The sequence below is a fragment of the Tachypleus tridentatus genome, chromosome 3 (assembly GCF_004210375.1).
Source record: "Tachypleus tridentatus isolate NWPU-2018 chromosome 3, ASM421037v1, whole genome shotgun sequence".
Taxonomy (NCBI): Eukaryota; Metazoa; Arthropoda; class Merostomata; order Xiphosura; family Limulidae; genus Tachypleus; species Tachypleus tridentatus.
The window spans coordinates 24,002,507-24,146,685 of record NC_134827.1 but is presented as its reverse complement, the minus strand read 5'-3'; the positions used below and the strand labels follow the sequence as shown (position 1 = coordinate 24,146,685).

Genomic DNA, 144,179 nt, shown 5'->3' with positions numbered 1-144,179 from the left:
GTTTATTTGTTTTTGAAGGATTGATACTGGCCATTCTTATATTCACTTCCTTTTATATCATAGGTCATATGTCTTGATACATGCAGGACATCCTCGTGACATGTTTATTTTAAATTTTCCGTGTCATAGTTTTAAAATACAATTTAGTGGATATGTTTTTTGTTTTGTGTCCACATTTATTACACAAATTTTATAATTTTTCTCCGAAAACTAGTATTTTAATATTTTCCACATCAAGAGAAACTGTTTGGGTTCGGCTGGTGGCGTAGTCGCAAATCTATTTAATGAATTGTATATATTTTCTAGCACACCTTCCCCCATTAATTTAGCTGTAAGTATCTTAACTTATGACGCTAAGAATTGGGTTTCAATACCTGTGCCACATGGCTAAGGCGCTCGACTCGTAATCTAATAGGGTTGCTGGTTCGAATTCCCTTTATCCCGAAACATACTCGCTTTTTCAACCTGAGGGTGTTATAATGTTACAGTCAGTCCCACTATTCGTTGGTAAAATAGTTGGGGTAGGTGGTGATGACTAACTGCCTTCCCTCTAGTTTTACACTGCTAAATTAGGGATGGCTAGCGTAGATAGCTCTCGTGAAGCTTTGCGTGAAATTCGAAACAAACCAAATCAATACCCGTAATAAACACTGCAGGAATAGCCCATGTGTAGCTTTTGTGCTTAACTACAAACTATATTTTCTAAAACGTAGCATTTACGGTTCAAGAGATAGGGAGTCACTGAAAGTTCATGGAGCAAACAATTGGAATTTTATGTCTTGTAACCAAAGTTATATTTCATTCCTTTTGTGTTTTTGAAGTGATATATATATATATATATTTATGATTTGCTTTCTGTGATAGGTATTTTTTATTGTTAGCTTAGTATATGGATTTAGGACTAACGTAAGTCTCTTAAGATGGCTTAATCTCGTAAGTACCTTGGGATCACGGACGAAAATAATGGTAACAGCGAGGCTTCCATTTATTGATCAGTGCATTCAATCTTTCAGTTTTCCTCTTCTGACTTTAAATCTCCCTAATTCTACTGGTATATTGAATAAGCTTCATTATTTACTAGGTCACCTTTTATTTCTAATCTGTGTAAATAGTTTGCTTTAATTAGAAGTTACTTAGAATTGTCATAAAGTGACTATACGTTTGCAACATTGTCAGCTCTCCAGAGAGAAGCGATTTTTATTGACCGTAAAAGAAAAACATCCTTAACAAGAACCCACTTCTCTATAGACTGATGCAGTCCTTTAATAGCAGTCTCTTTACAGTGCTATTGAAGAACCTGCTCTTAGATTTAAAAACAAAAATAAAACATTAAAATATACTTTTGTTGTAAGTATATTTTTGCTTTAACGATCTATTGTTTGTTCAATAAATGTAACATAATAGGACTAATGTATTAGGTTGAGGAATAATTCGTGAGCGTTTTTAAATAATTTCATTCAAGCATTACATGCAAGACTATACAATACTTCAATGCATGAACACATTACACCCAAAACATTTATTATGATACTTTATTTCATGTAATACCTAGGTATATAGTATGCATTGTTTTAAACGAAATTGCAATAAATTAAATGCGAAAAGCAGATGGTGTCGAAAATGCTCGATTTTGTCCACTTGACATTCCATTTAATGAGCTGAAAATGAAAGCAACAATTAAAGACATATGAAAATCAAACACACCATCTATTAGAGCAAAAAATTATCTACCAAATGACATGAAATATTTTGCGAAAGCGTTTCATTTATGAATATATTTTTTTAACTTGAAAAAACGCTCACGAATTATTCCTCAACCCAATATATAACCTCGTAGAAAATGTAGACTTGTTATCTCCGGAAATATGTTGAAATGTATATAAACAACTGTTCTAATTTAGCTGTCAGCAAGAAAACACAATACCCGATGTTCTACTATTACAGAAGACATAATTAATATTGATGTGCTGTTACGTATAACTTAGTGTAATTACGGAGAGCAGTTAGTACAAATACATGTGACATATCCCATTAAAAATTAAAGAAAAACTAAGCCTTTTATAACGGTTATTAGCAGGGGCGTAGATTTTTTACACCCGATGGGGAGATGATTTTTGCAACCACTTATGTGGACTGTTTAATTTGCAAATTGGTAATCTCTGATTACGTGAACCTGAAAGCTGTAAACATGCAGTCACAGAGTAATCTTGTTGCCATGATACTTCAAGGTTTCCATGTAGGTTTGTATAAGTGAGGTGTTGTGAACAGTTTTCAAAATATTAATAGAATAAAGACAAATGTGTCACAAATTAACTGCCACGTTAAATTCACTGCACAGTATAAAAGATGGCCATTATACTTGACAAGATTACTAATAACTTTCATTGCATGAATTACGTTTTCAAATATTAATAAAATTAGTAATTACCCTTGATAAGTTTATATCTACTGAAAAACTGTTCACGTTGTTTGATAAAAATAATTAAAATGTCTTTGCGAACTCTTGAAAATTACACATCAATACAATGTAGCACATAATTATTCATACTTTTCATTGAAGTAAGATTCATTTAGTCCTCTAGTTTACATGTTCCCAAACGTAGACCTCCTTTGTGATGATCTGTTTATGAATTTTTTCATAAGCTCTTCTATATTTATCTTGTCGACCTCATCTTTGTGAGTGTGACAAACTGCCACATGGTTGAGGCGGCACTGAGACATAGTTGACCTTAACCACGTCTTCAACCGTCTTAATGCAGAAAAACTGCGTTCACATTGGAAGCTGGATACTGGACATACAAGCAAAATTTTCATAAGAAGAAACACTTCACTAAACATCTACTGGCTTGTTTCATGCATTTTACGGTAAGCATCCTTCGCACCTTTCAGATATACTGCTTTTGTTGTTCCTTTGAACATGGGCAACTGAAACTCGAGCAGTTGTGCAGAGATTTCTGGATAGAAGTTTATAACCGAGTTGTCAATCTTGCCAGATGTGATCATGTTCTCAAGTGCCAGATATTGCCTCAAGTCATTGTTGTCTGTATTGAATCTAATGGTCAGATGTTCTATGACTGTGTCCACAAATTCAAAATATTGGCTTCTGTAGTAATCTCTAGCTGTTGCAGAATGGCGTGCTAAACCACCACCTGTTATCCTTCTGGGGGGTCTGCGAATGCGTGGTAGTTCAATAGGCCCCAGATCTAGGGAAGTTACCTTTTTCTCAGCTTCATCAAATATCTTGATGAAATTTTCCTCTGTTCACAATACCTGCAATTGCTCAACTGTCATTGCAGATGCTTCAATCATGCCAGATACTGTCGCTGATTTTGCTTGGAATGCACGGTTTAGTTCCTCTTATGCAGCTAATGGATGCCGAGCCATTAACAATCCTAAAACTGTCTTTCCTTTGTCAAATCTGTCCAGCAGACCTCGTGCTTTCACTGCTACATCTGATTTTTCATCTGCTAATTCAGACAATGAATCAACAATGTCACTGTAGTGATCATTAGCACATGTAATTGCAGATAGACGGCACAACCAGCGTGTTGGACACAGTGGACGGATGTATTTAACTGGACCATTGTGGCTGTCTGATGGTACAATATTTTCAAAGATTGTCTTGTATTTGCCTGACCTCTGAAGCAAGACACCAAGCTCATGTACCCACTGGATAGAATCTCGAACACATTCACAAGCTTCAACTGCATGTTGCATTATTAAATTAGCCTTGTGTGAAAAAACAAAGCTGACGGTTGCTTCTCTTTTATTTTTGCCTGGCATCCACTGTACGTACCATTCATGTTAGCGGCTCCATCATAGGTTTGTACTTTTAATCCTGACAGTGGTAAATTGAGTCTGGTTAGTACATCAAGTATAGTTGAGGATATTATTTCACCAGTTGTATTGGAAACACTGTACAAACCAAGAAATGTCTCATGGACGTGAAGGTTCTCATCAACGTATCGTACACATATTGCTTCCTGTTCGGCACCTGTAACATCTTGAGTGCCATCAACCATTAATGCAAAGAATTTACTTTGCTGCACTTCGTGTGCTATGTTCCTCAGTATTTGATGGCTGAACATCTCCATTATTTCATTCTGAGCCTGGGGTGATGTGAATATGGTTTTCTTTGACAAGTAGGCCGTCAACTCAGGATCTTCCTCTTCCAGGAGCTTCATAAACTGCAGGAAGTTCCCCTCCGTATCAGTATGTCCACGTAATGCTAAACCTTGACGCAGTAAGAATGTAAACTTCTGAATATTTTAGCTAAACTTCTTTTGTATTCTTCCTGCTTGTTCTTTTTTCCATCATGTCGCTGGACAGTCACTGGAGTTACATCAAGTGAACCTTCTGGAGATATAGCGAATCTGTGCTGAGAGGAGTATTGGTGTTCGTTGAATTTTGTTTTGCCTTTTTCCAGTTGCAAAAACTGGTGGATATGAAGATATATTCCACTGGCCTCTCCAATTTCCCTGTAAAAAGGCCTCTATTTTTCGCCTTGGCACAATGAAAGCATATGACTTTTTGAGTCTAATTGTCGAAGTGAAGCCATGGGAACTCATCAAACCACTTGCCCTGGAAGTTGATATTTTGAGATTTTGCTTTCTGTTGTGGTATTTGTTGTGCGTCTGGATAATATGGCTTTCAACACTGTATTTGTGGAGTGTCAGATTTTTCATTACTGCACAAACTTCTTTCACGACTATCTTGGTGGTTCATGATGTGCAATAGTTGCACAAGCATTTTAAGACTCGTCCTCTGATGAACATGGTATTTCCTCTGTATGGCAAATTCCTATTCCTTTGCTTGAGGTTGTAGGATTATCTGCATCTGCATTGTCACTTGCAGTACTAGTAACTGGCTTGCAGAACTGTCTAATATCGGAAAGTTTCAGACGCTTGCTTGTCATAATTGGAATCTATTTCCCAGATGACTCAACAGGCTAAAATACAGTCTTTATTGAAAAACTCTAACGTACAACGAACGAAGATAGAACAGAATGGAAGTAGAACTGAACTGTACAATGTATTTAAGTCGAACGCGCGAACCTCACAGTGACTACCGAGCCGACTGACCGCCTGGGCATCGCTGGGACAATAATGTGTGCTAGTTACAACACAAGTAATTGCAAGTTTCTCGAAATGTACTTAAACAATCACAAATATATTATATTCCTGTTAAAGCTCATCAAAAGACAAACACGTTGTGATATAATATCTATAAGCACGTCTATTAAATAAAAACACCTAAACAAAAACTAGCAATACAATTCAAGTAGAGGTTTCAGGCTGTTGAAATCGCTCCTTTTGTGTTCTAATTATACAAAAAAATACAATATTTTCACTATCTATAATAAGAGAATATATTGTTCTTTTACAATATAGCACCAGCACTTTATTAGAGGGCGGTGATAATCTGAAATTTCATGGATTAATGAGGGCCACAAACACAGGTCTAATGAGCCCTGTTGTAAAATCGAGGCTCAGACTAAAGGGAGCGGAGGGGGGTGATGTAGGGCGCGTCTGGATCCGAGCGGCCCGAACCTGTTGTTAACTGTACACTAAACGTACACTATGGTCAGCGTATTCGGCAGCTCAAGAGAGTAAAACGTTCGACAATAAAACCGGCTAGACATGCATAAGAACAAATGGGGTAGAAAAACCGCACAATATACACATAAGATTGATGCAGCTACAAGCTACAAATGGCCTGCCAGATCTAGATCACAGGAGTTTATGCTTGGGAGTAATATTTTCGAATTTAATGCTCTGTTCAATCTGTTGTGATGAAAATTTTACTTAATCTTACACTACGTACAAGACGTAGCTAGATTCTGTGATAGTGCGTGCAAGCCTTGCATGCATGTATACTTAGGCCTAAGTATAAGTATACTGACTGATACTTACGACCTATCGCTTAGAAGCACGCCTATATTAAAGATGTACATTTCAGCTACTGAAAAAGCCTACATCTAGATCTAATTATGTAATTTGATTGGTAAGAACACGAGAATCACAAGAACAAACACACAACTTATAGGCCTGTGATGCAATACAACAATTCAACAGACCAAACTGTAAGGGGGGATAATTGTATGCACCATACCCCCACCTAAAATGAAGGGGGATGTATCCCACCCATCCCCCCAGGATCTACACCCCTGGTTATTAGTGACATTCAGTCAAACATAAATCAGTGATGTTAGGCGAGTAATGTTCGTTACGGAAAACGAAATAAAACGAACGACCTCTGCTACGTTTTCACTTCTCAGTCGCGCAATCACATTCAGATAATTTATTAAAATCCCAAGAAAATATTGATGTTGACAGAAGAGGGCGCTGATTAAAGATCTTTTACCTTCATAGGCAGTTAGCTTCCAAAATCACCTAAGATACTGTAGGTAAATACACAATATGGCGTAAAGTAATATGAAATAAAGTTTCAATCCACAATGGTGGAACAACACCAGATATATATTGATAGAAGATTCGATTTTTTTTCACGTGTCCTCTTCAGTAAAACAAACGTTGGACTTATGAGGACACGTCAAAGTATCGGAACTTCTATCCTTATAAATTTGCTATTGTTCTGTTATTATAGACTTAAACTTTATTTTGCAAATGAAAATATTTGACTTTTATTTCAAAGATAATGATAAAACTAATTTTTCTTCTTGTAGTTGTACTAACATGTGTAGGTAAGCCTTGTTGTTTGCAGTATTTATTTTCAAATTGGAAGTCACTCGTGTGAGTTCTATCATGGCGATGTTTTCTAAGGTTTCTATCATTTTCAAGCTGTTGGTGTGGTATTTGTAGTGTATCAAGGGTTCGAACGTAAGTAAAGAAGTTGAAAGCATCACAACTGAGTATTGTTTGTTGGAGTTTTTGGTTTGTTTTCTCGTTGGTGTGGTTAACATATTTTACCCCAATTATAAAATCCTAGTTTTTAAATTAATAACAGAAATGTAATAAGCGTGATTGATGTTCCAATATGGCCATGGTTAGAGCGCTCGACTCGTAATCTGAGGATCGCGGGTTCGAATCCCTATTACACCAAACATGCTCGCTCTTTTAACCGTGGGAGCGTTATAATCCCACTATTACTTGGTAAAAGAATAGCCCAAGAGTTGGCGGTGATGACTAGCTGCCTTCCCTCTAGTCCTACGCTACTAAAGGGATGACTTGTGCAGATAGCCCTCGGGTTGCTTTGCGCGAAATTCAAAACAAAGAAATCTGATCCTATCTTGAACATTGGTTTTATCAAGTTCCAAAGCTTCAATTTCATATCGTAGGTGTTGAAAGATAACTCAACTTTAAGTCCAATAGTTTGCATTTATGGAGAAATGTGAAGTCGTTATTTATTTTAGCTAAGTTGCAGTGATATTTTCTCTATCCATTACAAAGTCCTAAGTCGCAACGAGACATTGAATTCTTACAGTAATATTGTTGTAGTCAGTATATCGCATACCACTGAAATTGGAAGAAATTACAGATACGCATATTAATATTTCCCTGTGTCAGGTGTATCTCTGAAAACGTACAAATTATACGTAAATATCACAAAAGAATAATGTGAAAACGTATAAGGAACAGATATGCGACCGTGTGTTTTTTCACGGATACACACTTTGCTTTATATAGTAAATTGTAATTTTTAGTAGTCTATGAATATTCTTCCAATATTTCAACAACGTGTACAAACAACAAAACAAATTATACTTGTTTGTCTTCTCACATATTGTTCACATTGTTAACATTTATAAACAAAATTATAAAACTTCTGTTCATATATAACACTGCGTATCAGTAGCTGAAAGAAAACATATTACTTCCAACCCTGTTTTGTCTAATGGTCATTACCAGTAATATCAAAGCTTGCTAAGTTGGCAATGCTAAGAAACTGGTACAACTGGCAGAAACATTAAGGTAATGTGTCACTTCTACACCGGTTACTGGCACCATTAGCTAAGCCTAATATTCGACTGGTTTCCATCTGTTACACAACGCTACTGCTAATGGAAGGATCCCCAATACTGAGGATTTACTGTGTGGATTTCTACGATTTTCTTGACGCTTCATCCCCAAGGAGGGAATGAAAGAGATAAGCACTTTACAAGCAGTCTCGAGATACCTGCGCAGAGTTCCGTTTTAATGTCATTAAAAAGAATTTATACACGTGACACGGAATCAGTACCGTATTTCATAATAGCTAATGTATTAGTTGGTGCCATGCGATCACCCAAGCTAGTTATTAACTTGAAAATTAATATTCTTTTTGTAATATACTTACATACTACCAACCAATATATTTCCTGCAGTTAGGTTAAGACTAGTGAGGATTATTTCTATGTTGGTAGTGGCACAGATTCGATCACGAGACTTCTTTAATGGAAACCTTGCGCGCTCTCCATTCTGTGTTCAGAATCTGAATCATCTATTTAAATGTTTTCAAGAGAGGTGTCCGGACTTTTCTCTCTTCTATGATAGGCTGATTTGGTTTCTTAACGGATAAGTGGAAGCAGTCGATTTCTTTCTGATGTTTATATGTTGTTGTTTTAGTATTATTCCAATTTATCTTGTGATATTCTGCTCTGTCATGGTGGACTATGACAGACTGGTCAATATTAACGAGTCTTGTATATCTGTGCCCTTAAAGTATAACTTTGTTATTGTTTTTATTTTCATTCTAGTGTATCGAAACTCACATTTCCGTGGAGTCTTTAGGTGTTTTTTTGTATACTATTAATGATCGTGTTGTGTTATAACATCTGAGTACTGTTTTACCTATATGCTAGCCCTTTCAGCCATGGGACATTACATTGTTACAGTCAATCCCACTATTCGTTGGTAAAAGAGTAGCACAAGAGTTGGCGGTGGCTGATGATGACTAACTGCCTTCCCTCTAGTCTTACACTGTTCAATTAGGAACGGCTATAGCAGATAACCCTTGTGTAGCTTTGCATGAAATTAAAAAACAAACATATCAAGTTGACTTATGATTTCTAATATATTTATTTGTCCGTGCACCTGAACAACGCCTTACCCACACAGTGGACTGATGATCAGAGACTCCTCTAATTTCAGGCATACCTTGATCTGCAGACCAGAGAGAAGGCAGTCAGTCAAAAGATCCAGTCGCCTGAAGCGGCAGCTCTTAATACAATAGTGGTATTGACTGTAATTCTTATAACACACAGCTCAAAGTGTGAAGCGTGTTTCGTTGCACCCAATCTCGAACCGAAGACTCTTCAATTACTCGGTCTCCTCCCGATAGGAAACACAATATATTGACAGAATCTAATACATATTTCATATGATTTTATTGTACCCCGCTGGTACAGCGGTAAACCTACGGAGTTACAACGTTAAAATGAGGGGTTCGATTCGCCTCGGTGGACTCAACAGATTGCCCAATGTGGTTTTGTTATAACAAAACACACATGATTTTATTTCACCTGTCTCCATATAATTCATTAAACTTCATTTAATATTTATATGTTTAATTTCATTGTCTAATATTCTTTTCAGTTTTTAGCTCAGGCACTAACCAGACTGATTATTCGGGGTCTGGCTAGTGAAAATGGGTTTTTCTCCTGTTTTCCTCCCACATCTAAATTCTGGGTTTTAGGATTTACTGATCCCAACCCACATAGTTTTCTCTTTTTTTTTATGAATGACATTTTGACCTCCGTTATTTCTGACGTGGTTTCTGACGTGCCCTTGGCACTTGAGTCAAAAACGCCCATTACATGAGTGTGAATGTGTATGTGTGTGTGTATGTGTATTTTTTTTTCTTTTCTCTCTCTCTCTCCTTCAACTCTTCTGGTGCTTTCCAATAGATTGCAACTGATGTTATAACAAATCATGAAGCCCGACATAGCCAGGTGGGTTAAGGCGTTCGACTCGTAACCTGAGTGTCGCGGGTTCGAATACTCGTCGCACCAAACATGCTCGCCCTTTCAGCCGTGGGGGGCGTTATAATGTGTCGGTCAATCTCACTATTCGTTGGTAAAAGAGTAGCCCAAGAGTTGGCGGTGGGTGGTGATGACTAGCTGCCTTCCCTCTAGTCTTTCACTGCTAAATTAGGGACGGCTAGCGCAGATAGCTCTCGTGTAGATTTGCGCGAAATTCAAAACAAACAAATTATGAACGGGGTGACCGAAGCCAGGGTAAACTGATTAAATCGAAATTTAAGTCACGATTTCGTCTTTTTCTTCTTCAAAGTCGACATCCTGAAGAATATTGTGCAACCAACTCAAGAACGATTTATTTATTGTGGAAGATCCAGAAATTTTAACCAGATTTACTTATGTCGAAAACTTTGCAATAATCCGCTAAAAAGTTTGCTTGAATTTCAGCGCAAAGTTACGCATTGGGCTATCTGTGTTCTTCCTAACATGGATATCGAAACCCAGTTTCTAGCGTTCTAAGTCCACAGACATGCCGCTGTAATACTGGGAGCTTCTCTCAGTTTATGATTATTATTATTAGATTTATTTATTAACTGAATCGATTTATGAATGTGTGATATCGTATTCAAGAATTTTTTGTTTTTTTTTAGTTTTCTTAAACAAGTAAATCCTGTCTCTTAAGTTTCGGATATACCAATCTTTAATTTAACACTGCTGAACAGTACGCGTGTGTCTATGTGTGGGGAAAAACGTCTACAAGACTAATTATTAACTGAATAATTGGATTGACTGCTACACCTATAATCCTCAAACAGGTCAATGTGCAGAATATATTCCAGCATATGGACGTTGTAACTTTGGACTATGTTTATCCCGCAGTCCGACCTGAGCCTGTCCTCTTGAGAGTTGATATAATTTGCATTAATAAATGCTTACGTGATTTTTTCAGTCAAGTTGATTTCAAGAACAATACATGTAACGTCCGTTTTCATGACTCCATATCTAGTTTGAAAAAATAATGTTCGTCGAGACACACATCATGATATACGACATAAATCGCAACTCTAGAATTTCACTAAGTACATAAATGTTAATAACATTTTAAAACAGATTTTACAGGACAGAATGTGCTTTGAAATTTAATTAAAGGTTAACTGGGGTATACTACAAAGCAAACATTTAGAGATATAATTTTTTACTACGGATATATATAAAATGAAGTGATAGATGAGAGAGAAGCCAGCTAGTAAACACTTCCAACTTCCAACTTTTGGGAAACTCTTTAATAGCACCCCCCCCCCCCACACACACACACCAAATAGCTTACTAAACACAAAGCTATACGATGGACTGTCTGTGCTGTACCATCGACAGATATCGAAACCAGTTTTTAGTAACAAATAAACTCTTTTCAAACAAATAGTTCGATTGACCATCACATTATAATACCTTCACAACTTAGAGGGAAATTAATTCAATACAGTATTCGATCTCGCGAACAGCATATTGGAAGTCAAATACCCTAACCATCAGGACATCAACATTGGAAACGATTATTTTAAGAAGACACCCTAGAACACTCTCATTTCAAGACTTCCACAATATTCCTCAAATTGTATAGATAAACATATAAATCCCTCCCATCAATGGTTCAACAGTAAGTCTGAAAGCTTATAACCTTAAAACACCGGAGTTTCGATACCCGTAGTTGGCACAAAACGAATAGCCCATTATTTAGCTTTGTGCTTAAAAACGAAGTAAAAGGTTTGTTTTTGAATTTCGCGCAAAGCTATACGAGGGCTATCTGCACTAGCCGTCCCTAATTTAGCAGTGCAAGACTAGATGGCTTGTTTGTTTTTTGAATTTCGCACAAAGCTACTCAATGGCTATCTGTGCTAGCCGTCCCTAATTTAGCAGTGTAAGACTAGAGGGAAGGCAGCTAGTCATCACCACCCACCGCCAACTCTTGGGCTACTCTTTTACCAATGAATAGTGGGATTGACCGTCACATTATAACGCCCCCATGGCTGAAAGGGCGGGCATGTTTGGTGCGACTGGGATTCGAACCCGCGACCCTCGGATTACGAGTCGAACGCCTTAAAACACTTGGGCATGCCGGGCCTAAAACTAGAGGGAAGACAGCTAGTCATCACCACCAACCTCCAGCTCTTGGGTAACCTTTTACCAACGAATAATGGGATTGACTGTCACATTATAACGACCCCATTGTTGAAAGGGCGATCACATTTGATATGACGGGGATTCGAACTCGCGACCCTCGAATTACGACTTGAGTGCCTTACCCATCTAATCACGTCGGGCCCGGAAGTAAAAGGAAACATACATTCAAAATAAATATTGGCTCTGTATAAATAAGATGTTCAAAATTAATGTTACGTGTATTATAACACAGGCTTAATTTTTGACCTATTATCTACAAGTACCCCGCTAGTACAGCGGTAAGTCTACGGATTTACAACGCTAAAATCAGGGGTTGGACTCCCCTCAGTGGACTCAGCAGATTGTCTGATGTGGCTTTGCTTTATGAAAACATACACACACATTATCTATAAATTAACTGACCTATTTGTACAAAACTTCATATGAATGGTAAAGGGAATAAAAATACGAGTATATCTATCTAGACTGTTAAATCAAGCCTCTGGGTTAACATTAGACTTAAAATGATGTAACAGTTCTTGCGTATCATAGGTCAGCATATTGTTATAGTTCTATAATAAACCAGATGAGATGACATTAATAATCCTTTGTTAGATGGAATAAAACAATGCATACTGTTAGTTTTTTCTTCATAGCTTAAGTAATATCTTATATTAATGTTGTTTGCTTGTTTCTTTTGGGACATTCGTTTGTTGCCCCATCCTTTCAACATTTGTTTGTCAGTTCCATGTTAATTTGCAACTGACAAAAACAACAACGATAATGATAATACGAAGAAAAAAAAGATAAAACACAGCATTATTTAAATTGTTAACATTCATTCAAAGTAATTCAGATTTTTTGTTGTTTTTTTAACGAGGAAAATTACTTCCGCTTGGTATCAATCGATTGGCGAAACTGATTTGTCATTATGATTTCCTTTTTCGTTTGCAAACTCGCTCCCATCTGTCGGTCTAACCTTGAAACAGTTTTAATGTTAATTTATGGCAATTCTGTCTTTCGGATGTACAGTCTGATAATATAAAACACAAAGTTATTATGGTAATCGCTGTTTAGGATAACATTAAGGCTTTTTCTTTCATGATTCTGTCTAGAGGTTAAAAAAAATCTAAAGATGTAACGCACAGTGTTATATTTATGATAAAAAATTTTGGGATAATTTTAAGGCTTTTTTATCGTAATTTTGTTAGTTGAATTAAGAAAAAAGTCTGATGATGTTGTATTTGTAATAAACAAGAGTTTTAGGAAAACTTTAAGACTGGCCGATACAGATTCAGTAATGCACTGGACTCCTAATGACTAATAATGTAGTAACGCATCGCCATGTTTATCACTCACATAGTCTAGAATGAATCAATTCAACTTACATGGTAAAATATGACTGTCATCGTATATTATATCAACATATTCTATTAATTTAAGCCAAAGGATTTGCAACTTAGAAATAATGACGTGCTGGTTTTATTTTCTTCTAATTTTATTCTTTCAGTCTTGGGGATTACCTCTCGTCACTCTGAAAATGTTGAAATGGGGTTGTAGTAGCTCTCAGCTCGTGAATCTTGTGGGGGCTCCCTACGTCATAGAGGAGCAAAAACCACATGGTAACTGGCAAGGAAATTCCAACTAAAGCCTAGCCATAATTGAGAGGAAATGTGAACGTGCTATAAATTATACTGAAATTAGTTTTGTTACTTTATTAGCCGAAACTAAGAGTCCTTAAACATACACATACAGTTATTTATTTAAAAGCACATGTTGGATAATTTTCATTGTTTGTAAGCCTATTTGTTTTGTTGTTTTTTTAATTTTGCGCAAGGTTACACAAAGGCTATCTGCGTTAGCCGCCCCTAATTTAGCAGTGTAAGACTAGATAGAATGTAGCTAGTCATCACCACCCACCGCAACTCTTGGGCTACTCTTTTACCAACGAATAGTGGGATTGACTTAAACATTATAATGGCCCCACGGCTGAAAGGGCGAGCATGTTTAGTGTGGCGGAGGTGTAAGTCACGTGGAAATGTTTGTAGATGTAACTTAAATGGTAAGTTCATGGAGGGTAGTTTTAAGCTTGAATTTTACAAAGTAAGTTTTACAACCTAGAAAATCGATTATCACTTGCTGTTTCAGACCTGCATTCTTTACTTTTTTATTTTTAAGATATTAAAGAATTCGTATGGTTAATTGAGCGAATTTTTCAAACGAAATAACTTTAATAAAGTTAATGAACATTTCGTATTATTTTATGAAATGCAGTTTTCAACTACAAAAGACGCATGTGCACTTGTGAGCTAAATGGCTAGGTCAAAGACCGATAGTTTTCACACACAACTGTCCCTAAGTTTGAGCTACTGACCACAGGAAAGGCAGTCAATCAGCAGGACCTGCCGCCACAAGGACTTTATCCGGGTCTCTTTAAACCTATAGCAACTAAATTGACTGTCACTCTTATAACGCGCCCCAGATGAAAGTCTCGAGCCGTGAATCCTTCGATCTGATCTGTAACGTGCCGAAAACAACAGCCGATATATTTGTTGTTTAATGATTTGAATGTGAAGATAAACTTGACTAGACAAACATGTGGCTCTTCATATGAAGAGAAACACTATACAAGATATATTCAGATATTAGAATGCCACAGCGGTCTTTAAACTTTGTGGAGTGATATCCAGTACACCTGCTCTGGGTGTGATACGATACATTCAGCTAAAGAGCATTCCAGGAAAAAACAAACAAACAAACAAACTCGATTTTCATTGCATGTTTTAAGCCAAGCATTAAAGAAGCGTTTTAACGACTGGAAAATCATCAGGTCGACTGGAAAAGCGGGAATGTTCAAATACGTATATTAGTTAATTTATCAAAGATACGCATTGACATGACAGTGCCCTCGTTTTCATTACAGGTGTAACTTAGAATATTTACTTTAACCCTAGAATTAACCTGTGGTTTTCAACCTCGTTAGCCCTCTTTTAAACGCTTTATGCACGAGATTGCTTGCAAGTCCACGTCCATAACTTTGTAGTTTACAAGGAACTTTGTAACAAACGAATCACACAAAACATGTAAACAAAAAATGACACAATTTTTTACAGTCGTACAGTTAATTCTGCTATTGATAGCTGCAGCAGACAAAATAATAAAATTACTTAATATGGTACAATATGTAAATTTTACCGGTAGCAGAAAGTAAAAAGAAAAGGGATGGACAGTGGGCAATCTGAGGGTTAAAAATGGAGTAACTTGCTACGAAACGTCTATTGTATGGTACTTTTTTTTGTATTAATTTTGCACAAAGTTACAAGAGGACTATCTGCTCTAGCCCTCTCCAATTTAGCAGTGTAAGACCAGAGGGACTAGCCGTCTCCAATTTAGCAGGGAAGGCAGCAGGTCATCACCACCCACCACCAACTCTTGGGCTACTCTTTTACCAACGAATAGCAGGATTGACCGTAACATTATAACGCCCCCACCGCTGAAAGTGCGAGCATGTTTGGTGCGACGAGGATTCGAACCCGCGACCCTCAGATTACGAGTCGAAACGCCTTAACCCACCTGGCCATGCCGGGCTGGTACTTTTCTTGACTACTGCATACCTGTATTAAATTATACTATTCAATAAGTATATAACTCAATTAGAGACAGTGAAAGTAGTTATTTATTTCCTTCTTAATAATCACGAAACTGCAGAATATGTTATTTTTCATTTGCCTCAGTAATTTTCAGCGGTACAAACCCTTAAACTTACCACTGAACTCTCCGGACGCTATTAAAAAGTGTAACACTTGTCTTGATAATGCAGCTATTACCAAAATATGCTAGTAATAATTCAGTCTCCCAAATAAAGTTTTTAGTGATTTTTTTTGCGATAAGACCACATGGTATTTTAAAGCGTTAAGAAACATTTAATATATGTATTTATTTATATGAAGTGCGATAAAAAACATTCTGATATACCTCGCTTTCACTGGATTGAATATACAACAACCAAGACCGATTATACGTAAGAATAGGAAAGTTTCGTGTTATTATTATTTTGAATAAAGAGAAACAAAAATTTCTGTTTTGGGGGTAGCGGAAATTTATCAGTTATCAACACCACCAGAAGCGCCGCCCTATACTTTAATTAATGTTTGTTTTTATTTTATTATACAATTTTCTCGCAAAGCTGCACGAGGGCAATATATCTACGCATACTCGTCACTAATTTTTAACTGGTAGACACGAAGGAATACAGCCGTAGCTAAAAGAACTCATCGCCAGTTCTTCGGCTGCTCTTATCTAACAGGTTAGGGCTATTTGATCGTCACTCCTAAAGCACGTGCAAAGGCCTCTCTGAGTGCGTGCAGTGCACGTTTTTCGGCAACGGAATGCGAATCGTGAAACCTCAAATTCGCCGTTGGACACGTCAACTGCTAATGATAGCTACAGCTGGCAAAATAATAAAATTACTTAACATGATACAATATGTGAATTCTACCGGTAGTGGAAGGTAAAAAGACAAAAGGGGGACAGTAGGCTGTCTGAGGGTTAAGAAAATGGAGTAACTTGCTAAGAAACGTCTATTTTATGGTACCTTTTTTTTTTTACTGCAGCAGGCAAAAAGGCTCGTTATGTGCAGTGCGGTAAAAACATGCTGATATATCTGATACCAGAATGCCACGACGGTCTTTAAACTTTGTGGAGTGATACATCCAGTACACCTGCTCTGGGTGTGATACGATACATTCAGCCAAAGAGCATTCCAACGATGTAATGTTGCCGTGAAAACTTATTCCCTTTCAACCAAAACTTGCGACAATAACCATTATAACTGTATTTGTTTGTGTAGCGTTCAAACCAAGGTTCTTTCCGTGTTTTTAACATTAATTTATGTAGCGATTAAGCCAAAGTTCTAATAAATATTTTAAACATGAATCTATTTTGTGATTAAACTAAGGTTGTAACCATGTTTTAAACTTTAATCTATGTAACGATCAAACCAAGGTTCGAACCACGTTTTAAATGTCATTCTATGTAACGAATTTTGTTTAATTGTTTGAATTAAGCTACACAATGGACTATCTGTGCTCTGCCTACCACAGGTATCAAACCCCAGATTCTAGCGGTGTGAGTCTGCAGGCATACAGCTGTGCCACTAGGAGCCTATGTAACGATCAAACCCACGTTCCAACCATATTTTAAATATCAATCTATGTAGTGATCAAACCAAGATTCGAACGATATCTTTTTAACATAACCTATGTGACGTCCTAACAAAGTTCTAACCATATTTTAAACATTATAAATATAATTCTTTTTTTAACATCAGTTTTTTTTCTTGTCAAATAATTCTTGCTGGCTACACAGACAGGCCAAAATACAAAATGTTACAATAAGAGTTAGCATAAAACAACTGCTTAACCGTTTAAAACATTGTAAGTTTTCTTATTTTTCATAAGATTTTATAGAATTTACAGTATAAACATTGATGCACAACCAGCGCCAGACATAAGGTTTTATTTCTGTTTGATTGTCTCAGAATGCTTGCGCAAACCTATATAAAAAAAGCGATTTAAGATACCCAGGCGTTCCTGTTTATGAAGGGATAACCTAACAAGAAGGTAGCTAGTCAACAACACCCATTGTCAACACTTCTTTTATTTTACCGGATCTGACCATTACGGTTATATCGCACTGCACCCTCTTACATTTGGAGCTCATTTCTGCGGCAATGTGCTAAACGTAGATCAGTCGGATTTACGGTCCGGGCAGACGAATTACGCGGCCATGAGACGTTTACATTTTGTTTCAATTTATATTTTATCTTTAAGCTTTTCAGACCTAGCATAGCCAGGTGGTTATGTCGCCCGACTCATGCTTTACGGGTCGCAGGTTGGTTCTTTCAGCCGTGGGATCATTGTAATGTAACAATCAATCCCACTATCCGTTGGTAAAAGAGTAGCCTTGGAAATGACAGAGGGTGGTGGTGACTAGCTGCCTTCTCTCTAGTCTTACACTACTAAACTAAGGACGGCTAGAGCAGATAGTCCTTGTGTAGCTTTACGCGAAATGTATAACAAACAAACAAATTCGAAGCTTTTCTGTGGATTTCTCGTATTTCTTGTCGCTCCCCGCTAGCACAGCGGTAAGTCTATGGATTTACAACGCTAAAATCAGGCGTTCGATTCCTTTCGGTGGGCTCAGCAGATAGCCCGATGTGGCTTTGCTATACAAAAACACACACGTATTTTTTGCCATTTCTGTTTAGTGTTAGTAAAAATAAAACATGAAATAGTTTCTATTATAAGAAATTCAGTAAGCTTTTGTTTACGAAAGCAAAAATATATGTTGCCGCTGAATGTAGAATAATCCAGAACACCACCACTTTCGTAAACGGGTAAATATGATTAGATCCAACAGTCATATTTCCCTACTGCGAGACGTATACGGTTTTAATTACATCATGGGATATGAAAATAAAGCTCTCTACAGATGGCGCGACCAGTTCTTTTATGTCTGGCTGCTAGCCAAAGGTTAACAACACGAAGGGCGTTCTAACAGTGTACTTTTAATAACAAAAGTACCACAAGGAAGTTTCCAACCCTGTGTCGCCCACCACTATCCTCTCTCGGTTGTCGACATTCAAACAAAAATGAAAAGTAAAGGTTCAATTACACGTCCGTTTCAAACTGTTAGTTACTGATGTAATATCGTGCTAATCTGAATGTTCAGAAGCATGCGATGAAAACATTTATATTAGTTTTAACACAATCAAGATGTTCCACGTTGGATATATTGATATTTGTTTTTGTTTTGAATTTCACGCAAAGCTACATGAGGGCCATCTGCGCTAGCCGTCCCTAATTTAGCAATGTAAGACTAGAGGCAAGGTAGCTAGTTATCTCCACCCACCGCCAACTCTTGGGCTACTCTTTTACCAACGAATAGTGGGATTTGGCCATCACATTATAACGCCCCACGACTGAAAAGGCGAGCACGTTTGGTGTGTCAGGAATTCGAACCCGTGGCCCTCAGATTACGATTCGAGTGCATTAACTACCTAGTTATGCCGGGGCTGTATATTGATGTACAGATGCGATTCATACGTGAGGAGCCACCCCGCTACTACAGCGGTAAGTCTTAGGATTTAAAAGACTAAAATCAGGGGTTCGATTCCCCCCGGTGGGCTCATCAGATAGCCCGATGTAGCTTTGCTATAAGAAAACACACACATACGTAAGAAAACTGTATCACATTAAATTCAGATTAGTCATTTTTTCTTTTAAAGTGGAGTGATAGTTCTGATTTATTTTGTAAAAAAAAAAAAAACTTCGTAACGCCTCGTGCGTGTTTCTGTATAATGCACTAAGCACGTGACGCTTCCCTACTACCTAAACCTTCAAGGTGTGGTATATTGCTGCAGTGGAGAAAATGTGAGACGCGCCCTCAAGGGAGCTCGGATAGTCAGTAGGGCGAACTCGCAGCTGTGACGATAGGTGTGTGAAAGGTGTACCTGAAAATACGAAAGTTTAATACTAAAGAAGTACTAGAAATTACCGTACAATTATTGCAACTATTAAGTGATATAGTAACAACAATTAACAATTGGAATCATGGGAAATGCACACCAAAACGTATATACAGAAAGGGGAGGTAACAATAAGAGGAGGATTATAAGCACCATTGGCAAATGGACAAAACGAATAAAATTATATCTAGCACGATACATTATCTAAACACTGTTGTTTGTTTGTTTGTTTTTTTAATTTCGCGCAAAGCTACTCGAGGGCTATCTGAGCTAGACGTCCATAATTTAGCAGTGTAAGATTAGAGGGAAGGCAGCTAGTCATCACCCTCCACCGCTAACTCTTGGGCTGCTCTTTTACCGACGAATAGTGGGATTGACTGTAACATTATAATGCCCCTATGGCTGAAAGAGCGAGCATGTTTCATGGATTTGAACTCGCGACCCTTAGATGAAGAGTCGAACGCCTTAACCTGCCTGGCCATGCCGGGCCAACACTGTTGTAAGATACCCCAAAGATTTAGGCATAACCATCCCTAATTTAGGACTGCTAATCAGGGGGAGAGATACCGATCAGTAGCGCCCACTGCCTTCATGAAACAGACTGTCACACCTTCACAGTAGTAAGTGCGGAGATGTCTAAAGATATTTCATCAATCGGACTTTGAAAATTCCGATCCACGCATGGCCCAACTTTGACTAAAGTTTCAGCTGATTGGAAACGTTCAACGGATAATGAACAAACTCATTGAACGTTTTTGTTGTTGTCTTTTGGCATAAAATCTGGCAGCCGAGATTTAACAGAAAACAATGGATTAAGGAACGCAAGTGCTTTAAACCCTGTACTAAAACTCTCGTTGATAAGTTTTAAATGTTGCTTATCAGAGGAATGAACCGAGTGTTATTCCAATCAGGCCTAATGTAATATATTTATTTAAATGAATAAATGTATACTCTTCAAAAAAAAAAAACGCAAAAGGCAAAATATGAGACAAATTGTTAACAAGTTTATTCCGGGTAGTTCTGTATGACATGTGTGAAACTTTGCACATTTACTGCTGAACATCCAAAGTCTGCAAAGGCAAAGTCCACGCTCACTAGGTGAAATTTAACGTCACTCAACGTCAATAACGAGTATGCCCCCCGTGAGCATCAATAACTACTTGGCATCTCCTGCCCATGGAAGCGATGAGATAACGAATCACATCCTGTGGAATGGCTGTCCACTCAGCCTGCAAAGCTGCTGCAAGCTGAGGTAGAGTCTGCGGTTGAGGTTGTCGCCGTCGCAGACGTCGGTCCAACTCGTCCCAAAGATGTTCGATGGGGTTTAAATCTGGTGATCTGGAGGGCCAGGGAAGAACGTTGATGTTGTGGTGTCTTAAGAAGACAGTGGTGAGTCGGGCTGTGTGAGGACGGGCGTTGTTATTTTGAAAAACGTCGTTGACGATCACCATGATGGGTTGCACATGGGGCCTAAGAATCTCGTCGACGTATCGTTGAGCCGTAAGATTCCCTTGAATGTGCAAAAGGTCTGTTCTGGCATTGTAGGCGATGGCAGCCCACATCATGACGCTGCCACCACCAAATCTGTCAACTTCCTGCACACAGTTTGCTGCAAAACATTCATCTCGGCGACGGTAAACACGGGTCCTTCCATCCTGCCTACGAATCATAAAACGTGATTCATCGCTGAACCGAACATGCCTCCATCGTCGATGAGTCCATACCCGACGTGCCCGAGTCCACTGCAGCCGTGCTTGACGATGATGCTGGGTGAGGATGATGCCTCTGACTGGACGTCGAGGTCGGATTCCTGCACCTCGTAGACGGCTGCGTACGGTCTGATCGGAAATCCTACGCAGCCCTGGTATGGTTGAGGCAGTAGACGTCGCAGTGGTGGTCCTATCCCGAAGGTGACGTAACCGGATGTAGCGATCTTGTTCGGGCGTGGTCACATGAGGTCTGCCGGATCGCGGACGGTCACGAGTTGATCCATGTTGTTGGTGACGATTCCATAGTCTTGTGATGGTGCTTGGGTGAACATTCACAGCTCTGGCAACATCTGATCGAGATTCGCCTGCTTCCAAGCGACAATAGCGTTGTTGCGTTGTGCTTCAGTCAGTCTTGGCGTAACTGTATTGCGTGTCGGTGGCTTAACACTGAGCTTTGGAAACCGAGAACCCGTCACTTTTATAGGGATTTTGCACATGTTGCACTTGCAGAACATGCAGATCTCTCAAACAAATTTATTGGACACGCATGCGTTTTGGCGAAAAATCCGATGTTTTCCTCCGTTTTCAAAGTGCACAACTTTTATTGTCATTATGGTCTGACAATCAGTGCCTTAACACGTGTAACATTACATACTCTGAGCTTGTAACGTTATTACATATATTTCTCTTTAAAATAACAAAAATATCCCTTTTGCGTTTCTTGTTTTGAAGAGTATAATAAAAATAATAATAATGAATGGTAATAAAATGGAACAGTTATATTATTCTTATTTGGCCGTGGTGGTTAAGGTGCTCGATTCGCAATTTGAGGGTCGAGGGTTCGATTCCCCGTCACACCAAACATGCTCGCTATTTCAGCCGTGGGGGCGTTGTAAATTTACGGTCATTCTCATTTTCAGTTGGTAAAAGAGTAGCCCAAGAGGGTGATGGCTATTTGCCTTCCCTATAGTCTTATATTGTTAAGGTACAGGCCTTTAATGTAGATAGTCCTCGTGTAGCTTTGCGCGAAATTTGAAACAGAACAAAACTACATTAACAGCAGCACGTCTCTATCTCATAAAACATTGATTTTCGGGAATAAAGTACCTTGTAATTCTCTATTCTGGGTTAACAACCGCGTAGAGGGTTGTTGTTGTTGTTTTGGAATTTCGCACAAAGCTACTCGAGGGCTATCTGCGCTAGCCGGCCCTAATTTAGCAGTGTAAGACTAGAGGGAAGGCAGCTAGTCATCACCACCCACCGCCAACTCTTGGGCTACTCTTTTACCAACGAATAGTGGGATTGACCGTCACATTATACGCCCCCACGGCTGGAAGGGCGAACATGTTTAGCGGGACGCGGGCGCGAACCCGCGACCCTCGGATTACGAGTCGCACGCCTTACGCGCTTAGCCATGCCAGGCCTCCGAGTAGAGGGCCAAATCTCAATCATTCTGTGAGTTGTACTTCATCCAGAACCTCTTGTACACGATAGATTAATAAAGGAAGATTGTAAGGTTCTAGTAAAGTAACAAATTCCCTCTTCACGGGTCACCCGCTAGTACAGCGGTAATATTACGGATTTATAAAGCTAAAATAAGGGGTTCGATTCCCCTCGATTGACTCAGCAGATAGTCCGAGGTGGTTTTACTAAATCAAAATTCACTCACTCACCCACTTTCACGGTTTTGTTTTGGAAAGTTTCATGACGTTAACAGAAAGATGGATTCCATATAACGTTTGTAGGCAAGTGAGAATTGGATTCACATGAATATTAAATGTAGAAACAGAAACAGAAAAGGTTTCTTAAACTTGGAAACGCTACTTAGTCCCAAAGAGAACATTGTTCAAAATATTCACTCTTTAATATTTTGTTGCTCTTCATGTGTGTAAAACGTTTATAAATGTTTGTTTGTTGTTAAGCGCAAAGCTACTCGAGGGCTATCTGCGCTAACCGTCCCTAATTTAGCAGTGTAAGACTAGAGGGAAGGTAGCTAGTCATCACCACCCACCACCAACTCTTGGACTACTCTTTTACCAACGAATAGTGGAATTTACCGTCACGTAATAACGTCCCCACGGCTGAAATGGCGAGCATGTTTGGTGAGATGGAGATTCGAACCCGCGACCCTCAGTTTACGAGTCGAACGCCTTAACCCACCTGGCCATGCTGGGCCTATACATTTCTGTCTCTAAAGAGACTACCCTCGACACAGCGACACGTCTGTGGAGTTACAGCTCTAGAAACTGGGTTTCGAGACCCGTGGTGGGCAGAAGATAGGCAATCCATTGCATAGCTTTGTGTGTAACTTCAAACAACAGGTCTCTATAGACGAATATCTACAAAGTTGCCTTTTGCACTGGTACTTACAAAAATTTTAAAATGAGTTTAAGTCAGTGGATGTACGCTTATCTCACACCAAACATGCTCGCCCTTTCATTATAATGTGACGGTCAATACCACTATTCGTTGGTAAAAGAGTAGCCCAAGAATTGGCGGTGGGTGGTGATGACTAGCTGTCTTCCCTTTAGTTTTACACTGCTAAGTTAGGGACGGCTAGCGTAGATAGCTCTTGTGTAGCTTTGCGTGAAATTCAAAAACAAACAAACGTACGCTAATCCATTTATATCATGGACTGTATTATCCTATAATATCGTTTATTATGACTCAGGAATTTTGATATCCAGTAAGAGAAAAACTAAAAATAATAATAACACGTTACCTTCCTCCTCTCTATGGCAGTGAAAACTGTTTCGATAACCAAAGTGGACCCAGTACATCGTGAAGCTTTGTAGTTAAACACAGACAAACATACCTGTAATATTTGTACTTAAACACAGACAAACATACTTGTAATATTTGTACTAAAACACAGACAAACATACCTGTAATATTTGTACTTAAACACAGACAAACATACCTGTAATATTTGTACTTAAACACAGACAAACATACCTGTAATATTTGTACTTAAACACAGACAAACATACCTGTAATATTACAGGTATACCTCAAAGATACCTCACGCATGAAATGTCATTAAAGAACGTGTCATGTTATTAATCATTTCATTTAGTTTGCAATGCCTTTTTATTTAGCCATATGTCCCTCCCACAGACAAACATCCCCCCTCACGCATCTTTTGTTATTAATCATTTCATTTAGTTTGCAATGCCTTTTTATTTAGCCATATGTCCCCTCCCACACTCCCAATCTTTTTGGGCTTTGGTTTGGAGTGTTGTTTTATTTTATTGTGTTTTTTCCCCTCAGGTCATCGGCACTTTACTTAGCATTCAGAACCGAAAACTGCCACAACTGTTACAAAAACCGGCTACCCCTTATCTAAACTGTCTGTATTTGCTGTATGGTCTGCTAAGTCTAACTACCAAGCTGACCTTGTCAACTCCATAACCGCACGAGAGGATAGGACTGTCGCTAACTAAATTTTGCTAATTGTGATTGGCTTAGGTAAGGTAGAAACGCCTTTTCGCGAGTCAGAAGGAGCTTTGAGGTCAATTCTAGTCAGTATTAGCACGGCTGGTTGGCTATCAGCTATTGTACGAGAATATTCCGAAATTCAGCGGTACTAATGAGAGTTAGAACCATCATTACGTCACGGTTGGTGAAAACTATGTTTCAATTGTTGGCATTTTCAAGATGGACGTCAAATAAAATAAAAATAATTTTTCAGAAGAACTGGAATTTGCAGAACACTGGGAGATAATAGCAATAAAACAAAATCTTTTCAAAAGCACGACATGAAAATAGAAAATAAACTGTTTCTAGAGACGTTTTGAGCGACCGCTTTTCATCAATCTTAACAATGAAAGCCTGACTTCATTTCCATATCTTAAGCCTGAGCATGCGTAGTTACTCAAAATGTTGCCAGAAAGAATTGTTTATATTTATTTGCTGTGATTTTCAGTTAGTTTCTGTATTTTAAACAAAAGATTCATGCACGTTTATAGTAGTAATTTTAACTTCTAAATCACCAATTATAAGTGTTACGTCCAAGCTTCCAAGTTGCATATTTCAAACTCTATGTTTCTTCGGGATGCTGCGTGCATTGAGTCAACGTTGAAACAATCCCGGAAAATAAACGATCTTAGAAGTTGGCCCTCAGGAACAGGGCGCACCGACGCTGAATGTCGGCGATGGATCTGATCATGCGTTCTGCATACCAAACTGTTGTTGTCCGTTGTGTCACTATTTTTTGTTGACACATGACGTTTCCTTTTAGATTATTTCTCGTTATTGTTGTGTTTCGTTCATAATAAAGTTCGTTCTTTCCTCGTTATGTTACATTGACAATAAAGTTTCTTTTTCTTCGTTATTGTTGTGTTACGATGACAATAAAGTTCTTTTTTTCCTCGTTATTATTGTGTTACGTTGACAATAAAGTTCGTTCTTTCCTCGTTATTATTGTGTTACATTGACAATACAGTTCCTTTTTCCTCGTTATTGTTGTGTTACGTTGACAATAAAGTTCGTTTTCTCGTTGTTAGTGTTGTGTTACGTTGAAAGTAAAGATCCTCTTTCCTCGTTATTGTTGTGTTACGTTGACAATAAAGTTCCTTTTTCCTCGTTATTGTTATGTTACGTTGACAATAAAGTTCGTTCTTTCCTCGTTATTGTTGTGTTACATTGACAATAAAGTTCCTTTTTCCTCGTTATTGTTGTGTTACGTTGACAATAAAGTTTGTTTTTTCGTTGTTAGTGTTGTGTTACGTTGACAGTAAAGATCCTCTTTCCTCGTTATTGTTGTGTTACGTTGACAATAAAGTTCCTTTTTCCTCGTTATTGTCGTGTTACGTTGACAATTCACTTCTTTATTTTTGTCAAGAAAACTTCCCTTATGTGTTTTTTTTTTTTTTTTTATCGTAACATGTTGCATGTACACAGAAACCTCGAATTTCATATTTTGGAGGTTTGTATCTGCCTCTGATTATTCAGTTTATTCTTGACAGTAGAAAATGACCACTTCGAGAATAAAAAAGCATACATATCGTAAAAGGTTTAGGTATTGCCAAAATAACTTGATTTATTGATATGTAACATTTTGGTCTTCTTTTCGACATTGATGGAGTATTTCTTATGTTTACCGTTTTTAAATGTAAAAATACTACAGCATGAAGTAGTCCAATTTGATTCAGTTGTTTCTTTCTTTTTTTAATACTGAAATAATAATAAACAAATTTTTGGAAAACAATTTTTAACACGTAATGCATGCTCAACCCCACTGGACTATTTAAGCTGGTAAAAATAATTGGCTAAATTTTTTTTTTTTGCATTGTCTCTTTCATAACGTAACGGAGCTAAATCCGGGGTGTTCCTAAACCTTCTGAAATTCTAAAATATTCTACAAGAAAGATACGAGATGATAAAGGAGGAAAGCCCCATTGTAGAGAAGATGAGAAGAAGCAACATTATCCAAATGAAACAGGAAAAGAAGGAAGATAGGTAAGCAGCTGAAGGAGGAGTCTAACAAATTGTTTCATTATGGATTATGTACTTGTTGGAAGTTGTTTCATTATGGATTATGTTGGAAGTTGTTTCATTATGGATTATGTACTTGTTGGAAGTTGTTTCATTATGGATTATGTACTTGTTGGAAGTTGTTTCATTATGGATTATGTACTTGTTGGAAGTTGTTTCATTATGGATTATGTACTTGTTGGAAGTTGTTTCATTATGGATTATGTACTTGTTTGGAAGTTGTTTCATTATGGATTATGTACTTGTTGGAAGTTGTTTCATTATGGATTATGTACTTGTTGGAAGTTGTTTCATTATGGATTATGTACTTGTTGGAAGTTGTTTCATTATGGATTATGTACTTGTTGGAAGTTGTTTCATTATGGATTATGTACTTGTTGGAAGTTGTTTCATTATGGATTATGTACTTGTTGGAAGTTGTTTCATTATGGATTATGTACTTGTTGGAAGTTGTTTCATTATGGATTATGTACTTGTTGGAAGTTGTTTCATTATGGATTATGTACTTGTTGGAAGGTGTTTCTTGATGGATTCCGTACTTGTTGGAAGGTGTTTCATTATGGATTATGTACTTGTTGGAAGTTGTTTCATTATGGATTATGTACTTGTTGGAAGTTGTTTCTTGATGGATTCCGTACTTGTTTGGAAGTTGTTTCATTATGGATTATGTACTTGTTGGAAGTTGTTTCATTATGGATTATGTACTTGTTGGAAGTTGTTTCATTATGGATTATGTACTTGTTGGAAGTTGTTTCATTATGGATTATGTACTTTGTTGGAAGTTGTTTCATTATGGATTATGTACTTGTTGGAAGTTGTTTCATTATGGATTATGTACTTGTTGGAAGGTGTTTCTTGATGGATTCCGTACTTGTTGGAAGGTGTTTCATTATGGATTATGTACTTGTTGGAAGTTGTTTCATTATGGATTATGTACTTGTTGGAAGTTGTTTCTTGATGGATTCCGTACTTGTTGGAAGTTGTTTCATTATGGATTATGTACTTGTTTGGAAGTTGTTTCATTATGGATTATGTACTTGTTGGAAGTTGTTTCATTATGGATTATGTACTTGTTGGAAGTTGTTTCATTATGGATTATGTACTTGTTTGGAAGTTGTTTCATTATGGATTATGTACTTGTTGGAAGGTGTTTCATTATGGATTATGTACTTGTTGGAAGTTGTTTCATTATGGATTATGTACTTGTTGGAAGGTGTTTCATTATGGATTATGTACTTGTTGGAAGTTGTTTCATTATGGATTATGTACTTGTTGGAAGGTGTTTCATTATGGATTATGTACTTGTTGGAAGTTGTTTCATTATGGATTATGTACTTGTTTGGAAGTTGTTTCTTGATGGATTCCGTACTTGTTGGAAGGTGTTTCATTATGGATTATGTACTTGTTGGAAGTTGTTTCTTGATGGATTCCGTACTTGTTGGAAGTTGTTTCATTATGGATTATGTACTTGTTTGGAAGTTGTTTCTTGATGGATTCCGTACTTGTTGGAAGGTGTTTCATTATGGATTATGTACTTGTTGGAAGTTGTTTCTTGATGGATTATGTACTTGTTGGAAGTTGTTTCTTGATGGATTCCGTACTTGTTGGAAGGTGTTTCATTATGGATTATGTACTTGTTTGGAAGGTGTTTCTTGATGGATTCCGTACTTGTTGGAAGGTATTTCATTATGGATTATGTACTTGTTTGGAAGTTGTTTCATTATGGATTATGTACTTGTTTGGAAGGTGTTTCTTGATGGATTCCGTACTTGTTGGAAGGTGTTTCATTATGGATTATGTACTTGTTTGGAAGGTGTTTCTTGATGGATTCCGTATTTGTTGGAAGATATTTCATTATGGATTATGTACTTGTTTGGAAGGTGTTTCTTGATGGATTCCGTATTTGTTGGAAGATATTTCATTATGGATTATGTACTTGTTTGGAAAGTGTTTCATGATGAATTTTGTACTTGTTGGAAGGTCAATATAAGTATTCATCCCAAAACAAGGAAATCGTAAAAGAATTGTCATTTGTTTGCGTTTATTTTATTTTTATGAAAGAAAGAAGGAGAAAGCAAAAGAAGAATATAAACAACCTGGAAAAGGATTCGATTTTCCAAAAGATGTAGCTAAAAGAAACAACCTGGAAAAGGATTCGCTTTTCCAAAAAATGTAGCTTAAAGAAACAACTTGGAAAAGGATTTGATTTTCCAAAAAAAATGTAGCTGAAAGAAACAACCTGGAAAAGGATTTGATTTTCCAAAAAATTTAGCTAAAATAGGAATTTTGAAACGAACATGGAATTTCGAGTATTTATACCTAAACAAAATTAAAAACACTTTTGAAATATTTATCGTTCTTCTATTTTAGTACTAAATGTCCTGTTTCAGTGTTCAAATTTTGTAAGTAACGTTACGCAGAAATCGGCTATATATATATATATATCAGAAAATTTTGCCACCCCAAGCTATGTATTATGCGTGAAGATTCTTCGATCAACAATGGTCAACATTTGAATCAAAAGTAATTAAAACTTAACGTATTGGATTTTTAGCCGCGGCATAACGGCTCATAACCTGCCTCAGGATTTTGGCTTACAGCTCCGTCATCTCTTGATCGATTTGAGATCTAATCACAGTTTTGGATTCAAGAGATCAAACCCTTTTGATTGATATATTCAACTACGCCCAAGATCTCATAGATTAATTTACTCTAATCCTGCCTGAAAGAATTTCAAACTCCGCGGCTGTTGAATATTCACTCTTGGTGTTGTTTTTAAACGAATAATCTACTTATGACGAGTTGTAAACAGGGAAATATACCAGTTCAAGTACTTGTTACTACACGTACATTGCAAGTAACCCCAGCTGGATTCTTGGTTATGTTGAAACATGTGGTGTGTTCAAATTAAAATGGAAGGTCAGCATGTGCTTATGTTGGGTTTTTAAGAGTAATAACTAATAACAAAGTCTTTTATTTCATCAATAAATCATGATGTGCCATTCTTCTGATTACATTATGTAACACAAATTGTGTTCCTGGATAGTATATGTTATTTCTTAATAGCTTATGTTTTAAAAGTACAGAAAATGGCCATTATTACCTTCAAACTTTGCTTTTGAGACCTGAATAATGAAATTTAGAAATTAACCTATTTTCTATGTAAAAACGGGAAAATTTGCGCATTTTCATTTACATAAGGTCTGAATAAAACAACATATGAATCAAGATTTACATGTATTTATACTAAAGTTACACAAAAATGTTCAGAAGTGAGTAGATTTTCGAGGTTTGCCACTATAATGTAAAATCACTTTTACGTATCAGCCCCCAAATACAGTCTCCAATCATGTTTTCGACACACGCTCTCAGGTCACAAAAGCAAAGTTTGAAGAGAAAAATGGGTCTTTTCCATTTACTTTAGGTATAAGATATTAGGAAATAACACTTTCTGCCCAGGAACAAGAAAAAGTAAAAACTTTGTTACATGGTATTATGACTTGACTCATGTGTTAATCTCAGGTTAATCCGCATGGCGTAACTAGTGTTGAAAGTAGAAAAATAACACAAGTTAACGTTTATCAGATGATCATAATAAACCGCTGTTTTATTCTCCACACGTGTTAACTGCAGAAACATTGTTGTGACTTGAACTTGTTTCATGGATAGTGTTAAGTTATGATTGGATGACTAGACTACAGAAAACATTGTTCAACTTATTCCTCAACAAAACACGTAGCATGTAATTTCCACTAACAAGATCAATAAACAAGATTGCATACCCTCGGTCAGCCGTTTCTTTTCGAGATTGCATGTATTTATATCGGAAAACATGAAATTTCACCTTCGAAAACTCAGAAAATCCTTTTTCAGATCCAAAATTATCAATGACTAGGATCATGTTTTCGTTTTATTTCTTGTAAGGTGATTGGTAGACTCACCTTTGATGTTATCATTAAATTTCGTACGAATGCGAACACACTTTACAAAATTATTAACTCCAAACTGCGAAAATATCCTATTTAGCCACTATAAAAAAAAATGCTTCAAAGTGATTCGAAAATGGATCTATGTTCAGATCCGGACTAAATTTGAGGAGAACGGTCCCATATTGACTTTTCACAATGTAAAAAAATTCGTGTACGTCAGTCTGTCTAGTTTTCGGGAAACGCGCGCGGGAAACTCACACATACTCTCGTACCCGAGTTATATTTTCTCCCCTCCTCCGGATGAGAGAGTAACAAGGTTGTGGTTGATTCATTCTAGCATTATTTAAAATACTATTCAATTAGATTCTAAACATTAACTCTCATAAATTTATTGTCGTTATTATATGAAAGCAAGTACATGTTGTAAGTTAACAAGAAACCTCTAACATCGTTTCTATGTCAAGAGTAAAATCCCATGACTTTAGTCGTTCGTTCGCGGAGACTCGTATACCTCATTTAAATCAGTATTGGACAAAATGAATAGAAAGGCTATTAGTTGATGGTTTTAATCTAAAAATAAATTTGTTTTCATCGGGCGTGTATGCTTAAGCATGTCCAATACAGTATTAATAATAACTTCCGATCACAGCAAGATACATATTCAAAGCAAAATTATAAATCAACCTGGTAATGAGAATAGCTAATCATATTTATATATATTTACTTTATTTGGAAATAACACATTATTTCCTCATTTGAGCACCTCGTTGTTAACGACATTTTCGACCGTAATTCTAACAATATCTCACGATATTCAGCCGGCTTGGGATATTTATGTTAGTCCTACATATATAAATTAAGCTAACAACGAAAAACACTAACATAATAATAGTATGTTAATACAAATGCAATTAAAACAGCGATATAATTAGACAACTTAAGACACTCTAACCAGTATTGTTAATGACCAGTATTGTTAATGAAAATGAGAATAACTACATAGTGAAGTATATGTTACTTACGAAATACACAAATGCTAGTCGTTGTTTTCAAGTCCTGTTTTTTTTTTTATGTGAATCGTATAACAATGTAACATTATTATAACTCTGTATAAGCAAAACTTTATTATAAGAATTTTCCTAAATAACATCTTATGACAGATGAAAACCCACTTAACAGCTCCAACAATGTAACTTTGGAGAAGCGTGGTATCCAAGCTTAGCTATTACCTGTTCTTGTTTTAGTGTGGAATAAAGTAGGGAAATATTGCCAAAAGCGCATACATCAAACGCTAAACACAATAGTGAATAAACTAAACGAATACCCTAACCGTAAATTAAAAGCTATAGTATTTTTATTGACATATAACAGTGTTCAATGTTATACAAATATGCTAAAAGTATTAAACCATAAGATTTGTCTTCTCACACTTCCGTTATTTAGCAGAACAGATGTGGTAGGCAATAGGAAGTAATAGATGTTCTGTAAAATCCAAGTGTGAACGCGGTAAGCCTCGAGAAGGCACAACAATGACAATAAAACTTTTAAAAGAACGCTACAACAACGTTGTTAAATATAACAAACAGAGTAATTAATAATAAATATAAATACACCAATGAGTAACGTCATCGTATATGAAACTGTTACACACCTGGTGTGAGCTATATATGGTACCTTAAATTAACAGGAGTTAAAACAACAGTTGTAAGTCAACTACAAACAGTTCATCACTAAGAAACTTTGAAAAAGAATTAAAATATAGACACGAAAGGTTTTAAAAGGCCACGATATTCTATAAAACTTCTAAACAGACAATTAGTTGCAAGAATGTTATTTGATTCAAGTGAATGTTATTCCATGGTTAAGCAAAGATCGAAACAATGGGCTATTTTTGCTGTGTCTACCACGGGTATCGAAAACAGATGTTATAAGCCTTCTTACTTAACGCTGAGCCAATTGAATGAATTGTAATTTTCAGGCCGCCATTCGATTGTATATCGGCTGCATCACACCCGATAACAACAATTTTGATGTATTTCAGAGTGAACTCTTTAAGCATATGGTAAAAAAGTGTAAAGATAACCAAAACCTTTTCTCAAACCAGACATGATAACAAAAATCTAATCGAATACAAGTTTGTTTAAATTATATATATATATATATATATATATGAACCATAAACAAAGACTAATCCGGAAATGGCATGCACTAAAATAGCGAGTTAAAAGAGGGAGCCACTTGAACGTGTGTGATAGCTTGACAAAATGGAGCAACAGTTGTCAAGCCGTCTTTAAAATTTAAATCTTAATAGGCCTGTACATTGACAAAGTGTTTAAAAATAAATAAATAAACGTATTTTATTAATAACACAATTAAATAAACATATTCAAAAGTAACAGTAGCACAGAATAAAACAAAAACTTGGATCATATTTCTAATTAATTATAAAAAAGGGGATCATTTATGTTTTATAATTATACATTATTGAGGCCAGGCTTTATTACAGTGTCGAAACTAAATTAAATTAATGTTTAAATATAAAAAAATATAGTAAAAATAAAAATTCTAAGAGCTTTATTTGAAACACATAACACATAACTTGAAGATTAATTGTATATATCACTGGTTGGTATTATTGACTTACGCCTTGTAAACTAAAATATTACGTTGGAAGTAAGTTAATTCTGAAAACATAAATGTAAATACTTTGCAGTAGGAAGTCAAGCTCACGACTCACCTGTCATATATTTCAAATAACTTGTAGTAATTATCCACCTATCTTTAATCCTTTCTGTATGTAGTCACAAAACTTGAAGAGACCAAATAGAACTTGGCAGAATGCCAACTATGTCACGTGATTTAAATAACACGCCTCCTCTTTTTTCCATGGCTGTGGAGCGAGGCTTCAAAACCAGACGAAGCAGACGAACGCAGTTTAAGTTAGTTTGTTGAAGGCTAATCTTAGACTGAAAGTTTGAACAGCTAGACAACAAAAAAAACTTTCGATAAACCTTTGGAAAAAATCTATGGAGCAGTGTTCTAATTTCAGAAGTTTATTTAGACTAGATTGACGTTCTTGGAACAACCTGACTTTAGCCGAATATTTTATTATTTTTCATGTAACAGAAGAAGAGGCCAGTCTGTTTAAACGAGTGCCCTAAACATGTTCTTTATTCAACAATTCTTCCATTATAATAAGCCTAAAATTCAGCTACAAAATTCAAAGAATTCAGTGAAGATATTACTTTAATTGCATTCTATCAAAGTTATCATAACAACGTGAGAATAATAATAGAGATAAATATTAATTAATAGTCAACAACAGGAAAAAATGGAACGTGAAAGAAACAGAATGAAAAAAAAATTCTCTGTCAAAGTATTCACTTATTTTTATTGTAAACGGACTGGATGAATCATACAGATATATTTTTATTCATCTATTTCAGTGTTAATTTCCTTTTGTGTATTTTAATATTGTGTTTAAAGCAGTGACGCAGTGAAGGGAGTGAAGTGGGCATGCATCTCCAGGGGGACGAGGCCCCAAAGTTTACCGAGAATTTAGCTGTTCCCATAAGAACAAAGGTCATTAAGATGGTTTGGTTATGCTTGACATGAAATATTAGTGTATCATCAGAAATACAATGCTTAAGAAAATCCCTTGGTTTCTGTGTTAGATTGAGTAAAATCCACAGATATCTCGTAATGTTAGGAAATTAGCAATTTTGTGAACAACTGAGTTGAGATTTTTTGCTTGGGGGACGTGAAATTATATTTTGCCCTGGGGCACCAGACACCCTCACCACGTCACTGGTTTAGAGCAGTTTCAGAAACTCTTTGTATATAAACATACTATTATTATGCTACTTGAAGATATAACAAGAAAACTACGTCTTCAAGTTTTTAGGTACCCCCAGAAAATTAATATTGCTGAATGAAATGGTTCAGGTTATATGAATATTATTTCTAATTTACAAAAATGAAAAAAAAAACACATGCCAAGTAATGAATTTAGATTTAATATTGGGTTTAATCGATAAAGTACGTGTCCTGTATTTTCATTGAAGTTATAAAAGTTAAACTATTATTAATCTCATTATAAAATTATTACCGATTATAGATTTTTTAGCCGTAGGACTGGAATGTGATGAAGACGTACTAATGAATGATAATCTCATTTGGTTGGTCTGACAAATAAAATATTAATAATTACTTAAATTTCGCCTGCCATCTTTAAAGTTCATGAAATCTGGTAATAATAATTATGAAAAGTATGAAAGTATGGCATACTAAAAATGCCACCGTTCTTTTAAAATATAAAAATAAATAAAATGCAGGAAAAGTTTTATTAATTAATGATTTTTACAGAGGCCTAATTTTGTCGTTGTTAATATAAAATGCAGGAAGAACTGTATTAATTAATGATTTTTACAGAGGCCTAACCTTGTTGTTGTTAATATACAATGCAGGAAAAACTGCATTAATTAATGATTTTTTTACAGAGCCCTAGCTTGTCGTTGTTGTTGTTTACTTCGCTATTTTACATTATTATTACTGCAGCGTTTACCTGAATAAAATTATTTTTTATGCTATTTCTTACCGGGATATTATATCCAGACACCAAATTTCGTAATGAAAGGAAACAAAAGGTACTATTACAATGAAACGTCATATAAAAAGTAGAAACGATACTGCGGAAAGGACGTCGCCGTGGCACAGTGGTTGGCGTTTCAGAATTTGAAATCTAAGGGTTTGGGACTCGCGTTTTGTCGCCGCAAAAACTCACTCTGAACACGCTATAAAGTTGACGATCGAGTCCCTATTATTCGTATAGACAAGAAAGCCCAGAAAGCTGGCGGTGGGTGGTATTGGCTAGCGGCTTCCTTTACAGTCTACCAGTTTAAAATTAGGCGCAGACAGGTTTTTTTGTAGCTTTACGAGAAAATTCCAACAACCGAAGAGCATTGTTGAAACGTTTTAATTATGTCGTGTATAAATTTAAAGTATATTTAAAGAAAATTAAAATAACAACAACAGTATTATCACATTGTATACTAAGCTCCAAAGTCAAGCAAAGTTTTCGACCATATTCATTTTAAAAAATCAAAAAGATATGCTAACGTTCAACACAGTGTTCACGTACTACACTGAGCACACGATATAAGCTCGTAATTACTAAAACAAAACAAAGTCCAGTATGTGTGTTACCAACAGCAACAGCATGGCAGTCGTACATGTACTGATAGAATGACTGTTCAGTTTCTACAGGTAGCATTAAGATGAATGTTGATTACAAGACTAATCTTTTACACTACCAGAGTGACAATGTAATTTCAACCAGCAAAGTAAATCTATAATTGGCGCCCCCCAGTGATTTAACGTAGGTTGATAATGTTTGAAACAGGAGTTTGATATTCGTGGTGACCACAAAAAAAAACTATTGGCCGCATGACGGTTAAATTTCTGCCTTTGTGGTATATTCACGTGAGTTGAATTAATTACAGAATATAGGATAAGTCCGATAATAACAAGTTATTTGACAAATAAAAGAGTACTGGATGTATACCAACTGACATTCACCCTAAGAATGACTGGATTGAATACAACTCTTATGACACTATGAAAACGATCGTTTTGAATACAGACAACACACTATCTGTGCTTTTGTGGATAGGTTTTATCCATTTTGATTTGTTTGTATTTCATTATGGTATTACTAACCATCTTGTAAAACCACAAGTGGGAAAATATGTACATTATTACGTATTATTCATTCTTTTGTTTTCTTTAAGAGAGATATAACTTTGTATCTAGTATACTTGTTTCTCTATTTTGTAAGAAGAGCACGACAAAACGTGGTTTTATCAACCCTGGTTCATAGCTTGCATTTTAATATGAAGTTTTGGAGGAAAAATTTTGCTTCAATATTCATTTGATTATTAAATTGTTCATTGTGCTATGAACAGTAATACTGAATATGTCTTAAATCTTACTTATGTAAGAAGGTTCATTTAGTAAACTATTGAAGATGCCTTGAGTCTTATGTCAATGAGATCAGGTCCGACACGGCCAGATGCTTAAGGCACTCGACTCGTAATCCGAGAGTCGTGGGTTCGAATCCCCCTCACACCAAACATGCTCGTCCTTTCAGCCGTGGGAGCGTTATAATGCTACGATCAATCCCACTATTCGTTGGTAAAAGAGTAGCCCAAGAGCCAGCAGTAGGTGGTGACGACTAGCTGCCTTCCCTCTGGTCTCACACTGCTAAATTAGGGAGACTAGTGCAGATAGCCCTCGTGTAGCTTTGTGCGAAATTTAAACCAAACAAACCAATGAAGTCATTCAGTAAGCTCTTAAAGATGTCTTGAATCTTACCTAAAAAAGGGTTCATTTAGTAAGCTCCATTTTGTATCATATTGAAGCGATGATTATGGCCAGTTGCTTACATATTTTTCATCTTTGTTTTATTTTATGTGCTAAAAAATACACTGTCCTCTCCTAAATGGATTAGGTGGTCAATGTTAAAGAGTTTGACATGTAATTTCAATTGCTAAAGAGTTTATTCTTTTTTTTTTTTGTTTTACTACGTAGTTTGTCAGAGTACTACTCCATTTTAAGTAGGTGATCAGTGTTAAAGAGTTTGAAATGTGATTTCAATTGCTAAAGATTGTTTTTTTAGCAATGAATGTCTCTGTTAAAGGGTGTTAATCTTCTTTCTATTTTTTTTATTACGTAGTGTGTTAGAATATTATGTTTTTATTACGTAGTGTATTAGATTAGTGTGTTTTATTACGTAGCGTGCTAGAACACTCCATTCTAAAGGAAGTAAGTGATCAGTATAAGTGGCGCCATTTTATGTATCAACATTTTGTTTCCTACGTAAACTGTTAAAATATCCTCCTTTTATTTCCTTTTATTTTCTGTGATTGAAAGTGAGCACTTGAGTGCTACATTTATGTCAAATAGTTTATCTGCGTATTGAATTGTATCGGTATACACACTTATTAGTTCTCTGTTAAGTTTTTGTCTTACATCGATGTTAAAGGTATTTCGAGTTTCTTTCTTAAGAGGTCATGGAATCAATGTGGTCATGCCTTTAGGAACAAGAGAATGTTCACCTGCTCCTGGACTTTGGAGCGAATTTTAAGCCAGTCTTGTTTTTAAAATGAAATTAATTATTGTTTTCAATCAGGTCGAACGTAACAGAAGTGGTAAAAGTGGTATAGAAATATACCAGAGATTTCTCATTTCTGCAAAATTAATATTTATCCAAAACGTATTACTAATTCTGAAAGTGTGCCAATTTGGCATAAAAAAACGTGCTCCAGAAAACCGATAAAGCTTCTTGGAGTTAGCATTACCTTTTTGCTTTGTCTTCCTCTCTCCATGTTGGTATTAAATGTCATCCTCTCTGCTTGTGAATGTGGAACAGCATCTCTCGTCTGGTGGCTGGCCGAATGGATGATGTCTGTAAGTTCCTGTCAATGACTGTTGAGGGAGAGAGTGGTAAATCACATGAAGACCAATCCTTCACCAATGAACACTGGGCTCGGCTTGGTTAGGTAGTTAGGGAGCTCAACTCGTAATCTTAGGGTCGCAGGTTCGTATCCCCGTAACACCAAACATCCTCGCCCTATCATCAGTGAGGTTGTTGTAATGTTACATTCAATCCCACTATTCGTTGGTAAAAGAGTAGCCCAAGAGTTAGCGATAGGTAGTGATAACTAGCTGCCTTTCCTCTAGTCTTACTACTAAATTAGGGGTCTGCTAGCACAGATAACACTCGTGTAGCTTTGCACGAAGTTTAAAAACAATAAGAAACAAATCACCACTGAAGAGATTCACCAAGCCCTTGATCTGAGAGTCGCGGATTCGCATCCCCGTCGTATCAAATATGCTCGCCTTTTCAGCCGAAGGGGCATTATAATGTGACGGTCAATTTCACTCTTCGTTGGTAAAAGAGTAGCCAGCCCAAGAGTTGGCGGTGGGTGGTGATGACTAGCTTCCTTCCCTCTAGTCTTACACTGCTAAATTAGGGACAGCTAGCGCAGATAGCCCTCGTGTAGCTTTGTGCGAAATTCAAAACCAAAAACAAACAACTAAGCCCTTGATAAACATACACGCAGAATCAAATCAACAAACTTCAGGAATCCCTTCACATTTGTGACGATTGTTACCACGTCCAAACAGAAAAGGAATTCATTCTTTCTTACTGCTGCTTTCTTGACTTCTATCAAATTAAAGCAGAAAAACCGCATCGCAAGCCTCGACCGTTTCGAACCCAAACCCAGAGAAATATTTTCGGAAGGAACAAAACATGTATGTGTGGGATCAGCGTTTACATTGTAAGTCAACAGGGTAAAATAATATGTGCGTAAACGCAAACAAATATTTGTAGTTTTAATAAAAAAATTACTAAAAACCTTTAGTTTCCCATAATCTTAAGTTTACATCATAATCCGTGTATTTCTTTCATGTAAAGAGCAAATGCCCCCTCTTGTCCCTTTCTGCGGGCGCCCAAACCCTCTGTCAACCAGAAAACCCAAATCCACAATATGTAAAAACGACAGTAAATAACTAACAAACTCAGACTATTAAAAAGGATAAATATGAAGACAAGACAACCCAAACATTGCTAACGAAAAGGGGGGGGGGAAAAACCCGGATCCAGCTGTCATCGGAAGACCACCGGAATAACCAACGACGACATCCAATAAAGAAGTCCTCTTCAACGTATACGTCCTTTCTCGTCTTTCCCCCACCCAAACCAGAACCACTGAGTGACCATTCGTCATCTAACTCACCAAATGCTCTACTTATAGATACTTTGACCAGTGACAACGAAGATCCTTATATAAACCATTTCCCAGACAAAACTCTTTCTTCCGAGCGGTCCGCAACTTGAAGAATACAATAATACAATTTATAACAACAGTTGTTACAAACAGTTATTGCAAATAATGATTTATGTACAAACATTTTATAAGCTTGCAAACTATACTTTGTCTTCTCTCTGGTCTAAAACTGAATATTTTATCGAAGGTTCACAAGGTGCGAAATTCTCTGTTGATATTGTTACATTTCGCTTAATGGCTGGCTTCACGCCGTTTAAAAGTTGACTTTTTACCGACGACAGTATCTAATGTCCTCGTAAAAATACTAACGTCCGAAGTTAATTCACTGAAGTAAAACTGTTTATAGTGTTTGAAATCTATAAACATTTCTGATCAAATATATATTTAATAACAAGCGTTTATCACAATTATGGCTTCCGAGGTTTATTGTATACAAACTGTGGCAAACCGCGTGTTGCCATTTATAAACTTTAAGGCTAGGCTATGGAAAGTTCAAATAGCAATCACTAGTATTTTACACACATCGTACATTATTGATTCTGACTCTCGAGAATCTTCCACAAATGTAAAGAATATACGGGATTTTCGCAATATAAATACGCATTTCTAAATATGTATTAAACTAAAACAAACACAAAGAGTAAAATGAATATATAATACTAAATCCAAGCCATATAATTAAAAAAGAACTACACGAAGCCCTAAAATCATAAGCCATAAATTCATACAAATCTTCTCCTGCTACAACCTTGAGCGGGGAGAAGAAAAAGTCTTAAGCTCAACTAATATACATTCCGCACTGTTACATAAAAAAAAAATACTTTTGAATTTCTTCTTATTGGCGAGTTCACTCGATTGTACCACATAGTGAATAAAGAACGGTTACTTTGTTCCAGGTTGCGTCGATAGAGACTTACAGACATCGTTTAATCGGCCAGTGAAAGGGCGCTGCAGCATTATAGTAAACAGAGTGGGTGACATCTGATACCAATAAATAGAGGGAGACAAAGCTACAAGGCAATGCTAATTCTGAGAAACCTTATTAGTTTTCTGGACTACGTGTTTTATGCTAAACTACTATATATTTATAACAAATAAAACTCAGAACTCATATTAATTCTACATGAAGGAGAATCCTCTGGTATATTCTTATATCACATCCTTAGAGTCACAGTGTAGTTTATTCTAATACAAATCTCTTCATATTCTCCCTAGTGGCTTTGGTTTGTTTTGAATTTCGCACAAAGGTACACGAGGGCTATCTGCGCTAGTCGTTCCTAATTTACCAGTGTAAGGCTAGAGAGAAGGCAGCTAGTCATCACTACCCACCGCCAACCTTTGGGCTACTCTTTTACCAACGAATGGTGGGATTGACTGCACATTATAATGCTCCCATGGCTGAGAGGGCGAGCTTGTTTGGTGTGACGGAGATTCGAACCCGCGACCCTCGGATTACGAGTCGAGTGCTTTAACCACCTGGCAATACTGGGACCCTCTCAGTGGCTCAGTGGTAAGTTTAAGGGTCTATAAAATTAGTTCGCTTTGTGATATTCTCAGTGGACACAATCACGAGACGTTTTCTTCTGGTATATTTGACTTTTATAGGTACAAAATGTATCTACTGTTAGCATAATTTAACTTTCCACAACCGTTAAAAGTACTGTTTTGAAAACTCAACAAAAAACAAACAAACAAACACGATTATACCTTAATTTAAAAGTCATGGTATTTACGCACAGAAAGGTCAAATACTACAACAAGAGTATATAGGTTGTGTAAATGACCTTGCAGTGGATTGGTGAATTTCAATACAGCTGAACCGTGTTGCATATTTTTTAATAAAAACTGCAAGACGTGATACAAAATATAATCGTAAAAAATGACCGTTGGCAAGAGGTTATTTGTATTTTGCTTTCTATTTTCAAAGTTTTTTTTGTTCTTTTTCATAACTGCACAAATGGAGTTGTAAGAGATTTAGTGATGTACTTGACCAACCGAACTCACCTCCCACACTTTCCATACTCTTGATCGGTTGTGAAATATTTAGACATAAGTTATTTGTCTCTCAGTCAAACCTAAACCAGAAACACTTCTTCACACATGAACACTCCTTGCCAACTGGTGCAGTTGTCGTGGCCCAGCTGGCCTGATAAGTCCTAATATTGGCCGAAAGGTCTCGGTGGCACTGAATATGACAGATACAGTTTGGTTGACATATTGTAATACATTCATCTTTGTTTTAACTCGTATGTTCTTAAAATTACTCGTGTAATCTTCTCCCGTGGACGATGCAGGTATTGGACCCGTCCAGGGAACTGTAAGGTAGCTTGTAGGTCCAGCAGTTCTTCTCGAAGTTAACTCAGTGAAAATAAATAATAATAATATATAATTGGTATTATATATTACCAATTGTCAGTTGTACTGATCAGGTAGTTAGTTATGTTTGTTTGTAAAGAATATTATATCACACCATAATTACAGAAGATTAGCCTTTATTTAATGGGTTATTGATATAAATATATATAATAACACTTGAATCCTTTCTGTTCCAAATGTGGCTTCGTTTCTTTTCAATGTTTGAAATATAATTTTCAAATAAATAACATATTATTTATGTTTACCCTAATTCCGATTTATAAATGACTCGTGTTAATAACACCTCATCTAGTTCACACCATAACTGTTGTCATTATAATAAAGATACCACAGGAGTATAATGTGCTTGTTATGTTATTATACATTCTTCTTTAGTTTCACTCATAAGTTCGTAGAATTTCCAGATAAAGTAACCAATAGAAGAGGAGGGAAATCATTTCCATCCAATTAAATATAAAACAGAATTGTGATATGGGTATTAACACTTTCATTGATAAGCAGAGAACATTTTTCTTTCAAGTGGGTTTCTCGTCATCAAGGATAACAAATTGATTTATATACAAATACAAATTTATATACAAAAATGTGGCTTCGTTTCTTTTCAATGTTTGAAATATAATTTTCAAATAAAGTCGAATAATTTTCATACTAAAATAATGCTGTACAAATCTTGGTTTTTAGATGCTCTAACGAATTTTGTAACTACACATTCTATATACATTATTATAGGCCTTGTTACACATTCTGTGTTTAACTGTACGTTGTTATAAGCCTTGTTATACATTTTGTGGTTAACTATACATTGGTCCCATGTTACACATTCTATGTTTAACTGTACATTGTTATGGGCCTTGTTACACATTTTGTGTATAACTGTACATCATTTAAGGTCTCGTTACATACTCTGTGTTTAACTGCACTTAGGCCTTGTTTCATATTATGTGTTTAACTGTACGTAGGCCTTGTTGTATACCAGCCTCATCACATTCATCGTCAGTTGTACTGATCAGGTAGTTATCTATGTTTGTTTGTGAAGAATATTATATCACACCATAATTACAGAATGATAAGCCTTTATTTAATGGGTTATTGATATAAATATATATAATAACACTTGAATCCTTTCTGTTCTAAATTGTTACTTATCTTATAGGTTTCGTTGTACCACAGTCTAGTATTCAATATAAAAGTATGTTCTAAATAGCTTCGAAGTTTTTCAGTTACTTACAAAATACGTAAGGTACATATACAAAACCGTAACTACTAAACTAGTAATACACAGTTTGTAAAGATAAAAATAAAAAATTGAGGTTTTTGATATACGCTATCCGGTGACAAAAAATAAAGTCACAGTTAAAACAAAAAGTCACAATTTTAACTAGGAAACACGTCACATTTTACTTAAATACAACAAATAATTAACGTAATAAAACAACAAAAAATTAAATCAGTTATTAATTGACAATACAATACAAATTATGTCAATGTGTAGAAGTCATGTATTGTCAGTTAATAATTTATTTAAAATATTTTTTGTTTTATTACTTTAATTATTTATGGAATTTAAATAAAATCTGACTTTTTTCTATTAGTTACTTTACTATGACTTTTCCTCCTGGATTCACGTATCCATCTTCAAGAGAAACTGGAATTGTACATATAAACAACTTCCTAGCACCACCGGACATTACGTATCCCAGGACAACTGGTATGGGAATTAGCATTCGTACCAAAATAAAGTAGAGAACAACGTTTTTACCTTCTTAGGTCAGCTTCAGATTAACCTGTTAATACTCATACCAGCCATCCTGAAGTACATTTTTACTTCAAGTGGGTTTGTCGTCATCACGAACTACCGGACATGCTTCCACGTGTGATTATTTATATCTTATGTGCTTGTAGGTTCGTCTGGTAAGTATAAGGACTGCCTCTTTATTTAGGTTTTAGACTTGTACATAGTTTCGGAAGAATTTATTTGTTTTCGAATTTCGCCCAAAGCTACTCGAGGGCTATTTGCGCTAGCCGTCCCTAATTTAGCAGTGTAAGACTACAGGGAAGGCAACTAGTCATCACCACCCACCGCCAACTCTTGGGCTAATCTTTTATCAACGAATAGTGGAATTGAGCGGACTTTATAACGCCTCCACGACTAAAAGGGCGAGCATGTTTGGTGTAATGGGGATTTGAACCTGAGAGCCTCGAATTACGAGTCGAGTGCCTTAACCACCTGGTCAGGCCGGGGCCTGTTTCGGAAGAGTTCTATCAGGAGCTGGTTTACTTCTGAGGGTGTAACTTTCAGTAAAAAACAAAACGGTTTATTAAAAACAACTTCTGCGGCTAAATGAATAATATTGACCTCTTTACTGTCCACTACCTGACCTCTGTACTGTTCACGTGTCCGTGTGTTAACTATAGAACTGTGATTTGATTGATACAGGCTTGTGAAACTACGAATTTGTTTTGGATCTTCAAACAAGGAAAGTCGACTAATCTTTTATTAAGTCAACTGTTATGCACGTGTAAAAGTATATACTGGCCACTGACTACGTTACATAGATAAGCATAACACGCAAACTATTACTGAAAATCAAATTATTATCTATAGATATTATATTCAAATACGAGGCTTGGCGAGGCCTAGTGTTCACCGAACCGAGCTACGTACGAATCGCAGTACTCGAGGTTCATGACGTCATATGTCACTAACACGTTCGTCAGTTTCAGCTGTGGGAACATTATAACCGCGAGAGTGAATCTCATAGCGGCGGGTGCTGTAAACTGATTCTCTCTCTTCTCAGTAGTTCTGTATACCTCTTACTCATAATATACCTTTAGGGGGAGCATTCAGCAGCGTGATAACTGTCGTTTTGGTTTTTATGTATTCGTTACTGATTAACCACATTTTTTTCTAATGTAAGTTAAAGTTCGGTTTTAAAATACAAGAACTTTAAACATTAATTAATTTATCACAATAAACTTCAAACTGCAATATTATTGTCCAATTATTGCGCTTTTCCCTCGGAGAATGGCCAGTTTACGCCCTTATAACGCTGAAATACTGTATTATATTCTAGGCGGTGGATATAGACGATAACCTAACATGCCTTTTCTCTGAAACGAATAAACCTACAATTCCGTTATGTTAAATAATATTTTTCTTAGTTCTTAAGTTTCGCTGAAAATGATTGTCTACTTTTTGGTTATATTTAAAGCAGCTTGGCAGAAACTTTCTGAAGTTGTCGTATATCAATTTCTCGAACACGAATACATAAAAATATACGCTTTGTAGGCGTTTTTTTTATTTGCCTTTTGTTTCTAATATAGCTTATTTATTAACAGTTTGTATTAATTGTATCATTTTTATTTGTTAGTAATGTCCCTGAATTATCCTTTTAAATGAAAATCTAACAAAATGTATTTTTTAACGCTACTTGGTTGGTACAAATATTGTTTAATAAAATTAGGGGCTCGATTCCCCTCGGTGAACTCAGCAGGAAGCCCATTGTGGCTTTGCTACAAGAAAACACACACATATATTGTTTGAAAATGGAATACATAAGCTTGGAATTTGTTTTAATCTGAACATTATTTCACTTGGACTTTGTTCTAATTAGATTTTTTTTAAACTGAAATCTTGCTTTATTTCAACTTTGTTCAGATTAAACATCGATTTAATTTTGACATTGTTTTCAAATTTGGTTATTGTGAAGTTTATATTTTGTATAATTTAAACAATGCTCAATTTGAGCACTGTAAACAGTGCTCAACAACAGTTTAGTTTTTTTTTTTTTATTTCGCATTAAGCTGCAGGAGGGCTTTTGTATCAGCTGTCCCTAATTTAACAGTGTAATATTAGAGGTAAGGCAGCTAGTCATCACCACCCACTGCCAACTCTTATGCTCTTTTACCAACAAATAATTCGATTGACCATACCATTATAACACCCCCAAAGTTGAAAGGGCGAGCATGTTTTGTGCTACGGGGATTCGAACCCGCGACTAGAGGGAAAGCAGCTAGACATCACCACCCACTGCTAACTCTTGTACTCTTTTACCAACAAATAGTTCGATTGACCGTAACATTATAACACCCCCAAAGTTGGGAAGGCGAGCATGTTTGGTGTGACGGGATTCGAACTCGCGACCACCCTGCCACGCTGGGCCTGACACTGTTGAATTTGAGCATAATTATATAATCTGGGAATTATAAAATTCTATTATATAAATTAACTGTCCTTTGTTCAGTCTGACTGTTAGTAATTTTAGACTTTGCTTAAACCAGGCATTATTTATCTTGTTCCATATAAAATTTGTATAGTTTGAAAACTTCTAAACTTGAATGTTATGTAATTTGTACATTACCAAGTTCACAATTTGATTAATCCATATATTGTGTAAGCTAAACATTACCTGAACTGGATACTGTGTAACCTAAACATTGCTAAAACTGGATATTGTATAACCTAAACATTGCCTAAACCGGATATTATGTAACATAAACATTGCCTAAACTCGATAATGTGTAACCTGAACATTACCTAAACTGAATATTGTGTGGCCTGAACATTACCTAAACTGGATAATGTGTAACCTGAACATCACCTAAACTGGATAATGTATAAGCTGAACATTACCTAAACTGGATATTGTGTAACCTGAACATTACCTAAACTGGATAATGTGTAACCTAATGATTACCTAAACTGGATAATGTGTAACCTAAACATTACCTAAACTGGATAATGTGTAACCTAAACATTACCTAAACTGGATATATATAAATAAATGAAAACAAAGATACGTATTATGAGACTAACCAGAAAAACAACAGCAGAACTATCCACTGTGAGTTCGTGTCACTACTCTTAAACTCAGTTACATGTGGGCTCGACATAGCCAGGTGGGTTAAGGCGTTCGACTCGTAATCCGAAGGTCGCGGGTTCGAGTCGCGGTCGCACCAAACATGCTCGCCCTTTCAGCCGTGGGGGCGTTATAATGTTACGGATGGTCAATCCCACTACTCGAGGGTAAAAGAGTAGCCCAAGAGTTGGTGGTGGGTGGTGATTATTGGCTGCCTTCCCTTCACTTTTACACTGCTAAATTAAAGATGGCTAGCACAGATAAGATAACCCTCGTGTAGCTTTGCGCCAAATTGAAAGCAAACTATATAACTATATATCTTTACGGAAAGTTACAAAATATTCTCGGTTAACCTTAACATAAAATTGCCATCTGTTCCAAAACAAACAAACACTTATATATGTCAACCTGTTGATTTTATGAACATTTCTCAGATGGAGATAAACAGAACTGTCATTTCTCCTTCTAAAGATGTTTTGGAAGATTATATTTATCTCGGAATGATATAAGGTAAAGAATAATAACATTCTGAGAGACTAGAATGGATAATACCATGGAAATAAAACATCTTTCTTTACCCTCACATATAACTGGAATATTTTAACTGAACGACACCTCATGCTACTTACGGACTAAACGAATTGGTCAAAATACTCTAGTGCTCAGAAACAACCATCTCTAATTTTAAACAACTGACCGAGAGGAGCTGGGCAGGCTAGTCAACAGCATATGCCGCCACAAGGGCTTTGACAAACTCTTTGAACCGAATATTGGAATTGCTGTCTGCTGCTGGAAGTCCAGAGCCTGTTCAGCTACAAATCATCTCGAATATTGGACAGTACAAAACGGCTAACAACAAGCCACACTAGAATGTAACATAAATCATGCAGGGAATTCAAAAGAAGCACAAATTACAATATAACATGGAATTAAGGTACACCAAAAATTACAATGTAGTAGAGTAATGAAAATAATCACAAATTACAATATAACACGGAATTACAATATACCACATATTACAATGTAGTAGAGTAATAAAAAGAAGCACAAATTACAATATAACATGAAATTAAAATATACCACAAATTACAATGTACTAAAGTAATGAAAATAATCACAAATTACAATATAATATGGAATTATGATATACCACAAATTACAATGTAATAGAGTAGTAAAAATAATCACAAATTACAATATAACATGTATTTAAAATATACCACAAATTACAATGTAATAGAGTAATAAAAATAATCACAAATCACAATATAGTAGAGTAATAAAATATCACAAATTAGAACATAATGTAGAGTAATAAAAATAATCACAAGATACAATAGAATAGAGTAGTAAAATATCATAAATTACAATAGAGTAATAAAAATATTCTCAAGTTACAATATAACAGAGTAATAAAGTATGACAAATTACTATATAATACAGTGATAAAAATAATCACAAATTACAATATAATAGAATAATAAAATATCACAAATTGCAATAGAATAGAGTAATAAAAATAATCACAAATTCCAGTATAATAGAGTAATAAAAATAATCACAAATTAAAGTGTAATAGAGTAATAAAAATAATCACAAATTGCAATATAGTAGAGTAATAAAATATCACAAATTAGAACATAATGTGAAATAATGAAAATAATCACAAGTTACAATAGAATAGAGTAGTAAAATATCATAAATTACAATGTAAAAGAGTTATAAAAATAATCACCAAACACAACAGAATAGAGTAATAAAATATCACAAATTACAATGTATTAGAGTAATAAAAATAATCACAAGCTAGGATATAATTGAGTAATAAAATATCACAAATTACAATAGAGTAATAAAAATAATCTCGAGTTACAATATAACAGAATAATAAAGTATCACAAATTACTATATAATACAGTGATAAAAATAATCACAAATTGCAATAGAATAGAATAATAAAATATCACAAATTCCAAGATAATAGAGTTATAAAAATAATCACAAATTGCAGTATAATAGAGTTATAAAAATAATCACAAATTACAATATAATAGAGTAATAAAATATCACAAATTGCAATAGAATAGAGTACTAAAATATCACAAATTACAATATAATAGAGTAATAAAAATAATCACAAAACACAACAGAATAAAGTAATAAAATATCACAAATTTCAATATAATAGAGTAATAAAAATAATCACAAATTACAATATATTAGACAAATAAAAATAACCACAAATTACAGTATAACATAATAGAAAAATATCACAAATTAAACTATAATATGGAGTAATAAAAATAATCACAAGTTAATATATAATATAGTTATAAAATATCACAAATTACAATATAGTAGAGTAATAAAAATAATCACAAGTTAATATATAATATAGTTATAAAATATCACAAATTACAATATAGTAGAGTAATAAAAATAATCACAAGTTACAATATAATAGAGTAATAAAATATCACAAATTACAATATAGTAGAGTAATAAAAATAATCTCAAGTTGCAATGTAATAAAGTAACAAAATATCACAAATTGCTATATAATAGAGTAATAAGAATAATCACAAAATAGAGTATAATAGAGTAATACAAATAATCACAAATTACAGTATAACAGAGTAATAAAATATCGCAAATTAGAATATAGTTGAGTAATAAAAATAATCACAAGTTACAATATAATAAAGTAATAAATATCACAAATTACAATATAATACAATATAATCACAAAACACAATAGAATAGAGTAATAAAATATCACAAATTTCAATATAATAGAGTAATAAAAATAATCACAAATTACAATACAGTAGAGTAATAAAAAATCACAAATTACAATATAGTTGAGTAATAAAAATAATCACAAATTACAGTATAACAGAGTAATAAAATACCACAAATTAGACTATAATGTGAAGTAACAACAATAAGCACAAGTTACAATATATCAGAGTAATAAAATATGACAAATTACAATATTGATTGATTTAGTGTTTTATGGCACAAAGCAGCTAGGCTATCTGCGCCAAATTACAATATTATAGAGTAATAAAACTAATCACAAATTACAATATAACAGTCTAATGAAATATCACAAATTGCAATAGAATAGAGTAGTAAAAATAATCACAAATTGCAATAGAATAGAGTAGTAAAAATAATCACAAATTACAATATAATAGAGTCATAAAAATAATCTCAAATTGCAGTATATTAGAGTAATAAAAATAATCACAAATTACAATATAATACTTGATTAAATATATCACAAATTACAACAGAAAACGGGAAACACAAAAGGTAACACAAATTAGAATACAACATAATAATGATTTAATTATACTACAAACTACAGTGGAATGCAGGATTAAAACCACAACAAATTACAACATGATACGGAATTAAAACGTACCTCAAATTACGATATACCACAGTGTTATAGCTTATCATTGTTTAAAATATAACAATACACAGTATAAAACAGACAATTCTCTTATACACATGAAAAGAAAATAACGGTTTCGTATTTACCAATCACAGTTAAACGTAGACAAACAAAACATCCAATGAACAACGTTTCTAACAGATCACGGTCACCCTTTCACAACCACCGTGGTTCAATGATTTTCAGCCGGCTCTTTGCGAAACTTTGTGCCGTAAGTATTTCGAGCCATGTGGAACTGGAACACTTATAAATCCGATTATAAAGAAAGTAGACGTGAACTTTAGGCTGTTATTCGACTTCTCTTTTAAATCTTTATCTTAGTTATATTCTAATGTATAACATTACTCTTTCTAACCTTTCGAACTTGTCATAATTTTATCTGTCCAGCTGCAGTCGCTAATTAAAATAAAGGGCGATTTTATGTTAGGGTTAACCGCGGATATTTTAAATCCTTCCGTAAACCTTGTACAGTGTTTTAGTTTGTTTTGAATATCGCACAAAGCTACACGAGGGCTATCCGCGCTTTCCGTCCCTAATTTAGCAATGTAAGACTAGACGGAAACTAAAAGTAAATTCAAGTGTGCCAAAAGTAATGCCTACGAAAACTAACAACAAGCCTCCAAAATCAAAAGTTCGGCATGGCCACGTGATTAAGACACTCGACTCGTAATCTGAGGGTCGCGGGCTAGAATCCCCGTCACACTGAATATGCTCGCCATTTCAGCTGTCTTCCCTCTAGTGTTGCACTGCTAAGTTAGGGACGGCTAGCACAGATAGCCTTCATGTATCCTTACGCGATATTCAAACAAACCACCAAAATCAAAACTGAACCCAAACCTACAAATTGGACTGACACGCAAAGGAAGTAAGTCACAATCCGAGATCAGGCTTTCAAACATGTGTATGGTGAAAGAATCCCTCACTGATGGTTGAATACTTTCTTGAGATTATGGGATCAATAAATAGCAGGGGTCATCACGATTGACACTAAGCCTCAACAGATTCGTGTAAATACAAAGGTAGCTCTAGTGGAAATAACTGGAAAATTGCGACCTACTTAAAGTAATGGTTGCAGCTGGGCTATGGCTAATTCCTAACACTTGAACTTGTATTTACTATCGTACTAAGATTTTGTACATACATTTTTAGGATGGCATGCCATCAAAAGTTACCACCAAAACTTTCATCCTAAAAAACATTACATCAGAGAAATTCTGAAAAGTCCTTCGGTACAATAGAATTGTTTGAAGTTAAGCACTAAGCTACACAATGGGCTAATTGTGCTCTGCCCACCACGGGTATCGAAACCCAGTTTCGTATCAAAGAAACCATCAGAGAAAAGAGCCAGCAGCTGAACAACAGTAAAGGAAAAACCAGTAGATTACAATACTTTTCAAATAAGGTTACTTACCATATTCCACTGGTAGCATACTTTATCTATAAACATAATAAACAAATACATATATTTGTTATAACATTACAATGTTACTTTATCTATAAACATAATAAACAAATACATATATTTGTTATAACATTACAATGTTACTTTATCTATAAACATAATAAACAAATACATATATTTGTTATAACATTACAATGTTACTTTATCTATAAACATAATAAACAAATACATATATTTGTTATAACATTACAATGTTACTTTATCTATAAACATAATAAACAAATACATATATTTGTTATAACATTGAAATCATCAGTAACTTAATGGACTTTCTGAGTGAACATAAATGTAATCCCGAAGATTTTTAGTTTGTTAGAACAGTATATTAAGAAAACGCGCATACAAACATGATGAAGAAACCATAATACATAAAACATTACGTAACAGGTTAATAATGATACGGTACTAAAACCGAGTTTTAAACAAACGACTAATATTAATAGTTTTTCATAAACAACTAAAAACGTTTATAAGAAAACTAAAGATGAAATTATGTTTTAAAACCTCAAGGTTTGAACCATGTTTTTATATTATTCTGCACTCCAGACTACTATACAGGCGCTGTTTCTTAGGAAAGTCATCAAGGTTTGAAACATGTTTCTATATTATTCTGCACTACAGACAATTGTATAGATGCTGTTTCTTAGTAAAACCATAAGTGTTTGAACCATGTTTCTACGTTATTCTGTACTCCAGACTATTGTACAGGCGCTGTTTCTTCTTTATGCTACAAGACAGTTTTCTTCAAGGTCGTTTCTCTTCTCAGACTATATGCTTTATGTTTATGAATATTTCTTGTTTGTGCAAGATAAATATATATATATATGTATATAATTAAAACTTGATAAAACAAACAAAGATTAACAAAAGATACCTAAAAAAAAGTAACAACATTGTCATATATGACAACTGATGTTGTGATTAAGCCTAAAAAGAAAGCTAATAAACATTACATACAGTTTGTTTGTTTGTTTTGGAATTTCGCACAAAGCTACTCGAGGGCTATCTGTGCTAGCCGTCCCTAATTTACCAGTGTAAGACTAGAGGGAAGGCAGCTAGTCATCACCATCCACCGCCAACTCTTGGGCTACTCTTTTACCAACGAATAGTGGGATTGGCCATCACATTCTAACGCCCCCACGGCTGGGAGGGCGAGCATGTTTGGCTCGACTCGGGCACGAACCCGCAACCCTCAGATTACGAAGCGCACGCTTTAACGCGCTAGGCCATGCCAGGCCCATTACATACAACAGATATGCTCTCCAAGTGCCGAAATAACAGAGCGTTCGTGTGACAAGGAATGCACTCTTATAATAAATTTAAATTATTTACGTGTTAACTGTTGTATGAATGATTATATATGCTACATAGAACGATGCGCCATCTATATTTCACATCAACTAATAATTCAACGAATACGGTAAATATACTTTCCACGAAGGAAGATAGCCTAACTCAATTTTCCAGCTATTTCTCTATTTGTATAGAGGATGAGTGGACTTGTTACGAGTAAAGACACCGATGAACCATCTGCATTTCATATCGACTAAAATAAAGACAGTTTACACCCATTGCTAGCTTTCTCCCTCATTCTACAGGGTGTTTGAAAAGTCACTGTGCAGTTTTGTCTGTTAATAAATATATAAGTGCACAGTGACTTTCCGAACAGAATACTGTTACGATAAACGACAGCCTACCTGGATGCGCCATCTATATTTCACACATCGGCTAGTGAGCGAACTGTCATACTACAAAGACGGACAGCGTGGAACAATGTGTACGCATTTCACACTTCGGTTGCATGTGAGGGCGTTTCGTTTCTCACAAAACGCTTGTCGATTTCTTTTCGATCCTCAACACGTCGACTGTACAAATGTTCAACACTGTTTAGTATTAATTAAATATTTGTGATGGAGAAATAATTCATAGTTAAAAATTATGAAACGATGAGAATGGTTATTTAACAACATAATGTTTTTTTCTCTAGAGTCTGGACAATAGTTTGATTATTTGTAACAAATATAACTTTCTGAGTAGAAGAAAGTGGTTATTTGTAACTAAAATGTCTTTGTATCTCTTTCACTTCCGTCTTCTACAGTGATATAATTCAACAATCATGTAGTTTGTTCGCTTTTTTCAGTCGTAATAATCCAACAACTGTGTAGTTTCATTTCTTTGTTCAATGATGTAATCCAACTTTGTAGTTTGTTTGCTTTCTTCGATGACGGAATCTAGAAACCGTCTAGTTTGTTCACTTTCTTCAGTTATAATAATCCAACAACTGTGTAGTTTGTTCTCTTTTTTAAGTTATAATAATCCAACAACTGTGTAGTTTGTTCTCTTTCTTCAGTTATAATAATCCAACAACTGTGTAGTTTGTTCTCTTTCTTCAGTTATAATAATCCAACAACTGTATAGTTTGTTCGCTTTCTTCAATTATAATAATCCAACAACTGTGTAGTTTGTAAATGTTGAATGTATACTACAGATAGATAAGGAATTACACAATAAACCAAATTATCTGAACAATTTTCTTTTCTGTCAACCTGTTAGGTTTAAATATTTTCTAATCACACTAATAGGACAATCATTCCTCTTCTCCAGAACTTTTTTCCAAATAATCTACTTCCTTATCCAGCTCTTCTATTGAACTGCAATTAGTTTTAGCAATAGCTAATAAAGTTTATATAATCCATATTTTTTTAGTTTTGTGATAACTTGACGACCAGTTCAAGTTGGTATGAGTTTCTTTTCTAAATAACTTTGTTCTAAACACATTATTAAACAATATTGAGAAAAGACAACTGAACCTCATTCTCACTGCTATTGTTAAACTTAATAATAATAAAAATTTTACAGTCATTTGTTGAGAAACAAACCCAGCAAATGTATCGTCAACATATCTGACAAAAAAATATAATCCTATATTAACCGTGCTTTTAACTTTACAATCCAGCGTGCTCATAAAGATGTTAGCTTTTACAGATGTTAATGGACTGCCCATATTTACTCACCAGTCTGATCCTAAAATTATTCACTAAATTGAAATACAGTTTGTGTTGTTCTAAAAATTAACATTCGTTTAAAAATTTGGGAAAAAGTTATGTTGTTGGATTTTCATATAATATAAAACATGAAAGAGCACAATTAATAGATTCGTTTATTGATGCTTGTGTAAATAGCAAAAATCAAAACTAACTAGAAAACTACAAGGATTCAACGCACGTTTAAACTTGGTAAAATGTTCTGCAATTTTTATAACACATTCCCCCTGTATAAGATATAAATATCCACGCTAAAAATTTCCTAGGTTACATTTGGATACTTGTCTAGTAGATACAATAAGCCTGAGAGGTACATATTGCTTAAGTTTCTCAGGCAACCCATTAATGTTAGGTGGTTTTACAACAACAAATATTTAAAAGTTATAAAGACAATTTAGTAAGTTTATTTTTTAAATCTAATAAAAATTGGTTCTTTTCTTTTTGTTATATTTAGTTTGGTTGTTAATTACACATTCATAATCTAATAAAAATTGGTTCTTTTTTTCTTATATTTAGTTTGGTTGTTAATTACACATTCATAATCTAATAAAAAATGTTATATTTAGTTTGGTTGTTAATTACACATTCATAATCTAATAAAAATGGTTCTTTTCTTTTGTTATTGGTTCTTTTCTAATAAAAATTGGTTCTTTTGTTATATTTAGTTTGGTTGTTAATTACACATTCATAATCTAATAAAAATTGGTTCTTTTCTTTTTGTTATATTTAGTTTGGTTGTTAATTACACATTCATAATCTAATAAAAATTGGTTCTTTTCTTTTTGTTATATTTAGTTTGGTTGTTAATTACACATTCATAATAGTCTCAGTCACTTAACAATTCACTCGTTTTACTTACATAATCACAATAATTCATAAATGCAACAGCATCATCTTGGTCAGCTTACGTAATAACCAAATTATTATTTTCTCGTAATTTTTTAAGAGCCTTGAGTTCAGGTTTTGTTAGGTTAGGTTTAATACATTTAAACATAGTCACCAATCTTCTCATATTCTTAGAAAAAATCACCGAGACCGTTAAATAAATACCCATTTTTGGGTACCTGTGGATAATAAACATAGTTGTTCCTACAACAAGATTATGAAATATTTGTTCTCTTGTCTCATCCATTCTTGTTAACTGGATAACTAGTTTTCTAATAAAATCTTCCAATTCTGCTTTTATATCCAACAAAGATGTTCTTTTAGGGAAAATGACAAAATTGAGTCTTTTTTTTTTAACATTTGATTTTGAACATCCGTTAACTTGGATGACGATATGTTGTGAGCATCTGTAATAATACTTCGATTCACCCCCTCAGGAACATTACTAGAACTGGAGTTGGGATTGTTCCTTTTAAAAATTATAAGCTTTCTTTCATGACTTGCTTTGATCCTTGCATCCAGATAAGTTACTTTTTTTTTTTTTAATAAAATAATTCATAAAAGCATAATCTTCAGGAACAACTCGTCTACTCAAGGTCCCTCCTCACACCAAGTTTCCTGTTATATAAATAGTGTCGTTATTGATACTTACGTTCTAAATGTTCCTTGAGTAGTTTATTTTGTAACCCTTATTTCATGACCTTTCTTATTTGGTGCAAGCAATTTAAATTAATGGAACTATGGAATAAGCCCTTCATTTTTTGTTAGTTTTCAAAAACGCAATGTCCAATCTAACTTTCTTACCACGTAAGTAGGTTTTCTATAAGAGCCCAAACGTATCTTTGGTAACAATTCTGTAGCGAGTTAACAAATTTTGACCCAACAAAGTCGTCATTTCACACGAAATAAACAGAAAAATACACAAAATTAGAAACACGAAAGCACGAACAACCTCACTAATTTGCTGAACAATCTTTCAATTTAAATACTAATGTTGACTGTATCTCATGCTGTGAAGAATTTAAAACACCTAAAATGGGATAGAAATACATCTAACTTTCGTGACTATTAATCGAGTCGATGACGTCAACCACATAACCTTGAGCTAGCATAAATATAAACCTACTCTTTATGTTTTATTTATTGAAGATTTGTATTCCTTTATCATGATTCTCGGAGACACATAAGCAAGATGCACCTCTCAGGTTTATTGTATCTACTAGACCAGTGTTTAACTATAACCTTGGAACATTTTTAGCCTGGATATTTAGACCTCACGCATCTCAATGGGGAATGTATTAAACAACAGCAAAAACGAACATTTTACCGAGTTTTAACGTACGTTCAGTCCTCGTAGTTTTCTAGTTAGTTGTGAAGTGTGTTATTTACACAAGCATCAATCAACGAATCTGTTGATTGTGCTCTTTCTCGTTTTATATTATATGAAAATCCAAGAACACAACTTTCTTCACAAATTTTAAAACGAGTGTTAAATTTTACAACAACACAAGCTGTATTTCAGTTTAGTGAACAATTTTATGATCAGACTGAGGGACAAATATGGGCAGTCCATTAACATCTGTTATAGCTAACATTTTTATGAACATGCTGAATTATAAAGTTAAAAGCACGGTTAATATAGGATTATGTTTTTTATCAGATATGTTGAAGTTATATTTGCTGGGTTTGTTTCAAAACAAATGGTTGAACAGTTTTTACTCTTAACAAGTTTACTACACAATGACATTAAATCTAACAATGACAAGGAAAACAGGGGTTCAGTTATCTTTCCTCAATATTGTTTAATAATGCTTTTAAAACGAAGTTGTTTAAAAAAGAAACTCATATTAAGTTAAACTGATCGTCAAGTTATCACAAAACTAAAAAAAAAATAAGAATTATAATGACGTTATTAGCTATTTTTTAAACTAATTGCAGTTTAACAGAATAAAGAAGTACATTATCTAGATAATGTTCTGATGAAGATAAATGATTATCCTATTAGTGTAGTTAGAAAATACTTAAGAATTGTTAAGTTGAAAAAATAAAAGATTATTCAGATAATTTGGTTCATTGTATAATTCCTTATGTAACTGGCCTACCAACCACAAAAAAATAAAACTTTGGAAAGAAATGGAAAGGATGTATAAGTTTCCAGTTGCAGGAAAATTTGTATTTTTACCAGAAAAGGAAGATGGATATAATGGGTGTGTGTTTTCTTATAGCAAAGCCACATCGAGCTATCTACTGAGCCCACCAAGAGGAACTGAACCAGTGATTTTAGCGTTGTAAATCCGTAGACTTACCGCTGTACCAGAGAGGAACTTAAAAAAAAAAAAAGAATTCAACCGACTACTTTTGACTAAAAAGTAGTTTGCAGTGTAGAATGTACGGACCGAATTAATTTTTACATAGGGAGACTGAAAAAAATGTAATTATTAAAATGACACATGTCTGTCACACGTCTACCAACATTTTAAAAATATAGAATGTTGTACTGAAAATAAAATTGTTAAAATTATTTGTCCAGAACCTAATATTAACAAACGTAATATAAAAGAAGCCATTTTGACAAAGGAATACAAACCTTTAATAAATAAAACACATGGAATAGGTTTATACTCGCGCTATCTCAAGGTTATGTGGTTGGCGTCACTAACTGGGTGTCATGTACAATTGTGCTGATTACCTGATAATTCCACGTTTACTGTGGCGGAATATTTTCTTTTAAAAATGATGCATTTTTGTTCAATATTCGAACTGTGTAGTTCATTCACTTTCTTCAAATATAATAATCTAATAAACGTTTAATTTTTCATTTTCTAAATGATCAAATTCAACACCCATATAGTTTATTCGCGTTTTTCAGTGATTTCTTTGCTTTCTTGAAAGATAATAATCGAACAACAGTGTAGTTTGATCGCTTTCTTTATTAATAATGGCCAGGTGGTTACGGCGAATTACGAATCGTAATTCGAGGGTCGCGGGTTCGAATTCCCGTCATACCAAACATGCTCGCCCTTTCAGCCGAGGGGCGTTATAATGTGATGGTCAATTCCACTTTTCGTTGGCAAAAGAGTGGTCAAATGTTGGCGGTGTGTGGTGATAACTAGCTGCCTTCCCTCTAGTCTTACACTGCTAAATTAGGGACGGCTAGCGCAGATAGCCCTCGAGTAGCTTTGCGCGAAATTCTAAACAAACAAACAAACAAGCAATCAGTAATAATAATCAAAATACCGTGTAATTTATTTGCAATCTCAATTTTAACAATCGTCTTGTTTGTTCACTTTCTTTAATGATAAATAATCCAACAACAATGTAGTTTGTTCGATCTCTTCAATGATGAAATCCATGAATTGTGTGTTTGCTCACTGTTTTCAATGATTATAATCTTAACACAGTCTAGTTTGTTCGCTTTCTTCAATGATGAAATCCAACAATAGCGTGATGTGTTCGCTTTTTTTTAATTATAATAATCCATCATCATCCAGATAATATATTCCTCTTCTTCAATGATAAAATCCAGCAACTGTCCAGTTTGTTGGCTTTCTTCAATTATAATGATTTAAAAACTGTGTTCTTTGTTCGATTTCTTCAATGGTAATACTCTAACAACAACCTACTATGTTTGTTTTATTCAGTGACAGTAATCCAACAACCGTATATGTTCGATATTTTCGGTGATAATAGTCCAACAACATTGTTGTTTGTTCAGTAATAATTTTAAAAAATGTGTACTTTGTTCGTTTTCTTCAATTATGAAAACCAATAGCCGTGTTGTTTGTTCGCTTTTTACCATGATAATAATCCAACAACCGTCTAGTTTGTTATGTAATAATTATTTAGTTATGTAGTCGAGGGAAACTACAGAATGAGCTAAAGGTGATGTACTTGCCTTCCAAGAAACGTATAGAATAAATGGTATTTAACGATGACTCTTGACTTAGCGTTTTGATAACTACCTCTATGCCTAGTCCTTCAATCGAATGCCTCGTTGAATCAATAGACACAACAACAACACATTATATTTATGACGAATGAAAGTCCCATGACTTTTAGACCAGCCTGTGAAATTGGACAGTTTCATTGACAGAGCTAGATAATAATCCTTATAGAAGGTACCGAGTTTTAAAATCAACAACAACAAAAAAACATTAATACCATTCCTACGACAAAAATTACAAAACTTTAAAACTATCAACGCTGTGTAATGCAACTTATCACAGTGGTTTCGTTAGAGTCACGTGAATCTGACGTGTGCCTTAATCTCGTGAGCTTAATCACGTGAATATCTTACCTCGCGAGTCTGTGTAAGTGATATAATTAAAATGTATCAACAGTAATAAATAAAGTACTGAAATATAAGTATTAACACGTGTGCGGCACGAGTTGATTTCATATTATTATTACTTACTGTAGTCTACGGGCCTTCAGTTACAATTAAAATCTTAATTTTGTTATGAAGTTTATCTGCCTAAACATGTTTATTGTGTTTTAAGGTAAAACTGTTGTTTTGTTATTTCGGTTTCGAATGTTAAAATGTGCAGTGACTTAGATTTGAATATCCTATTCATTTTATTTTCAAACTTGTTTTTATATTTCCTCGTAACTGTTGCAGAGATTTAATCAAACCAAGTAATTCTTTGGTTCCGAAGATCTTTAAGGTCCATACGTTTATCTTCTGTATTTAGGAACTGTTGCTATTGGCTGGTGTCTGAAGAACAGAATTATGTTAACTGTAGAAATGTTTATGCTTCTAATGTTAAACGGACTACATTTTTGGGTAATGCTACACAGTAATGACGTTTTCCGAAATGGTGTCTGTTTAGCCACTCAAAATCATGACACACGCGAACACTTGTATAGCTGTATTTTAAATGTTAAGAACACCAACAGTACTGCAGAATTGAGTTTTAAATGTTAAGGAAACAAACAGAACCTCAGCCTTTAGCTTGAAACATCAAGAAAACGAAACCTCAGAGATGAGTTTCAAACATTAACACAACAAATAAAACCCCAAATTGAGTTTTAAATGTTAAGAAACAAACAGAGCTGCAGACATGAGTTTTAAACATCAAGAAGAGAAACCTCAGAGTTAAGTTTTAAACGTTTTCGCATCAGGAGAATCTCACAGGAGATTTTAATTGCATTTTACCTTCACAAAAAGAAAAACGTTTTCTTTGAGGCTCTGTTATTCGATTTACTGCGGGTATTAAAATTATATGCTTTGTTTTGAATTTCGCGCAAAGGTACTCAAGGGTTGTCTGCACTAGTCGTCCCTAATTTAGCAGTGTAAGACTAGAGGGAAGGCAGCTAGTCATCATCACCCACCGCCAACTCTTGGGCTCCTCTTTTACCAACAAATAGCGGGATTAACCGTCACATTATAATGCTCCCAAGGCTGAAAGGGCGAGCATGTTTGGTGTAAAGGGAATTCGAACCCGCAAAATTCTATGTACAGTGTTGGGTATGTTGAAGCTATACGATGCAGTGTTACACATTTTGAAAAGTTTTACTTCCATGAGAAATAATGGTATAGTGCTGTATATTAATGGTATAGTGCTGTATATTAATGGTATAGTGCTGTATATTTTGAATATATTTGACCCCATGAGAAATAAAGTATAGAGCTTTATATTTTGAAAAAACCAAAAACCGTAAGAAATAAAAAATTGCAGTACAGTTTGATACAGTAAAGCACTCAGCTACACAATGTCATCTGTGTTTCTTCTCCAAGGGTATCGAAACCCCGTTTTTAGTTTTATAAGTCCGTAAATTTACGTTTTTAAAACTGGGGAGGCTTTATCACCGAGACAACGGGCCTGGCATGCCCAGGTGGGTTAAGGAATTCGACTCGTAATCCGAGGATCGCGGGTTCGAATCCCCGTCGCACCAAACATGCTCGCCCTTTCAGCCATGGGGACATTGTAATGTGATGGTCAATCCTACTATTCGTTGGTAAAATAGTAGCCCAACAGTTGGCGTTGGGTGGTGATGACTATCTACCTTCCCTCTAGTCTTGCACTGCTAAATTAGGGACAGCTACCGCAGATAGCCCTCGAGTAGCTTTGCGCGAAATTAAAAAAAAACACCGAGAAAAAACACATTAGCGATATTTTTAATAAAACATATTCAATATCGGATAAGAAAAAGAAGAATATAGGTTTATTGTCGTTTCAGTAAAAATAACAAGTCTTTAACAACCTGTTTAATGAAAAGAGTTCGTCGTTTCGGCTTTGATACCGAGGCCTCCTCATTCAACAGGAAAATACAGTCCTCTAACTTTCTTAAGCCTATCAAATACGTTTGTTTTCTGTATAAGACAAGAAGTAATGAGTTTTGAAGTGGATCAAACACGTGAAAAATTACGATGCAATTTTCACACTGAAGTTTAGCTTCAATGATTGTGCGCAAGATTCAGAACAACGAGTGTTATTTTCATAAAGCAGTTTAGTATCAGCGATTACCTTTATAATGTAAATATTTACTGTTTTGACTTGTAATTTGTGTATACAAGAGCTATTTTGTTAACACTGCTGTTTAGAAACGAAACGTACTTGCTGTGGTTATTTGCAATACATAATTTAAACAGAGGTAAAGGATAAAGCTTACATTGGTATATGAGCATAGATAAGACAAACGTGATCATGATCTGAATAAGAATAAATTTGTGACTTATTCCAGCTAAACATAGTACATTTGATTCTAGATGAAAAATCTAGGATTTTAACTACACTAAGTAGTGGTCTGAGAAGGAGTTACAATGTGGGGGAGTGTGGCTAAACATGCTGATTTGCAATGAGAGATTGAAAGTTTAAGGAACTGCTAAAAGCAGCTCATTATAGGGTGTCTGGGGACATGTCCCCCCAGAAAATAAATATAATAATATAATTTACATTTGTTATATAATATGTAAAAGTGGAGATGCTGTAACACCTTCCTGTTCCAATGCCTCTGCTTAAGGTGATATTTTTGCCATTACAGTCAAAATGCCAAAACTTTTAAAGCAAGACTTTAACAGCGTGATGCTTTTCACACTCTTGTATTGCGTTACAACAACGCGGTTCACACTTGATATTTTAAGATGAACTTGCACACTTCTTCAATCCGTGTTTTATTTTGTTTGCTAAGATTAGTTCGAGCGGGAATTGTTATTTTGAACTATATACAGAGCGTCCCATGTCTTCTGCAAACAAGCTATTTACTCTTACCAACCTCGTGAGCGAGCGGGAAACACAACAGATAAATATACACCAGGCGCGTCACTCGGACCCGTCAATTTGCTGATTTGACCCAAACTACATTGATCCGGGCAACTCAGTCACGTGATTATCACCAACCAGCCAGTGTATTAAGACAAGCAGACGCCGCTGAGCTGATGTCGCTGCGTTAGAAGAAACGTATGAGGGACATTGGTATTGACCTGCATTTTTTTGTACTGATGTAAAGAATCCATGAGTGACCTTCAAACCGTAGGTAAGTACGTTATCCTTGGTTCTTCCACTATTAGATTCGAGACGTTCATTTATTATAACAACCTTTATTTTCACAAAGTACACGTGATTTGAACAACACCCTCCGTGCGTCGTCACCGACATATACTCAAAATGGCGACAACGAATCGCTGTAAATTGTCTGTTCGAGAAAAACAAAATTTTATTTGTCGCCTTCACAGTTAAGACAGTCAGGGCCATTGACTGTTCTGTTCTTGAATTTATTATTCTCATGGAGAAGAATCCAAGAGCTAAGAAAATCGCTGACTAATATTCACGTGCACTTTTTCTTCACTCTATCATAATCATTGAAGGCCTATCAGCTGGGACCGCGAATCGTGTGCAGGCGTACGTGAGATCAGTCGAGTTTTGTGGAGAATGTTCTTAATTTTAGGCTTAATACTGTCAATAACAGTTACCAGTTCCAGGCTGAAACCCTCTGTTCATCTTTTATGGTTCGTCTCTTGTAGTTTGTGTTCTCTAGTTTCAGTTTTTAAAGTGTTTTTTTCTGTGTGTTTTGAAGCGCGGGTGTTTCCTTTATGGTACAGACCGTACAATTTGACAAGTATACAATAAAGAAACCCGAACTAGGAATTATTCCATGGAGTTCTAGCTCCAGACACTGTCATGGGCAAATGTTCTACAATATCGTGATTTACCGGAAGTCATTATTTGGGAAAAGTATCAGATCATTTAAGAGTTTTGAACTTAAAATACATGGGAAGGTGTTCGCTCACTAGGAACAGTGTAACGTATGTATGTCTACCTATCGCGGTCTGTATTTTTAGCCCCTTGGAAATGTAATGCATGACAATGTAACGACATTGCAGTGTGCGTACCAGGCCCTTAACATACACACACACACACACACACCTTGAGAATGTGGATAGTGTAAAGTTTTGGAGCACTACTAGTTCTTGTATGCACGAATATAAAGTATTCTCTTTACCTCTGAAAGAGTAAGTGAATAATATTTACAAAGTCACTACTTAAAAATGCTTAAACTATAATGAATGAGTTTGAATAATATCTAACACATTCACCTAGAAGCATTTTCATTATTTTTAACCATATATAGAAAACTAATAGGAAGGTTCTGTGAATTCAGATGTCTCGTGCATAGTTTTGGTTTTGGTAACACATGGGCGTTTGAATATAGGAAATCCGCGCTGATTCACGCGAAAAATAGTTAATTCAAAGATGTATAACAGCGTACTTATTACATGTTCTGTCATACGCGATCAGACTAAGTTGATTTTATGGACACATATTCATCATATGTATGACGTGTGGGGGAATCCCCCTTTGCTGTTCTTTTTTTAGTTAGTTTCTTGTTGTTTTCCTAAAAGTTAACTCTTGTAAATAACGTGTTGTACGTTATTGTGATATTGTTTTCTGCTACTGACATCAGAAGTAATGAAAATCTTTAAACATACAGTTCTTAAACAGTAATTAAAGTATTACATGAAAAATACGTGAAAATTTTCGTTTACGAAAAGAAAACTGAAAACTCGTGCGTTTCAGACACTTCAGAAAATATTTTAAAACTTCTAGGTAACAAATTTGGAAATTGATTTTTAACCATGAACCTCATATTACAACGAAAATATTTTAGTGCACTAAAAGAAAATGTGGATATAAATTTCACACATTTTAAATATATTTCATCTGTTGAAACACTTGAAATATCTTTCAACTATTGCAACATTTCAAATCTACTTCATCTATTGAAACACTTGAAATATCTTTCAACTATTGCAACATTTCAAATCTACTTCATGTACTGAAATACTTGAAATATCTTTCAACTATTGCAACATTTCAAATATATTTCATCTGTTGAAACACTTGAAATATCTTTCAACTATTGCAACATTTCAAATCTACTTCATGTACTGAAATACTTGAAATATCTTTCAACTATTGCAACATTTCAAATCTACTTCATGTACTGAAATACTTGAAATATCTTTCAACTATTGCAACATTTCAAATATATTTCATCTGTTGAAACACTTGAAATATCTTTCAACTATTGCAACATTTCAAATCTACTTCATCTATTGAAATACTTGAAATATCTTTCAACTATTGCAACATTTCAAATCTACTTCATCCATTGAAATACTTGAAATATCTTTCAACTATTGCAACATTTCAAATATATTTCATCTATTGAAACACTTGAAATATCTTTCAACTATTGCAACATTTCAAATCTACTTCATGTACTGAAACACTTGAAATATCTTTCAACTATTGCAACATTTCAAATCTACTTCATCTATTGAAACACTTGAAATATCTTTCAACTATTGCAACATTTCAAATCTACTTCATCTATTGAAACACTTGAAATATCTTTCAACTATTGCAACATTTCAAATCTACTTCATCTATTGAAACACTTGAAATATCTTTCAACTATTGCAACATTTCAAATCTACTTCATCTATTGAAACACTTGAAATATCTTTCAACTATTGCAACATTTCAAATCTACTTCATGTACTGAAATACTTGAAATACCTTTCAACTATTGCAACATTTCAAATCTACTTCATCTATTGAAACACTTGAAATATCTTTCAACTATTGCAACATTTCAAATCTACTTCATCTATTGAAACACTTGAAATATCTTTCAACTATTGCAACATTTCAAATCTACTTCATCTATTGAAACACTTGAAATATCTTTCAACTATTGCAACATTTCAAATCTACTTCATCTATTGAAACACTTGAAATATCTTTCAACTATTGCAACATTTCAAATCTACTTCATGTACTGAAATACTTGAAATACCTTTCAACTATTGCAACATTTCAAATCTACTTCATCTATTGAAACACTTGAAATATCTTTCAACTATTGCAACATTTCAAATCTACTTCATCTATTGAAACACTTGAAATATCTTTCAACTATTGCAACATTTCAAATCTACTTCATCTATTGAAACACTTGAAATATCTTTCAACTATTGCAACATTTCAAATCTACTTCATCTATTGAAACACTTGAAATATCTTTCAACTATTGCAACATTTCAAATCTACTTCATCTATTGAAACACTTGAAATATCTTTCAACTATTGCAACATTTCAAATCTACTTCATCTATTGAAACACTTGAAATATCTTTCAACTATTGCAACATTTCAAATCTACTTCATCTATTGAAACACTTGAAATATCTTTCAACTATTGCAACATTTCAAATCTACTTCATCTATTGAAACACTATGAAATATCTTTCAACTATTGCAACATTTCAAATCTACTTCATCTATTGAAACACTTGAAATATCTTTCAACTATTGCAACATTTCAAATCTACTTCATCTATTGAAACACTTGAAATATCTTTCAACTATTGCAACATTTCAAATCTACTTCATTTATTGAAACACTTGAAATATCTTTCAACTATTGCAACATTTCAAATCTACTTTATTTACTGAAATACTTGAAATATCTTTCAACTATTGCAACATTTCAAATCTACTTCATCTATTGAAACACTTGAAATATCTTTCAACTATTGCAACATTTCAAATCTACTTCATGTACTGAAATACTTGAAATATCTTTCAACTATTGCAACATTTCAAATCTACTTCATCTATTGAAATACTTGAAATATCTTTCAACTATTGCAACATTTCAAATCTACTTTATTTACTGAAATACTTGAAATATATTTAATCTAGTGAAACATTTCAACTCTACTTGTTCGACTGAAACACTTCAAATCGTCCTTTAAGAGTAAGAACTCGTTTCAATACATCTAAAATACTTTATATATCACTAAGAAGGATTATCCTGATGGATATTACAAATCATCTCTGTGTCTGAAACAATCAAAGATTATGCGTTTCAAGTTTAAGAGACTTGACAATGTCTGTGCAAATAAATAATTGATATTAAGAAACTCCTAGGATATTCAGCATCAACTGCAATAGATCATAAAGGAATGTGACTTGTTAAAGACCTTTAACCGTTAATATTACTTGACGTTTAAAATATGGATTTAATGTACAGAAAACCCTTCAAGTGTGTGAGATTCTGAGCAATAACATCAGTATTATCTGCTGTTCCTGCAGCTATTGTAAAAACAAAACAAAAATTTGTCAAAGTATTCCTCATTCTTACGTTTTCAAGCTCTGAAACTGACATTTTATCTCGAGACGTTCCTCTGGAAGTCACATGACATAATTTCAAAAGATCAAAGCTCTCACAGAGTGTACGTTTCACTGGCACTTTTTGTATCAAAACTGTCACTTTGCACAATAGATTCTAAGGTAGACTACGTAGCAGTAATAAAGTTACTGATTAACCTTTCTGCTGTCTATTTAGTTATCAGTTGTTGTTTAACACCATTCAAAAGCCCGTGTTGTTTTGTAGTCTCCTCAATAAATGAAAGTTTCTGAACAATTACAGAGAAATTTATAGTAGTTTTGTTATTGTTGTTATTAAGCAGTGCGCGTAACGTGTGTTTTCGATCACGTTTGTGATTTCATTGTAATGGCGAAATATATATTTTCGAATTACAGCTCATAGTGTTAAAAAAGAGTACGCAGTGGACTGAGTGTTCATATTAATCTCGTGTCAGAGTACACTGTCATGGCTAATAAAGTTTTTCTGTTATCTGTGATATACCCAACAACATTCAGTTGTTGTGTCTAGGCAGGTGATATAATACTGTGCCTTTTTAATATAATATTCAACAGCTTCGCAAACTTTGTCATTTAATTTTGAAATGAAGGTAATATGTAGCTAGATTATCCATAGAGCATCAATACGATTTTATAGATGCTCAGCCAAGAAAAGAATATGTGTATTCAACATTTGGAAGTTGAGTTTAAGAAAGAAAAAAAAAATCGTTTGAAACATTTGTAACCTGTTCTTAAGAATGTATTTTTTATTTTATTTTTTACATTTTCAGTACTTTAAAACTGACTTTCAGTAGATTCAGTACAAACATATGAAAGCCGAACAAGATAATATTGTGTATTCAAAGTTGGATTTTTTTCGGGTAAACGAAACGTTTAGGTTTGAAGTATATGTTACTCAGACATCTCATTTTTAAACGAAACGTTTACTCTGTCGTAAAAGAACGTACGTGAAATTTCTGGTACAAACCTGTCAATATTTAGGCCCGGCATGGTCACGTGGTTAGAGCGTGCGACTAGTGATCTGAGGGTCGCGGGTTCGAATCCCCATCGCACCAAACATGCTCGCCCTTTTAGCCGTGGAGGCGTTATAATGTGACGGTCAATCCCACTATTCGTTGGTAAAAGAGTAGCCTAAGAGTTGGCGGTGGGTGGTGATGACTAGCTGCCTTCCCACTAGTCTTATAGTGCTAAATTAGAGACTGCTAGCGCAGATAGCCCTCGTGTAGTTTTGTGCGAAATTCAAAAGAAACAAACAAACAAGTAAATAATTTCACTTGGAAGAGATACATATAAAAATATTTGTCTGACATCTCCAACACTTTGAAGTGTTACTTTGTCGTAATCTTTTGATTTGAAAAAAAAAAAGTTTCCTTTTATGTAAGGAAAACTTCACAGGACTCTTAAATGCGCAAACATGCAACGATGTATATACGTTGATTTCTGTATCTGGAATACAAGAAACTGCTCTTGAAGAAAGGTGTGCAAGGATTGATACATCTGGAACACCAACAGAATCAGTCTTCTAGGAAGGATAAACATTACATTAATAAGTGTTGAGTATTTGGAGCATGCCTTCAAGGGAAGTTAACGTCTCAGTATTCGAAACGTTTGTTTGTTTTTTAAGTTAGCACAAAGCAACATTGTGGGCTGTCTGTGTTCTTCTCACTACGGCTATCGGAACTCGGATTTTAGCATTGTAAGTCTTTAGACAAACTGAAACATTTGAAGCCTCTCTTTGAAGGAAAATCAGAATTAATTACAGGTCTGCCTGTGACTTATAATTCGAAATTTGTTTTTAAGGAATATTCTAGATAGATTTCTACGGTTAAAACAGAAATGTATTGTCATGATACATTCTATATCTAAAACGTTTGAATGTGCACTTCAAAATTAAATATACAAATCTGAATTTAATATCAGAGACTTTTACACGTGAAATTTTATTTGATAGGCGCGTGATACGTGACTTTATTATATAATATAATGATGTCGGGTCAAATATGTAGTTTACAACATAAAGGATATAAAATCTTGATCTCAAACGCTGTAGTATTGGACTTACTTCAAAGAATGGTATAGAAATCTAGGACTAAAACTCGCAATACGTGACTTAGAGGAAAAATGCATGGAAGCTTCTATATCTGAAAACTCTGGGGAAGGATAGATTCGGAAATCTAGTTGTAAAACAGAAAGTGTCTGATTTGAAAGAATAATACAAATCAATCTGTATGATAAATACTGGTATCAAGACCTGAAACAGAAAATATCTGATTTAAAAGAATGGCATGAAACCTGTAGAACGTGAAGAAAGACAGATATGGGAATCGAGATATGAAACAGGAAATGTCTGATTTAAAATAATGGCATGAAACCTGTAGAACGTGAAGAAAGATAGATATGGGAATCGAGATCTGAAACAGGAAATGTCTGATTTAAAAGAATTTGCATGAAACCTGTAGAACGTGAGGAAGGATAGATATGGGAATCGAGATCTGAAACAGGAAATGTCTGATTTAAAATAATGGCATGAAACCTGTAGAACGTGAGGAAGGATAGATATGGGAATCGAGATCTGAAACAGGAAATGTCTGATTTAAAATAATGGCATGAAACCTGTAGAACGTGAAGAAAGATAGATATGGGAATCGAGATCTGAAACAGGAAATGTCTGATTTAAAATAATGGCATGAAACCTGTAGAACGTGAAGAAAGATAGATATGGTAATCAAGATCTGGAACAGTAAATGTCTGATTTAAAAGAATGGCATGAAACCTGTAGAACGTGAGGAAGGATAGATATGGGAATCGAGATCTGAAACAGGAAATGTCTGATTTAAAATAATGGCATGAAACCTGTAGAACGTGAGGAAGGATAGATATGGGAATCGAGATCTGAAACAGGAAATGTCTGATTTAAAATAATGACATGAAACCTGTAGAACGAGGAAGGATAGATATGGGAATCGAGATCTGAAACAGGAAATGTCTGATTTAAAAGAATGGCATGAAACCGGTAGAACGTGAGGAAGGATAGATATGGGAATCGAGATCTGAAACAGGAAATGTCTGATTTAAAATAATGGCATGAAACCTGTAGAACGTGAAGAAAGATAGATATGGTAATCAAGATCTGGAACAGTAAATGTCTGATTTAAAAGAATGGCATGAAACCTGTAGAACGTGAGGAAGGATAGATATGGGAATCGAGATCTGAAACAGGAAATGTCTGATTTAAAATAATGACATGAAACCTGTAGAACGTGAGGAAGGATAGATATGGGAATCGAGATCTGAAACAGGAAATGTCTGATTTAAAAGAATGGCATGAAACCGGTAGAACGTGAGGAAGGATAGATATGGGAATCGAGATCTGAAACAGGAAATGTCTGATTTAAAAGAACGGCATGAAACCTGTAGAACGTGAAGAAAGATAGATATGGTAATCGAGATCTGGAACAGTAAATGTCTGATTTAAAAGAATGGCATGAAACCTGTAGAACGTGAGGAAGGAGAGATATGGGAATCGAGATCTGAAACAGGAAATGTCTGATTTAAAAGAATGACATGAAACCTGTAGAACGTGAGGAAGGATAGATATGGGAATCGAGATCTGAAACAGGAAATGTCTGATTTAAAATAATGGCATGAAACCCGTAGAACGTGAAGAAGGATAGATATGGGAATCGAGATCTGAAACAGGAAATGTCTGATTTAAAAGAACGGCGTGAAACCTGTAGAACGTGAAGAAAGATAGATATGGTAATCGAGATCTGAAACAGTAAATGTCTGATTTAAAAGAATGGCATGAAACCTGTAGAACGTGAGGAAGGAGGGATATAGGAATCGAGATCTGAAACAGGAAATGTCTGATTTAAAAGAATTTGCATGAAACCTGTAGAACGTGAGGAAGGATAGATATGGGAATCGAGATCTGAAACAGGAAATGTCTGATTTAAAAGAATTTGCATGAAACCTGTAGAACGTGAGGAAGGATAGATATGGGAATCGAGATCTGAAACAGGAAATGTCTGATTTAAAATAATGGCATGAAACCTGTAGAACGTGAGGAAGGATAGATATGGGAATCGAGATCTGAAACAGGAAATGTCTGATTTAAAATAATGGCATGAAACCTGTAGAACGTGAGGAAGGATAGATATGGGAATCGAGATCTGAAACAGGAAATGTCTGATTTAAAAGAATGGCATGAAACCGGTAGAACGTGAGGAAGGATAGATATGGGAATCGAGATCTGAAACAGGAAATGTCTGATTTAAAAGAACGGCATGAAACCTGTAGAACGTGAAGAAAGATAGATATGGTAATCGAGATCTGGAACAGTAAATGTCTGATTTAAAAGAATGGCATGAAACCTGTAGAACGTGAAGAAAGATAGATATGGGAATCGAGATCTGAAACAGGAAATGTCTGATTTAAAAGAATGACATAAAGCAGTTTATGGGTCTGATAAACCTAGTGCACAACAGAAGAAGTGTAAAATATAGGATTGCAATACAAAGTATCCGACTTTGAAAGTGATTATAAGACTAATAAGTTGGGATTTAAAGTGTGTAGGACTGAAAGTCTAGAAAGGATACACATATACGTGAATTATTTCATGTAGGATTTAAGAGCCTGCAGAATTGAAATCCTGCAATACTGAGTTAAAGCAGTCTTTCTTAGCTATATCAGAACTCGCAATACTGAGTTAAAGCAGTCTTTCTTAGCTATATCAGAACCTGCTATATTGAGTTAAAGCAGTCTTTCTCAGCTATATCAGAACCTGCTATACTGAGTTAAAGCAGTCTTTCTCAGCTATATCAGAACCTGCTATACTGAGTTAAAGCAGTCTTTCTCAGCTATATCAGAACCTGCTATATTGAGTTAAAGCAGTCTTTCTCAGCTATATCAGAACCTGCTATACTGAGTTAAAGCAGTCTCTCTCAGCTATATCAGAATCTGCTATACTGAGTTAAAGCAGTCTTTCTCAGCTCTATCAGAACCTGCTATACTGAGTTAAAGCAGTCTTTCTCAGCTCTATCAGAACCTGCTATACTGAGTTAAAGCAATCTTTCTCAGCTATATCAGAACCTGCTATACTGAGTTAAAGCAGTCTTTCTCAGCTATATCAGAACCTGCTATACTGAGTTAAAGCAGTCTTTCTCAGCTATATCAGAACCTGCTATACTGAGTTAAAGCAGTCTTTCTCAGCTCTATCAGAACCTGCTATACTGAGTTAAAGCAATCTTTCTCAGCTCTATCAGAACCTGCTATACTGAGTTAAAGCAATCTTTCTCAGCTCTATCAGAACCTGCTATACTGAGTTAAAGCAGTCTTTCTCAGCTATATCAGAACCTGCTATACTGAGTTAAAGCAGTCTTTCTCAGCTATATCAGAACCTGCTATACTGAGTTAAAGCAGTCTTTCTCAGCTATATCAGAACCTGCTATACTGAGTTAAAGCAGTCTTTCTCAGCTCTATCAGAACCTGCTATACTGAGTTAAAGCAATCTTTCTCAGCTATATCAGAACCTGCTATACTGAGTTAAAGCAGTCTTTCTCAGCTATATCAGAACCTGCTATACTGAGTTAAAGCAGTCTTTCTCAGCTATATCAGAACCTGCTATACTGAGTTAAAGCAGTCTTTTCAGCTCTATCAGAACCTGCTATACTGAGTTAAAGCAATCTTTCTCAGCTATATCAGAACCTGCTATACTGAGTTAAAGCAGTCTTTCTCAGCTATATCAGAACCTGCTATACTGAGTTAAAGCAGTCTTTCTCAGCTATATCAGAACCTGCTATACTTAGTTATAGCAGTCTTTCTCAGCTATATCAGAACCTGCTATTCTGAGTTAAAGCAGTCTTTCTCAGCTATATCAGAACCTGCTATACTGAGTTAAAGCGCTTTTTCACAGGTATAACAGATCAGAAACGGATTCATGACAAGCAAATATCTGAGAATCCGTGTCTTCAAAGAGAGATGCCCAGCGTGTCTGAAACTCACAGGAAGGCAATTCAGAGAAGGGTGCCGGAATTCAGGTGTGAAATTCTTCCTAACTGATTTCAGGCCAGAAGGACACGGGAATACAAGCGTGAAACGTATGCAAGCTGATTGGAACCCCGAAGGGTGCAGGAATCCAGGTATGAAATGCCTTTTAATTGATTTAAAGCCAGAAGGGTGCAGGAATTCAGGTGTGAAACACACCCTAACTGATTTAAAACCGAAGGGTGAAACTCGGCAGGTTGTATGTTAAAAATAGGCAACCAGGGTGGCTATCTATAAAGCACCAAGCACCAGGGAAATTCGCAGGTTAATTACTTACTGACTATGTCATCAGTTAAGCCATCATCTGAAACTTGAAATCCACAATTACAAGTAAAGAAGAAGAACAAAGAGTCTTGTGGTCTGAAACACGTAATTTCGAGAAAGGATATTGTACTCCAGGTCTGAAACATGTACTGACTCAGTTAAGGCCCAGCGTGGCCAGGTGGGTAGGGCATTCGACTCGTAATCTGTGGGTCGCGAGTTCAAATCCCCGTCACACCAAACATGCTCGCCCTTTCAGCGAAAATAATATCCTCAATATAAATATGTAACATATAGTCAACGTACTCATTGGCAAGTGGTCCAGTTTCTCATTACAGTGTGCGTGGACAAATACTACATAAACAAATATACTGTTCTGACCCGCTAAACGTCATACTTTAAAATAATGCTATGACTAAATTTTTTATGTTGTTGTAAGTTATATTTTTAGTGTTTAGATTTAGCTGTTTTCTAGGGAAAACAAGTGAAAGGAATCCCTGCAAAAATCTTAGGAAAAGAATAACTGATTTGTTTTCGTTACGAGGGCTAGACTGCCAATTATTTCGTCAAGTAAAAAAACCCACCCAACAGTGTTACAATAATTGGTGTAAGAAGTGGGATTATTTTGTTTAAGAAATTTCAACTTGACCCAATTTCAAAAGGAAAGTCAAAGCTTTGATAGAGATGACAAAATAATTTAAAGAAAGTCAAGAAGAACTAGAAAATTAAAAGAAGACCAAGATGGAAAATATACAAAATTGGAAAATCAGAAGAACATCAAGAAGAAAGAGGCCAAAACGTAGAGAAATGAAACAGAAAATTGAAAGCAGACAGTAAAATAGAAATACAGAAAGTTAAAAGGAAAAAAAAGACCGAATAGTAGAAGAACATCGCATGAAATTAAAAATTGACCAAGAGGCAAAACACGGGAATTTACGAAAGCAGTTAACATGAAGAGAATGTACTGTTTGGAAAAGAATTAGAATGAAAATTAAGTCGTATTGAAGACAATATCTATGAACCTATTGGAGAAATACAGTGAGATCACAACAAAAACTGAAGGAGTGCAGAGAAGTTGTGATGATAGAATCGAAGAAGTAGAAAAATAGATAAACAAAGTAAAGAAAAACAAACTCAAAATAGAAAAGAGCATCTACGGCAGAATAAAACAAACTAATTACACATATATTTTTTTGCATCTGCTCAAACTTTTAATTCTAAAGCATTGTTTACTCTGAAAATTTAAATAGATGAATTTGTGTGGTCCACGTCTATTACCACTATTGGTGTATCATCTACTACTGCTGAACACTTCTGGATTACTGTGACTATGACACCACCAAATTATGTTCCCGGATTTTGCCGACCAGCTCAAAAGTACCAAATAAAAAGACCATTGGACTATGATGGAGGGGCACCATTGGGGTGGCATACCAGATTCAGCTTGAAATCATTTCCAGAGTGAACAGTGAAAAACAAGTTATTAATAATGCTGCTTATATAAAAGGACCAACTTTAACAACACTAAGCATAGGTAACTGATTCACAGTGATACACCAAAATTAAAAAGTATCCAGACCAAAGTTCTGGAAGAGTATACAGAGGAAATAAAGTCACTGTATACATATATATGCAGACAACGTGGGAAGGCTTACTCAGTTAACTTACTTGGATAATCCTTCTGAAATGAGGGATTTGTTGGCATATGACTTATTTATGGATCTATTAACGTACAATAATATGAGAATTAAGCTGAAATATAATAGGTGTACATCCATAAAAGATTTTATATAGTTGTAGATAAACTACCAAAGGCGCCATTTAAAAGTTACAGGATCATTAGATCTGTGGTATTGAAACAGACCCCACTTATGATAGTCTAGAATAACTGAACAAATGATTAGACAGTTACGCAAAATGTTGGAAAATAAGAATCAGTTTTTAAAGCGTAACTTCAAACGACTACGAGATGAAACTTTAAAACCTTTATGGAATAATAACTTCCACAGGAGAGTAGAAAGAAGAAACTATTATAACTGTGGGAAATATGGTCGTTTCAGCCGAGATTGCTTGTTTGTTTGTTTTGAATTTCGCACAAAGCTACTCGAGGGCTATCTGTGTTAGCCGTCCCTAATTTAGTAGTGTAAGACCAGAAGGAAGGCAGCTAGTCATCACCACCCACCACCAACTCTTGGGCTACTGTTTTACAAACGAATAGTGGGATTGACCGTCAGATTATAACGCCCCCACGGCTGAAAGGACGAGCATGTTTGGCGCGACGGGATGTGAATCCGCGACCCTCAGATTACGAGTCGCACGCTTTAACACGCTTAGCCATGCCGGGCCGCCGAGATTGCAAGGAATCAGTAACTTTTTTTACGTTAAAGAGATGGAACCAAACTACATTATAGGTAAACAAAGAGTTAACAACACATGAAGAAAACAGGAATTAATTGGAGTTATGGAGCAAAATTTGTTAATGAAAGGCAAGAAATTATTTTTGGAGATGTAAAAAAAGAAGAGAGATCAATGCAAACAGCGAGTGAACTTAAAGTTCAACAAAAAGGAAAGTTGCCTCTACTTTAGGAAGCTTCTCTATGCCTCATGAGGTGTGGATACATCACATCAAGGAAGAGTGCATGATTAGAAACTAACTTCATGGGGTTGGGCTAACTCCAAACAACTTCAGTATATGACCAGAAAAATCCTCATGTATTACGTAGGCATTTACTACAGGGAAGGTGGCCATTGCACCTCCAAGAAGATAAATACTCGTACAAAAGGTCATTGGTAATTATTAGTAGCGAATATTAGAGACAGTCAATTCAAGCCAAAAATCATCCTCTGTGATTGTCTTTGGAAGTATGGCTGTGAGAGAATGATCAACTGGATAATTCCAAAGAAGAATTCCCAAGTGAGAAGTCAACCTAATGTGAAGCCAAGGGTTCCTGATGAGACTGCTTCCAAATGATCATCTAGGATTAAGCTGCTATGGAATTCACTAGATCAGCTACATAAGAAGACAGCCAGTGAAACTAAAGCACAAGAAGTAATTTCTTCTGCATGTCATGAATATTAAAGAGAGAATTTGTTTGTTTGTTTTTTGGAATTTCGCACAAAGCTACTCGAGGGCTATCTGTGCTAGCCGTCCCTAATTTAGCAGTGTAAGACTAGAGGGAAGGCAGCTAGTCATCACCACCCACCGCCAACTCTTGGGCTACTCTTTTACCAACGAATAGTGGGATTGACCGTCACATTATAACGCCCCCACGGCTGGGAGGGCGAGCATATTTGGCGCGACGCGGGCGCGAACCCGCGACCCTCGGTTGACGAGTCGCACGCCTTACGCGCTTGGCCATGCCAGGCCAGATCAGTGTTAGTTATCGCGTATATTCAGTTACTCGATCAATTATCCGTACACGTGAGTATATTTTTATGTTAATCGTAATAATCTTAAATAAAGAATTAAAAATTAAAGAGTAAATAAATATCTGTTAACAAATGTTTATTTCTTGAACTTTGACCTACATCTATAAGTAAAATTAGCCTATGGCTTATGTTAAGGAAGAAATAAACTCACTTGTTTGCATTATATTTACTGGCCTTCGAATTTTGTTCACCAAATCAATTTAAAGGAACCCACTCAACGAACGACCAACGTGTGTTTTTTTTTTTTATTTCGCGCAAAGCTACTCGAGAGCTATCTGCGCTAGCTGCCCCTAATTTAACAGTGTAAGACTAGATGGAAGGCAGCTAGTCATCACCACACACCGCCAATGCTTGGGCTACTCTTTTACCAACGAATAGTGGGATTGACCCTAACTTATAACGCCCCCACGGCTTGAAAGGGCGAGCATGTTTGGTGCGACGGGACGACCAACGTTAAAACAATGTTTTCATTTACGCTGGGACATTTGAGTATGCTTGGGAAGCTGTTTGTTTACTTTACGTATCCTTAACTAGTTCAACACAGAGCTTAAAGTGAAAAATTCAAATGACATAACTTCTGGTTTATATTATACACTGGGGCGCAAAATAATTATGAAAAAGGGGTTTACGTACAATATTTGTGACGTATACATAAGCTTGTGTTATGTAATCCAGTTAATATATATATATATGTTGTGTGTGTATATATACATATATATATATACTTGTACACATATCTTAGACAGATGCACCATGAAGAGAAACGAACACACCCTAAGAAAACTCTGGTGGTGCCTACGTATTAGTCCAATGATAGGGTTCGACTGACTTGCATAAGCAAGGTAGAAACATGTTAGTTACTCAAGGTTCGTGCCCTTGCGTGTGTTAAAAGGGTGAAAAGCAGGTCACATTTAGTTACTGAAGAGCATGATAAGTCGAGTGACGCTGGAAACTGCACTCGATCTGGCTGGCCCTCGTGCGTTCGCCTCCCACAATTAGAAATGGACACGACCGCCGTACTTCGGCATTCCGCGACATGTTGGAGGAAGAATGGAAAACAAGTAACGTTTTTACTCTCAAACCGGTGCGTCCGCTGTTTGTAGTTCCTGTCGGCTGCGGAGGAAGTTAGGCCTATTCACCATCGTCGTTGAACCATTCAACTCTACAGTTAGATCCAATGAAACAATTTCCAAACCAATTGTATGTGAACGAAATTTTGGGATTTATTCTCAGCGACTAGTACTTTTGTTAAATGTCTGAACTAGATGTAAAATCAGTTGAGGATTTCATATTTTTTATATTTTTCCCCAGATAATTTTAACATACCTGACTCCATTATCTTAGAGAACTTGACGTCATCGTTGGTGCCGACTTTGGTACAACTGACTAAATTTTAGAATTTATTTATATTTTCCCAGAAAAAAACAAAACAAAACACAAAAGGGCTTAATTGGTCAGCATTCAATTTGTATGAATCTGTTAGCAGAAAAATTATATACTGTTGAACGTGAGATGACCAATATTTGATAAACGTGACGCCTGAAAGCTTTATATATATATATATATACACATGTATACCAATTTCTGATAGAGATAATGTGTAGTGCACACGTGCCTCCCACGTCATAGAAGTCTCATTGACGGAACGTCGGTGAGCGTGGTTTTGTTGACGAGGGTGACGAAACTGGTGTTTATTTTAACGATTGGGAAGATGTTTCTTTAGTTCAAGCAGTCACTACACTAGCTTGTCAGTTCTTCTGAGTGATGAGTAAATGTAATGTTAGTAAAAATAAATAAATAATATCGTGTTGTTAGTCCTTACATTATCTTGATGGTAATTTATAAATGATTTACACGAAACTGATTAAACCTAATCTAGTTCACCCCTGTAAGTTGTTCTTCCATTCTGACGATATAAATGGCATAGTAACCACTACTCACTACAGGTACTGATGTTCCTAACTATACAGGACATAGTGTAGTACATAGTACTGATGTTTCTGAGTGTACAGGATATAGTATACGGAACTGATGTTCCTTTTTGTATAGGGCATAGTGTAGTACACAACATTTACTGTTTCTAGTTTTGTAGTATAGATAGTATCTGCAGTTTCTGGTTTAGCAATAGTATGACATAGACAGTTTTTGATGCCTTTAGATTTCTGTGAAATGGTACACACAGTGCTTGTACTTATGATTTTATAGTGACTTTGTACATATAGTCGCCGACTTATCTACCTCCAAAAGAATATATATATATATATATGTTTAATATGTCTTGGCGCATTTTCCGATACTTGTTCTTTATACAAGTGCTGGATATTTAACTTAAGTCGTATAACTACTGGTAATAAGTGTTACTAGGGCGTATGTTATGCAGACCCTACGTAAGTAGATCTAAAAAAACCATACTTGCAGTAAGGTAACAGATAACCCCAAGGTATTGCTGGAACATACGTTGTGCAAATATTGGGTGAATGGGTTTAAAAAGTAACTAATTATTCAGGAGGAACCAAATAGTTTCCCATTTATTCTAATTATATTTTAGGTTTACCCCCTCACCCCAGTGATAGAATTAGGATTCTATATCCGTAGTGGACAGGGCACAGATAGCCCATTGTGTATCTTTGTGCTTGACCAAAGTCAAACAAGCACAATATTTTTCTTTTAATACAAGTTACTGTTTGAACTAAACTTATGGTAGTCACAAGTCTCTTTTACTTTCAGAAGATTAAATTAGTAAGAAAATCCTTCAACAGCGTAAGAGGTGTGATTGATCAATATATACGTATATATATTGTGACAGTAAAGATAAAATTCGTGCAGCACTCGTTATATTGAGCTGAAAAACTGGAACTCAATAGAAATTAAGAATGGCTTTGGCTGTTGTAAGCTTAACTTGTTTGTTTGTTTGCAGGTATGCATAAAGCTACATAGTAAACGACAAAGAGACAAAGCTCTGCTCGCCACGAGTATCGAAAACGGAGTATCTAGTGGTGTAAGGGCACAGACATATCGCTGAGCCACCGATAGGCAGATTTTGTTTTTCGAGACATAAATATTTTACTATCATATACCAGGTGTCCGAATATTATGTCGAAAAGTTTGCTTACAAATGTAAATAAACAATATTATTGCTACTATTGGTTCCGTTTGTTGAAGAATGAATTTTGGCATGGCCTGGTCTTGAGAGTGCTCGACTTGCATTTAGCGAATCGTTGGTTCGAATCTCCGTCACCGAACATGCTCACTCTTTCTGCCTTGGGGGCGTTATAATGTCACGATCAATCCTACTATTCATTGGTAACAGAGTAGCCCAAGAGATGGTGGTTGGTGGTCTTCATTCTACCGTCTTCCTTGTAGAATCTAGACTGTCATTGTTAACTTAGGGGCGGCTAGCGCAGATAGCTCTCGTGTAGGTTTACGCAAAATTCTAAACAAAGAAATACCGAAGAGGCTGAAAGTAAGCATTATGAACAAGGTTTATTGGAAAATGTTTCGTTATTTGTATTTTGTATCGTTTATCATAATACCAGAAACTATTTTGAAAGCGCTTAAGGAATTTGTAAAGACAGCGCTCTGTCTGTAAATACTTTTGTGTACAAATCAAAGAACATCTTATACGATCAATAATTTTAACTTTATTTTTTTTGTCCAGTGAGGTTTATGTGTTTCAGATCAAAACAGGCCCGGCATGGCTAAGCGTGTTAAGGCGTGCGACTCGTAATCTGAGGGTCGCGGGTTCGCAGCCCAGTCGCGCCAAACATGCTCGCCCTTTTAGCCGTGGGGGCGTTATAATGTGACGGTCAATCCCACTATTCGTTGGTAAAAGAGTAGCCCAAGAGTTGGTGGTGGGTGGTGATGACTAGCTGCCTTCCCTCTAGTCTTACACTGCTAAATTAGGAACGGTTAGCACAGATAGCCCTCGAGTAGCTTTGTGCGAAATTCAAAAACAAAAGATCAAAACAACATTGGCTAACCTGTTATTTTCACCGCGAATAATTGAAACCCGGATTTTAGTGTTGTCTGTTCACTTACCGCTGGTCCACCAGGGGATTGTAGAGTGGATAGTGAGTGAACCATTTGTCTTTTCTGGTTTTAAAATGAAACAGTATTAGAAGAGCTTATAGGATTTATGATTATGGATACGCAACGTAAAAGGACAAGCACTCTCGGTGGGCCGATGCATTTGGCGCGTTCTTAGAATTTTGTTTTAAAATTTAACTGTTTAACCAGTGTGCAGCATGCGATACTTCCCGAATTAAATATTCAACGCTAATTCACTCCTGTACAGAATATCATATTCTTGGCTAGCTACTTTACTCGTATATGAATTTTGCATTGTTCAAATCGTGAGTATTAATCTGCTAATAGAAAGGTAAGAATGAACAAAGAGAAAAACCTTATTTCATATGTTTCTTATAATTATTATTTTGTGTGGAGAAGATGCGAACGTATGTTAACCAAAACAAATAATATATCAAGCCGATGTATTAAAATAAATTATTATATTAAATTTGAACTCGTGTTTTCTTTCTTTCTTGGGCCCGTAATCCGAGGGTGGTGGGTTCGAATCCCGGTCGCACCAAACATGCTCACTCTTTCAGCTGTGGGGGCGTTATAATGTGACGGTCAATCCACTATTCGTTGGTAAAAGAGTAGCCCAAGAGTTGGCTGTGGGTGGTGATGACTAGCTGCCTTCCCTTTAGCCTTACGCTGCTAAATTAGGGACGGCTAGCGCAGATAGTCCTCGAGTAGCTTTGCGCAAAATTGAGAAAGAAACAAGAAACTTTCTTTCTTTTTTTGGTAGAGGCTAGGCGTGGCCTACTATTTAGTGTTCCCTACTGTGGGTCCGAAGGCCTATTGGTTGCGTACTTTTGTCTTAAGAGTAAATAAATCGCACTCTGAGGTCATGAGTACGTTCATTTTTAATTTTAGTAGCCCCAGAGTTAGCTGATAACGTACCCGCCCTCTCTCCTAGTTTACCAGTTTAAAATTGGGGACGGCTAGCGCAGACAGTTCTTGTGTGGCCTTGCGCGATTACCCGAAACGAAGGAAAACGTTTAGTAATGTTTCCGCAGCGTCATGGCCCTTCTTGAAATAACAGTTGTTTTGTGTAGACGTAAAGCTTGTTTTTTTCAAAAGGTCTAAATAAAGTACCACGTGGTTACATTGCTGTGGATACTACAGAAGGTATTTCTACCTCATTCACAATTTCATTCAATGCTTGTATTGAGTTGAAGGAGATTCTGGTACAACTGGTATTGTTCGTGATACGTTATACTGATATGATAAGGGAGAAAAAAAAACATAACTTAAATATGTAAAAAACTTTAACCTCAAACTCTTCATGCAAGAGTTTACAGTAGATTTTCTGAAAGAGGGACAACATAACCATAGAAAACACTCAAATACTAAATAAAGAAACAAACATAAACAAACGCAAAATTAAAGAAGCCTTACTTATACAACAACTTAAACCCAAAATAAACCAATATAAAGAAACGCCTTTATACCTATATTAATATAATAAAATAAATAAAATTATATATTCAAACATCTAATACCGCCCTCTACATTCCGACAGTCAGTTACACAACCCCTTTCAAACTTGTGGTCAGCTTCTGGTCAGTTACCTCTTTCTTTGTGAACCTGACGATGGCCGAAGAAGATCGAAACGTTGTTCGCTCTTCTATGTAAAAAATATTTTCTCAACCCAAACGAGCCGTTTTTGCATATAAATTTCTCAACAAGTGGGTTTCTCGACATCACTGAGAGGGACTTCTGTTAATCAGTTGATGTGTATTTATTATATTTACCATAAAATACCGACTCATAAATAGGTTCACTTGTTTAGCTATAGGGTAACTTCCTTTCTATCACTACTTAGATATGTGTGGTTGTTGCCTGACATTCCCATTTATAATCTTTGGAGCCTGTGTAGCCACTGGGGACACGTCCCCCCCATTTTGACCCGGTATCGAATTACCCTTTTTGATGGAAAATAAAGACTTGTTTATACTTATCAGTGAAAAGCTCGGTTTCAGTTTTGTAGTCAGTGGTTTCGGTGTCTCTCTCCTCCCACTTCAAACATGTTCCGCCGTCTCTGTTTGCATCAAGTAATACGCTGTACTACCAACTGAAAGGCTTACCATGAGGGAAGTACAGCTGATGAGTTAGTATAGTACGCAAGTCTGTACAGTTCGTAACTTCGCACGTAGGGATTGAGGTTTTCAGTATAGTCTGATAACGTGTGTTTTCACTTTGTTTCTTTCCGCACTGCATCTTGCTTTTTCTCTTCCATCTTCATGCCTGGTTTTGTACATCCGGGTACCTCATCGGTAAGTAAATAATGATAACATGACACTTCGTGATTACTTAAATGGAACAATTTTACAAATATCCCAAAGGTTGCAATCATGATGTTCGTTGACATTAAATCTTATTTCTTTATAAATTTCTTGTATATATTGTATTTAGAAGAGGTTTTTGTCACTGCATATAGGGCGTGAGTTGGCCCTGTGATAAAGCCTAATATTTATCGTCGCATCTTTGGTTCGTTTTGGTTTATAATTCTAATGGTTATGACGTAGACTAGTCTTTTATCATTTCTGAATTCTTCTGCATCTTTAAGTTTTCGAACGGTTGTTTCTTAAGGTTACTCAGTGATGTATAAGATAAAGAACTATTTGGACATTTTAAATAACATGGTACTTAAATTTTATTCCACGAACACAATGTGGAGTTTCTTATCAGATTTTCTGTCTTATTAGACTGACCTTTAAAAGTTTAATTTTTTAGCACTTTACCGTATCACTGAGATTACAAATATCACAACCACGTGAGAATCTAAGTAAGTAGGGATATCATTTGACATGGGGTGAAAGAGTAGGTAGAAAGAGAAGTTAAAATATTTGGAGTTTGTTATAAAATGATGCGATTTGACGTATCATACAAATAGAAGAGAAAGCTGTTTGATCTGGGTATACAAGGATGTATACATAGTTTCGGAATAATTTGGTTTGTTTTGAATTTCGCCCAAAACTTCACGAGGGATATCTGCGCTAGCCGTCCCTAATTTAGCAGTGTAAGTCTAGAGGGAAGGCAGTTAGTTACCACCACCAATCGTCAACTCTTCAGCTACTCTTTAACCAACTGATAGAGAGATTGGGCGTCACATTATAACGCCCTTACGGCTTAAATTGCAAACATGTTTGCGGATATGGGGATTTGAACCCTTAGCCCTGAGATTGCGGATCAAGCTCCCTAACCACATGGCTATGTAGAAAGTAGAAACAGAAACTAAATGGTTTGAAGGTTGTAATAAAATGATACAATTTGACGTAAGTGCAGGAAGTAGATAGACAAAATAATTTGATGTGGTTATGCAAGGATATCTTAGTGGAAAAGGCGATTTGGTGTAGATGAAAAGAGAATGAAATAGAAACGAATATATTTACAATTTTTATGTGATTAGAAACGGAAAATAAACTGACATGTATTATAACTGAATTTTCTTTACTTTTAACATTACAGGAAGTCCCTTTTATGAAGTATCGCGGTCAGTGAGACATTGTTTTACGATTTAACGAGTTATTAACATTGATGTATTTCATTTACAAAGTTAAAGGGCGGTCGGAAAAGTTTTTTTTTTTAATGGAAATATTTATTTTATATTAAGATTCGAAATACTTAAATTGAAAGTTTTATTTCTTTTATACATTAAAAATTATTTTTAGTCATTCTTACTGTACACATCTTAGTTATTTTCGTGTTTAAGACTAGTAAAGCCACATTGAGCTATTTGTTGTATTCATCGAGAATATTTGTTTGTTTGTTTGTTTTTGGAATTTCGCACAAAGCTACTCGAGGGCTATCTGTGCTAGCCGTCCTTAATTTAGCAGTGTAAGACTAGAGGAAAGGCAGCTAATCATCACCACCCACCGCCAACTCTTGGGCTACTCTTTTACCAACGAAAAGTGGGATTGACCGTCACATTATAACGTCCCCAGGGCTGGGAGGGTGAGCATGTTTGGCGCGACTCGGGCGCGAACCCGCGATCCTCAGATTACGAAGCGCACGCCTTAACGCGCTAGGCCATGCCAGGCCCCCATCGAGAAGAATCTAACACCTGAGTGGTGTTGCAGATTTACCGCTGCCCCATTGGGGGATTTCGAGTTCACCCATTTGAAAAAAACAAATTTAAAACAATCTGTTCTTAATCGAACAATAGGCACAGTTCCCGGTTTTTTAATGTTTTAGCTTCATAGTGTGTGGAACTCGACTATTCTTGTACGTCTTGTTCAGTTTAAGTAAATGGAGTAGAAATGTAACTTCTATAAAAATATTTTGTTACAATCTCAATCATAAGATCCAACGAAATAGTGATGTAAACAATACGTTGTTAGATTCGTGTTGGATTACACAGAAGTTCGTAAGGGAAGTCAGAAAGATGTTGCCGGTTTATTGTTTTTTGTTGCCTTAATAGCATTTTAATCTTATGACCTTGAGCTGAAATAATTCCGGAAATAATCCGGAGTAACTCGGTCGTGTCTTTGTTCCATAACAATGTTCACAGTTTGAAGCTTGTGACAGTTTTTACAACTATAAAATCATATACAACAGTAATCTTCTGTAGCTTGAGTTTACAGTAAGTTACATATAATCTCAGGTACTCCTTTTTCTCTTGTGTTTGTTTTTTTTAATTTCGCGCAAAGCTACACGAGGGCTATCTGCGTTAGCAGTCGTTAATTTAGCAGTGTAAAACTAGAGAGAAGGCAGCTAATCATCACCATTCACTAACAACTCTTGGGCTACTCTTTTACCAACGAATACTGATGCCGATCGTAACATTATAACGCCTCCACGGGTGAAAGGTCGAACATGTTTGTTGTGACGAAGGTTTGAACCCGCGATCCTAAGATCACGAGTCGAATGCCTTAACCACCTGTTCATGCCAGGCCTTTTTTACTTGTGAGTGACATTTATTAGAACAAAATATACACCAGAGTATAAATACGGTAAATTTTAGCAGCTTACATGCTCTATGTTGCCATAGAAACCGAGTCATTGCACTTTCCTTTATATACGTTTGGTGTACTTTAATAATATTATGTTGGCTCGGCATGGCCGGGTGGTAAGTACGCTCGACTCGTAATATGAGGTTCGCGGGTTCGAATCTTCGTAACACCAAACATGCTCATCCTTTCAGCCATGGGAGCGTTATAATGTGGCTGTCATACTACTATTCGTTGGTTAAAGAGTAGCCCAAGAGTTGGCCGTGGGTGATGATGACTAGCTACTTTCCCTCTCGTCTTACGCTGCGAAATTAGAGACGGCTAGCGCAGGTGGTCCTCGTGTAGCTTTGCGCGAGACTCAAAAAACAAACAAATTAATATTACGCTATTTAATGTATAAATCCCGTGTGGGTGTGATAAGTTGTTTGGATTCTCCTTCTTACAAAATGATATATTTGAGTGAGGAGTGATTTTATCAAACTTCTTGTTGGCAGGGTGAAAATGAACACCCATAAAGACGTAACTTAATACTTCTGGTATGTAATGGTGTGAATTTTTTAAATAGAATGCAAGTCATGCAAGTGGTTTCTGAAAAAAAAAAAAAAAAAGGTTAACAAAACCACTCGCTCTGATATGATATTATGATTATTATATATGTTATGAAGTTTTATGGTCAGTGTTTTTTTTTAAGGGCATTAAATCTTCAAAATATACGTTTGCAGTTAAACTGACTAATGAATGAAATGAGGCTTGTTGAAGTAATAATGCTGTCTAATTCTCATAACTTTTTTATGGGTTTAAAATTACTTTTATGACGACTGGGCATGAATCAAGTTTTACTTCCGGTGTTATGTTTTCACCCTGTGTGTGTGTTTGGCAGCACGATTTCTCGATAATGGCTGAATGGATGTCGACAAAAATTGGTATACGTTTGAACTCTATGACCAAACTTAGAATTGATTAGTCACAGTAAGGTCACAAAAATCCGAAACCTTTCTATCTTTTAACATGGGGACCAATTTCTCACACCATTTTTGCTCCGTAATTCAGTCAGACACGATCGGATTTTGACAAAATTTAGTCGACATACATAGAATATTATTCCTTATTTTATCTTGCCAAAAGTGGCCCTTATTAGTTGGTAACGACAGACATACGAACAGACATTTTCATATTTTTTTGAGAACCAAGTATGATCAATGCTGTGTGGTAGAGATATCCGCTCTACTGAGTTTAGTGAATGAACTTGTATTTTAGAATGTGTTCACTTAGCCGACCTTGTTACACACAGTTGTTTACAATGAATAAAAACAATGAAATCGTGAAGAACTTACCTGTAGATACAGGACAAAGTTAGGAATTTTAAGGTGCAGTTCTTTTCTTAAAAAAACAACAACAAGTATAGTTCTCTGGATATTGGAGTTGTTAGTATAACATTTCAGATGGAATATTATTTTAACTGGTTTGTACACTCTGGTTTCTTAAAATTTTTGCACTATCATGGAATTCTTTTGATTTGGTTTAATAATGGTACGAACTTTTAGGACTTTATGATGAGTTTGTCATCAGGTCTTAGTATGCAAAGCTTGGAACATCAGATGCTGAACTTCAAAATTTGTTAGAGTTGGGAAAAGTAGTTGTTCTGAGAACTAGCTCAGTATAGGGTAGATTTTGTAGGAAGGGTATGGCTTGTATTTATGAATTCCTAGGTTTTTTAAAACAAAATAACTAGAGAATCGAATAATTGGTATCTAAAGCCATAAAGCATACTTATTGAAAGTTTTCAGTGTTGTAGTTTTAATTTTTAATCACTTTATATGACTTCTAAGTTTAGCAAAAAGAGTTTCATATATAATAAGTGCACACAAGTTCAACGTGGAACTGCGGCCAATGAAGTGACTGTTTTGTTTTTTTTCTTTCACATGCGACATCATGTTAATAGAGAAGAAGTAATAACCAGTTTAACAAATAACAACCATAGTATCATATCTATTCATGTAACCAGTAAAATGTGAGCAGTGTGTTTAGGTTATGTGACTGAGTGGTAACTCATGTCTACGAATTGTCGCGCCCTTACATTATATACAGCTAACCGTGAGCAGCTCATTGTTTGATTTTTAAAATATAAATAATTAGATTTTCCCTAGGTGTCGCCGTGATGACTTCTCTGGAAACTCATTTCGTTACCTTATCATAATTTTGACTTTAGTAAATAAATATTCCTTATTTTGTGCAGTCTTTTGAGAAATTTATTTTGTTTTAAATTTCATGCAAAGCTACATCAGGGCTATCTGCGCCTTTTCACAAGTAGTTTAGTTAGTTACATAAAAACGTTTCTTTAATAAAAAATCATAGTTTGACATCCGTTGTCTGCAGACCATATTTCTGTTGAAAACATAGATGATTCCTATCAGCCAATAATTATTATTTCTTCGAGAAAAATATCAAACTCGAAACTGTTTTTATGAATAGTATAAGCGCGGGAATCGTGATAGCAAGGAGGCGTTTGTTGTTGTTGTTGTTGTTTTGAGTTAAGCACAAAGCTACACAATAGCTATCTGTGCTCTGCCCACCACGGGTATCGAAACCCGGTTTTTAGCGTTGTAAGTCCGCAGACATATCGCTAAGCCACTAGGGGGCAGGAGGTGATAATACCTATCCCTTTTTCACGCCCGCTGAGGACAGGTTAATACGTGTTAGTATTTACAACACTGTTATTTCATATTTGTATTTCAGAAAGTACATAAATACCACATCGTGCTGGGTTCATATTTCCTGGTTCCGTACAGTTACCAGTTTCTCTTCCAGAGAACTTTCTCGTCCTTTGTTTGTGTTTATACAAAATTTTGTGATTCGTGTTCTGTTGCCTATCCAGAACTCTCTGATATTTTCCATACTGTATATCATCATATTTTATTTGTTTTTCGCTACTGAACGTTGATGGCAACCTCACGTAATAGCAGGTAACTGAACATGATTTGCGCATGTTCAGAAGTACGAAGTGTTGATTTTTACGTATTTTGATTCTTAATTTAGAACAGTGAAAAATGGTTTGTATTTAGAAGTAATATAACACACACACACAAATTCCAGAAGTCTCAAACCTTCATGTTACCATTGATAAGCCTAAAAGAAGCTAGTTTACTGTTTTTAAATCATTTCCATACCCCAGCTAACTGTTATAAAAGTCATAATTTTAATTGTCATGAACATGTCTGTTTGCCTGTATTAGGATGTTTTTTTATTTTTTTTATCTTTTCTCTCATGATGTAGGCGAAATATTGAAACGTTGAGGACAATAAACGTATATAATTATTTGCCAATTTAGTAGTGTTCAAGTTTGATCCAAAAATATATAATTAATAACTTAATTTAGGGTTACACAGCGTAAACATTTAACAATGTTTTGTGAAGCAATAGTTTTAGTTTGTAGTCTGAAGGCTTAACACTAAAATTCACATTTTGATATTCTCCATAGGTAGGACACAAATGGCCCACTGTGTAGCTGTTTGTTTAACAACAAACGAAAGTTCTTTATTATGAAATCTATATGTATATTGTCAACACTTCTTCAAATGTCGATCTGATTATGGCTTCTGTTGTTTATTTTTCTTCTTCTTGAGCAGAAAGTCACATAACAGGTCTTCTGTGTTGTAAATCAGCTCATGATAATTAAAAGAAGCTACCTTCTCTGGCTGTTGGGCGATCCTAACCAATCTTTCGAATCTCTGTCGGTGTTTGGGTAAGAAAAGTTCATGCCCTGGAGGGTCAGGTTCTCTATGACCTCTTCCTCCTCCCCGTACTTATATTCTTGCCAGATTGGTATTTGTAATTGTAGAACTGAATATTATTTTGATCCTTTTCAGGGCAATGTCCATGTATTGTGGCTCATGTATAGTGATTATTTTATTCTATCAGCAGAAATGTCAAATTTGTTGGTGGCATTTTTATTATTGTTTAATACATATATATATATATTATTTATTTATTTTTTTATCCTCGGTAGTACAGATACTAACCAACTAAGTTTGGTTTATTTGTTTTTAAAGCTCACCCCAAACTACACGAGAGCCATCTATGCTAACTGTCTCTAATTTAAAAGTGATAGATTAATCAACATCACCCACTACCTTCTCTTGGGCTGATCTTTTACCAACGAATAGTAGGAATGACCATCATATTATCACGCTCCACGGCTGTAAAACGAGTATATTTGTTGACAGGGGTTCGAACCCACAATTCTCAGATTGGAAATCGAGCGATCTAACTACCAGGCCATGGCGGGCTTCAACCTGTACTCGGAGAGAAGGGTAGTGATAATATTTCTCTGAATAATCATTTGATCTGTTTTATGTAAAAATTCTTATGACTTTTTTAAATGAACCATAAAAAGACGTCAAATATAGACAAACCATATGTGGAAGCTCATAGGTAGAGTAGGACAGGTGTGAGCGTTTTATCCCAAAATAGTTATCTTTTTTTTCTTCTATCTTTTATTAGCAAACACAGTAAACCTTTTTATCTTTAACATTTTGATATAATTATTGCATTATTCGGCGAACCATGTCATAAAAAGTTTTGATTACGTTTGTTTCTTCTTATGTGGGACTTTTTTATTACACATGTTGTGAGATCTACTATGAAGTGACGTGTTTGAAGGGCACGTATGCGTAACAAAAAGAAATGAGTCTTTCAAAGCAAAGTGGTTCTGCTTAGGAACTATCTCCAAGTTCCTGTCACTTTTCAACCAAGTCTGTGTAATTAGCTACAGTATAATTGAAACAAGTTTAGGGTATCGTTTCATCAACTCTACAGTTCCAACATTACCAACATCAGGTTCCTGTATGCAACAAGAAGCTGTCCTTAACCTTTCGATGGAAACTCGTATTTCCTTACAATTCGTCCCCCAGCGGTATGTCTGTGGACTTACAACGCTAGGAACCAGGTTTCGATACTCATGGCGAAAAGAGCATAGATGACCCATTGTGTAACTTTGTGCTTAATAACATGCTAACAGCTCTTAAAGTTCAATTAAGATTAATCTGTTGCGACTTTGTTTAAAATTCTAATTCTTGATGACATGTTACTTAAGCACCATCTTCGTTAACACGTTCAAACTAAATTGAATTTGACAAATATTCATGTTAAATTAATTCAGTTACTCTGCGCTAGCCGTCCATAATTTAGCAGTGTAAGACTAGAGGGAAGGCAGCTAGTCATCACCACCCACCGCCAACTCTTGAGCTACTCTTTTACCAACGAATAGTGGTGTTGATCGTCACATTATAACGCCCCCACGGCTGAAAGGGCGAGGATGTTTGGTGCGACTGGGATTCGAACCCGCGACCCTTTTATGGGACAGCAGTAAGTCTACAGATTCAGAACGCTAAAATCAGGGGCTCGATTTTCCTCAGTCGACAAGCTCAATGTTGCTTTGCTATAAAAAAAAAGTACAAACACAGATCCCTGACAAACATTATATAAATGTAATGGGTCTATTCAAAATTTAATGAAGATCGTTCGACTTTCTTGTCTTGTAAAATGTATGGATAGTTTAGATTCCTACACCACGTTTTGAAGTGTAATTAATATTCTACAGATTTGTTTGTTATCGAGCCTCAGCTTTAAAGTAGACTGCAGAATAATTTCTCTTGCTAGGAGTACATAAACAAAACTTTGATATTTTCCCAGCTAATTCATTGACAGAGACGGCATATACAAATACTATGTAAACGTTGCTTTCAGTAGAAAACAGATAGATATAGAATAATCAGGATATGGCTTTTGAGTACGTTATTAACGACACAGATAAGAAAGAAAGATCAAATATATTACATTTATTGTAAAGAAAACGACGCAGTACATTACCACTTGTTTAAAGAATCTATGCCATTCTACAAGGCAACTGTTGACCGTAAGCTGTTTGTTTTTGGAATTTCTCGCAAAGCTACTCGAGGCGTATCTGCGTTAGCTGCCTTTAAATTAGCACTACTTAAAGACTTAGAGGGATGGCAACTAGTCAGTCATCACCACCCACAACCATCTCTTGTGCTACTCTTATATGAACGATTGACCATCGCACTGTAACGCCTCCATGGCTGAAAGGGCGAAAATGTTTAGTACGACGGGATTCGAATCCGTGCCTGCCCTCTAGTTGCGAGTAAAGCGCCCTAACCACTTGACCCTATCCGGTCTTCTAAAGGTGAAAGTAATAACATGAAATGTGATTATACATCCTGTTTCTAATATACAGGTTGAACATATTGATGCAGTAATATGTCAAGATGTACCGTAATTTAGTGTTGTTGACATTAAAAGAAACTTTCCAAATTCACGACAGTTTTCTAGTATTCGTTGAAGAAACTTATAATTTTCAATGAAACGTTCCAGGGATGTATTAATACATCACGACCTGATGTATGACATGACAACTAATGTAAATTACTTGGACCCTCCGTGAACTTAGATCGTTTGTTTTTAATTTCATGTAAAGCCACACGAGGACTATTTGCGCTAGCCGTCTATAATTTAGCAGTGTAGAACTAGAGGGAAGGCAGCTATTTATCACCACTCACCGCTAACTCTTGGGCTACTCTTTTACCAACGAATAGTGGGATTTACTGTTACATTATAACACTCCTACGACTGAAAGGGCGGGCATGTTTGGGGTGACGGGCTTTGTGCCCGTGAACTTCAAATTACTACGAGTCGAGCGCCCCTAACCACCAGGCCACACCGGACGAACCGTAAATTGACAGAAGCGAAAAACAGTTAACTCCTCTACATTCGCTGTAAAAAAAAAACACAAACAAATGAACAAAACGAGCTAATAGAAAATACAAACCAACAAAGCTCGTAATAAGCCTTATCAACCAGAAATTATTGAATATCGTTCAGTCTTCGTATGTAAACACTAATCTACGGTAATTAAACTAGCTATTATTATTCATTTTAATGTGTAGACAGACTGATTGACTGTGAAAACAGACCAAGATGCTTTCTCCGCGAAGATATATATTCCCACTTAATGTACTAGAAATTGGTTGGGCTAGTTGTTCGATTTTAAGGCGTGAAAACCAGAAATAAGCTCGAGGGTGACTGGTTAGTGGCCAGACAGACCAGTGCGCTGTGTGTATTAGAGAAGTATTTATCTATTCAAATTTGTTCCAACACTTCAGTGGACCTGGAGAACCGACCTACGGGCAGGCAAGGCGAACTAGTTCAGAGAGTTTAACGTCAGTTGGCACAATGCCAGTTGTAGCGTCTAACCTAGAGGCTGTAGGGGTAGCCACGTGTTTTAGTGAGTGGATGGAGTTTGGAATCAGCTGGTTCGCTTTGTGACGGCTGGAACATTCGTGAGTTTCATTGTTGGCGTAAATAGTGAGAGTTTCGACTACGGAAATCTTTTTAATTAGACTTTTCCATTAGGTGTCAGAATTTGTAACATTAATATTGAGTTTCAAAATTCTGTAACCCTGAATGCGATAAGAAAATGTTTCGGTACGACTACTATCATGTTTCAGCAAGAAACGACATTGTGTAACTTGGTAAGCTTTTACGAATGTGTTTTGTAATTGCTAATTTACTATGTTTATAATACATAAGTAATTATTTTTCTAGTGTACCTTAACCACCCAGAAACGAAAGAAAACAGATTTGGGTGATACGCTTGGAATAAATAGAAATTGGTGGTTATATTGTGAACACCTCTTAGTTTTACAGACTGACGAAGTAAGATTGTATTTGTCATAAGATATTACTATTACCCTTGTATAAATAGTGATTGTTGTATATTAGACGGCCTGAAGAGCTGTGACTTGAGCGGAACGCGTGTTGCCACCAATGGCTATGGAATATATTGAATGCTATTATCATACGATTTTTGAAAATCTGTTCGGGACAAAGTAGAGAATGCAGACTTTAAGAACGTAATATTGATGTCATGTGACAAACGTAATTAGAAGTTTGTAGTATCAAACATATTAACGAACAAACACGGGCCTTTTTGTATATAATTATCTCTGAAGTGGATTCTTAGTGCAAGCGAATGAATTATGAAAACACAACACTACATTTCAGTGTCTGAAAATCTGAATTTGCGGTTGGTTTTGTTTTTTCACGTTTGTTAAGACCATGTTCTAAAAGCATTTTACCAACTTTCCATTTGAAACAATGTCTAACTTACTACAATCGTTTAGGCATTTTTAATTCTACAAGGCAAGCTTTGTTACGAATAAAATACATTGTTGTACAATGGAGCTTTCTGTACAGTTGTATTTTCGCAAGACCTGTTTGTTATATTTTTCAGTTTTCGCTGTAAAATCAGACCTGTAGATAGATATTTATTTTAACAAAAAAAATTATTTTTACATAAATTCCTAATATTGAGAGAAATTTGTTTTTTCTACCAACAAACGTAGCGCTTTACGTGTTTATTAGTTTCACAAACCTGGTATTATTTCGTTCATAGAGGCCGAAGTTGGGTATTCCTCCCCACCGATGAGCAACATGTACCAACCTTCTGGGCTACATGTAATGGAAGTTAACCCATACTTGACTTGTGTGCTATGCGGCGGGTATTTTATAGACGCTACCACGATAACTGAGTGTCTCCATTCATGTAAGTATACACGGATATTTGTTCTTTGTTTTATATATTACACGGTGACAGTTGTAGGGCCTTTTTTATTTTATCAATGATTTATTTATTTATGTTTTAATATTGAATTACACATGTGCGGTTATTTTTTTTGTTCAGCCGCACAAACTGTGGCTGTCCTAATCAGTGTTCCCAAGATGATACTATGAACGTTTGTTAGGTATATTTTTTTTTAGAAGAATAAACTCCAGATACGACGAAAAGTTAGCTTGTAAACAAATCAAAAACACCAAATACGCGGAATCTCTGGGCCTTAAGCCATTTTTTGGGGCTCGTTCATAGTTCGTTTATTTTACGTTTTTCGTTTAAAACTACACATTATTTTTCTTCTCATAGCTGACACTAATTTTGAACCGATTGACAAGAAGGAAGACAGCCAACAGCAGTGATCGCCAACGTTTGGACAGCCCTCATATGACATAATCCTTGGAATTGGCTGCCACATTTATAAGTTAATATGCACGTGGCTCCCAAGTGAGAATCGCGCTTTTGCGGCAGCGGGACGTAAACAAAGAATCCTCGGATTTAATCGTAAATACGAAACCCAATCTGTTATTCGACTCGCCATATCTCGCCGAGTTATACTGGTTTCAGGGAATTCCATACCTGTTCAGTAAACAAATCAAAATAGAACGACATAAATTGTCCATTGCCAACAGTCCACTTACTAGTTTCTACTTTTGTTTAAAAAAATCTTATTAGCTTGTTTGTTTACATTATTTAGTTATGATGAGAGTGTTTTGGGGTATGCTTACATAATAGCGCAGGAAATAACTAATATATGACAATACTACTTAAAGTACCCGTCTGTTGGATGGGTAAGCTAAAAACTTCTTTGTTATAACGGATAAGAAATTGTGCTTCTATTTTTTTTAACATAATAAACATTAAAATTGCAAAACAAATACGTAAAAATACCAATACTAAAAAGAAAGAAATACTGTTTTCAAGAATTATATCAATTTAAAATCAAATGGGGGGGGGGATCCAACCCCCTTCACATTCTCATGTCAGCCTGTGTCATTGTCAAGTTTGGTGTTGATTGAACATTAAAGGACGACACGTACCTAGGAACACTCACGCGTACACACGTTTATATAGACAAATGTATGGTGTTTTTAGCTGGCTTTTACACACAACCCTAAGCCTATAATTGGTGCATAATTTTAAGAATAGGTTAGTAGCAATGTTGCCTCATATTCTTGGAACCATGTGTAAATATTAGCAAAATACAATGACCGACATTGTTTACTTGTTTGATTGTTTTTTGTTTTTTTTTTAAATTTCGCGCAAAGCTACACGAGGGCTATCTGCGCTCGCTGTACTAATAATGACTATATTACCTTGACAACTGTCTTTGCCCAAATACAACGCGCGTCCAATTTTCAAAGATTAATAAATTAAAGAATAGTTTCTAAACATAGAAAATAACTAGCAGTGTATTAAACTTTTTTTTTCTTGGAATGTGTCACTATATTTTTTTGTACGTGCCAATTTCGCGAAATTGATTACCTTTCACTCGTGGTAATAAACTAAACTAATGATTCAGTTTCACAATCGACAGATTTGCTCTCCTGAATCTCTGTGTCATCATTCTTCTCGTTGAATATGGAATATTTTGTGAAATCGGTATTAATACTTCAATGATTTTCGGTGGTAGCATCCAGTAAAATACTTGACAAAATAGAACGTGCGCGAATATAATGCGCAGTCAATTATTTCGGAGTTATTTGGAGAAATAAAAGTATTGTATTGGGTATTATATTTGGACAAATACGGTAATAAAATGACGAGCGGTATTTTAATATCATAATTCGACTTCAGAAATACTAGTTTTGTCGAACGGTCAGCACGCGCGAAAATTCTGATGCTTCCTTTAAAGTCGTCCGGCAGAATCTGGTGTTCGATTCCCCGCAGTGGACGCGGTAGACGACCCAATGAAGTTTTGTTTTGAAATAAATAAACAACAATCAGATTTAACCAAACAAAGGACCATTGTGTTATACTGGAAGGTAAGATGCGGTAGTAACTACTGTAGTACTTTCTATGAACGTTTTAATTGCCAGAATGATTAATTAATAAGTTTCAGAAATGCGTTGTATAATTATCAAGGATTTTTTTATCCCTTCACACCAGTGATCAGTTAGTCTCACGTAGTGTTACCAATGCTTTTAAACTAGTTCTGGGTGCTTTGAAATGTTTTTATGGATCTCAAGACGACTGATATGGGTACTAAAACTTTTATTAAAATAAAGTAGGAACAACGTTTCGACCTTCTTAGGTCATCTTCAGGTTAACAGATGCAAATTCTCTTTGTTAACCTGAAGATGACCTTCGAAGATCGAAATGTTGTTCTCTAATTTATTTTAATAAAAGTTTTTTAAAACCCATACCAGCCGTCTTGAGATGCATTTTTACTTCAAGCGGGTTCCTCGTTATCGCAAGTTAAAATATTTCGATTTGGGATTACAATTGTTCAGTTATTCACAGGAAGTTTAGTTGTATAATATAATTTGATTATTTGCCGTGTTTTTCAATGCGTAATAGTTTTCAAACAAACAGCAAATTAAGATAGTGCTGACATTTAATTACGGAGGTTATTCCCCCTGTTTTTTTATTCAGCCTTTATACCCCCCCCCCCTCCTTAAAATTTCCATTTCTCTCCTCTTGTTTCAGGTGCTCGAGAAAACACTGGCTATTGGGTGGGATGTGAAAACATGACTCCCAAGCACCAAAAACCATCACGCGAGTCCGAAACGTGAACCGTTTTCACCTCGCATTGCGGTGTATTTAAAACGCATTTCCCATACGTAATAAAACGGCTTCTTTGATGAATGCGCTACCTCCCAAATATCGTTCTTCTAAACGTGATTCGTTACCGAAATACAATTTTTTGGTAACAAATGTTGTAAAGTTATTTGGTGTTACGACGAAGGAGAAACTGAAAGGTCTAATAAACAGGTCACTCTGTAGCCGCACGAGTTCCACGTGGTTCAAGACTACACGCAGACGGGCACGTTTTGCGAGAAAAATCAATATTTATTTCGATAAACTTGTTTACGGAAACATTATCCGGCTGTGAAGCGTGGGCCTGCGCCTTTAATTCATTTTCAAGCGGATGATTCAAGGCTCGTGTTTTATAGCACGCGCTCTTTGGACAGGTGGACACTTGCTACCTAAATGATAAACCCAGTTTTTGTGCTAGAAATTCTTAACATGTTTAGCCGCTTTTCTCTCTCCCTTTTAACACACTAACCGCTTGTAAACATCATACTGGGTTTTATTTTACGGTCAAGGGCCCAACTTGTGCGTACAATATGATTTTTTTTCTAAATAAACCTTTTTACCCTCAGAAGAGATGGGTTAAATTAATGAACGTGACATAAAATTTTAAAACAATTAATAGTTAGTATTTTCTTGTGAGTATGAACCAACTGTGGAGATTCGATTATAACTGTATTTTTGAATCTGTAATACTTATAATTTACAATGAAAATAATTACATCTTAATGAAGGTAAGTAAGTCAAATCATAAAGGACTGCATTAAAAACAGCAAATCCAAATCTCTGACTAATTATATAATTGCTGTGCTGTCAGTTAGTGCCTTTCTACCATATTAGGGGCTAACATCAAGCAAGTTTTTATCTTACTTACCCACAAATGCTAGTACCTTATTTCTTCATTTTTTATTCAATTAATTCCTTACTTGGGAGTGAAAGGTGATATGGATGTGGAACGTTGTGGGTCTGAGCGCTTACATTTCGTTTTCTTAACTTCTATTTCTAGTTCTATATCTATTGCTATTCTTATTTCTTATGTGAGACTGGTGGATGGAGGTTAAGACTGATAGACGGTGTATCCCCACCGCAATGTGCGTCCTACTTCATCAGTCACCTCCAAAAGCTAGGGTACATTTTATAATCCCACATTTTAGCTTGTACCCTGGGATCTTTTCACTTGATGCAGTGTTTGTGTTTAATTTGTTTTTGTTTCGGCTTGTTTTTGAATTAAAATAACAAATTATATAATTTACAACGATTATAGATAAAAATATGCATTTAATCCATTCCCTTGAATCGGAGCGTACATGTAATTTGATTGTCCATTGGGCCATTTACAACCGTCTTTTGTCATTCTGTATATATTTCAGTAAGGAAAATTGCACATTTTTAACAACAGGAGACTGACTGCAATACGTTATTGGTAAAACTGTTTGGGTTTTGATGCAGTGGGTGCATCCAGCATAAGAAAGCGCTCAGGTTTGTTAAGTAGCTCCGGAGATTTGTTTTCGCTGGATGTCACTGTTCCTTGTCATTTTATCGAACGCAAGAAAAAAGACTGCTACCGAAGTGAGAGCTTTATGGCAATTATCATTTGTATAAGAAGTGTCAAAGGCGAGATATTCGACTTAAACCAGTTTAATTGATAACGTATGTTACGTATTATAATTTATCTTGGACAAGTCTCCGATTTATTGTTACGATTTCAAATAGCCAGAAAATATAACTTTAATTGAATTGCATGTCAATATGTCAGATTTTATAAAATTTGCTAACAAGATTGATAGACACAATTTTCTTTATTAACACAAGTATATTTTAATATATAAACAACAATACGGTTTATAAGGGTTATTAAAGATAATGATTTATATGCAAAAGTTGTACAAAGTTAAAAACAATACTGAGATTTCAGTTTGGGAATACTTTGTCGATGGTTCACGACGCGCAAATTACATTTGTGTTGAAACAGATATACTTCACTTTACGAGAATGCTAGCTACTTCTATTTTCATACTTGAGTTTTTTTCCCGACGAAAATATCTAATGTTTGAAGTTAAACGGTTTGTGATGTTCGAAATCTGTAAATGCTCGTGGTCCAATTCTGTATTTTTCCGATTAATAAGCATTAATCACAATTATAACTTCCTAGTATTATAGTATGCTGATTGTAACTGACCAAGAATATTTTCTTACTGTCTCTTGCGCGTAGATGTATAATCTTTGGGTGAAGTTTCAGAAAGTTCAGTTGGCCCAACAATATTCGAAGGTACGCTATTGTTGATTCTTACTCTCGAGAATCTTCTTCATATTTAGTGGACAAGCGGGACATGCGCAAAACACATGTAATAATATACATTACATACATTTCTAAATATGTATTAAACTGAAAAAAAAACGCGTAGCTATTAGAATAATATTAAATCCGTTACAGGTACAATAAGATCATGCATGTGTATAATACTGATATGCAGATATGATGTATATCTATCTATCTAATATACATATTATAATTTTTAAACCAAAACAATTACAATTAAACAACATACGTTGCATTTTTAAAAATATCCGAGGGTACAAGCTACAACGTGGGATTATGAAATGTATCCTAGGTTTTCGAGGTAACTGCGGAAGTAGAACCTACATTGCGGTGAGGATACACCGTCTATCAGTTAGTTACATTTGCAGCTGAATTGTAGTTTCAATGTAATATGTCACTAGTTAAGGCTATTATACTTAACTTCATAAAGATTGAACAATGCAATGAAAGGCGCGACATAATCGGTGACCATTCACATACATTGAATACATTTTAGAGAAATCAAATAAATACATTTAAATGAAAGTAAATAAGTACAGAAACTCGCGTGAAAGGATTGCATTAGAAACGGCAAATCCAAACCTTTGATTAATTATATCATAACCATACATTTTTAAAATTAAACAAAACACGCTGCATTTTTAACAAAAAGAGCCTAGGGTACAAGCTACAACTTAGGATTATAAAATGTATCCTAGGATTTGGAGGTGACTGAAGAAGTAGGATCTACATTGCGGTGAGGACATATACACTGTCTATCATATACATATATATGTGTTTGTTTGTAATGAAGCACAAAGTTACACAATGCGTCCCCCAGTGGCATTGGTATTTCTTCAAGCCCGTTCCCTTGGCTGTGGTTTCGGTGTCTGCGGACTTGTACCACAAGAAACTGGGTTTCGATACACATGGTGGGCAGAGCACAGACAGCTCTTCCTGTAGCACTCTCCTTAATACAAAACGAGAGCTACATAATGGGTTATCTGTACTCTGTCCACCTCAGGCATCGAAACCCGTTTTCTAATGTCGTAAGTCTACAGACACGTCACCGAAGAACAACGGATACATATATTCAAACACGTTCTCCTTGTTGATTTTTTCATGTTCATGGTTCTGTCTTCGAAATATTTCTTTCAGTCAGTCGACGGAGTCCCGTTTGTTTCATGAAATTCCTTCCCAAAAAAGAAACGTTTTTGTTTTTATTAGGTATTTTTCATATTGATCGCTCAGCACACATGAAGACTGACGGATCGATATTCACTTGGATATATAACCTTTTAGAAAGGTTAAATTTTTTTTTTTTCAATACAAGATACCCAGTTTGATACAAGTGTATATACATGTTTTCCGCGGTTATTAGTTTAGGAGATAGTGTGTGTTGTTTGAATTTCGCACAAAGCTACACGAGGGCTATCTGCGCTCGCCGTCCCTAATTTAGTTGTGTAAGAATAGAGGGAAGGCAGCTAGTCGTCACCACCCACCGCCAATTCATGGGCTGCTCTTTTACCAACGAATAGTGAGATTGACCGTCACATTATAACGTCCCCACGACTGAAAGAGCGAGCATGTTTGGTGTGACGGGGATTCGTACCCTCGACTCTCAGATTAGGAGTCAAACGATTTAATACATAAAAGCAGAATAAGACTAAAATAAGAGTAACAATGGCCCAATAATTTTATAATTGGGTGGGTTCATTAATATTTAAACGGCGCCCGGCATGGCAAAGCGTGCGACTCGTAATCCAAGGGTCGCGGGTTCGAATCCCTGTCGCACCAAACATGTTTGCCATTTCATCCGTGGGGGCGTTATTACGTGTGGTCAATCCCACCATTCGTTGGTAAAAGAGTAGCCCAAGAGTTGGCGGTAGGTGGTGATGACTATCTGCCTTCCCTCTTGTCTTACACTGCTAAATTAGGGACGACTAGCACAGATAGCCCTCAAGTTGCTTTGTGCGAAAAACAACAAAAAAAAAACATTTAAACGATACAAAAGTTTACTACAAATGGGACGTTCAAATAAATTGAGATTCGTGTCTTTCATAAAACAAAAACATAAGTTATTTTGTTTATGAATTTAAGATGATATTAGCAAAAAAAACATTATTTTAACTAATTTATAAATTGAGCATTTTTATGGTATTCCTAAAATCCATAAATCGCAGGAGATTAATAGATTATTGTTCGAAAAGACACAAAAACAAAAAGCGTGCAGTCGTATTGGAAAACCTGCCAATATTGGAGGAAGACCTATTGTAGGAGGAAATAAAAATTGATTGACCTTTTAGATATATTGTTAAAATATTTTTATCTCGCATTCTATGCCTTATTTGAGGTGATTTTGAATTTGTAGAAACATCACCAAGAAAATTAGATCGTAGGTTGTGTTTGTTTATAAGTGGTGGCCTGTATCCAAGTGTTGGACGTGACCACGGGCATAAAGCTTTCGAAAGTTTTCTATATAACTATGAGGATTTAATAAAAGTTTTTTTTATCATAAAAAGTTAAGAAGAAAAGTGATATTACAGAATTTTCTTATATATAATATATATTGTGCATTGTTGATCCAGGAGAGAAACAATCATAACACTATGTAACAAACTTTTTACTTTTTCTTGTTCCTGGACAGAAAGTGTTATTTCCCAATTGCTTATACCTAAAGTAAATGGAAATGACCTATTTTTCTCTTCAAACTTTACTTTTGTGACCTGGGAGCGTATAACGAAACGTGATTGGAGACTGTATTTGGGGGCTGATACGTAAAAGTGATTTTACATTATGGTGGTAAATCTCGAAAAACTACTCACTTCTAAACGTTTTTGTTCATTTTTGTGTAACTTTAGTATAAATACATGTAAATCTTGATTCATATGTTATTTTATTCAGACTTTATGTAAATAAAAATGCAAATTTGCTAGTTTTAACATAGAAAATAGGTTAATTTCTAAATTTCATTATTCAGTTCACAAAAGCAAAGTTTGAAGGGAATAATGGCCATTTTCTGTACTGTTACAACATAAGTAATTAAGAAATTAGCACATAGTATCCAGGAACAAAATGTGCGTTACGTAGTGTAATAGTTACCAAACCACTAAGCAATGTACCCAATACTTTGAGAAAATCACTGAAAGAAAGGTACAGTCAGTTGCGGTATTTAAAGCTGACTGATCACATGGTGTACTGTTGTACTCTACATTCTCGGCGATGCTCGAGGAAACCGGCGTCGTCATTGTCGAACTCTCGCATATTTTGATTTGTAAGTAGCACGTGTGTTGAAATTTTAACAATCCTACGAAAAGTGGGGCCTAATAGGCCCCAGAGCAACTTGAAAGGTTATTAATATTAGGCTAATAATTTTGTATTTAAATGAAATTGCCATTTAAATCCATTAATGAATGGATTAACGAGATTCCCACTGTCCCTATCTACTATCTAGCGAAACTACAGCCAGGGGAACGGGCTTGGAGAAATCAGGACTAGAAACGTCTTTTCGCAGGAGTGTTAATAACGTTTTCTAGACGGCGCTGTTGTAGGACACGTGTAATGTTCGGTTCACTCACGTGCCAGTCAATCTATCATTGACTTCAGTGCACAGGAAGCATTTCGAGTAAGTTATGTAAGACTCCAATGAAAATATTCGTTTAAAAAAAATCTGTAAAATTCTTTTCACGAATATAAAAAAACTATTCTATCTACCAAAAGAAAAGAAAATCTCAAGCGTTTTTTTTTTTTTCTTTCAGATTTTAATTCTTCGCTTGGCATCTTACCGATCGGTACAAACATTTGGATAAATACAGAATATTCTATGAAGTAATTTCTAGGTTTAAACTCTTACCCAAAATCATCAAACATACTGAAAGCAAACACGATCATCCACTGTCGTGTACTTTGGTTTTAATATATTTTGTTCATGCATTGCTTGGCATATACACTGCTGGCCAAAATCTTAAGGCCAATGAACAAAAAGAAAAAGTATGCATTTTGCGTTGTTAGATTCAACCACTTAAATATTTGAGTAGAGCTTCGAAAGATTAAAATAAGAAAAGGGAAATAAAAATAAACTTTTTTAGCATTTAATAGGGAAAATGTGAACACTGTGAAATTAGCCTAAATACTAGCTGGTCGAAGTTTAAGACCATACCAAAAAGAAGTCCAAAACAGGGTAGGAAATGCCCAACAAGAGGTCTCAGTAGAGAGTTGCACGGCCGTTATTGCGAATAACTTTAAAAATTCGCTTTGGCATGGTCGATATAAGTGTTTGCAGAAGGCTGGCTGGAATGTTATTCCAAGTGGTGAAGATGGCTTCACGAAGATCATGCACTGTTTGGAATTGACGTCCATTTCTATAGATTTCCCTTGCCATCCACCCCCAAACATTTTCATTGGGGTTCAGTTCGGGCGAACACGCTGGATGGTCCAAAAGAATCGCATTATTCGCCATGAAAAAGTCTTTTGTCATGCGGACATTGTGGATTACAGCGTTGTCCTGCTGAAAGATCCAGTAATTTCCGCACAAGCGAGCGCCTTCAGTCAATAAGGATGCTCTCTCCAACATGCCAATGTAGCCAGCTGCTGTTTGACGCCCCTGTATAACCTGAAGCTCCATTGTTCCATGGAAGGAGAAAGCACTCCAGATTATGATGGAACTTCCTCCACTGTGTCGTGAAGAAAATGTCTCCGGTGGGATATCCTTATCGTGCCAGTAACGTTGGAAGCCATCTGGACCATCCAGGTTAAATGTTTTCTCATCACAGAACAAAACCATCCATTTTTCTACGTCCCATATTTGGTGTTTGTCAGCAAAGTTTAACCGAGCTGTTTCGTAGTGTGGAAGGAGGCGTGGCCTTTGAAGACGTTTACGGTTTTTAAAGCCTTTCTCTTGTAGATGTCATCTTATTGTTCTTGAGCTGCATTCTGCGTCCGTAAGGGCTAATCTCGTTCGACGAACGGCTAGTGTGTTGCCGGACATCCCGTCGAATCATCCTGCTCAACGCCAGCGAAATTTTCTTGGGCCGACCACTTGGAATTCTCGTTCCGTATCCCTCAGGGTCTTTTAAGGAATTTGCAACAGCAGTTTTACTACGTTCAATCTCACCAGCGATGACACGTTGAGAGAGACTTTGTTTTTGCAGCTTGACAATGACAATCCTGCCACGTTCAAACTATGTCAACTTTTTAGCCTTTGCCATGTTTTTACCCAACGTTACACAGGAGATGTCAGTGGGAGATGCTGACAACGCTAATGCTTGAACACAAATGACTAAATTTCGTTACGTGTTTACCGATTAACGCTTCGTTTCAGTATGGTCTTAAACTTTTGACCAGCTAGTATTTAGGCTAATTTCATAGTGTTCACATTTTCCCTATCAAATGCTAAAAAAGTTTTTTATTTTTATTTTCCTTTTCTTATTTTCATCTTTCGAAGCTCAACTCAAACAAGTGGTTGAGTGTAACAACGCAAAGTGAATACTTTTTCTTTTTGTTCATTGGCCTTAAGATTTTGGCCATCAGTGTATATCACCCGAACCTTTGTAAATAAATAAATTTTAAAATTATATCGTGGCAAATGTAAAAATGTAAGGTGGTTGTACAATAATCATGTAAAATGAGTGGGAATTTGAAAGCTGTATACTTTTCTAAACTACTCACTGTTAGTGGGTGGGTGGGTGGGTCGGAGAGTTGACGATTCTTCCTTGTCAATCATGCTTGTCGTAATAACAAGTAGGTGTATGTAAGTGTGTGATCCTAATCAAACGTTGGTTAACTATATAACTCAAACGTATTATTCGTGGTAAAGATCGTGTTAGTGCATAAATTGTATTTGTGGTAAACCTTAGTGTCTCATCCTCCGGGAACAGTTGACGGATTTTGGTAAACCTTAGTGTCTCATCGTCCGGGAATAGTTGACGGGTTTTGGTAAACCGTAGTGTCTCATCGTCCGGGAACAGCTGACGGGTTTTGGTAAACCTTAGTGTCTCATCGTCCGGGAATAGTTGACGGGTTTTGGTAAACCGTAGTGTCTCATCGTCCGGGAACAGCTGACGGGTTTTGGTAAACCTTAGTGTCTCATCGTCCGGGAACATCTGACGGGTTTTGGTAAACCTTAGTGTCTCATCGTCCGGGAACAGCTGAAGGGTTTTGGTAAACCTTAGTGTCTCATCGTCCGGGAACAGCTGACGGGTTTTGGTAAACCTTAGTGTCTCATCGTCCGGGAACAGCTGACGGGTTTTGGTAAACCTTTGTGTCTCATCGTCCGAACCGGTTAACGTGTTCGATCTGATGCCGAACGAAAGGCGCGCTCGACTTGCAGGCAAAACAATTATTATGTGAAATTTTATTTTTATAACAAATTTCTTTTGAAATCTGCAGTGGATAAATTAATAAAAATGTGAAGAAAATGAAATGTTGCTGCAGCCTAACGTAATTTTTATCACTAGCATATTAGGTCCATTGATTCTGTGAGTGTGTGTGTTTTCTTATAGCAAAGCTACATGGGGTTATCTTCTGAGTCCATCGTGGAGAATCGAACCCCCATTTTTTAATTTTTATCGCGAACAAATTAGGTCCATAATTATATGTTTCAACGGTATTGAAACCTTAACACTATAGATCAGAACTAATATGCAACACATAAATTGACAAATTACTGACAAGAAGTCAACATGTTGTGATTAATTTACATTTGAATTAAAACGTGGCAGGTATGTGTTGTGTGTGTGAAAACCGGATTCCACCTGCTAATGTATATGTAATGCTTCCGCAGTTCATAAATGAAGGCAGCCACATTCCTGTTTCACATTCTGACCGGATATGATCCAGTGTTGGGCATGCCGGGAGTGTGAATCCGAGGGGTGAGGTCTAGGTTCTTGTCCCATTGCTAAGGAAACGCAGTTCATTTTAAGGGACCGTAACAAGGGTTACAGTGTAACGGTCGAAGCACCGCTATTCGTCATATACGAAGGGCATGGGAGTTTGCGGTAGGTGCTATTGAATAAGTGCTTTACTGTAATCCATCAGTTCGAAATTAGGGACAGCTCTGTGTAGATATTTCTTTTATGTAGCTTTCGCAGGCATTTTGAAATAAATAGTTGATATTAATTTTCGAATGAATGTTACGTTAATTCAAATAAAGCACTCGTATCTGATCCAAAAAATAATGTGGAAAAAACAAAGCAACAAACAAAAACGTATTCAAAAGCTCCGAAAATCAATATATGCACAAGTCTGTTAGGTAAGCATTATCTCTGGTCTTCAGGGCCAGCGTAGCCTAACTGGCGTCGTTCTCACGAGGGAGATCCCGGGAATCTGTCGAGCTGAGCAGCCTGTTGTTCACGTTGGGCCTTTTGCTTTTTCCCACGTGTGAGCTACTTTAGAAAATATCTGGTGCTTCCAGTTATGTAAGTACTGGAAATGTTTTTCGAACATTTTGTATTTCGCAGTGCCAGTTGCTTCGCTCACAGGAGTTAATTACGTATTATACGTGTTGATGTGTTGTGAGCTGATTCTACTCTCCACCGTATTCCTATGGCAATGCAGGATTAGGGAAATAAGCAGTAATGATACCACTTGTTTAACCTTTTAATTCTGGCTGTTCTGCCGATCCTATATGAGTATAGGTTTACTGTAGTGAACAACAGATAATACACTATAAATATATACGCCACAACTGTAAGTCGGTCGCCTTATCTTGTTCTTTCGATATGCTATCCTTTGCCCACGGTTACAGATGAAAGGTGGAACTCTCTGAAGTGGACATAACTTTGTGAGCGGTGGCAAACAGAACGATAGATTTGGTTACATATTTATCTTTAGCATAATTATACAGGTATTTTCGAGTGTCACAAGAATGGTAGGCCCGGCATGGCCAGGGGGTTTAAGGCACTCGACTCATAATCCGAGGATTGCGGGTTTGAATTCCCGTCACACCAAACATGCTCGCCCATTAAGTCGTGGGGGAGTTATAACGTGACGGTCAATCCCATTATTCGTTGGTGAAAGATTAGCCCAAAAGTTGGCGGTGGGTGATGATGACTAGCTGCTTTCCCTTGCGCGAAATTCAAAACCAAACTAAGCAAGAATGGTTATGAGATAAGAGTTTCCCTATAATGTAAAAAAGTAAGTTTCGATTACCACAAACGTTTTAAAAGTATCATAAGGTACTAAATTGTATATCAAAGAATATGAAAATAACTGGAGTTCTTAATGTCATGGTGAGTAATAAGAGTGTTTTTCTTAAATTGTCTGACAAGCATCTCTGAATGTAATAAGTGTTCCTGACACTTCACTCTGTCAATAAAAGTTTGTTAAATGTACTTAACATTTATTTTGTTAATGAACAACAAAATCATTCTCCCTGCTTTTAATTAACGAGGTATACCTGACAGTAGTATATCGCTGTGCTTTGGTATGTAAGTTTTATTTAATCTGTATACGATAGCAGTAAATATTGATGACATTCTGGTTGATTTTCAGTCTGCAAGACCTGCATCGTGCGATATCTGAAGTCCAGTAAGTTCTGCCCCATATGTGATGTACAAGTCCACAAGACACGCCCTCTGGTGAACATCAGGTAACTACATGAGCGTAATCAGGTTAGATAGATAAACTAATTGCCTTACACATAACGTAGATAGCTGCTTACTATTAAAATTTTAATAGAATACCACGCGTGTGATACTAAACCTTGCATCAGCCAATCTGATATTCACATATTATTGTATGGGTTTGTGTAAGATTTCAAATGAAACTAACTCTCTTTGGATATGCTTTTATTATAATAAGAAATTGAGTTGATAACTTTTGTGCTTTCGAAGAATATACCTTCTCACTTCCCAGTTCAATCTCGAAAATGCGTGGGTCAATCTTCCGAATGCGATCGGGTTTCTGTTGTTGTTACGTAACACATTCATATGCTCCTCAAAGGTTTAACACATGTATGCTATCCTTAAGCGCATGATCGGTAGTGACGTTTCTCCTATGTGTACATCCATCATTTCCGTTTTATGTCTATGACTATTTTGTACTGGCTTCAAACTCAAATGTAGTAGGTGTAAAGACACATTACAAAATAATTTTTATTAAATACATTGAATGCAAGTATTTTGATATATTCAGTTATGCACAATTATAGTTTGTTTTTGTAAGTGAAGTGTTATTAAAATTTTAGTAAATTAGTTTTTACGTGATTTGAGTTATCAGTTCTATAATACAGGTAATGTAAACATAATTTTTTTTTCTCTCTGTTATTTTGTGCTGTAAATGTTCGCGGTCTGATATTGTTAAATATGAAATTGAAAGTTGTGTTGATTATGAAATAAATGCCTATAGACGAAGAAAGAATAAAACTCATTAACAGCATGCACGTTGTTAATATCTGTTGATAAATTATCGTTTGAATAGTGAGCATATCCAAATATTCTGTAACGAAACTTGTGATTTGTTGATTTAAAGTTTTTTGCTTTTTTACACTGCTTTATACAGGGCTGACAAGACTCTTCAAGATATTGTCTACAAACTGGTTCCCGGGCTTTTTCGAAGTAAGTTACCCACTGCGTGACTCTGTATGTGCCTGTTGTAAGTGTTATGTCTCCCAATTTAACCTGTCGTATTTTAGTGTTTGCCCGTTTCGAAATATAATATGCCTAGTAGTAGAAATAATCCGCTAATTATTTTTTTTCACAATTTCAACGTAAGAATCAATATACAATAATAAATTCAAAATCTCTGGACTTATTTACTCGAGTTAACTTGTATAATTGGATAATGGATCTTAAGATTCACTGTTCGTGTACCACTGCTGCAAAAAATTGCCTTCCGCCCTTTGGAAACATGAGTGCTACAAAAGTGATGATCGAACCCTACTATTAATTCAAACAACAAAAGTACTAAAATGACGTAAATATCACGTCTATTCTACTTTAGATCAAAGTCTATATATTATTTAAACTCCTCCATAATATAAGGCCAAGTATTTGTGTTTCGCTTTCCTAAGCAGTACTGATGGGTCTAACTACAGGAGGGTAGCGAATCAGAGAATCATTTCATTTCTTCACTGAAATTGTAAGTTTTATGGAACAGGTAAAGAATAATTCTCGCTCGCATCAGGCAATTTGTTAATTAGCCTATACCACTGACAAATATGTTTTATACTCTTGTTCTCAGACCGCAAATCAAACTGGTTTTGACATGGAGTAGCATTGAGTTAATTGCTACGACATAACAACGTTGAAACGAAACAACGCGTATGTTAAGAATTTTATGTTTCCCATACGCCCACGAGTACACTTTGGACTATTTGTAAGTGTAGGAGCTAGAAAATGAATGTGAAATTGCAGCAAACACACATAACGAAAAGGTTAAAATTACTGTTCAGGGAAATCAGACTTCTGGTGAACCACGTGACTTGTTGCTTTCTTTATTTGTGCTAATAAGTTACAGTAAGCTATTAATTTTTGTTAAATAAATGAAGGTGTACTATAATAAAACAAATTTATAGCCGTTAATTCCGATATGGTGGATTTAAAACAATAGAACTGAGATCGTGTTATACTTGTGAAGTAGCGAAATATTTTATAAACACTAAATATCTTGTATTTTACTTTTTATTCTGACGAAATGAAATCGTAATGTTCGTCCGTTTAAGACCAGTTGACGTAGCCATTCTATTTTACTGAGAAAGTCATAATACCAGGCTTTACAGGAATAAGTGTGTGTGTGTTATCTTAGAACAAAGCCACATCGGGCTATCTGCTGAGCCCACCGAAGGGACTCGAACCCCGAATTTTAGCGTTGTAAATCCGGAGACATACCGCTGTACTAACAGGTGGGCACAGGAATAAGTAGAAAGTGCTGTATTTTTACTTTTGGAATCGGCATCTCGAAGGCTCAGTGGTACGTCTGAGGGTTTATCAAACAAGTAAACTAAGTTTCGTTACCCACGGTAAGCACAGAACAGATAGCCAATTGTGTAGCTTTGCATTAACAACAACAACGACAAAAAAAGTAAATGTTTATAACATTATGATATCGTACTTACAATATTAAGTTGTAGCTATTGTGTTTTAGTGATGATGGTGTAATTTTCATTCATACAGTATTAAGTAACGTGGACTTTTTATTTTACAGATGAAATGAAACGACGTAGAGAATTCTATTCTGCTCATCCTAAAGAAGGTACATGTTTTAGTTGTATATACTTATAAAAATAGGTTACTTTGCTTACTGATTCCTGGGCGGGCGAGACCTAGTGGAGAGCACGTACGAACTGTCAATTCAAGGGTTCGCGGTTCACGTCTCGTTGTCGGAAAAATCTTTCAGCACATGAGGGACGTGAGTGGCTTAAAAGAGTAGTGGTCATTCCTATTATTTGACCACCCAAGAGGGGGGTATAGGTGGGTACCGTTGACTAGCTGCTTTGCTTCTAATCTGTCAGTTCAAAATTGTCGATGCCTATGCGCACATAAAACTGCGCGAAAATTAAAAAAAAAGAAAAGAAAACGTGTTTTGCGAACGTCTCCTTTTGTATTATTTCAAACGTTTTCCTTTCGTAAGAGACATTTGCTGTGTCTTCGATCTAAAACGTCGCAGCTGTGACTGTTAAATATTTTATTATTCAAGTATTTTAAGTTTCGTTAAGAACGTTGTTTCGGTTTCCCAACTATCGTTATCGGGTTGAAACCATTCAAAATAATTCCGTAACTTCGTCGTTTCTATAATTTTAGGTAACAATATTCTAACAAACAGGTTACAAACACGTAATTTTACAGTATCACTCTTTCTGTTATTGTCGACAGGAAAAATCATTTTGATTACTGTGAACAGATAAAAACGAAATAAATAAAGGAACATTGTTTAAATTACACAGAATTACAAACTTTTCAAAAATTTTATTTACTAAAGTTTGTCCTATTGTCCCCAGTACAACCGCAGCAAGAGGGAACGTCGCGACATAGTGGAAAAACATCTCTGATTCATTAACTGATTCATTACACCAAACATGTGCTCCCTTTCAGCCGTGGGAGCGTTATAACATAACGGTCAATCCCACTATTCGTAGGTAAAAGAGTAGCCCAAGAGTTGGCGGTGGGTGGTGATGACTAGCTGCCTTCCCTCTAGTCTTACACTGTTAAATTATTATGGACAACTGTCGCAGATAGCCCTCGTGTAGCTTTGCGCGAAATTCAAAACAAACCAAACCACACTTCTCGTTTGTTTGGATAAAAAGTCTATAACTAGAATAAATGAGAAAACCAATTCCATTAAGTCTTTTACACGAAATAAGTAGGTGGTGCTGCGGTCACTTTATTTTTTTTACTTGTAACTCGCCCATAGAGGTGTGTGCAGTAACAGTTAAGAAAAGGCCTACTGCACACAGGAAATGAAACTAGTAAAAATTGAACCATTTTATTATTATTACCAAGAAAAGTGTTTCACATTTGAGTGTTTTTTCTTTAGCTTTGGAACTTGTAACCTCAGTAATGGCGCCGTTTCTCAGCATCTGTCTTGTTATTTATCAGGTTCTTCGTGGCTTCATCATCCAAGGCTATGCAAAATTTTGTGATAAAATTCAGTCGCCAACCGGTTCAACACGTTTATTTTTACCAAGGCCTCAAAACATAGCCTGAAAAGTTCTATCGTTATCTGGCTTAGCTAACAATGTAAGCCATCTGTTAAACAGGTGTTCTTGAACAACAATGAACTAGCAACCAGTTTGTCACCCTGTGGTGAAGTGTTACGAAAAAAACAACAACAGTATATACAGCATTAATAGGACAAATAGTTTAGTGGATTTAGATAAACTATTTATTTAAGATTCAGCCAGCATTTCAAGGGTAACTTAAGATAAGTACGTGTATAGTAAGTTACTTTGAAACAATTGTCTCCGAACAGTCGACGTTGTCACTGTATGGGTGTTATCTACCTCCAGTGAACGGAAGTAAAACGTGGAATCCTGTGTAAGGTTAATACTTGGTTCAGCTGAAACTGTTAAGTGGACAACAACAATAACAAAAAACAAACAAGAAAAGAAAACTATATACGTCTGTGACTAATTGCGTTTTTAAAATCGTTTCAATTGGTTGGTTTACGGAATTGCTTGAGACATCTAGCGTACGGTAGATTTGACAAAGGATGTTATTTACTTAACCAAAGTTCATTTTAAGATTAGAGTTAAACAACTGAAATTGTAGGCGTGAAAGTGCTGTTATTACTATTAGTATTAAACACTTGCTGGTATATCAGTAACTCGATAGTGTTTGAAGGGATCGAGAAGGAAAATGGCCGACGCATGTTACGTATCGCTCGTCTTAGTCTAAAATGTTATTTATAATAATCTAAGAGACTTTTATGAAAACTTCACTTAGGTTTCTGAAACCTATTAAGATCTTCAGTTTAGCCAAAAAACAAAAAACATCATTAAAGTATAGAACCAGTGAATAGTGTAACAGCCAAGTGTTTTATTGGTTATTCTGATTCTGACGTCAGTAGGCTTAGCTCACCAATGTTTGAAGCTGTTACAATGATTTTCACACAAAATGTTGTATTTTAACTTGGGGAGTGCAGAAGTAGTAGTGTGTTTTACTAACTTTAACAAATGATGTCAGTCGAGATAACTGACCAAGTCAGGCTAGAACTACTGACTTCATAGTGACTGACGTTCATTAATATTGTGTAATAAAGAGGAAACAATTAATTAAAAAATTGAAAAAATAAGTGTGTGTGGATAACAATGTAACAAAGTACAGAAACACAGTGGGGACCAATACATAAAACCACACAGTGTGTGTGTGTGTGGATAACAATGTAACAAAGTACAGAAACACAGTGGGACCAATACATAAAACCACACAGTGTGTGTGTGTGTGGATAACAATGTAACAAAGTACAGCAACATAGTAGGGACCAGTACATAAAACTATACAGAGTGTATGTATGGATAACAATGTAACAAAGTACAGAAACACAGTAGGGACCAATACACAAAACCACACAGTGTGTGTGTGGATAACATTGTAACAAAGTACAGCAACATAGTAGGGACCAGTACATAAAACTATACAGAGTGTATGTATGGATAACAATGTAACAAAGTACAGAAACACAGTAGGGATCAATAGACAAAACCACACAGGAATCACTTACATAAGTAGGCAGTGGGTCAATGTTACAATATTTTATTTTATAACATCATTCTGTTTAAGTGTTTTTATTCAAACCTGGATTCATGCAAATAAAAGGAATTCAACATCTGGTTATATGTTAAAGTTTATATTGTATTGTTTCTGTGTTTTGTGACATTACCATCTATACCTCAGCTTTATTTTTTAGACAGTTTTTATTACATGTTATATATTCAACTCATGGTAAAATGTGGATTTAAAGTTAATTTTTTTTAAAACAAAAGCTAACAGGACCGAATATTGTACCAACTAGTCGCAACGTTCTGCTACAGAGTTTAGTCAAAAGTGTTCGATTTTTTAACTTTTTCTTATTTCGCAGCTGCTCACGTGACGTGCCAGGAAGATCGTGGAGACCTGACGGAACAGAGGGTAATCTACAGTCCTGATGACATCATCAGCTTGTCACTAGAATATGGTTATGGGTAAGTTTGGAAAGTAGGTTTACCGTGAAATTTGTTTATTTACCTTAATGCTTGACATCTGTATGTTGCATAGCTGCAATTATTGACGTAACTGACTCCCCTGCATATCAAATTCAAAACTCATAAAACCTTCAGAATAATAATCCAACACATGTTGGATATCCAGTGACAAAATTTAAGCAACGCATTTCTGAACGTTGCACACGTGTAGGAAATGTTAGCTTTTCTGAAGTCATTTATGATTCTCCCTCGCTTCAATGTTGCTGAATTTAGTCGGTTGTGGCTGTATAATATTTGTATTGTAGCTTAGAATCTGTATTTAGGACTAACTTAAATCTCCTAACCTGGCCGAACTTTGTGGAATGTTATTGGGTTTGCGTCCGAAAGTATCGAGGTTACTCAGTTGGTAAACATTGCATACTGATGTATACGAGTAGATACGTAATATTCTGTTTTTGCACAAAGCTACACGAGTGCTATCTGCGACAGTTGTCAATAATTTAACAGTGTAAGACTAGAGGGAAGGCAGCTAGTCATTACCACCCACCGCCAACTCTTGGGCTACTCTTTTACCAACGAACAGTAAGATTGACAGTCACGTTATAACATCTCATAACTGAAAATGAGAACTTTTTTTTTTTTATGGCGTTTCGATCTCGCAATCTCTTGCTTGCGAGTCGAGCGCCCCTAACGACCAAACCATGCGAAGACAATACGTATAATTGGTATATTGAAATAGCTCTACAGATGGATAGGTTTATTTTTTAGAGTTTAGTCCTAAATATACAACCAACCCTGATTATAAATCATTACTAATAAATTTGCAGAACGTCTGTTAAGATATCAGTAATGCGTGTATTAGCGGATTCTGTAGATAATTACGTAATGAAACTCGAACATTTTATATCTTAAAAAGATGTGGCAAAAAATTGTATTTTTTTAAGATCTCGTGAAAAGTTGGCGAATAACGTAAATTGTTGTTACTTCATATTTAAACCCAGCTTTAGGAATTTCTGGAACAGTTGTAGATTATACCTTAAATTCTCCAGTTACTAAATCCACACTGATTAACTGTTTATTTAGTTACTGAATTAACAAAACGTTTGTGATTATATTTGTATGGAAAAGCTCGCCTCATATCGTCCTGGTACTGATGTAAGTATTGTCATATAGCACTTTTCGTGTGAAAATGTACTTTGTTATTTTTCAGGAACAACCAACTACCAACCACCTTCCATTCTGATGATAAAACGGTAAGACCGAGTCTTAAAGTAACCTTTTTGGTTTTTTCTAATGATTTTCTTAATTGTCTTAAGAGAAAAGTTTGCAATGGTAATAGGTATAATTATTTGCATTGTAATGTCCAATATCTCGATTATAAAAGAGAGAAAATGTTCTTTATGTCCTAAGCCTACCGAAATCACGTTATTCAACAGCTGGTGTGTTACGTCACATTCCGCCACTGAAGTGTACTAACACGTGTTCGACACTTGGACACACACTACTGGAAATTTTCTATACATTCGTTTATTTTTTATAATCGCGGCCTTGTATCGTACATAACTCTTTATTTTTTGGAATGGCAGTCCAATATTGTATTTAACTGCACTTTTTTTTTATGGAATCTCTTCCCTCTGTTCGTTTTTACTAATCGTCGCCCGTTGTCGTACGTTTATTCGTTACTAAGTAACGTTGTTACACGTACGTTAGATCATGCTACGGATATCGTACGTTTCCTAAAGCACAGCGTGACGTTTTCAATCAACCCACTTTTGTTTCTTTACGCAATGATTCATCCAAAGTCTAAACTATAGTAGATCGAGTCTATGCAGCCCATGATATGTCTGGATTCACGTGGAACACAGGAACTGGGAATCACTTCCTTAGCAAGATCCAAACTGCTTAATAACACTGTATAGCAACCCCTACCACCCATTGTAACATTATACAGAATCCCTTAATATAAATGGTAACAATCTACAGAAATCCCTGCCATTCGTGGTAATACTAGACAGAAATCCCCCCCCTCCATCCGTGGTAGAACTATATAGAAACCTGTACTATCCTTAGAATATATATACATATATAAACCCCTTAACCTCTGTGATAATACTATACAGAAACCTCTGCCATCCGTGATATCACCAGACAGAAAATTCTTCTATCCGATTAAGTGTGAAATAAATGCAGTCAAATCACTTAGCTTATGTTGTTAAGTGTGAGTTGTAGAAAGCTTGGATCACGTTGTTGATGTGTGTTTAACAATCAAACGTTCGAATCTGTATTTAGTGCTGGAAAGTGAGTACATTCACAGGGATGGATGGGCGATAAATATTTTGCCATCGATAAACCTTTGCCAGCGTTATTACGTAATAATTTTCCTCTATCCACGTCGAGTCAGTTGTAGAACAAAAAACGTCATTTCTAATAACAAAAGCCTTGTTTACTAAAACATAAATTATGTTGTGTACAATATCGGACATTTTGATAATTTCCTTAAGAACAGGAACGCCAATACTCCCTGTTTCGAGCACTTTTTTATTATATTCAGCTATAATTCTATATTTATTGCACAGCCATATACAGTTTGTTGTTTTTTGTACTTACATTCGTTCGACCTGTTGCAGGATTCTAGGCGTCGTTTCCTTCAATGTCCAGCAGCCGTGACAGTGTTACACCTGAAGAAGTTTATTATCATGAAGTACAATTTGAACCAGACTTACTTGGTAAGTAGTCAAGGTTTGACATTTCTTAGTTTTTCTCAATTCGTCAATACCAGTAAGGTAAGATGTCCAGTAAGGTTACATGGAATATGCGGAACTTGGTACATGGTCAGTGTACATGTTTTGGGTTTTTTTCCCGCCGATACAGCGGTAAGTCTACGGGTTTACAACGTTCAAATGAGAGGTTCGCTTCCCCTCGCTGAACTCAACAGATAGCCCGATGTGGCTTTGCTACGAGAAAACGCACACATTTGTTTGTGTTAATTAATACTACTAAGAACTCAATGAGGTTTTGTGGAATGTACTGAACGATATGATAAGTTTCTTATGTGGCACAGTTGTTACTATAACGGACTGTAAATCTGAGGGTCCAAGGTTCACTTCCCGTTGGTGAAAAATCGCGTTCTGTGCTTTGAAGCCATGTATGTATGAAGAGTGACTGTGATATCCCACTATTTGACTAGAGTAGCTGACGATGGGCGCTGTTTATTGGCTTAACTTGTCTCTAGGTGTGGTTAATCCCTGATGACTTTTGTGTAGCTTTCTGGAGTAATTATGGAACAAAAAGACTTGTATTTACTCCTATCAGAATTTTAGTTTGCCTTGAACTTTACATCGAGAAAGTTAATCAGTTGATGCCTTACGGACATCGTGACAAGGAACGTCTATCGATTTGATCTGATCCATCTTCAGATGGATGTCATTTTGATCTTGGACCAAATAATTCATAGAGTCACGAACGTTGCCTACCGTAGAACTTCAGGTACACAAAACTATCAAATTCCTGATATTAAACTCAGACTTCGTGAGAATTTTTAACAACTTTCTGTTGTTCTTTTAGGTGTGGTTATCTTAAGATTTATAATTTCTCAAAAGGGAACAGGCCTTCTGGTGGGGTCACCTGTTTTAACCACTGGCGCCACTTTGTGGTGTTTTGTTTGTATGAGGTTCGTATTGTGTTGTTCCCCCCAGTGGCACAGTGGAATGTCTGCGGACTTACAACGCTAAAAACCTGGTTTCGATACCCGTGATGGGCAGAGCACAGATAGCCCATTGCGTATCTTTGTGTTCAACTACAAATAACCATAATGTGTTTGTCAGTGTAGTCAGTAAACACCAAAATGACGTCACATAAGGGACGTGTAACGTTGCAGCTCGTACTTTCGTGATGTCAGTAAAAATTGCGCGTGCTGCGAATCACGAGAATATTTATGCACTTCATAGACAGACTACGACACAGCGTGACGTATGAACTAGAAAATAGAAATTTAGGAAAAACAAAATTTGTACTATTAATTTTGGTTTTATATCTTCTTGAAACAAACCACTATCGGGAACCCTGGTGAAGTATATCTTGTAGTAGGCCTTATTTATCATTCACTGTACAGTGCTCTGTCTTGGTGACATGTGAGAAACGTAATAATGGGCTTAATCGACACAAATTGTGTTCGCTTTCTTAGCTGCCAAATCGTTGAGGTTTTAGCTCAAGTACCATAGCTAAGAATGCGCTCGCTTATTTAGGTACTACACGAACAGAGGTTTTATGTCAAGTAATATATCTAATCTCTTTGTAATATTTATCATTTAGGAACATTCCCAGGAACTGTGACAGCCGTTTTGGCATTTCGTATACGTTATTGTAAGTTATTATAAGATTGAAAATTCTCAGAATTACATGTTATTTTGTACATTTTTTTACACACGCGCCATCTGTGTATGTTATTATATAAGTAAATTTAGTATGGTGCTACGGACCTTATATGTACTGGGAATTCCAGATCATAATCAGTGTGGTAGATCATTTTAGTGCTGGCTTGTAAAATGCTTTTAAACTGCCGTTTAGGTGACTGAATGAATATCCAGCACGTGTGTGGTTCAGTGGATGATAGTCAACAGAACCATAATCTATTGACTCAACGCAATGTCAATTTTCGGCTGTGTGTTGGGTCATTGCTAACGTTATGGTCTTGTAGATCGACAGCCATTAGCATCATAGCGTATTAACTGAATTTGTAGTCGAAGTGGGCAATCAGATGTCTCGTTACTTAAACAGCTATGGATATCAGGAGGGCGAATCGTTAAGAAAAGAAACGGCCTTATTGACCATTTTGACAGTGCGTTAAACCATTACATCTGTAGAGACATGACGAATTGTACAGACATCACGTGATTGAGAACTAAGTTATCATTGGCGTTTTCGGCTACGAATTGAATCAACGAGCAAAATAATACATGCGTCCGTCCAGTTGCGAGGTTGAAAGGCCCTGCCTCGTGATTCATGTAGGCTTTAATGCACCGAACAAGTTCTTCCGTTATCCATGATCACTGCTCTAGAAATCCTCCTTAGGATACCCAGCCGTGGTACCTCAGCACTTATGCCACGTTTGGCCCCATCAGTTTGTGAGTAGGGATATAAATGTAATTTCAAACATGCCATCTGCAGGATCCCAGAGGGAACCTAAAACACAAACTCCTATGCCAGGTTCGGGTCCAGCAACCCTAACTTATTCCATGGTGCCTAATTCGCCTTCCAAACGTGTTTTAACTCCCCTTAGTAGTTCATATAGATAATAACACACCAGGGCCATCCTGAGTTAGTCTGCTAAGATTGGCCTTACTAGCTCCAGTACTGTAACAGATGTTTGTGTAGAAATAAACAAGTTTATAAACAAATGGCACGAATCAAAATGCACGCTTTTGCATCGACGTGTTGGAGCAACACGTTGTTGAAATATCCAACATGCTTGTCCAAGTTTTACTAGGCTTCATAACAACACAGATAACCTATTGTGTAACTTTGTGCCTTAGCAATGAAAAAACAAACTTTTTAGGGAACACGTTAAACTTCTGCTGTATCTGAGGAGGCCTACTGAAATGTGTAGGGAGGTATACAGATTACAAATAATGTCCTCCCAACATTCATAGTAGTGTACAGGAGAGCGAATCTAATGGATGCGTCGCTTTTCCTCAGTTAACAAATACACTATGTAACGTCAGTTGTGTTGAGTAAATAATGCGTTGTGGTCCTCTTGGCTACCAATTTATAGTACCCATAACACTTTGATCTAGCGCATAGACAACGCGATGAGTCGATATGCCATGGCTCTGTTGGCTACCATATACATGGTACATAACACACACTTATACAGCCCATAATCGAAGGTTCGGCTGTACGTTTAACCAATATTTTATGACCCTAATGAATTGTTATCACCACTAGTTTCTGGTTATGTCAGAAACATGGACATCAGGAGAGTAAATCAGTTACACAAAGCAATCTTGTTGGCTATTTCAAAAAGGATTTGATTTAACATGTTATGGCTACCGACTTACAAGCCAATAATACCTAGATGAAATATTAGACGACTTGTTTATTTAATTTAAAAACTTTTGACTCTCCGGTCTAATGGAGGTAACGAGTTGAAGCAACGCTTTGTACAGACATCGTGTGATTGAAAAATATGCTTTCATTGGCTTGTTCAGCAACCTGTTGAACCAATAACCTTACGGTTACGATAGGTTGTCATAAATGTGCGTTTCTCGATGATATTAAGATATAAAGTTTTAATTTAATATGTGTTTTTGCTAAAGTCTCCTTGGCGTGGTGATTATTGTACTTGATCTGCAATATGTGGATCGTAAGTCCAGATCCGTTCACCAAAATCGACGGAACCAGCAAACCAAACCAACACTAAAGCCTCTAGCGGTCGAACAAATGTACTGAAGTATGCAACTTGGGCATGCGTAGAACTATACCTTAAAGGATTGTACATAAAATTAGCTTTAACCTTAAGGGGTAAACTTAAGTAGTTCTTAACCTTGTTTGTGTTTTAAAGACACAAATACGTTGACAGTCTGAGGATCGCGGGTTCGAATCCCTGTCCCACCAAACATTTGGCTCTTCTCGTCGTGGGAACGTTATAATGTACGGTCAATCCCACTATTCGTTTGTAAAAGAGTAGTCCAAGAGTTAGTGGTGGGTGGTGATGACTAACTGCTTTCCCCCTTGTCTTTCACTTCCTAATCAGAGACTGCTGACACAGACAGCCCTCGTACAATATCACTTCCTGTCTTTGTACATCAAAACTCAGTGTAGCTATCCTTCTGAGCCTTCTGCTCTGTCTTATAAAGCAACTTCTGTACAAGAACCAATATTCAACAGTATCTTGGTCGCCACAGATAAGTAAATGTCACATTTTCCGAGTACGGCGAGATAGTTAAACAATGCTAAGTAGAAGACACAACATACCTTCGAGAAAATGAGGCTTCGTTTTTTCTCAGTTAAAACAAAAACACTCGAACATCTGATCGTTAGGGACAACAAGTTTCTGAAACCATATCTCAGATCCATCCGAAGCAAAGCTCTTAATTAGAGACTGAAACCTATACGATTACGAAAGAACGCCTTACGACCTAAAAATCTGTCGCCATGAAACTGAATATGTCTTCTTGTACTGAAACAGGATAATAAATAAAGATTTGAAATTGATGACGACTCATAAGCCAGAAGTTTACAACCGACCAGCCATGCCTTGTATAATAAAGACAGACAAATTGAAATTTCATCAAGGTGTTACGTATGCCTGCCAAGCTTCCAAATGAAGCCCCATTGGACTTTTATGTCCCTATCTACTTTCAACGGATTGTTTGTATAAAGTTTGTCGAGTTTTGTGGTCGATGGGTTATCCTCGATAGAAGCTTATTCAGCGAAAAAAACCAAAAAAACCGTTACGCATCAGGAGGAGCATGATTGACGGGGAGCAGTAGTACCCTTGGGGTAACTATAAGTAGTGATTAAACCTCAGTACGAGGTAAAATCAATCCATTTATATTGCTGTCATTTATTAAAAATGAGAAGGAAAAGTTAATACTACTAATTTAGTAGTGTAAGACTAGAGGGAAGGCAGCTAGTCATCACCACCCATCGCCAACTCTTGGGCTACTCTTTACCAACGAATAGTGGGATTGACCGTCACATTATAACGCCTCCACGGCTTGGAGGGCGAGAATGTTTAGAGCGACGCGGGCGCGAACCCGCGACCCTCGGATTACGAGTCGCACGCCTTACGCGCTTGGCCATGCCGGGCCTGTCCTTCTTCTAGGTTTGATTGTCAGTTGTAGGTTTTTAAGGGTAACGTGAACCGTGTTAGGATTCGTCTTGAGTTTCAGATTTGTCGGTCGTGACATCACGAAAGTTCTAGTTGAAGAATCGGTTTCTTCCTCGTTATTCTGTCACGTTTCTTCTATGTCTCATATATTGAAATAGTCGTTTTTAAGAACTGGCGAGTGAGAGGAGCAAATAACGTGTAGCAACACGTGCATACTGTGTCCACTGTCGACGAGGACTTTCACTCAATATCAGTGCTTCTCAGGTAGGTCCGGGTAAGAAGGATTACACGTTATGACACGCTATTTATATTGTCAATATTAGTGAATAACCAACTGTTATGACGTGAACCGGATTATGTTGCTGTATTGTAATTACTATCAGTTTTGTATGAGCCATTCACAAATCAGAATTGGAGTAGATATTAATTATACATTAATTAATATATTGGCCCGGCATGGCCAAGCGCGTTAAGGTGTGCGACTCGTAATCCAAGGGTCGCGGGTTCGCGCCCGCGTCGCGCCAAACATGCTCGCCCTCCCAGCCGTCGGGGCGTTATAATGTTAGGGTCAATCCCACTGTTCGTTGGTAAAAGAGTAGCCCAAGAGTTGGCGGTGGGTGGTGATGACTAGCTGCCTTCCCTCTAGTCTTACACTACTAAATTAGGGACGGCTAGGTGCAGTGGGCTAACAACCTACTCACTTAAAAACCTATTGACGAATCCGCAATCACTGATTGCGGCCCTATGTTCCTTGAAGGAATCGAGTGGCAGATGATGATGAATTAATATATTAATTGTTCATATATATTTTAATACGAAATAAGAATTATTAATTGAATTTTAACAATGGCGTAATGTAGGTAACTTCAGGAATAATAAAGTTTAAACACATAACACAAATAAACACTATAGACTTACACATCTCAAATAATCGCACTGATAAAGCAATTCATGGTGACGAGAAACTCACGTGAAATGACCTTTGTTAACCTGAAGATGACCTAAGGAGGTCGAAGCGTTGTTCTCTATTTTAATTAAAGTTTTAATACCCATACCAGCTGTCTTGAGAATACATTTTTACTTCAAGGGGGTTTCTATTTATCATGTATTAATTCAATTAACTTTATTAATTATTCAGAAGAACAACCCAGGAAATGGAAACTAGTCTGATTATTAAGTTGCATAACAAGGATATTATGGAATTGTTTATATATTTCTAGCGAGCAAAGTAACCATTCTTTGGATCCCACAATAACTTACTGCAGGGATTGGTTTCTGGGCTAAACACCATCGGTATTTCTTTTTCCATATCCTTTAAAATTGTTTGGTATTATTAAGCCAATACTCGAAGCAATATTTTTAGTATTATTTTGTATGTCAGTGAAGAGGGAAAAACCACTACAGTTAATTAGAATATTTCGCACATTTAACGAATGTCATTTCAAAATACCGCATATTGCTTCAATTACGCGAGAAGTTGCGTCGTAATGTTTTTTTTTTTCTTTTTTAAACATATAACCTACGTTTAACTCGTTTCATGAATTTCTCAGTGTTCATGTTTCAGAATAAGGCATCATATATTCTAACTACAGTATGGATCGACAAGGATCTCAAATCATTCACGTGCCGAAAAAACACCCTATCGAAACCTCAAGCGAAAAACCGACCATTCAAACTATTTATTACGATACATCGTGCGCGTATTTTCCAAATTTTCACTAAAAGGGTCGCTAATATTTCCGGTATAACAATTAAATTTCTGAAGTACCAATTTCTTAATCTATTACCCACCTACCGGATCATTTCAGTGGCACTAGGCTCGAGACAGTTCGGACCATCGCTAAGCGGATGGCGCTAGACATCGATGAATGAACACGTGACAGTTTCTAAAGGTAAAGTATATAATTTATATAGGTATAACGGCGTGAACAAACGAAAACGTTAAAAAATATGAATTTTAATATAAAGCATGGAATCCTGCTATTGAAAAATAAAATCACAATCACATATGTACAAAACTTAATCCGTACTATGGATCTACAAATAAGTGTATAAAACTGACAAAGAGGAAAATAAATTAAAAAAAATTAATTAATTGTGGTTTTAATTCTCACGTCATTATCTTTTAATGCAGGACTCCTACTTCAGAGTGACCATACATAAAACAGGGTTTACTTTAACAGTGGGCCGACTCGTAATCCGAGGGTCTAGGGTTCGAATCCTCGTCACACCAAACATGCTCGCCCTTTCAGCCATAGGGGCGTTATGATGTTACGGTCAATTCCATTTTTCGTTGGTAAAAGAATAGTCCAAGAGTTGGCGGTGACTGGTGATGACTAGCTGCCTTCCATCTGGTCTTGCACTGCTAAGTTAGGGATGGCCAGCGCAGATAGCCATCGTGTAGCTTTGCGCGAAATTCAAAAACAAACCAAACTTCAACAGTCTGCGTCACAGATAACACGCTTTTCCATTTTAAGATTCCCAAGAACTCTTTGATGCTGCGTTATAAACAGTGCCATGACTCTGTTAATTCAACTCATTAAGTTTCTAACTGTCAGATCTGATGTAGACTCGTCCAGCAGTCATTTGGCGAGTGTGTTACATCTCATTAAACGAATATTTGAAACTGGCTTTTGCAGTGCTGAGAGATAGTATGTTACGCGTTTTATGTGCACGTTTATAGAGGCGCGCAGGATCACTCGTCTAACAACGCAGTATTGTTCTGCACGTGAAAGCTGGTTGAACCAGTAGTAATTGTTGTTGTTTTCTAGTGTAATGCCGCTAAATGGACTACTTGCTCTCTGTTCATCGCGTAGATTTTTAGCTTCCAAATACGTAAGTTTACCGTTATCCCACGCTGGGAATCGAGAGCCTAAATATGCATTATAGTTATTTGATTTAACTGGTCTGCTAATTCGAAAATATACGAGGGCTGTTCAAAAAATACGCGGACTGACGTCATAAAACAAAATGTACTTTATTTAGAAGTTACAGGTCTGGGACCCCTTTAAAGTACTCTCCTCCCCAACGCACACACTTATCCCAACGGTGTTTCCACTTGTTGAAACAGTCCTGGTACGCTTCTTTTGTAATGTCCTCCAGCTCCTTTGTCGCATTTGCCATAATCTCGGGAATCGTCTCAAATCTTCTTCCTTTCAAGGGTCTTTTGAGTTTGGGGAACAAGAAAAAATCGCAAGGAGCAAGGTCAGGTGAGTAGGGGGGTGGGGAAGAACAGTGATCGAGTGTTTGGCCAAAAACTCACGCGTTCTGAGGCACAAATTTCGCAGCAACGCGGTGCATCTTCAATTTTTCGGTCAAAATCTCGTAACAAGATCCAACTGATATCCCACACTCTTCAGCAAGCTCCCTGACAGTCAGAAGTCGATTTGCCCGCATCAGGGTGTTGATTTTGTCGACGTGTGGGTCGTCAGTTGACGTGGAAGGACGTCCAGGACGCTCATCATCTTCAATGGACTGTCGACCATCCTTAAAACGTTCATGCCACTTGAAACATGCCGTACGATTCATAGCAACATCACCGTAAGCCGTGTTAAGCATAGCAAAAGTTTCAGTCGCAGATTTTCCAAGTTTAACACAAAATTTCACAGCAAATCGTTGGTCCTTCAGATCATTCATTCTGAAATCCGCCAAACGAAAAAATCGCACTTCACTTAAAACCGCGTAGCTAATACACAAATGAAGATATCTGCAATCGGGAAATGGCGTCGTAATCAGCTGATATGTGCGAACCTAGCGACACCTAGCGGATTCCCCTAGAACCAACTGGAGCCGCGCAATTCAAACAGTCTGCGTATTTTTTGAACAGACCTCGTAGTTTTTTTTTAAATAATTAAAAACGCATGTCAACCACAATTTATTTCACAGTGACGTTTAAAGCCACACAAGAACTAATTTCAGTGTCTAGACGTTCCCAACTTTGAACTGAAAATCTGGAGAGAAAGCAGTCAGCTGGGGAGTAACATTCCCGCCATTTTATGGGCTACTCTAATTGAATAATGGAATTTCATTAATGAGAAGTCATGGTGGGTACTAAATGATATCACACCTGTTATTTTGACGCTAACCAGTATACCCAACTGCGAATACTCTATATATAATAGGAGATCTCTCATAGTATGACGACAGTAAATAACACTAGTCACGTGATTCCCTGAAACTGAAACGTTGCCGAATATGTGATGTATTGTCGAATCCTCGTAACGGACATCCTAAATACAAATGAGTGAAGATACGGATTACATAGTTTTATTATGGTGGTGTTAGGAAGTGTGAGTGAAGATTACGGTTTATACAGTTTTATTATGGTGGGGTTAGTGAAGTGTGAGTGAAGATTACGGTTTATACAGTTTTATTATGGTGGGGTTAGTGAAGTGTGAGTAAAGATTACGGTTTATACAGTTTTATTATGGTGGGGTTAGTGAAGTGTGAGTGAAGATTACGGTTTATACAGTTTTATTATGGTGGGGTTAGTGCTGTGTGAGTGAAGATACGGTTTACACAGTTTTATTATGGTGGAGTCAGCTAAGACTAGTTATTAATATTTATAGTTACTATTTTAGGACTTTTTTTTACCGTTCCTTCAGAAGGAGTTATTATGTAACAACACTTGGTTTTGTTTGCTACCTTTCTTAATTGGCCTCCGTATTATATTCATAAAATTATTCAGGTATTCGGACAATTTTTCATGATGTATGAACTAAAGTTGCCGTTGTAGTGTTCGTAATTAGCATTAATGTGTGCTTCTGTACATAAAATGTATAAAGTTATCACAGGTGTACCGTAATGTGGAATCCCTCTAAGTGTCCACCCCTCAGATTCAGTCATCCCTTGAAAGCAGTCATTCAATCATAGTCACTTTTTTTTGTTTACATAATCCCTAATTATGTACAGTGCAACCCCTCTAATCAGGCCAGTTTGTTTCAGTTCCGAAGGTGGATGCTTTAGGGGGATTCCTCTGTGTCTGTAATAATCATTGTTATGTGTGTTAGAGGGGTTCCACTGTGTCTGTAATAATCGTTGTTATGTGTGTTAGAGGGGTTCCACTGTGTCTGTAATAATCGTTGTTATGTGTGTTAGAGGGGTTCCACTGTGTCTGTAATAATCGTTGTTATGTGTGTTACAGGGGTTCCACTGTGTCTGTAATAATCGTTGTTACGTGTGTTACAGGGGTTCCACTGTGTCTGTAATAATCGTTGTTACGTGTGTTAGAGGGGTTCCACTGTATCTGTAATAATCATTGTTACGTGTGTTAGAGGGGTTCCACTGTATCTGTAATAATCATTGTTACGTGTGTTAGAGGGGTTCCACTGTATCTGTAATAATCATTGTTATGTATGTACAAATAAACGTGTAATAATAAATAATCGTATTTATGACACGTCAATCTTTCCATAACTAACATTATTGAGTATCAACATATAAACAGTGTAGTAAGTTATCACGCTTATAATATTGTTTTTGTTTTTGGAATTTCGCACAAAGCTACTCGAGGGCTATCTGTGCTAACCGTCCCTAATTTAGCAGTGTAAGACTAGAGGGAAGGCAGCTAGTCATCACCACCCACCACCAACTCTTGGGCTACTCTTTTATCAACGAATAGTGGGATTGACCGTCACATTATAACACCCCTACGGCTGAAAGGGCGAACATGTTTGGCGCGACGGGGATGCGAACCCGCGACCCTTAGATTACGAGTCGCACGCCTTAATACGCTTAGCCATGTCGGGCCCTATAATATTGTTTCACTTCTGTAGTTGGCTTCGCTTTTTCTTTGTGGGTATTTGGGTATGTTTAATTTTTGAATACCCAGGAGGGTCAGGTGCACAAGACCTCATCCTCCATCCATAGCTTTCATGTCGGCTACTAGTAAGAATTTGTTGTTGTTGGAGATTTTGGGCCAGAATATCCCACAGTACTCCAGCCCTGTTCAGGGCAACATCCATGTATTGTCTTGATTTGCCTTTTTTTTTATCCATTTTTATTTATTTTTTACTTCTATTCCAATTTTTATTTTTATATTTCCATTTGTTTTTGTTTTTTTACTTATATATTTATCGGAAAAATTAAAATAATAATAATAAATAAAAATCATAATAATAAAATAAAACTAGTTTTAAGCGGCTAGTGCATGGTGGCCAGCTCGATTTATATTTCGTAAATATATATTAAAAGGAGAGAGGTATTTAGGCCTATGTTCATCATGCACGTAGTATCTGTCAAGATCACACATTAAGTCATTTTTATGCCAATTCTTATTAAAATAATTTAGTGAATTATACAAGGGTCTTTCAGATGTTGTTTCTATGTTTATATACTTGTGCATGAATGTGGATGAAGTACTACGTAGATAGGCTGAAGTTAAGATTGAATTTTGTATTTTTTTTATAGTTAATGCTCGCTACTGTATTAACGGTTATATTTGTTTGGTTTGAATTTCGCGCGAAGCTACACGAGAATTATCTGCGCTAGCCGTTCCTAATCTGGCACTGGTATACTAGAGTGAAGGCAGCTAGTCATCACTACCCACCGCCAACTCTTGGGCTTCTCTTTTCACCAACAACTAGTGGGATTTAATATGACATTATAATGCTCCCACGCCTAAAAGGGGCGAGCATGTTTTATGTGATTAAGATTCGAACCCATGACCATCAGATTACGAGTCATGCACCCCAACCACCTGACCGTGCTGGGTCTAACAGGTGTGTGTGTCTCCGTATAAATGTTTAATTAGTTAACACACACGTCACAATCACTTCTGGCAAAATGCTCTTTACTCGATGTATATAAATTGAAAGATCGAAAATATTAATTTTGTAATAAAGCGAAATTATAATAAATAACGTATTTATAGCTTGTTTCGTCGGTTGTTTGTTATCTAGCTTCATTCTACTTTTTCGTTTGTGTGTGCGTTGTCTTCTCCGTTGTCTGAAACAATTTAAATATGTGTATAGAATAAAAAGATCATTGACCTGAACATAATTTAGAGGGAAAGAACCACAACTTTGTATATCTTATTTATTTACCACTCTTTGACGAGGACCAGTTAGGAAGTAACGGAAAAATTTGTAATTTCAAATGTTTTTATTGTAACTCATCCATTCAACATCGACTTACTTTTCTTATTGACACGTGTTCTGTTGATTGGTGTTTACATAAAGAAATTGTAAGATGCTAGCTTGTGTAACGAATGGACTTACGATGACAGTTAGTGTCTCTTTTGCTGCTTGATAATCAGTGTCTCTACCCCAAAATATAGAATGGCACTGTCCCATAATAGCTTGTGACGTCAGGTTCTACGACCTTGGTTGATAGCTCGTGGTCCTTGCCGGGAAGGGTGCAACGTGGCTAGTTGTTTGTGTACTGAACGTGTGTTCTAGACTTAGAAATCGATATATACCGTTTGGTTGCAAGATTTCTTACGTTGAACCAGCCAGAAGAAACCAATTTATCGATATATTTTGTTGCAAATTTCAATATTACATAAGCTTTAAATACAGAAAGATTGTTTTAAGAACCTTTGTATGTACACAAGTTATTTCTCTGTGGTCAGTAAATCGTAAAACCACCGAAGTTGTCGATAATATAACGAGAGTTTTTAATCATTCACGTTTTGCTTTGTTTTTATCACGAGTTTTCAAATCCAACAGACCATAAACAAGTGTTTTTTTTTTACAGAACGTAACACGTGTTAGTAAAGTACGATATTTTTGGCATTTTTAAAGGACCCTATTTGATTGTCTTTCAGGTTTTGTTTTGTTTTTTCATTTATCAAAATATGCAAGTTTTGTTCTTAACTTATTGAATCATAAGTACAAAATAAAAAGTTTAAGTTGTCGTATCATCTTTCCAGCGTTACAAGTTCGGTTGTATTCAACCGTTATTTACAGAGGGAATCCAGACATTTGTAGAGTGGTGAGTTTACGTTCCACAGAGCGACGACTCGCGGTACGACGTTTGACACCAGTAAAACTATTATTACACTTACGTCTCCTGCATATCTAATAAAGACCATTTCTTGGGATTTCTACCGTATGTTTTCAAACTGTGTTTTAAAACACAGTTTAAAAACATAAGGTAGAAATTATTTTTCTGTTGGCTCACTGTTTTTCTCAGTAATGACATTTTCACTGTACGGTCGCACTACTTTATGTTCGCGGACGTGTTCAATCTCGCGGTGACGAAGTGACGCCCGTGCTGTATTTTCGAGATGTATTCAGTCGTTCTGACGACATTTAAGATTTACGTGGGTTTCAGTATGACTTAATTTTGATTTTCTAAATTGTCACATATTTTTTTTGTCACTAAATTGACTGGTTAGATAAACCAGGAAGTAAAACAGGATGGGACTACTTATATTACATTATATGAACTGACTGTTTGTCACATTAAATAAACCAACCGTTGTTAATACCACTGTATGAATCAACTGGTTTTAACGTTAATAACTTCAATCTTCCTGTTTTCACGATATAAATATTTTTCCTGTCCTTAACCTCGCTGATACGAAACACACATTTATGGCCAAACATGTGTACATATAGTACCTAACATCAAGAAAGAATACATCTGTATTTTAAAACTTCCATAATAATAAAATAGGAATTAATATCACAGGTGAGTATATGATATACCTATGCTGATAATCACAGGTTATAGAAAGTAACGAAAACGTCACAATATTAACCAGATACCCAGTGATAACATCTGTGATGTCCTATCTAGTAGTTAACTAAAAAAACAGCTATATGTTGTTAGATAATACCCACCATGTAAGTTTAAAATAGCTCTTTCTGTGAGCTGCTTCCAGTTCCCAAGCATTTACTATTGCGAATCAGCTTTTGTCTATCATAAAGTAGTTTACAGAAAGAGGTATACCAACTGTAGTGGTTTATCGAAAATAATACTGTATTTATTTCCTGAACTGTCTGTTACATTACAAAATTAGAAACATAAGAAACAAGTGAATTATTTCCAGTTTATTGTCTTTAAATTTGCAATAATGTAATCCTCTTATGTACGCAGTGAAGTTCGTTAAAATGTGTTTTACTTCTAACGTTCAGTTTCATTGTTCCCAGTGCTTAACAATCAATCCATCGTATTTATATCTTCGCGTGATAAGTTATGTGTAGGGTAGGAACGTCATACCACCCAGTCTTAATAGTAGCCAACTGTTATTGGTGGACTGCATTGAGAGACGTTACTTGCCACGCTCTTGTGAAACCTTTGATTGCACCGTTTAAACACGAGGGTGTACACGAACACGCCATAGGGCGGGGCAGACTTCAATAGAAGGGATTGGAGGGAGGTTCTAGTTTAACTGTAGGGCAGGATACATGTGAAAGTGTAGCGAATTCTGTGGAAATAAATGCGTGACAATTCCTGAGCTTGCATCAAGAGGATAATAACAATGAAAATAAACATGTATCTATTGTCCTATAGTTGAAATAGCAGCACCCTTTTAAAAAGTAAAATGGAACAAAATGCGTATTAATGTCTATTTTTATATATTAGATTTATTTATGATTTAAATATTAGGATAGTTTCAGGACTATTTTTATAAATCGGAGGTTTACGACATATCCTCAAGTTTCATTGTGTAGTTTTTGTGTAGATCATCGCTGGTGACTTGAAGACTTATAGTTGGCGAATTTTTTCTCATTGACCTGAGACAGATTTACCGATAATATTGCTAAAAAATAATTTATTTAGAATAACTTTCAAGGTAACATGTGATTATTTAAAACAAAAACTTGTCAAATAGAAATACAAACATAAAATCCTGTGTATTACGAGTACAATAATGATAGGTAAAAGTAAAGTTGTAAGAGTTTACTTAATTGTGAACTGGCAGTTGATAACACTGCCCTATTAATGGATAAAAAAGTTTATTAGCACCAACTTTTCCTAATAATGATTTTCTTTCACCATACGTTCTGAAATCTGTACGGCCGCAATATTTGTGAAAAATAATTCGAAGTAAGACATCTTGTACGTTATCTATTTTGTACTTACGAACAATTTTATTAACACCCATTTCTGTCATTACAGGAGTTAGTATTCAAGTAATATCTTGTTGTAATACATCAAGAGTAACGGATTTTTCTATCTCATACCAGTTTAAGCTCATTCAAGTCAAATGAGACACAAAATGGCGGACTTTTTTTTTTTGTCTGGAGAAGGTGCTCTGTGTAAAAAAAAAATAATTAATTAATAAAATGAAATTGCTTGTACTTTGTCAACGCAAAGCCATGGTTTTGATGTTTCAAATCCGTTTTTAATGGGAACCGTCATAAGGCGCTTCGTGATAATACAATACCTCCTGTCAATACAACATGAGTAGTCACATGAGCATACTCAGACGAAACGTTAGAGTATTATTGGGAACTTGTTGCAGGCGATTAATTTAGACTAGTGCTAAGTGTTTTCATAAATATAACGTTCTTTGATTCTTGTTCTAAGATGCATGAAATGGATTTCGTCTGAGGATACTTGTACTGGTCATCATTCCGAATGACCATTTCGTTGTTGTACTTGCCCTGGCCGTTTTAGTACTTATGTTGTTATTTTTTTAGATTATAAATACTCAAAACAAATGTCTCTTGACCTTCTTTATTGCAAATATATTAAAAAAACGATTTTAATATTATTATTATTATCCCGAAAACTGGATAACTGAAGCAAAATAAAGTAAATGTATTGTTCACTACTTCCAAGATGTCTCAGACTAACATATAAATTACATGTAACTAAATGTTCATCTATGTCATTGCTTATTTGTTTTATATTGTTTTAATTGTACGTGTTGTTAAACTTAATTTATTTTTATCAACTTATTTTCAGGTTAGCATCATGTATTACGATGAGGTGTTACAAGACAACTATAAGTTGATGGATATCGCCTATATTTATACCTGGAAACGTGTAAGTTCATTGGTCGTAAACTTGCACATTCTTTATATGTTCTTTACAAATATCAGTGACATAGGTACACTGAAAAATAGGTATAGACTCATCTCACGGGTGAAACAAAATGATCCCAGTTGTTTTAATATTATATTCGGAAAGTTAATTCAAAGTCAAACAATCTATACACAAGTCAGTTGGAGAGAGGTAAAACAACAGTTACGTGATCTCAATACGGTCGGTCAGGAAATCTTATTAACACTCCACCTGTGTTACGTTGACGTTATATTCCAAACTGTGATGTATATCCGTTGGTCTAATGGAATTTCAACAGCCAGGAGTACACAAACTGCTGTTGTCTTTGAAGTATGGGTGAGCAATTTTGTTACCATAATTTCTGGGCACAGATAAAAATAATCTTAATGTTGTCATGGAATTTCTATAATTATTAGGTTATCATATCATCATTTTTACGGTTTTCATTATGTTATTATCGTATAGCAACCATATTTGTTTTGTGGACAGGATTTGTCGAGAATGGCTGGACGATTTTTTGATAGAAATTGTACAGTGTATACTAAATTCTAAAAACTTGCTGGCTTTTGAAGGTTATACTTCAAAGGTCAATAGGTCACTGGTACGTAGAAAACCCGTCTAATTCGTAAGGACGGGCACTTCATCATTACATTGGAGGCCTTAAGCGCACATTTATATATAATAGTAAGAGGGCTGACACGTATTTTTGTCGAAGAATAATTTTTCAAACACATTAAACAGTTCACCTTCTACAAGTTATGGTTCATTTTCCTTTCATTTGCCTGTGCATCGGTCATTTGTATTGGTTGACAAGCATCATCTGAAAACTAGTCTTATGGAATGTTTACAAGTTATATGGAGTATCGGATGACACTCGCCATCCACCTATATCCAGTACGGCTGATTATTTGGTCGCATGAAATGGTACAAAGTTCCTGGTGTGTATAAATTCTACAGCATAATTTAACGCTCTGTGTATTTAAATGTATAATTAAAGAACATGTCCAGGTTGATCCGTCCTGTATTTGGAGGGTGTGATTTACAGACTGTGTTCCGATTGATCCGTCCTGTGTTTGGAGGGTGTGATTTACAGACTGTGTTCCGCTTGATCCGTCCTGTATTTGGAGGGTGTGATTTACAGACTGCGTTCCGATTTGTCCGTCCTGTGTTTGGAGGGTGTGATTTACAGACTGTGTTCCGATTGGTCCGTCCTGTATTTGGAGGGTGTGATTTACTACAGACTGTGTTCCGATTTATCCGTCTTGTATTTGGAGGGTGTGATTTACAGACTGTGTTCCGCTTGATCTGTCCTGTATTTGGAGGGTGTGATTTACAGACTGTGTTCCGCTTGATCTGTCCTGTATTTGGAGGGTGTGATTTACAGACTGTGTTCCGCTTGATCCGTCCTGTATTTGGAGGGTGTGATTTACAGACTGTGTTCCGCTTGATCTGTCCTGTATTTGGAGGGTGTGATTTACAGACTGTGTTCCGCTTGATCTGTCCTGTATTTGGAGGGTGTGATTTACAGACTGTGTTCCGCTTGATCTGTCCTGTATTTGGAGGGTGTGATTTACAGACTGTGTTCCGCTTGATCTGTCCTGTATTTGGAGGGTGTGATTTACAGACTGTGTTCCGCTTGATCCGTCCTGTATTTGGAGGGTGTGATTTACAGACTGTGTTCCGCTTGATCCGTCCTGTATTTGGAGGGTGTGATTTACAGACTGTGTTCCGCTTGATCCGTCCTGTATTTGGAGGGTGTGATTTACAGAATGTGTTCCGTTTGATCCGTCCTGTATTTGGAGGGTGTGATTTACAGAATGTGTTCCGTCCTGTATTTGGAGGGTGTGATTTACAGACTGTGTTCCGATCCGTCCTGTATTTGGAGGGTGTGATTTACAGAATGTGTTCCGTTTGATCCGTCCTGTATTTGGAGGGTGTGATTTACAGACTGTGTTCCGTTTGATCCGTCCTGTATTTGGAGGGTGTGATTTACAGACTGTGTTCCGTTTGATCCGTCTTGTATTTGGAGGGTGTGATTTACAGAATGTGTTCCGTTTGATCCGTCCTGTATTTGGAGGGTGTGATTTACAGACTGTGTTCCGATTGATCCGTCCTGTATTTGGAGGGTGTGATTTACAGACTGTGTTCTGGTTATCTTGTTATCTTGTGACTCTGTTATCTTGAGAATCCCACTGAATGCTGTTATTGGTTCCCTGATACTGTGAAAGATGTTATCTCTGTCCTTAGAAATACTTTCTATCGACATGAAAGTCTTGTCAAAAACATAGAGCAGAGTTGAGAGTACTATGCATCATCACCTTGGTTATATTGTAGGCCTAAGCTGTCTTAATTTTGTTAGTCACCACAAAAATTCGGCTATCTTCGTTAATACAACATAGTCGTATTGGTCCGATTCTAGGACGTTTCATGGAAACTGTATACCCTTGAGCGGTTATTATCCCAAAAGTTAATCGTTTCCAAAGTGTTGCTCGAGTATTTGTTTTACCGCCGTATCACTGTCATGTTGTTAGTCTTAAAGTGTTACGGTGTATGTACGATTTTCTTACATGCATCCAGTCTGCTTTCGCGTGACATTTGTGGAAAATTCAGCGATGGTATTTGTTTTCGCCATGGGTGAGGCTCTTACGAGATCTTAACAGTGTCTTGGATGTACATACACCTGAGGTACTGGGCGATACATGAACGTCTAAACTAGTCTGTTAACGTGCAGGGAGGTTTATAGATGAATGTCGAGGTGTACATCTTGAAATACCAAACTAACGAGCTCAAACTGATTTGTTTAGCATGTTCGTAGATGTACTCATTATTTTAATCTGTTATGGAGATGGAAGCAGCTTCTTGTTATTATGGGCTGGCAACATACATCAGACATTTAACTGTTTTGTGTTATGTATAGACATACCTACTTACAACGATGAGAGATTCTACTACTAATTACAATAAACATGCACAGAAACTTTGCGAATATCTACACTAATCATGTCGGAAACTCTCCCACTATTTACACTGAAGGTAGACAGAAATTCGACTAATGATTATACCAAACATATACACACAACTACTTCTAACACTAAACATAGATACGTAGTGTTTTTACAGAAAAGGTTATTGGTTGAACTTTAATCATACATACCTCTACGAGAAACACAACTGCTACATATTTTTATAAGCCGATTCCAAAGAAACATGAACGTATTCTGGCATGAATGTTATTTGCAAAGCGCTTTTGAGATTTGAAAACATTGCACAGTTTTGAAGACAATCGATTAGTTAACTTGTACCTTAATTGAGTGACAAGAATTTGACTTGTGTTTTGTAGTTTTAGCGTACGTGTAATTAATGGTAAGAAAATCGTGTGGTTAACTTAGCTCCCAATAAACTAGGCTATAACTTGTATTTTAATATTTTGTTCTTATTGAAGTCAGTCTTTATCGTTTCCAGAACGAACCCATGAGGCTGTTTTACAGGATCACGGATAACCATAAGAAAATACCCAGTACTTCTAACTCGACCTGTTTCCAAACGTCAGCTGGCGTTGGTGTCAGTGAAACAATGACGGGAAGTCGACCATTGTTGAGCAGAGACACGTCAGAGATAAATACCAGTAGAACAGACACTTCACCTGCTCAAAAAAGAGAAAAGAGGCGAAAACCCCCCGTAGAAACTCGGTTAAGTTTGAAAAAGAAAAAACGTACCTTTAAAAACAAAAAAGAGAAACAATTCTATTGACTCGTTCCACAAACCATCAGAAGTACGCAGTCCAAGTGTCACAGGCTTGTTAGAAGACGACAGGAATGTTCGAACTAGTAAATCCGACTCGCAGAAAAAGTCCTCCAAGCAATCGTTTCCAGAAGCGCCTTTGAAGTTTCCAGTTAAAAATGGGAACGATCCAGAAAAGGACTATTCGAAGAACAAAATGGCGAAACGGTCTCATGCCCTTATGGAAACGTTCTCCAAGCCAGAAAAGAAGACGGTACTTAAACAAAAGGCGGCGTTTCAGAAATCGGAGAAACGTGTTGGACCAGTTTTACCACAGAAAACTGCCAGTGAGCTTGAAATAAATAACAATACCAACGCGGTTGAAAGCAAGAAACTTTGCAGTTCGTTTGGGAATAATAAAGTTTCTTTTTCTGAAAGCACGAACACTGAACAGTTCGTTGAAAGGGGGAAACCGACTATCCCTTTCAGATCTCGGAAACCCGCCAACACTGCTGACTCGAAGAGAAACACCAGCCAAGTTTCAAGTGTAAAAAATGCTAAAGTGGCTGAAATAAAACATATTTCCAACTCTTCTGATACAAAGAATCCCTCTTGTCAAGCTGAAACTAAGAAAGTTTCCATTATAACTGAATCCAAGAAACTAGTTCACCAAAACGAAACTAAAACACGTAAAAACTCGAGTGAATCCAGTGCACTTGCCACTTTAATTGAAAGTAGAAAGCCTGTCAGCCGAACTGCAACTGTGAAACATGCTGACCCAGATAAAACTAAGAGACTTTCCAGCCAGAGAGAAATGAATGACATTTCTAGTACAGTTGAATCCAAAAATCCCTTTAGCCAAAATAATGAAAAAACAGGCGAAAACTCGAATGAATCCAATACACATGTCACATCAGTCGAGAATAAACAGTTTGTTAACCGAACTGCACCAATGAAATCTGTTAAACCAGACGAAGCTATGAAACTCTCCATCCTGATTGAAGTTAATAGCGTTTCCACTACACCCGAATCCAAAAAACTCGTTAACGAAAGGAAAACCTCAGTACATGTAAACCCAAGTGAAGCCAATACTACGCTTGTCGACTCAGTTGAGAGGGAAAATCCTGTCAGCCGAACTGAGACCACGGAACATACTAATCCAGATGAAACTCAAGAACATGACAGCCAAACTAACATCAGAGAACTTTGTAACCAAACCCAAACCAGAGAACTTGTTGCCTCACCTGAAGTGAGGACACTCAATTTGGATGGAGCCAGTAAGTCTAACAGTGAGCTTCCTACCATCAGAACAACCTCTGTAAGAACAGCTTACTCACCTTCAGCTCCATCATTATCTTCTTCTGAATTTATTACCAGTGGAACTCAACAGGATACAGACCCTACTCTAGCGACATCTGCTGGAAACGTGGATCGCAAGGTCGGCCAGAATCCACTCCTACTTCTTTCTGGTGAGAATACCGGGGGTTTCTCGGCAGTTGGCAATAATCGAGAAAAAGTCGAGAAGAGATAGCGAGCTGAAAGTCACGAAGTCCCCCGAGTTCTTTGTCAGTAAACCCGGAGAAATCCCCTTTAAAATTTCCCGAAAGTTATCCATCCAAGTTGTTGATCGTGATAAACTTGACCATAAAACGTGCAGCGGATTAGGCCCCGAAACCCAGTTAAACAGTGGAGATAAACTTAGAGGACTAGATCCTGTAATCCTGTCAAACAGTGGGGATAAACTTAACGTATTAAATCCTGTAATCCTGTCAAACAGTGGGGATAAACTTAGCGGACTAGATCCTGTAATCCTGTCAAACAGTGAGGACAAACTTAACGGATTAAGCCCCCAAACCCAGTTGAACAGTGGGGGTAAACTTACCGGATTAGGCTCCGAAACCAAGTTAAATAGTGAGGATAAAGTTACCGGATTAAGCCCCGAAACCAAGTTAAATAGTGAGGCTAAAGTTACCGGATTAAGCCCCGAAACCAAGTTAAATAGTGAGGCTAAAGTTACCGGATTAGGATCCAAAACAAAGTTAAATAGTGAGGGTAAAGTTACCGGATTAGGCCCCGAAACCAAGTTAAATAGTGAGGATAAAGTTAGAGGATTAAACTCAGATATTGAGTTAAATAGTGAGGATAAACTTAGCGGTTTAAGCCCTGAAACGCAATTAAACAATTTGGATAAATTTAGGGCGCCCGTCTTCGCTAATACTACACCGAAACGTCAGAAGTCCCCAGTTTCCACACCGTGTTTCACTACTACTGTAAGACAACCGTCGTCTAACGGTGTACTGCACCTGTCGCCGACCATGGGCTACCCATCGTGTCCGACTCCGTTACGTGTTCCGTCCGCTTTACCTAAGATTTATCCTTCTCCTCGGGAGAATTTCGAGCTTCCGCGAGACGATATCGGAGCTCTCGACTTGTCATTGACCCACCGCCAAGAAGTGGTTCACCACAACCAGCCGAACAAATCTAGTTCTCGGCATGTGGCCAACCCGCCGGTTTTGGAGAAACTCTGCAGGCCGCCTCTGTGTTTGTCAGGACCGGCCAAACTGCCGCTTAAGATGTCGCCACCGCCCGTACCCCACGGTCACACGTACAGCAGAAAAGTGGACTCTGGACGGAACCATCGCTATAAAAGCGGCACCCTAACTGTCATTACTTCCGATCCTAATAGCTACAGACCTAAAATAGTCATCAAAAATTTAGACCCACGGCCAGACCACGGTCGTCATCAGTACAGCCACCGAACGTAGCGTGAACTTTAATAGTGAGTAATTGTTTGTAATGAACACCAATTACCACGTGTGTCTGTGTCAACACACAATTCTCAATGAACTAGGACAGTTCGTATCTATTATATAAAGACAGTTCTACACGCAAAAAATATATTGAAATTGTGTGCGTAGATGCATTCATGGCTTTCAAAAAAAACAAAACATATTTTCGTTTAAGGACACAAATCACTGTGAACTGTACATTTTGTAATATAATATCGACTCTGGACGAACCCTTAGCGTCAAAATGAATGCACTTACCATTTTTTAAGTTATATATAAACAAAATAATAACAACAACAACAAAGAGAGTTGTTAGATCTAATGTTGCTCTAAGTTTTTGGTTTTTAACTTCAGTAGCAAGTACAATAGATCGTTAAGAGCTAAGCATGTTACGTTCTTTAGCATGAAATATTATTTTTAGGCACACATTCTTTACTAAGGAACACTTGGAATGTTTGCCGTCAGTGATTCTCAAACTTTTCAGGTTCACGTCCCACTTTGTACTTGAAATCCATAAATTTAGGCCTAATCGAAAAACACGAAACAGAAACAACCAAAAACCTAGTAGCAAATTTTAGTATATTTAAAACTTACTTTACCACTTAACGTGAAAAAAATGCGATTGTTTTTGGTTTGTGTACAAATGAAGAATGTTTGATTCGATTTTTGTCGGTAGGAAGGAAAGAAAACATTGAAAAGCCTGCGGAGGCAGAAGGTAAGCCTACATGTAAAGTAAACTACTGAATGTATGTGTACGCGGGAAGCTGAAATTATGCTTATTACAAATCATCAGCATTTTAATTATTTTTTCGTCTACCATAGACATTAACTTCACGTACAATAGTTGTACGCATAATCGAAGTTTGGTAGGCCCGACTTGACATGGTTGTTTAGTGCTCGTCCTCCATAATATCGCATTGCGCGTGTTATGTAAAAGTTTTTTTAATTATATATATGGTAAGTAGTCGGAAGTGTACGTGTACGAGATTATTTTACTTTGTTTGTGTTGGATCATATATTGAAGTCTTAAGTGAAATACTTGAGACGTAAAAAAGATAGAGCTGTTTTTGTTTCCTATTGTTTGCCAGTAGTCTGTCACCACGCAAGAAGTGAACTTTGTTTTATTGTTGAACTATACACAGGGAATAGTATATCTCACATTCATTTCGTTGGGGATAGTAAGATCCTGATTGGACAAAGTTAGGTGCTGCCTCAGTGAACAGGTACACGTTGTCCTCCATAATGTGGGGCTGCGTTCTGTTGGAAATAGTCACAGGAAAAAAAAAGTCACAATTTGGGCTAGGAAAAAAAACAGTCACATTTTATTTAAACACCGTAATTATTGAAAATAATAAAGCAAGAAAAAATATTTTAAATCAGTTATTAACTGACGCTACATGACTTCTACATATCGATAACGCAAATTGTGTCTGATGGCATTACACGTGCACTAGTGTGAAATACAAATGGAACATTTAAAAAAAAAACGTATTTTTGATAATAAAGTAAAGTTTGTTTGTTTTTGAATTTCGCACAAAGCTACTCGAGGGCTATCTGTGCTAGCCGTCCCTAATTTAGCAGTGTAAGACTAGAGGGAAGGCAGCTAGTCATCACCACCCACCGCTAACTCTTGGGCTACTCTTTTACCAACGAATAGTGGGATTGACCGTCACATTATAACGTCCCACGGCTGAAAGGGCGAGCATGTTTTGGCGCGATGGGGATGCGAACCCGCGACCCTCGGATTAAGAGTCGCACGCCTTAACGCGCTTGGCCATGCCGGGCCCCATAAAGTAAAGTAATGAAATAAAATATTTGATTCAGTCATGTATTGACAATACATAACATGTACGGACTGAAAACACCTTGTTGTGGCATTGCATGTCTATTCAGTTTTTTAGTGTTGTTTAAAATTCCAGCCGACACCACGAAAAAACACTGCCACAGATGTGGTTCTCCTTTAGAGTGTTAACGCACGTGTTACGAGCTGCAAATAGCGTTGACGAACTTTTCCCTTCTTGAGGTGGGTTGCCAGTAGCAACCTGTTATATAATGGGGTATAACTGATTTAAAATATTTTTTGTTTCATCACTTTAATAATTTATGGTATTTAAATAAAATGTGAATTTTTTATAGCTAAAATTGCGACTCCCCCCTACCCCCGTGACTTCATTTCCTGGATTCATTCTGTTAATCTTTTAAGGACCACATCTGAGTCGGCGTTACAGAGGTGTGGCTGAAATGTGTTCGGCTTCTGCCAGTTGATGTCGTTCATCAGTCTAATTTTAGATACGAGCGTCTAATGTGTCCCGTTCACTACCCTATCTGAGAAAAGTTGAACTAAGGACTGGACTACATCGCGAAATGGATGACTTAATTATCAGAGTACACGTATCATTGCACGTAACAACTGTAGATCATATGAAGTCGTACAGATCTAGAATTTTATTGTTATTGTTTTTACACAAGTTTTGAAGTAAGTTTTGTTTCTAAGCCTTAATTATCACTTTTACTGTATGTCTGCTGAATAGTTTATCAGCATATTTCAGCCATAATTATTTACATAATTAGAATATGGTCTACTCCGATCTTTATATTTAAAACGACTCCCTCTGCTGGACAGATCTATTCCAAGAATGAACGACAATCTTTGAGAAGCTATTTACACGCTGTAGAGACAGTTCGCGAAGTGGACAATTTCACCTTGTATGTATGTATGTGTGTGTGACATTTACAAAATGCAGTTTTGTTAACGTTATAGAATAATTGTTTTTAATCGGCTTAGTCATTCTAGATTGTTGTAAAGATAGTTTTGTTTTAGCTTTCGAGATGTTTATTACCAGTGAATGTAAAATAAATAACTACATATGCCCATTACGTGTGTGTCAGCTGTTGTTATTTCAATAAAAACATGTTTACGTACAGAATAAATGGCGCTGTAACTAATATGTAAAAGTTTTAAGATCTACTCTAGCAGATTACGTTGTCATTGGAAAACCAGTTGTTACATACTCCAGTCTTCTTTGGAAGTTCGGGTTACCAACAGAGTGGATCATTAAAACATCTAGTGATAAACATTGTTATATCATCTATCTTGATATATATTATGTTTATTAACTGATCAGTAATACGTTTGTTTATACATTATTATAAAATCTGTTATGTCACTTTCAGTTGTTTCTACACTGCTCAACAATATGGTTATTGAGACGTTATAAAATGTGCTCTGTAACTTTCGATTGTTTGTACACTGCTCTACGTTTTCCTTGCGGCATTAATAATATTTGTCATTAGATATTATGTTAAGCCTAATATATTTTAAGACCACATATTCCTAATCCCTAACCCCTTGCAGATTTTCAATAATTATGTCATGATTCACCAGTTTTTAAAAGGCGTTCACACCCTAACAAGTATTGTTGGAACAATTGACCTACATAAATAGTATTTCTACCACTAAAATTATTATATTCCAACCGGCCTGAAGAGCTCTGGATTGAGCGAAACGCGACGTCAGCAATGGATGTGATAAAGATGGTGTTGTTGATGAAATGCTTTTATTATACACTCTTCTAATTCTTTCAAATTCATGAGTAACTAGACAAGAAACGTAGCGTTGAAAAATATAATAGATCTAACATAACGTCTTATGACAAATATAATTAATTTTATAATACTTCGCCAGGGAACACTATAACCATCCTCGAGACATTGTTACAACATCTAGTATGTTACTCTCGATTATGTTTGTACAATGTTGTACATCTTTGTTTAGACGTTATAAAGATACGCTTCTATACAGGAGAACATAAAGTACAGACTGATACCTCATCAAATTCTCCACAAAATGGTATATATTGATAAATTGCTACACCTATTACTACGATGTTTTTTACAGAATATGTGGTAGCATCAATCTTTACAAAACTGTTTATTGAGAGAACCATTACCCATGCAAGGCTTGGTATGGCCAGATGGTTAGTGCGCTCGACTCGTATTCTGAGGGTCGCAGGTTCGAATTCTAGTCGCACCATACATGCCCTTTCAGCCATAACAGCGTTATAATGTTACGATCAATCCCACTATTCGTTGGTATGAGGGTAGTCCAAGATTTTGAGGCGGGTGGTGATGACTAGCTGTCTTTTCTCTAGTCTCACACTGCTAAATTAGATGGGTTTTTTTTAAACCGCTCTGTGTTTAGTGGTATTGTGTTAACAACACAATGTAAGAGCTGCCATTGTTCTGTGTTAAATGCTGTTAGTTGATAAGAGGAATTAATACGTTAAGTTATTGATCACGGGTGAAAACTGTAGTTTGATTTAAAAAAACAACAAAAGTTCATTTCCTCGTATACGTTGTTGTAATCTTTCTGTTTATCTTTCAACCGCACGGCCCGAGGTTTTTCAAGTACGAATTTT

General features: G+C 36.1%; 1 protein-coding gene across 4 annotated transcripts; it reads left to right on the top strand.

Annotated features, from left to right (window-relative positions):
- Positions 1–62,998: 62,998 nt before the first annotated feature.
- On the top strand, positions 62,999–142,639 carry LOC143246546 (polycomb complex protein BMI-1-like). Of its 4 annotated transcripts, none has more exons than XM_076493436.1 (10): positions 62,999–63,155; positions 94,577–94,726; positions 108,336–108,432; positions 109,344–109,399; positions 110,988–111,035; positions 114,360–114,462; positions 115,673–115,715; positions 117,090–117,188; positions 133,154–133,234; positions 136,715–142,639. In XM_076493436.1, the coding sequence occupies exons 1-10, from the start codon at positions 63,134–63,136 to the stop codon at positions 137,000–137,002; spliced, it is 987 nt and encodes a 328-aa protein (XP_076349551.1). In that variant the 5' UTR covers positions 62,999–63,133; the 3' UTR covers positions 137,003–142,639. The 4 variants fall into 4 exon arrangements, with proteins under 4 accessions (XP_076349551.1, XP_076349555.1, XP_076349554.1 ...); XM_076493439.1 differs by lacking the exon at positions 62,999–63,155 and adding an exon at positions 83,057–83,430; XM_076493437.1 differs by lacking the exon at positions 62,999–63,155 and adding an exon at positions 93,201–93,653.
- Positions 142,640–144,179: the final 1,540 nt, after the last annotated feature.

Coding starts and splice junctions, on each gene's coding strand:
- LOC143246546 (XM_076493436.1), top strand. CDS start 63,134: ATGAGTGACCTTCAAACCGTAG. Junction 111,036..114,359: donor TTCTGCTCATCCTAAAGAAG/GTACATGTTTTA, acceptor CTTATTTCGCAG/CTGCTCACGTGACGTGCCAG. Junction 114,463..115,672: donor TCACTAGAATATGGTTATGG/GTAAGTTTGGAA, acceptor GTTATTTTTCAG/GAACAACCAACTACCAACCA.